At 42.2% G+C, this 143,881-nt stretch overlaps 4 protein-coding genes across 12 annotated transcripts; 2 read left to right on the forward strand and 2 right to left on the reverse strand.

Annotated features, from left to right (window-relative positions):
* The first annotated feature begins 1,180 nt into the window (after positions 1–1,180).
* LOC131184596 (ras-related and estrogen-regulated growth inhibitor-like protein) lies at positions 1,181–14,476 on the forward strand. The gene is made up of 4 exons (XM_058156092.1): positions 1,181–1,998; positions 3,415–3,468; positions 6,625–6,701; positions 10,420–14,476. The coding sequence occupies exons 1-4, from the start codon at positions 1,860–1,862 to the stop codon at positions 10,843–10,845; spliced, it is 696 nt and encodes a 231-aa protein (XP_058012075.1). The 5' UTR covers positions 1,181–1,859; the 3' UTR covers positions 10,846–14,476.
* A 6,000-nt stretch (positions 14,477–20,476) lies between these two features.
* On the reverse strand, positions 20,477–45,534 carry PLIN1 (perilipin 1). 7 transcript variants are annotated; one of them, XM_058156383.1, is made up of 8 exons: positions 45,480–45,534; positions 44,627–44,678; positions 41,321–41,379; positions 40,170–40,371; positions 38,174–38,256; positions 36,921–37,155; positions 31,904–32,076; positions 20,477–20,796 (listed from the first exon to the last, which is right to left on the reverse strand). In XM_058156383.1, exons 3-8 carry the CDS (start codon positions 41,366–41,368, stop codon positions 20,590–20,592), a joined length of 948 nt encoding a protein of 315 aa, XP_058012366.1. In that variant the 5' UTR covers positions 41,369–41,379; positions 44,627–44,678; positions 45,480–45,534; the 3' UTR covers positions 20,477–20,589. The 7 variants fall into 7 exon arrangements, with proteins under 7 accessions (XP_058012366.1, XP_058012364.1, XP_058012360.1 ...); XM_058156381.1 differs by lacking the exon at positions 20,477–20,796 and adding an exon at positions 25,050–27,236 and having other exon boundaries at positions 40,170–40,366; XM_058156377.1 differs by lacking the exon at positions 20,477–20,796 and adding an exon at positions 25,050–27,236.
* A 3,491-nt stretch (positions 45,535–49,025) lies between these two features.
* Positions 49,026–62,755, reverse strand: PEX11A (peroxisomal biogenesis factor 11 alpha). The gene is made up of 3 exons (XM_058156385.1): positions 62,595–62,755; positions 56,527–56,642; positions 49,026–51,109 (listed from the first exon to the last, which is right to left on the reverse strand). The coding sequence occupies exons 1-3, from the start codon at positions 62,648–62,650 to the stop codon at positions 50,550–50,552; spliced, it is 732 nt and encodes a 243-aa protein (XP_058012368.1). The 5' UTR covers positions 62,651–62,755; the 3' UTR covers positions 49,026–50,549.
* A 155-nt stretch (positions 62,756–62,910) lies between these two features.
* On the forward strand, positions 62,911–95,201 carry WDR93 (WD repeat domain 93). 3 transcript variants are annotated; one of them, XM_058156373.1, is made up of 18 exons: positions 62,911–63,046; positions 65,323–65,640; positions 66,476–66,671; positions 66,974–67,038; positions 68,929–69,011; positions 70,469–70,625; positions 72,421–72,456; positions 75,261–75,348; positions 76,106–76,289; positions 76,597–76,667; positions 76,910–76,996; positions 79,313–79,444; positions 80,721–80,934; positions 83,863–83,923; positions 85,833–85,989; positions 86,990–87,149; positions 92,762–92,881; positions 94,579–95,201. In XM_058156373.1, exons 2-18 carry the CDS (start codon positions 65,374–65,376, stop codon positions 94,643–94,645), a joined length of 2,145 nt encoding a protein of 714 aa, XP_058012356.1. In that variant the 5' UTR covers positions 62,911–63,046; positions 65,323–65,373; the 3' UTR covers positions 94,646–95,201. The 3 variants fall into 3 exon arrangements, with proteins under 3 accessions (XP_058012356.1, XP_058012358.1, XP_058012357.1); XM_058156375.1 differs by lacking the exon at positions 62,911–63,046 and adding an exon at positions 63,107–63,296; XM_058156374.1 differs by lacking the exon at positions 62,911–63,046 and adding an exon at positions 64,078–64,655.
* The last annotated feature ends 48,680 nt before the right edge of the window (positions 95,202–143,881 follow it).

Here is a 143,881-nt window from a genome sequence, read left to right on the forward strand (position 1 = left end):
CACAGGTTTGTTGTGAGTAAAATAGGAGGAAGTTGTGTTAAATATGTTCATCGCCTTGAGTTGATTTGTCAACATAATAAAGGTGGGATACAAATAAAGAAAGACAGTACTCTACTGGCTCTCCACTCCTTGTTCCAGTAATAGTTGTGCATTTGTTGTGCTTACATGGAGAGCGAGAGGGAACCTTGATCTGTACAGATCCAAGCGTGTAGCATTCATCTACATAAAATGAGGGTGGAGGCATCGATGGGGTGCAGGGCCCCAAGTTTGCACTACTGGAAAAAAAAAGGCTGGGGGGATCTTTTGCCGTTTTCTACACAAGGTGCTAAATCTCTTTTAATGCAATGTGTTTCCTTTAGGAAAAAAAACCAGAAGGAGGGGGGGAAATGATATTTTCCTATCACCACCATTCCCCTGGCCTTTGGCAGGTGAAAAAAAGAAGTGTGGTTTAGATCAGTGGCTCCCCAACCTTTTGAGCACCAGGGACTGGTTCCGTGGAGAGAGATTTTTTTCCGTGGACCGGAGGGGGTGGGTGGTTCCGTGGACTGCCTATATCCGGCGGATGGTTTGCTCTGGCTGGTTCCTGGCATGCTGCGGATCGGTGCTGGTCCCCAGACTGGTGGCTATGGACCCCTGATTTAAATAGCGGAAAGGTTGCTCATCTCAAAAGCCGGGAATAAGAAGGCAGACTTGGTTCAAGATACTGACTGCCTGTAGTAGAATTTTTTATTTATTTATTTGAATTTATATCCCGCCCTTCTCCGAAGACTCAGGGCGGCTTACACTGTGTTAAGCAATAGTCTTCATCCATTTGTATATTATATACAAAGTCAACTTTTATTGCCCCCCAACAATCTGGGTCCTCATTTTACCTACCTTATAAAGGATGGAAGGCTGAGTCAACCTTGGGCTTGGTGGGACTTGAACTTGCAGTAATTGCAAGCAGCTGTGTTAATAACAGACTGCATAGTCTGTTGAGCCACCAGAAGCCCCTGGTGGGAATAACGCAGGGGTGTCCAAACTTGGGAACTTTTAAGACTTGTGGACTTCAGCTCCCAGAATTCCCCAGCCAGCAAAGCTTTGCTAGGGAATTCTGGGAATTGAAGTCCACAAGTCTTAAAGTTGCCAAGTTTGGACACTCCTGGAATAATGGGACTGCTTTACAAGATGGCAAATATGACCAATTAGAACCAGAGGGCACTGAAACGAGGAACTTTCTCCTCCTGAAGCCTGGCAGATAAATATAAAATTTCATTTCATTTAAAAAAAATAATAATACGTTGGCCTGAAATTGCCTCTTGCAAAACCTAGGACCAGCCCAACCTGCTTACGGATTCCTACCGTACATGAATACGTTCTGTGTAGCTCTCATGGTGTGGCTTTTCTGCATAGACGCATTGCTCTGCCTTATGTGCTTGGAACATCGGTAACTGGCTCATCGGAGCCCCACCCTATATGGGACGTGTGTGCAACACGCTGAAAAGACTTGAGTTCCTACAGATACAGAAGACGATGAGTCCCACCCGGATCCTTTAGTTGCTCCAAGGTGGCTCCTCCTGTCCATGGTTAATTTTCATTCTATCCATGGATGTGGGGCGGAGTAGAATTAGCCTGCTAGATTTGTCAACTGAGTGACGAGCACTGACAGTCTGGTTTTAAGCACCTCTTAAGAAGGTGCTGGTTAGTAGCTTCCAGGAAGGAGAACCCCTTCAGTTCCTCCGGCTTGGTATGATCCATGCAAATAACTCCCACTGGTGTCAAGTGAGAAAGACTCATTCTTATTTTGATTGAACAGAGGGGAAACAGCTGAAACAGTTTCCCTCAGCTGATAGTCTGGACGAAACAAGAGATCTTTATCAATGGTCCTCCGAATCCCCCTTCGCAGGAGTGCCAGCTTCACTCCTGACCACCAGCCTGGGGCAGAGGTCTCCACTTCTACCCCTGTGAAAATGGAAGCCAACGTGGTGGTCCTAGGAGCAGACAGCGTGGGAAAATCAGGTAAGTTGGCGACAAAAACTACTCCAGGGCAGTTTGCTATTCTAGGCTGCGAAATAATCTCTCTCCGCTTTTTTAAAAAAAACAAAAAACACCCCACAGAAAGAAACTTGCAAACATGCAATGCAAGCTTCAGGGTGCAGGGTATCAATGAAAAGTGAAAGTTGCCCTGCCCAGAAACGGTAGACGGGTAAAATGCAATGCTGCAACATTTAATGAGCGATACTATTTATATGTGGCTAAAACAGTTCTCTGCTTCATTAACCAGACAAATTACTAACTGGCTTGTCAGATTCCATAAGCGCTGCAGAAGAGCGAGAAGGAATTAAGGTGGTTGTTCACACCACTGGTCGTGCTGGCTCAGTGGCTAAGGCGCTGAGCTTGTCGATCGAAAGGTTGGCAGTTCAGCGGTTCAAATCCCTAGCGCCGCTACGTGTCCCCGCTTCTGCCAACCTAAAAGTTTGAAAGCACGTAAAAAATGCAAGTAGAAAAATAGGGACCAGCTTTGGTGGGAAGGTAACAGCTCCAGTTTCGTGCGCCTTTGGCGTTGAGTCATGCCGGCCACATGACCACGGAGACGTCTTCGGACAGTGTTGGCTCTTCAGTTTAGGAACGGAGATGAGCACTGCCCCCTAGAGTCGGGAACGACTAGCACATATGTGCCAGGGGAACCTTTACCTTTATCTTTACCTCACACCACTGGTCACAATTCTGATCTTCTTCACGCTTCCATTGCAAATATCTGCATGTTTAAGATTGAATGAGCCTTGTTTAATTCAGAGCTCTTATGCCCAGCCACAACCTGGATCTCTTGACCTTCTGAACTGAAATGCTCTGATCGGATTTCCACATTACGTGTTTTTTGTAAGTTGCCAACCTTAAGATGTGTTTGGGACGAAAGTGAATTTTTTGAGCTTCCTTTCTCCGCCCCCCCGCCAAAAAAATTAATACATGGGTTTATCAATGAGTAAGCAAAGTCTAGAATAATGCCTAAATGTGTTTAGGATGCTCAGCAAAAATTTGAGGCATAAATATAGGGTTGCAAACCAGCCGCTCGCTTTTTAGGGGAATTGATTTACAGCTCTGCAAAAATGGATTAACCTAGAGGGTGCTGAAAACATGTATTCTACAAAAGTTTTAGCGTTATTTTCCAATGAAAATAAATTTTCAGGGTCTACATGAAACAGTAAAAATAGGGTAACGTGTTACGGTACAGAGGTAAATTTTTGAGGAGACGGGTTTTCAAATATTCGAATTTGATTCGGAAGCTGGGTTTTATTTTTAATGTAGTGGTGGGGGAGAACAGCTTCCAATTTTTTTTATTATTTTTTTTGCTGGCAAATGATAACATCCTTTTCCATTCCTCCTCCTGCCCCATCTGTGCTATATAACAGTTTCAACTCCCACTCTTTTTCACAGCTTTGACGGTGCGTTTCCTTACTAAAAGGTTTATTGGGGAATATGGAGACATGGGTGAGTGTTCGGACCTTTACACAATTTTGGGGGGCTGGTTAATAATCTCTTTCATCCTGGGAATGGTGGGTGATGGATGGACCATCGCATTGGGCACCCGCGAGAAACCTACCAGAATTATCTTTTGGGTCGGGCAGTGTTTCTAACACCTGGGCTGCTTTAACATATCTGGACTTTAACGCCCAGAATTCCCCAGTCAGACTTGCTGTCCACACAACTTAAAATAGCCAAGGTTGGGTTGGCGGGGAGTGGTAATAGGGAAGAAAGGAAATTTGAGATTCATAGGGACATGAAAGGCAAGCTAAAAATGCTTCTCTAAGTTCTGTTTATCCTTAATTAAATCATTTGTTTCTTTTGATTAGCATCTATGGCGAATAGAATAGAATAGAATAGAATAGAATAGAGTAGGGTAGGGTAGGGTAGGGTAGGGTAGGGTAGGGTAGGGTAGGGTAGAGTAGAGTAGAATAGAAAGACTAGACTAGACTAGACTAGACTAGAACAGAACAGAACTCTTTATTGGCCAAGTGTGACACACAAGGAATTTGGAAGGGACCTTGAACATCTTCTAGTCCAACCCCCTGCTCAAGCAGGAGACCCTATACAATCCAGACAAGTAGCTGTCCAGTCTCTTCTTAAAAGCCTCCAGTGATGGAGCACCCACAACAAGCCGGTCCCCTGGTTAATTGTTCTCACTGTTAGTAAGTTTCTCCCTAATTCCAGATTGCTTCTCTCCTTGATTAGTTTCCATCTCTTTGTTTCTTCCCCTGCCCTCTGGTGCTTTGGAGAATAAGCTAACCCTCTCTTCTTTGTGGCAGCCCCTCAAATACTGAAATTCTGTTTTCATATCACATATGACATATATCATGTCATATATGCTATATGATCACATATGTAAGATGGCTAGCAACTTGAAAAAGAAAACGGATCAAAGTTTTAAAACGCAATTTCAAATCAACAGTTCCATAGGCTTCAAAATCATTTAGCATTTAAAATCTTAGCAAAAGAGATGTTTTTTTCCAAAATGCTAAAAGTGGGGGAACTGAGCAGCACCAAATTAAGCAGCACAGTAATTGACCAAGATCACATGATACTCTGAAGTGATAAATGATTATTTTAAGATCACAGCGGGTATTTTCGGAACACTTGAGGTAGAATCTAAACAAATCCAGGCCAATTTAGCCAGGCTATTAGCAAGCTTTACAGATCTTGTCCAAAAGAAAAATAACTCTTATTTTAAAGCAATACCCCAAAAGAAGAAATTAGTCTGAAAAAAGCCAGGTCTGCTCACCACCATATGTCACCTTCAGACCCTTTCATTTTAAAGGAAAATTATTTATGTAAAACATGTTCAGATAAATACACAATAATAATGATAAGCTATATAAGGCATAGTTTATATTCTCCAGTGGAAAGACTCACCTATCATGCTAAATCCAAAGGTGATTTGTTTCATTTGACTTAGTGGAATGTGTGAATACAGTCACTTGTGGTTTATTTAAAAACCATTATCAAGCAAATCTTGGCTGGTCACCAGCTTGTTTGAGGACAAAATGCTCTTTCTTTCCTTCTGCCATGGAATTAACCAATCTAATATCACACTTAGAGGGTGAAATTTTTTTTAAAAAAAAGACCAATGAAAAGCCAGCACAGGACATGTGTTAGGGTGTTGAACTGGGACTGGAAAAACCCAGGCTCACGTCTCCTTTCAACCATGGGGCTCACTAGTTTGTCTTCAGCTAAATCCTATTTCTCTTTCATAAGGTTGTTTTAAAGGATAAAATGAAACAAAACATCTTGACCCTTCGATAAGATGCTCCAGATCTGCAGGAGATAGATAGATAGATAGATAGATAGATAGATAGATAGATAGATAGATAGATAGATGGATGGATGGATGGATGGATGGATGGATGGATGGATGGATGGATGGATGGATGGATGGATGGATGGATGGATGGATGGATGGATAGGCAAATAGGTAGGTAGGTGGATGGATGATAGATAGATGGATGGATGGATGGATGGATAGATAGATAGATAGATAGATAGATAGATAGATAGATAGATAGATAGATAGATAAATAAATGGATGGATGATGGATGGATGGATGGATGGATGGATGGATGGATGGATGGATGGAAAGATAAATAGATAGATAAATGATAGATAGATAGAGATAGATAGATAGATAGATAGATAGATAGATAGATAGATAGATAGATAGATAGATAGACAGATAGATAGATAGACAGATAGACAGATAGATAGATAGTTAGATAGATAGATAGATAGATAGATAGATAAATAGATGGGTGGATGGGTGGGTGGGAGGATGGATGGATGGATGGATGGATGGATGGATGGATGGATAGATAGATAGGCAAATAGGTAGGTAGGTAGGTAGGTAGGTAGGTAGGTAGGTAGATAGATAGATAGATAGATAGATAGATAGATAGATAGATAGATAGATAGATAGATAGATAGATAGATAGATAAATAGATAGATAGATAGATAGATAGATATCAACAAGAACAAGGAAACAAGTAACAGTATATTCATAGACATGGACACATGGAAAAAAAATGGCACAAAAAAAGGATATAAATAGGCAAAACATAGCCATAAACACACAAATGGTTACCCATAATTGGGAACAGTAGGACAGGGACGGTAGGCACGCTGGTGCGCTTATATGTATGATCCCTTAGGGACCTCTTAAGAAACATGAAAGGTCCACGGTAGACAGTTTAAGGTAAAAGGTATGGGGAGGTATATTGTTGAAGGATCCAATCTGGGTCAGTCACCGGGACCTGAGGTTTTGTCTTCGGACTCATGCTGGAGCCCATCTTGAGGGAACTTTTCCCTGGCCAAGCGTTTGCGGTTCTGCGTGTGGTATTTAGAGTGCCCGCTGTCTCTTTTTTTTTTTCCATCCGAACAACTCAATCGGGGCAAATCGCGCAGGGGTTGGGCAAATCCATGCTGTGTGTAAAACTCTCAGGCTTTGCTCTGTGGAGCTGCCCTATTTCCTTACACCCAAAGCTGCTCAAAGGGAGAGGCCGAGGAAGAAATAGATGGATGGAAGGAAGGAAGGTCAAGGATGGAGTTCTTGAGAATGGCTTGCGGCAACCTGAACTTTCTGCTTTTCCCAACCCAGAGTCTGTCTACACTCACAGTTTGGCAGTAGAAGGCAAAGAGATTCTTTTCCACATCTGGGATTTTCCTTGCTCACAGGTAAGGAAGCAAGGATCACTATAAATATGAATCCATGTCTGTATTTGGGTGCATATATAGTCCAACATAGTTCTGCAGTTATCTTTCTTCCCTGCCACCCTTCTATTTTTTTTATTGTTTTAATGTGATACACAATCTGACAAACACACAACATATAACATATAAATATTTCCTATTTCTAAACAGCGTTTCTTAATGGTCTTCTTTCGCTTTTATACCTTTCCCCCCCATATCCCATTTGTTATTTTATTTTCTTTCTTATCCACTTTTCTTTATTTACATTAAATTATCTAATACTAATAGCTTTACTTTTCTAGATTCTTATATATTTATTATTTACATATTGTACATTTCTAATACATTCTGTACATTCTAATTTCTCCCCTTAATTTTTTCCCTTTATTTCTAGATTTAAGCCATTCATACCATTTATTCCAGATTATATAAAAATCTGTCTCTTCTTTCTCTTTAATTTGTTTTGTTAACTTGTCCATTTCGGCGTACACTAAAACTTTCCCTATCCCTTCTTCATCTGTTGGTATCTTTTCCTGTTTCCAGTTTTGTGCATATGTTATTTGTGCAGCTGTTATAATGTTATAATACAGTTACCTTTCAATCACAAAATACCTGCCTAATAAAATCATTCTTCCCCTCCTCCTGCATTGTTGATTTTGAGCTAATGATCATTCAAAGACTAATAAAGTATATATATATATATATATATATATATATATATAGATATATAGATAGATAGACAGATAGATAGATAGATAGATATAGATATGTATATATATATATATATATATATAGATATATATATAGATATATATATAGATATATATATAGATATATATATAGATATATATATAGATATATATATAGATATATATATATCTCCAGTAGAGTTGTGCATCGCTTTGTTTTAGAAGATTTTTAGACTAAATGGCTGCGCAAACGCAAGACTTTTTTTGTAACTCATTAAAGCATAAGGGACTTGGTGGCTCAGTGGCTAAGATGCTGAGCTTGTCGATCAGAAAGGTCGGCAGTTTGGCGGTTCAAATCCCTAGCACCGCATAATGGAATGAGCTCCCGTTACTTGTCCCATCTTCTGCCAACCTAGCAGTTTGAAAGCATGTAAAAAAATGCAAGTAGAAAAATAGGGACCACCTTTGATGGGAAGCTAACAGCATTCCATGCGCCTTTGGCATTTAGTCATGCCGGCCACATGACCACGGAGACGTCTTCGGACAGCGCTGGCTCTTTGGCTTTGAAACGGAGACTAGCAAGGGGAAAGGCGAGGGGAACCTTTACCTTTACCTAAAGCACCCATGCCTGCATCAGCTTGGGAAAAGACATGGTTTCCTTAATGAGTTCCAGACAAGTAGTGTGTTTGTGTTCCCACACATTCCAAAGCAGCTTATCTTACATCTGAGGCCCTTGAGTTGACATATATACCACTATCGAAGTATAGAAGAATATAGAATGTGATTAAAAACTCCATGCTGGCTGGTTTTGTAAAACTATATCCTTCCCTTTGCATCCTTTGAGGGGTGAATTCATTGTGATCTAAACGCCTCCTGGCTACTTTACTATATTGTACTTTGGTTTAATTTTGAGGTCAGTTTTCTTTTCAGTTCAAGCAACCACATAGTAGTATGTCAAGGCTTAACTCCAAAAAGGCTTTGTGGGAAGAAAAAGTGAGACTAAAAACTGGGTTTGACTTTTAATTTCAATTTAATGAAAATCAAATTACATTAATTAAGTACAATTATGTGAATGTTTCCGATGCAATCAGGACTTTTCACCTTCTGACATGTTATGATTTGGCAGGTCCTTTTGGAAGGACGCTGGGGGCCATATCCAAAGATTTAGAAAACAGCATTCAGCTTGGGAACACCGGCTGAATGAGGTTCTCTGCGTTTTAGCTAACATAGACAGCTCATACACCAGACTTCATTTTGGAAGAAGTTGTGTTTTCACATTGCACCAAGCCAGTGGTGGAATTTAAACCGGTTTACTACCAGTTTGCTGGCTGCAAATGCGAGGTGCACGTTGTCGTGTCCCATTCCCCACTCCGACGAATGAGTCAAGGGAGTCCGTGGCAAACTTGGCAACGAAGCCTCTGCAGCTTGCCAAGTCCCTTCGAGGTTTATCAGGGCAGGCAGGAGTCCAAGTTGTGACTTCAGCGATAGGGTCCGGTATCAGCAAACTCGATAAGACTTTGCTTGACTCAAGGTTGGAATGCCACAAGCAGGTCCTTTATATAGGCTGTGGGGTGTGGCTCCATGACTCAGCATTTATCCAGGCCTGCCCCTCCCTTCCTTCTGCTGGCGTCGCCTCTCAGATCTCCGGAAGCGAGGATCCTCCCACTTTGAATTGTCTTCTGCTGTTTGGGAAAGGGAGGGGTCAGAAGGAGTAGGCCCGAGCAATTCCAATACCGGGCTGGCTTCCTCTGACGGCTGAGCCAAAGGAACACACGCCGTATGAGTGAGGTTTATCGGGCTTGTTTGTTCACTCCTGGAATCCTCTCTGGGCATGGGGCCAGGGCCGGGGGCTGGAGGCATGACAGGCCGTTCATCTTCATTATCAGACTCGGAGTCTGATAACAGGCCCGGTTGGAGATGGGAGGGGCCCAGCTGAGGAGAGGAGGGAGGACGAGTCACTACACACATGTGCACGCGCAGTGCATGCCAAAAGGAGGCATGGGGTAAGTAGAACAGTGCGGGGAGGGGTGATCAGCTATGGTGCACCATCTTCAGAACCTTTTTTTCACTTTAAAAAGAATTTTTTACAACCTATTCAGCCAAATAGGTTGTAAAAAAATGCTTTTAAAAGTAAAAAAAAAGGCTCTGACGATTGCGCGCCACTGCTGTGATTGTCGGAGCCATTTTTTCCCTTTTAAAAGCATTTTTTTACAACTGTTTGGGAAAATAGGTTGTAAAAAATGCTTTTAAAAGGAAAAAAAGGCTCTGACAATCGTGTGGCATAGCTGTGATTGTCGGAGCCTTCCGGAGAACTGGTAGTAAAAAAATGCCTAAAAAGTAAAAAAATCAAAAAATCAGTGATCAGCTGAGTGATGCGTGATCTTCGGAATTTTTTTTTTTTTTTAACATTTTAAAGCATTTAAAAGTGCCTAAAAAGTGGGGGGGAAAAGTTCCAATGATCGCCTGTCACTCAGCTGATCTTCGGACTTTTTTTTTTTCTACATTTTTTTACTGCCGGTTCGGCGAATCAGTAGCCTTTTTTACTACTGGTTCGGGTGAACTGGACCGAACCAGGAGCATTTCACCCCTGTAATAATATGATTTGCTGGTTTATAATTTCACATATCTTGTGAACATTGCGGTTTATAAACCATGTTGTACCAATTTTTATTCTATTGTTGTTGTTGTTGTCAGTATTTTCATGCAGTCTACCAGAAAGTTCTGATTGGATTGGATAGCTTTTAGTATCGTATCCTTCCTAAGAATCTAGGAGAGCCAAAGACATTGTGATAATATTTGTGCTGAACAGCACAAATGGCGCAACATTTGTAATACCTGAGTTGAGGTTCTGTCCATTTTGTCCAAGTGTTTTTCCAGAACTTTTAGTATGACACCAAGCACACCGACCATTACTGGCTTTTGTTTCCCACATTTGCTCAAATAATTATGATTATGATTTTACTATTGACTATCTATTAGCCAAATGTTGCAAATGTACTTGTTTTCTTATTCAGGAGAAGTCAGAGGACAACTCATCCAAAGATAAACGCATCCAGTGGGCTGATGGCTTTGTCTTGGTCTATAGCATCTGTGACCGTGCCAGCTTCAACAGTGTCCAATCCAAAGTCCAGTTCATCAAAGCCACCAAGGAAAGTCTGAGCCAGGAGAAAGTGCCCATTGTTATTGTGGGCAACAAGCGAGATCTACATCATCACCGGGAGGTTTCCAGTGAAGAGGGACGTCTCCTGGCCCTCTCCATGGATTGTGAATTTTATGAGGTATCAGCAGCCGAAACCTATCATGGAGCACTTATGGTCTTCCATGGCTTAGCAGAACGCATCTGTGAGGCCAAATTGGCCCTGAAAAAAGGCACAGGAATCCGCAATATTGTCAAGAGTGTATCTGCTGTCTTTGCTCGGAAAAGAACAGACTCAATGTGAAAAAAATCTAACGTTCTGTAAACACTGAGGGAGAACATCCTGTTTTTCCCCTCTTATTTAGGCAGAGTCGGAGCATGGATTTTGCCGATGTGGAGCGTCAACCTCCTCATTCTGCTAATCCTGAAGGAGAATCAATCCAAGAGTTGGTCTAGATGGCTGTCCTGGGTGCAAATTCAAGAAGAATGGGGCTCTCAAAGGAAGGAAATGGCCATGCCTGTCTCTCCATGCTTGAAACACCAGAAGAGAAGGATTGGCCCAAGAGAAAATTAACATCTTGCCCAAACCCACCTAATAAGTTGGAATTGGAATTTGGGAGTCCCGTATTAATGGGGTGCTAGTACTGTACAAACTCCAGTACTGTAGTCACTTTGATATTTACAAAGAACGATACGGATGGAACATCAGCGCTCTGTCCCCTATGGCAACAGGGCTAAACCAGAGTTTATCTAAACATAGTTTACTAGATTAACAACTTAATCTTTAACACTGATCTGAAGCTATAAGGGGACATCGTATGACACCCTATTATAAAATTCTACCCAGTAGAATTTCGCGCTTTCGCCGCGAGCTTAAGACACATCTATTTATTTGCGCAGGACTGGACTAGATTTTAAATTCAAATTGGTTTTAATGGGGATTTTATTATTTTTATTATCATTTTAATTATTCGGCCAATTATAATAAGTTTTTTAATGGATGTTTTATTTGTATTTATATGTATGTTTTTATCTGGTTGTGAACCGCCCTGAGTCCCTAGGGAGATAGGGCGGTATAAAAATATGATAAAATAAAATAAATAAATAATAATAAATAATACCCCTGGCTTTTCCAGGAGATGTGGTAGAACAGTGCCCCCCGCCCCACACAACCTTTTGGGCACTAGGGACTGGTTCCACGGAGAGAGGTTTTACCACGGACCAGAGGAAGTGTGGTCTTGCTGGCTGCCTGAATCCCACAGATGGGGTTTCGCTTGTTCGTATGTTGCTAGCATGCCACAGTCCAGTGCTTGTCCATGGACCAGGGGCTGGAGACCCCTGTGGTAGAAGGTCCATCTGGGTACTCGGAAGCTGCCAGTGTGGATGAGGATGAACAAAGTGAGACTCAACTCTAGCAAGATGAAGCAGTTGTCCATTCAGACAGTGATTGACTTTGAGACAACATCCTTCTTAGCAGTGGTGAAATGTAAAATTTGTTAGGTCCAGTTCTGTGGGCGTGGCTTGGTGGGGGAGGGGGTAATGTGACTGGGTGGGCGTGGCCAACTTTTTTTTTTTTACTTTTAAAAGCATTTTTTCTACAACCTCTTCGGGCAAAGAGGTTGTAAAAAATGCTTTTAAAAGGCTCTGATGATCCCAGCTGAGTTGCCTGATCATCAGAGGCTTTTGTTTTCTTTTAAAAACATTTTTTTTTGCTTTTAAAAGAAAAAAAAAGCCTCTGACGACCAGGCAACTCAGCTGGGATTGTCAGTGCCTTTTAAAAGCATTTTTTCTACAACCTCTTCGGCTGAAGATGTTGTAGAAAAAATGCTTTTAAAAGCCTCTTATGATCTCAGCTGAGCCGCACAATCATCAGAGGCTTTTTTTTTTGCTTTTAAAAGCATTTTTTTCGGCCAAAGAAAAAATGCTTTTAAAAGTAAAAAAAAAAACCTCTGATGATCGCGCAGCTTAGCTGGGCATGGTGGGGTGCGGGGATTTTTGCTACCAGTTCTCCAAACCATCCCCTGCCATCGCTACCGGATCGAGCAATCCAGTCTGAACCAGGAGCATTTCACCCCTGCTTCTTAGGTCTGGATGAGGGGGATTGCTTCCCCCCAAAAAAAACTTGCTTCCAAATCAGAATGCTTGGGTTCATACTACATACTGTAAGCCAAAACTAATTAAATGTAGCTTAATGCAATGGATGATCCCTACTCATAACAGGTTTGTTTGCTGATTGGGAGTGCAGCTGAGTCCACAGAAGCTAAAGTCTATTGATTTCAGAAGGATAACTTTAATAATCTCCTGCAAACACCACCACCCCCTATCCAAATGGACAACATCAAAACATAAAGAGTTCTACTAGTCCAATAGTAGAACTTCTGCTCTGCAGTCAGAAGGTTCCTGACTTCGTTTGACCGTTTTTGATTGGCAGCTATGAGGCCAGTTGTTGCCCCATTCCCTACCTCTGCATGCCCCATTGGATGGAGACCCCTTGATTAGATATGGCAAACTGCTTTAGCGGGAACCATTCCACGTTCTGGTGGGCTCTGGGAGGCTGACTGGTCTAGTTAATAGTGCTGCTCTACTATCTAGCAAACTAGGGGTTAGCTGCCAATTTAACATCACAGTAACCAGAAGTCTGAACTGTCTATGGTTACTTTGAGCTAATATTGCACCTGCAAGGATTTGATCTGAATAGTCCAATGGAATTTGAACATAGATAATTTGTTTGCTGTCTTAGTAGCCTCTCCATGTAGATCAAAGGCAACCAATCTCTTCTCCAATAAGCAGCTGCGTGAAAGGAGAGAAAAGAGTCCATTAAAGGAAAGGGGAAAGGAGGAAACGGGAGGGAAGGGAAAGAAAGAAAGGAAAGGAAAGGAAAGGAAAGGAAAGGAAAGGAAAGGAAAGGAAAGGAAAGGAAAGGAAAGGAAAGGAAAGGAAAGGAAAGGAAAGGAAAGGAAAGATGGATGTCAGGTCAGAGAGAGAAACTGGGTGGCCTCATCCGTTTTTGGGTTTGTCCAGCTGCCCTCTCTGCTGTCATCGTTGGAAGAACCATATCAGTTGCATCTCTCTGCTGAGATATGAGGACCTCTGCCAAAGTCTCCTTCAACCTCCAGTTCTGTCTTGCTCGCTTTTGTTGACTGTTTTTTTTTCTTCCAACCAGCAGCACAGTAAGTTAGATGCTTAGAACTGGATGTCCTCATGCATCTTTCCCTCCCCCCCTCCACTCCTTCCTGCCTGACGGCATACAAGGGCTCCTGCTAAGTGAGACACAGCACACACGCCTGCACAATTAAAGACGTGGCTTCCTTCCAGGCCCTTGTGTGGGTGTGTCAGGCCTTAAATAAGAATAGATAGGATAAGAGCTACAGTCCTTGTCTCCTGCTAGGAAAACAACCCTCAGGCCTCTGCAACTGATGAAAAGTGGAATCAGAAGAATTGGTTTTCTAAGAGAGAGGAAATTCATTGGCAAATATCTATGGAGATTCTCAGTCATCTAAGTCATGGTTGTCTCAAAGACTTTTTTTTTTCAAGAGGAAACTAACTTGTGCTATGCTTGTGTATATTGTTATGACAAAATTAAATAAATAAAAAATAAACTGGACTTTCTTGCTTTTTCTTTGAAGACGTTTCGCTTCTCATCCAAGAAGCTTCTTCAGCTCTGGTTGGATGATGGGGGAAATGGAAGGATTTATACTCCTTGCAGGCAGCTGGTCATTTATATTCTTTTTACAGAGTCGTTGAGGCTACTTGGAGGTTCATCTGTGTCTTCAAGGTCACCGGAGTAGTGCAAATGGGTGTAGAGCCTTCTTGGAACTGCTGAAAGGACAGTGTTGTATACTGGAGATAGATGATGTCCTATCCCTCCCAGGGGTGAAATTGGTTACTACCGGTTCTGTGGGCGTGGCTTGGTGAGGGGGGCATGGCCAACTTTTTTTTTTCAAGAGGAAACTAACTTGTGCTATGCTTGTGTATATTGTTATGACAAAATTAAATAAATAAAAAATAAACTGGACTTTCTTGCTTTTTCTTTGAAGACGTTTCGCTTCTCATCCAAGAAGCTTCTTCAGCTCTGGTTGGATGATGGGGGAAATGGAAGGATTTATACTCCTTGCAGGCAGCTGGTCATTTATATTCTTTTTACAGAGTCGTTGAGGCTACTTGGAGGTTCATCTGTGTCTTCAAGGTCACCGGAGTAGTGCAAATGGGTGTAGAGCCTTCTTGGAACTGCTGAAAGGACGGTGTTGTATACTGGAGATAGATGATGTCCTATCCCTCCCAAAGGTGAAATTGGTTACTACCGGTTCTGTGGGTGTGGCTTGGTGAGGGGGGCATGGCCAACTTTTTTTTTTTTAACTTTTCAAAGCATTTTTTTCTACAATCTCTTCGGCCGAAGAGGTTGTAGAAAAAATGCTTTGCAAGGGTTCTGACGATCCCCGCTGAGTTGCCTGATCACCAGAACCCTTTAAAAGCACTTTTTACAGCCTCTTCGGCCGAAGAGATTGTAGAAAAAAAATGCTTTGAAAAGGTTCTGACAATCCCAGCTGAGCCACGCGATCGTCAGGGGCTTTTTTTTTTTAACTTTTAAAAGCATTTTTTCAGCCGAAGAAAAAACGCTTTTAAAAGTAAAAAAAAAAAAACCTTTGATGATCATGAGGCTTAGTTGGGCATGCGGGGGGAAGGGGGGCAGGGATTTTTGCTACTGGTTCTCTGAACCACCCGCTGCCATCGCTACTGGATCGGGTGATCCGGTCCAAACCGGGAGCATTTAACCCCTGATCCCTTCCTATTCTTTCATTGAGAAGCTGGAGCTCTACTTTCTGCAGGATGTTTTCTGTCCTGTGTCCCAACGGTGCAAGCTGTTGGGGGTGAGTCTGTGTTGTCTGCATCTCAAACTGAAGCGCAAAGGATTCCTGCAGTCTGCAGTTTTTCTGGAAATCCGTTCATATTCCTGCACCATTCGAAGGGTGTTCAAATGCACTTTGGGACACAGGACAGAAAACATCCTGAAAAAAAGCACAGCTCCACAACACCGTCCTTTCAGCAATTCCAAGAAGGCTCCCTACCTTCTTTGCACTACTCCGGTGACCCTCGGGACATAGACAAGCCTCCAGGTGGCCCAGGGGTGGGTTCTACTTACCTTTACTACCAGTTTACGACGGGGCCACATGCGCAGAAGCTTCCTGATGTTGTCTGGATCAGTGGGCGGAGCCTCTCGCCGGTTTTACTACCGCTTCTTGCGAACTGTTCCGAACCGGGGGCAACCCACCGCTGAAGTGGCCTCAACAACTCTTTAAAAAGAATGCAAATGACCAACTGTTTGCAAGGAGCATAAATCCATCCATTCTCCACCATCCAGTCAGAGCTAAAGAAGCTTCTTGGATGAGAAACGAAACGTCTTTAAAGAAAAAAACAAGAAAGCCCAGTTGCCCCTTTGAGAAAACACCTCTGGCACTATTTCAGCCACTCCTTTGACTCAAGATTATTATGGGTATTTTTATGGAAAGTGGGACTGATGATTGCTGCGCTGAATTTCAAAGAACCAGTGTAATATATATATATATATTTGTATTCTGAGATTTTCGCGGGTGTTTGTATGTAGGTCTTTGGTTATATTTGTTTTCTGAGATTTTCGCGGGTGTTTATATGTAGGTCTTTGGTTATAATTTGCTCCTAGAAGCATGAAGCAGAAAACACCAGCCTGAAGATGACGAATGAGACTTCGTTGAAACGTCGCCAAGACACTTCCAATTTTACGCGGGAGAAAACCCGAATAACCAAAGACCTATCTACATATATATATATATACACATGTATGTATGTATGTATGTATGTATGTATGTATGTATTTATGTGTATGTATGTATGTATGTATGTATATATATGTATATAATGAGATAATGATGTGTCTACTAACAGCAATTAACAAAACAAAACAATTTTCTGGTTCTCCCTACTTACTTTCAACATTTGCAGTTCAGTCCTAAAATTTTAAAAGGAGTCCTGAGCAGGAGTCCTTTAACCACAACTGTTCCTCAAAGCAAAGCCAACTTTCTGATTTTTGCACACAGAATACTTCGCTCAAATCTTTTGAGGTCCAATATTTCTTATTCCACACTTTGCGATGCTTTTACAACCTCCTGATAAATATAACGATCAAGCGTGTAAATAAATGTGTAGGTGATGTATTTTGGTTTTTAAAAAGAAATAAAAACAACACGCACAGATCTCTTAGTCTGTCTGGCATTTTATTTTATTTGTAGCAGGCAGAGGAGGGAACAAATGGAATACTTGTAGAACATATGGAGTACATGGTAAACTAGAAAAACTTCTTGATTTGACGATGGTGTTAAAAGCTTGTCGTTGAATGTGACAAGTACAGTATGTGTTTGAACAATGTCAGTGGATAACTATTTAGCAAATGATACAACCCTAAACAAATGTAAAAACAAGGGTGTGTGATGTCCCTTGATTGGTAATGCTTTTTTTTTATGAACAAATGCATAAAGAACATTTGTGTTGTTACAAGTGTGTTACTTGAGGATATGAATGTATGCCTATTGCATGAAGATGCTGCCATATGGATGACTGAAACGTGTACAGTCAATGACAGATAGAATCAGGGGTGGGATTCACATAATTTACCTACCGGTTTGCCCAGCACCAAAAATGTGAGCACGCTTGCACACTCGCGCACACTCGTGCTTGCATCGTTCGCACACACCATCTCCATGCATGTACTTTGCTTGGGCGTGCGCCTTTTGCGCATTTCCCGGGGCTCAAAAACATGCCTAAAGGGGGCAGAATAGAGCCAGAGTGGGTGTGCCTGCGATTTCCGCTACCGGTTCGCCTGAACCGGGTAAATACCACCTCTGGATAGAATGGATGATGCAATCAGGATGATAGGTCCAAGAATTACTCCATGTAATTCCAAGGTATTTGTGTCTGACAGGGAATAACCGATTGCAAGTTACTCATAAGAGAAGAACTACAGCAAGCCCATGAATATGTATATTTGGCTAGAACGTTTTTTACAGCTAAAAAAAAATGGTTGGAGAAATTTTTAAGTTGTGCAAATACTGGTAGATCTGGAAGAAGATCTTCTTTTGACAAAATGTTGCTCGTGGACCATCATATTTTGTTAAAAGAAGTGAAAATAGCTGTGTGTATGAGCTCACTTTTGGCATATGGGAGTCGGTGTGTATGGCAGGAAAAACAGCAGTGGGGATGGGGTGCTTAAGGAACCCCGTGTGTGGAGTCACGAATGAATTGGGACTGAAGTGAGCAACTAATAGCTAATAACCCCTCACATCCTGGACATAAACTGTTTCAACTACTACCCTCAAAACGACGCTATAGAGCACTGCACACCAGAACAACTAGACACAAAACAGTTTTTTCCCGAAGGCCATCACTCTACTAAACAAATAATTCCCTCAACACTGTCAGACTATTTACTGAATCTGCACTACTATTAATCTTCTCATAGTTCCCATCACCCATCTCTTTCCACTTATGACTGTATGACTATAACTTGTTGCTGGCAATCCTTATGATTTATATTGATATATTGACCATCAATTGTGTTGTAAATGTTGTACCTTGATGAACGTATCTTGTCTTTTATGTACACTGAGAGCATATGCACCAAGACAAATTCCTTGTGTGTCCAATCACACTTGGCCAATAAAAATTCTATTCTATTCTATTCTATTCTATTCTATTCTATTCTATTCTATTCTATTCTATTCTATTCTATTCTATAAGGATGGGGAGGTTCTTTGAACGGTGATTGAATTGCAAATCAAAAATATATGAAGAGTGGATGGATGGAGAGGAAGAAGTCTGGATGGATGAAGTTGATAAGATTCTCAGAAAGAGAAAAGGCTAAAGAGAAAAGGCTAAAAGGCATTGCAGGTGGTCCTTGACTTACGACCACAACTGAGAGTAAAATTTCTGTCGCTAAACAAGACAGTTGTTAAATGAGTGTTGCCCCATTTTACGACCTTCCTTGCCACAGCTGATAAGGGAATCACTGCAGTTGTTAAGGTAGTCACATGGTTGTTAAGCAAGTCTGGCTTGCCACTGGGTCACAAAAAGGGATCACTGTTGTGACCCAGGCCCAAGTAGGTAGTAGGAAACTCAGTCCATGAAAAAAAACAAACCTTTATTCGAACAGCTGAGAATTACTTCATTCCCAGCGTAGTTCAACTCAAATTAACGCAAATTCCTCACTCCTATCGCAAACCTTGGTCCAATTAGGCAAACTGCCAAAGGCCTTTCTTGACAAACGTTTAGAAGTCACAAAAATAAATGCAAGACGTAGACGAAGCAGAAGACGAAGCTACCAACGTTGTTTTCCGGCAAAGAGCCCAAATGCTGTTGCTGGTCTGTTTTAAGCCTTATGGGAGGGGCCAATCATCTCTTGGCCTTACTCCCGAGTTGTCCTTTTTGCTTGAGCTGCTCTTGCCTTCTGGCAGCTCTTCTTAGGTGTGCATTAGGAACAGGCTCCTCCTCTTCCTCTGCTCCACTACTATCAGTCTCTGGAGGCTCTGGTGGTGGCCCAGGCCCCACCTCAGCCTCATCACTGTCCGATTCCGTTACCAGCTCCACAGGCTGCTGGTGGACCACAACAATCACGTAATCTCAGGCCACTGCAACCGTCAAACATCTGGATTTTCATCCTGAGAATGCTGCAATGGCCGTAAGAGTGAAAAATGGCCAAAAGTCACTTTTTTTCCAATGCAGTCATAACTTTGGAAGTCAATAAACAAACTGTTATAAGCGGAGAACTACCTGCATATGGATGTGGCAGAGGCTAGGGTAGCTAGCAAGAAAAGAAAAATTGGGAGAGGGACTGTGGATGAAATGTTTATGACCTGTATTCATTTTAAACATTTCCCATCTTTCATTTCTTTGGCTTAAGGTCTTCCTCTGCATTTTTCATGAAGTCCCATAATCTGACAGGGAAAACCATGAAGGATGTATATGAGCTGCGGTGGCAGAGTGGTTAGAAGAATGCAGTAATGCAGGCTAACTCTGCCCACAGCCTGGAGTTCAATCCTGATGGGGTTCACGTTTGACTCAGCCTTCCATCCTTCCAACTTCAGCAAAATGAGGAGCCAGATTGTTGGGGGGGGGGCAATATGCTGACACTGTATGATTTATGATTTATATTGATATATTGACCATCAATTGTGTTGTAAATGTTGTACCTTGATGAACGTATCTTTTCTTTTATGTACACTGAGAGCATATGCACCAAGACAAGGAAGTGGTATATAAAGCTAAGTGCTAAATGCTATTGCTATTGCAAGCTAACTGTGCCTACTACCAGCAGTTCGATCCTGACTAGCTTAAGGTTGACTCAACCTTTCATCCTTCTAAGGTCAGTAAAATAAGGAGCCAGATTGTTGGGGGGCAATATGCTGACACTGTATGATTTATGATTTTTATTGATATATTGACCATCAATTGTGTTGTAAATGTTGTACCTTGATGAACGTATCTTTTCTTTTACGTACACTGAGAGCATATGCACCAAGACAAATTCCTTGTGTGTCCAATCACACTTGGCTAATAAAAATAATAATAATAATAATAATAATAATAATAATAATAATAATAATAATAATAAAAATAATAATAATAATAATAATAATAATAATAATAATTCTATTCTAAACTGCTCAGGGAGTGCTACAAAACAGTATGGAGCAGAATGTACATCTAAGTGCTATATATATAATTTTGGCCACTACTTTGGCCAAAATTGTGGAGACCTTTCGGGAAAAGTATATTTTCTAAAACTAGCTAATAACACCACTTTTTTTTTTTTGAAGTAGTACCCTAAAATTATATATCAATGGAAAGATAATTTAATCAAGAATATAATGCAATAACTTTTATGAAGGATTTGCTATTAGAATAGCAGTTGCAGTATAAAGAAAAAAAGTGAAACACGTAGAAAAAAATGACATATACAAAAATTATCACCCTAGAAAAAAATGAGATATACAAAAATTGTCACTTTGCATGAAGGACGGCCTTATATCGTCTTCCCATGGACTGAACCGAGTTCTTTAGCTGTTATCACTTGAAACCAAGATTGAATGATTGCTTCTATTAACTGGGTTTTATTGCTGGGTTGCTTCTGACTAATCAGTTTCTTTAGTTGGCTCCATAGATTTTCCATTGGGTGAAGGTCAGAGCTATTCCCAGGCCATTCCAGCAGTGGAATAGGATTATCTTGAAACTCCAAAAAAAAAAAAAAAAAGTCGTGTTATTAGCCATCAAACCTCAAACATACTCTTTTCCCAAAAGGTTTCCACAATTTTGGCCACTACTGTATACGTAAGAATGAGAAAACAATGCATATCCCTTCCTACATAGAATTCCAGCCATCGTTGGTTTCTGGGGCAGGGGGGGAGACATACCTGGAGATAGGTAGCCAAGTATACCTTCTGAGGTAGGAACGTTCCCTATTTCACGTGCTCCTTTTTCTCAGCAGCTACTCTCCTGGCTGTTTTGCTAACTTTCCCATTCTTGCTGGATAAACTGTTCTTTCTAGCTATTGACTACACGGTCCTGGTTTAAATCAAATGGCACATGGTGTATACAACAAATGATTTGCTGCATTACAGTACTGTAAACATGCCTGAAGAGACCTCTGCCCGGAGATGTTAAATCATTTCAAGTACAGCAACATTTAGAAATGGATGGTGATTCAAATCCCCAGAGAGAGAGAGAGAGAGAGAGAGAGAGAGAGAGAGGGAGGGAGCGAGAGAGAGCAGGCAAATGATGTTTTCAGCCAAAAGACAAAGATCATTTCATGCAGTTAACCTTTCAGCCCCCAAGAGCTTAATCTAATTCCCACATTACTTAAGCCCCAGCCTTCTCCTCTTTGTTACTATTCTGGAAAAATTGAGCAAGGAAATTATTTGTCTTCCTAGCTTTTATTCCATCCCTCCCCTCGTATGCTCTTGGTCATCTCTTTGCGAAGCCTCCCAAAAATAAAATAATTTTCTACTGTTTCTTATTCCAGGATTCTCCAGGGTTTACTCCGATTACACATCCATCGTTTATTCAGTCCCTGAGAATTATGGGATGCTTCGGTGGTGGGTTGCCCCCGGTTCGGACCGGTTCTATAGAACCGGTAGTAAAACCGGCGGGAGGCTCCGCTCACTGACTCAAACATCATCAAAATTCTTCTGCCCATGTGCAGAAACATGGAGCGAGCACACGCACGTGGTAGTAGTAGTAGTAAACCAGTAGTAAAGGTAAGTAGAACCCACCCCTGGGATACTTATGTATTTAAGGACTGATTTAGAAATGTCTAGGCAAAGATTGAGACAGCCATGGGACAAGGATTGCAAAATTCATTTAGCTCTACCTCCTCTCTTGTTGCTTGAGCAGAGCCACCAAGGCATGCAAAGAAATTATTAATACAGAGTTAAGGCTTAGATAAGGGACACGGTGACTTAGTGGCTAAGATGCTGAGCTTGTCGATCGAAAGTTCGGCAGTTCAGAGGTTTGAATCCCTAGTGCCGCGTAATGGGGTGAGCTCCCATTGCTTATCTCAGCTTCTGCCAGCCAAACAGTTCAAAAGCACGTAAAAAAGGCAAGTATAAAAAATAAGGACCCCCTATGATGGGAAGGTAACAGCGTTCCGTGCGCCTTTGGCATTGAGTCATGCCAGGCACATGACCACAGAGACGTCTTCGGACAGCGCTGGCTCTTCGGCTTTGAAAGAGAGATGAGCACCGCCCCCTAGAGTCTGGAACGACTAGCACATATGTGCAAGGGTGTCAAGGTATTTAGATTTAATAGCTGTAAGCTGATGGAAGGTTGTAAGCAGAAAATTGTCTTGGAAAATTTTGTCTTGGAAAATAGCACTTAGCACTTAGACTTATATGCCGCTTTACAGTGTTTTACTAAGTGGTTTACAGAGTCAGCAAAATGCTATATTTTATCTCCTTGGAAAGTCTTCCCTCCATTTGATACCTAACCCGTTTGTTCAATCTGTCATTGAATTTTTACTCTTTCATTCTTCCTTTTTGTCTTTCTGCTTATTCATGTTTGTCTGAATTCTGGAGTGGTGCTACAAAAACCACATATTGGAATCAAATCACACACCCAGGAGTCACAGGGAGGGGGTGGGGGGGCGGCGGCGGGGGGGGGGGCAAAGCCCAGTTCGTCTAATTTCTGTCCATCATGCAGCTACGGGGTCACAAATGGACACATCAAAGTCAAATTTGTTGTTTCTTTCATCTCACGTGGTTTAGAGGAAACCAGTAACAAGATTCCTCTTTGTTACCCCTCTTTATTGCAAAATTTTTATTTTTCCATAATAATTCCCACAATTTGACCAGTGTACAATACAATCACTTATCCAACAATCAGTCCTATACTCAAATTATACTCAATCAGGGCTGCTCGACTGCCACTCCCCCCTTTAATCCTTTCTTCCCTTCTCATCCTTCTTAAACTTCCCCCACCACCTTCTCCTCGCTTTCCTACTTCCCCTCCTCTTTCCCACTTCTCACTACCATCCTTTCTAACCCTCTATCTTCTCCTTCTCCTCCTCCTCCTATCCTTTCTTCTCCCTCCCTTATATGGGTAAGGAAAGAGGAGTAAAGAAGGAAGAAAGTAGGTAGGCAGGTGGGTAGGGAGGAAACCAGTAACAAGATTAAGCAGAAATCTGCCGTAACAGTAGACATGGAGAAAAGTAAAACATTCTTTTTCACTGCCGCTGTTAAATGTCACTCCAAAGACTTAGATGTGAATTTCTCCGCCAAGACTATACCACACACAAAGTCCTATTTATAGACACTAACGGCGGAAAAAATAGCAAGTTAAGTATTGGGAAGCTATACGATACGGGTAGTCCTTGATTTATAGCCACAATTGAGCCCAAAACTGATGTTGTTAAGTGAGAAATGCATTAAGGGAGTTTGGTTCCATTTTGCAAAATTTTTTTTTCCTCCAGATTTGTTAAGTGAGTCACTGCAGTTATTAAATTAGTCACACCGTTTTTAAGTGAATCTGGCTTCCCCGTTGACTTTGCTTGTCAGAAGGTCGCAAAAGGGGATCGGATGACGCCGGGACACAGGAAACCTGTCATAAATGTGAGTCAGTGGTCAAGCATTTGAATGTCAATCGCGTGACCAAAATGAAACAAACCAAATGTTAAAAAGTTATGGTATTTATGTCTTTCCTTACCAAGGACTTCTAAATTATATTAAAGTAACCAAAATATCTTTACAATCCTAAGAAGGCGTGTCACAACATTTGAGCGCCCCTTAATGTTTGGAAATTGAAAGCTGAAAAATTTGACACGCCCTACACCGTGGTAGATTTCAAAATGTTTTACTACCGGTTCTGTGGGTGTGGTTTGGTGGGCGTGGCATCACTTGATGGGCGTGGCTTGGTGGGAGTGGCAGGGAAAGTGTCAGGCTACCTCCGACTATAATTAGGAAAGAATTCACCTTGACTTCATTTGGAATAAAGAAAAGTACTTTTACTATTTACAGTCTTGATAGCAGCTAGTAAAGTTGGATCTGAGACAAAATATGGCTAACATATCATATCCCCCCAATTGTCCCTCCTCCTCCAGGAGGTCAGGCTGGTCTGGTCCAATGCCAGCTCCTTCTCGGCCCCTCGTGGTAATCTTCTTCCACAGGTCTCTAGTTGTCAGTCATCTTAGGAATGCAGTGTCTGTTAGAAAAAACCCGCGCTGATAACACTCAGTCGTTAATCCCCCCTCCCACACTGTTATGTCAGCCGACACTCTTAATAGGCTCCTTTCCCTTACCCCGTACGGTGGTATGATACATCTCATTTCCTTAATAGTTTTATAATACAGAAATAAACATTTCACATTCTATCTATTGATATAATCATTCAAAAGTATACGAAGATTGGAGTGGAGGCTGACAGAAAGGTTACTGCAAAATCCCCATTTTCTTCCAATCAGCTGGGACTTGGGAGCCAGAGAATAGATGGGGGCGGGGCCAGTCAGAATTTTTACTACCGGTTCTCCGAACTACTCAAAATTTCTGCTACCAGTTCTCCAGAACTGGTCAGAACCGGCTGAAACCCACCTCTGGCCCTACACCATGGAAGTGCTACTACGGTCATAAGGGTGAAAAATGGTCGCAAGTCACTTTTTTCAGCCACGTCGTAACTTTGATCAGTCACTAAATGAACTGTTGTAAGTCGAGGACTATCTGTACATACATGGATGTGGGATGCAGCTGTTGTAATAGTGAAGAGTTCCAACATTTGGAATTGGAGAAACTGAAGTTCGGGTCCTCACAATGGACTTCACCTGGTGACTTTTAGCCTGTTCGTTTTTTTTGTTTGTTTTATTTATTTATTTTTGCCACCTATTTGCACATGGCGACTCAAGGCAGTTTACAGAATATAAAACCTCATTTAAAACAATACAACTAATAAAAAAAGAATCAAATAAATGAATATAATAAAATCACCCCCTAGCCCCCACCCCCTGCCCCGGCAACACCAGATCACATGAGCCATTTCATGGGCTCCATCCCGCTCTGGGCTCCCCAGGCCCGCTGGCAGAACCAGGTCTTCAACGCCTTCCGGAAGAGTGTTAAAGTGGGGGCTAATTCTAATCTCTGGCGGAATGACATTCCAGAGCGAGGGAGCCACCACGAAGAAGGCCGTTCTTCTGGGTTTTACCAGGCATATCTCCCTCGGGGATGGCATTCCCTGCCTCCCTGCTCTAATGGGTCAGGTAGATGTGACCGGCAAGAGACGGTCCCTCTCTGGTCCCAAGCCATGATGGGCTTTAAAGATGACAACCAGCACCTTGAATTGCACCCTTTTCCACCCAATCTGCCTCAGAGTTTGTTCCATCTCTTCCAGAGGAAGACTTATACTATGGAAATTCTTTTGTCACAATAATGACATGGGGAGGGGGAAGAGAACTTATCACCCTCTCCCTGTCACAGTTGCGACCCTCAACTCTCTCCCTCGAAACCATCCATTTTGAACGAATAAGAGATCAAGCCATCTTCAATGTACTTTGGTACAATTGTCTAAGAAGCATGGAATTGTCCCGCACAAAGCCAGTAAAAGTTGGTTATTTTATTGGAGAATTTTGTAAAGCTATTCTAATAAAGCCGGCATTACAACAGCGGATGTAATTGTTGGGGCAATTACAAGGTTCACAGTGGAGATTTCAACTACGTTAACATAAGCAGTAAATTAAGCAGAAGAATTCAGTTGTCGGTTGCTTCATTCTCACATAGCCCAAAGCCAGAATGTGGTTTTGTGAATTGCGGTGAATCTAGCTCTGGGGTTTTGTCAAGCCATGATTCCTGGATTAGTGTTATCAGTTGTGATTTTGCAATCTTTGCCATAGCTAAGTGAGATATATGATTTCACCCTTTGGGATTGCTGAGCGGTGTGTTTAGGCTGTTGTGTGAAGTCATCTAAGAGTGACATAACGTATTTTTCAGAGTATAAGACGCACCTTAGTTTTTGGGGAGGAAAATAAGAAAAAAGCTGATTGGCAGGTGGATCGGCCTCCCGGAATACCCCCAATCACTTTCCAGAGGTGAATGTTAGGAACAGGTTCCTTGGTTATGAGTTCTGTGCCTTGCTTTTTTTTGCTTTTTTTTCTGCCTCTGAAACTTCTGAAACTCTGTTTCAGAAAAAACTTTTTTTTTCTGCCTCTGAAAGCCTCCAAAACAGAACTTCAGAAAAAAAGCCTCTGAAGCTCTGTTTGGGGGCTTCTTTTCTGAAGCTCTGTTTCTGAGGCTTTTTTTCTGAAGCTGTTTGGGGGCTTTTTTTCTGAAGCTCTGTTTCTGAGGCTTTTTTTCTGAAGCTGTTTGGGGGCTTTTTTTCTGAAGCTCTGTTTCTGAGGCTTTTTTTCTGAAGCTTCATTTCTGAAGCTTCTTTCAGCCTCTGAAACCTCCATCTGAGAAGCTGAGTGGGCTACATTCGGAGTATAAGACGCACCCAGATTTTCACCCTCTTTTTTGGGGAGGGGGAAAAGGTATGTCTTATACTCCAAAAAATATGGTAGATAGCAAATCAAAAAATGTCTAGGGAGATCCTCAATCATCCAGGTCATGGTTGTCCCAAATCTGCTTTTCCAAAAGGCAACTGGACTTCCTTGGATTTTTTTTTTCCTTTGAAAATGTTTCGCTTCTCATCCAGGAAGCGAAGAAGCTTTTTGGATGCAAAGCTAAATGTTTTCAAAGGAAAAAAAAACAAGCCAAGAAAATCCAGTTGCCTATTGGAAAAGCACACTTGGGATAGCAATTCATACTTAACAAATCCCAGTTTAGCGTAATGAGCAAACCCACTCAACTAGCCTTAGTCTTTCTTGACGGCAGAGCTATAGAGTCTCGCGAAGTGAGCCCTCATGTGGGTGGTTTCCAGGCTGGACCGGAATAGTCCTTCGCTCCATCTTCTGTTGCTGGACCCCTCTTTGTAAGGGGAGAAAGCAGATTTCCGGCCCACAGTAGATTCAGCTTCCAAGGGTGGGGGCTCATCGAGATTGAGGAAGGGAAGAGGATAATGTCCCCGACTAGACCGCCTTTCTTGCAGCTTCTTGCTCTCAGGAGTAAGAAGCCGGACTCCATCTTGTTCTTGGTAAGACTCTGGAGGACCCATTGCCATTGTTTCCTCTTCTTTCATCAAAACCCTTGGGAAGGTGAACTAGTGAATGGAAAGTGGAAGAAAGAGAGAGAGAGACAGAGAGACAGAGAGAGAGAGACAGAGAGAGAGAGAGAGAGAGGTCCCTGGTGATTTCAAGAATTATTTTCTCTTCCCCAAATTTATTTATTTATTTTATTTATTTAAACTTTTATACCGCCCTTCTCCTGAAGGACTCAGGGCGGTGTAGAGCCATGAATAAAAACAATAGAATATGCAAAGTTAAAATATCAATTTAAAAATACATATTCAATAATGGCCGAATTAAAACCGTCAATTGACCCAACCTAAAAATACCCCATATAAAATTACAAAATTAAAATTTATAAATTTTAAAAATTTAAAAATCAGGCCAGTCCCGCTTGGATAAATAAGTAAGTTTTTAATTCCCGGCGAAAGGTCCGAAGGTCAGATATTTGGCGCAAACTGGGGAGGAGTTCGTTCCAGAGGGTAGGAGCTCCAACAGAGAAGGCCCTTCCCCTGGGGGCCGCCAGCCGACATTGCTTGGCGGACGGCACCCTGAGAAGACCCTCTCTGTGAGAGCGTACGGGTCGATGGGAGGCATAAGGTAACAGCAGGCGGTCCCGTAAGTACCCGGGCCCTAAGCCATGGAGCGCTTTAAAAGTGGTAACCAAAACCTTGAAGCGCACCCGAAAGACCACAGGTAGCCAGTGCAGACTGCGCAGGAGCGGTGTTACCTGGGAGCACCGTGGAGCTCCCTCAATCACCCGCGCAGCCGCATTCTGGACTAACTGGAGTCTCCGAGTGCACTACGTTTTCCACTCAACTTGAGGTCACACAATCAATAACATTGGCATTTCCGGGACTTTGATACAATTCAAGATCCTTTGCTTTTTTTGCCCTTCGGGACAGTTGTTTTCTATTCTTGGTTGGTAGGGAGTTCAAAGAATGTGTGGCCTATGTACATTTGTTCGTCTGGATTTCCCCCGAGGTTTTCCTTTGGGAAAAGAAAGAAGAAGAACGGCTGATTTTGCTCAATCTGCTGGACTAAAATTGTACACATTTGTGGGAACTTAACTCGTAAGGTGAATCAGACCCTCGTGCGGAGTCAGTCACTTTCTTTAAGCCTCTCGGGCATAACACAGGCATTGTACCTGGTTCCTCTTCAACAAAGACGTAGCACGTGGTGTGAGCTCAGCCACCAACTGCCAAACTCAGTCAAAAATAGCTGCTGTTAAATAGCTGTTGGGGGGTGTCAGCTGCTTAAGCTAACTTGCTTTTCTGCTATAGTCTAGGATCCTGATGGGCAAAGGGTAACAGTTGATTGCATGCATTTTTCATCAGGTGGAATAAATAGCATCACCACCAGATGGATTTGTAACTGGCTGACAAACTGTACTCAATGAGTAGTCCTTAATGGGTCTATATCTACATGGAGGGAAGTAAGCAGTGGGGTACCATGAGGCTCCATCTTAGGCCCAGTACTCTTCAATATCTTCATCAATGACTTAGATGAGGGAATAGAAGGGGAACTTACCAAATTTGCAGATGATGCTAAGATGGCAGGAATAGCTAACACCCTAGAACAGGGGTCTGCAAACGTGGCTCTTTTACGACTTGTGGACCAACTCCCAAATTCTGGGAGTTGAAGTCCACAAGTCTTAAAAAAGCCAGGTTTGCAGACCCCTGCCCTAGAAGATAGGCTCAAGATCCAGCTGGATCTTGACAGACTTGAACACTGGGCCCTATCTAACAAAATGAAATTCAATGTAGAGAACAGTGAAGTCTTACACTTAAGGCAAGGAAAACCAAAAGTACACATATAGATTGGGTGAAACCAGGCTTAATAGCAGTAACTGTGAGAGAGTTCTTAGAGTCTTAGTGGACAATCAGTTAAATATGATCCAACAGTGTGTGGTGGCAGCCAAAAAAGCCAATGCAATCTTAAATTGCATTAACCGAAGGATAGAATCAGGATCAAGTGAGGTACTAATGACACTCTATAAAGGCTTAGTAAGACCACACCTAAAATATTGCGGCCAGTTTTGGGCACCACACTATAAAAAAGATGTTGAGACTCTAGAAATAGTGTAGAGAAGAACAACCAGGATGATTAGGAGACTGGAGATTAAAACATATGAGGAACGGTTGCAGGAACTGGGCCTGGCTAGTCTAGTGAAGAGAAGGACCAGGGGAGACATGGTAGCAGTCTTCCAATATTTGAGGGGCTGCCACAGAGAGGAAGGGGTCAAGATATTTTCCAAAGCTCATGAAGGCAAGACAAGGAACAAGGGAAGGAAACTGAACAAGGAGAGATTGAACCTGGAAATAAAGAGAAATTTTCTAATAGCGAGAGCAATCAACACATGGAACGGATGTTGCCTTCAGAAGTTGTGGGAATTTCATTACTGAAAGCTTTCAAGAAGAGACTGGACTGCCATTTGTCAGAAATGGTGTAGGGTTTCCTGCTGGGGGGGGGGTGTTGTACTAGAGCAGGGGTCTGGAAACTTGGCTCTTTTAAGACTTGTGGACTTCAACTCCCAGAGTTCCTCAGTCAGCAAAGCTGGCTGAGGAACTCTGAGAGTTAAAGTCCATAAGTCTTAAAAGAGCCAAGTTTGGAGACCCCGGGACTAGAGGACTTACAAGGTCCCTTCCAGCTTTGTTAATCTATTTAGTTTAGTTAATGTTAGTTCCTGGATGAAAGTTACTTTGGACTAGATCAGGGGTGTCAAACTCATGTCATCACAGCGGTGTCACGTGACATATCGGGACTTTTTCCCCCTTTGCTAAACCGGGCATGGATGTAGCCAGCCTGGGACGCATCTGGCCTGTGGGCTGGGAGTTTGACAGCCCTGGACTAGATGAACATGAGGGATTAGAAACAGCTCACAGCTGAGATGTAGGCATGTGTTGCTAGATTTAGTTCTCAGCAACCCAAGGTGGGAAATGTTGACAGTTGCGACTTAAGTTCTAGGAGAGATTCCTTCCTTAGCAGCCAGATGGAAAAAAAGGGAAGAAATTGTCACAACGAGAAAGAAAGTAGCAGAATGCATTCTATTCTATTCTATTCTATTCTATTCTATTCTATTCTATTCTATTCTATTCTATTCTATTCTATTCCTATTCTATTCTATTCCTATTCTTATTTCTTTTCTTTTCTTTTCATTATTTCATTTCCTTCCCAAGGTTTCATAAAGAAGATGCTAGAGAACAAAACCGAACAAGTGCTTCCCCATTGAGCTACTGGCCCCTTCTTCATAGCAGATTGGATTAGAATATGAGTCCATCTTGTTCTGAATTCCTTGCCAGAAATGGCTGAGCAGATGCATCCAAGAAGTTCCTAAGCTAGAACTGGACGAGCCCTTCTCTTCCACTCTTCCCTTTTAGACACGGACATTAAGAACACAATGCCTACGATTCAGAAGATGGCATTCAGCCATGCAAGCTGTTCTCCTTGCATCTGTTGAGTCCCTTTTTCAAGTCAGCCCCATCGGTGGCCACATCTTACAATTCATTATGTGTTGATTAAAATCACATCCTTTTAACTGCCTCAAACTCTCTCTGGTTTTGGCTTCAATAGATCAAACTCAAGAAACATACAAAATCCAGTCCTTCCTTCCTTCCTTCCTTCCTTCCTTCCTTCCTTCCTTCCTTCCTTCCTTCCTTCCTTCCTTCCTTCCCTCCCTCTCTCCCTCCCTCCCTCCCTCCCTCCCTCCCTCCTTCTGTTTCTTCCTTCTCTGTTCCTTCCTTCCTTCTCTATTCCTTCCTTCTCTATTTCTTTCTTCTCTCTTCCTTCCTTCTCCCTCCCTCCCTCCCTCCCTTCCTTCCTTCTCTATTCTTTCCTTCTCTCTTCCTTCCTTCTGTTCCTCCCTCCTTCCCTCCCTCCCTCCCTCCCTCCCCCTCTGTGTTTGTGTGTTTACACATTTTATCTTCCCGTTTAAAATCAGTAGTCCCAATGGACTTTGAGAAAGATGTTAATCAAATCCATGAATTACTGTAGAGCCAGTTAAAAATAAAACAGCCTTTTCACCTTCACCTTCAAATTAATGTCCCAGAGATGGAAAAGGGATCTTTGCTAGAGATTAGACTCTCAAAACAGGAGGCAGCTGAGTTAGAACTTGTTCGCCATGATTTTCCTTCAGAAAGGAACCAAGCAAATGCCAAACCTCTTTCTGCAGGGAAAACAAAACCTATAATGGGGACAGAGGTGCATAGGTTGAAAGGAGGACCTATTATTGGTTTTGAAGAGGTAGCTTTTTTAGCCATGACTTGTCCTGATTTCTGAATCAAGAATCCAGACTTATTTTGTCTGTTCAAAATCCAGATAGCGGCTCAGGAAGTGAAATGCAGAGAATCTAGGAAATAGCTGAGCAAGGACTATTATGTTGTTCATCGGCCAAAAGGATCCAAACCTCACTAAAATCCTAGTTTGGCCTTCTTAGATAAATGCAATTTTTTTTAAATTTGTTGAATACTGCCCAGCTTGCTTGCATTAAGTGTAACATGTACAATTAAAGCAAAAAAACATTCTCATCGTTCCCATCACCCATCTCCTCCGAACCGGTAGCATTTCACCCCTGGCTAACATATTAAGGCTAAAATGGTTTCCAAGGTAACTTGTCCCCATGCCATGTAAGACTTTGACTAACACCTTGAATTGAACCTGGAAGCAAAATGTAGCTCCTGCAGCCAAGGTGTTACATGCTCACCAAATATGAGATCCACGTAGCCAGCTTCACTCCTTTGTCCTTGGTAACCTGGATGGCTTGGGATGCCTGTTTGAAAGCAAGCTGAGAAACAGCAGCAGCTAAAGATTTGATGCTTGCAAAGGTGCTGGAAGGAGGCATTTTTTCTGATACACATCCGTCTGCAGGCTTGTGGACTACAAGCAAGAAATAGGGAAATTGTATAATTAATAATAATAATAATAATAATAATAATAATAATAATAATAATAATAATAATAATAATAATAATAATAATAATAATAATAATAATAATAATTTAATTTGTATACCGCCCTTCTTCCAAAGGACTCAGGGCGGTTTACAGCCAAGGTAAAATACAGCAACAACATATAAAATACTAAAAACAGACATTAAAAAACTTATTCAATTTGGCCCCATTTTAAAATACAGTCAAACCCTATAAAATTAATAAAAATTTTAAACCCAGAAAATCAGCTAAAAGATTTGGAAATTCAAGCCAGTCCAGCAAGACGGAATAGATAAGTCTTAAGTTTGCGGCGAAAGGTCCGAAGGTCAGGTAGTCGTCGAAGTCCAGGGGGAAGTTCGTTCCACAGGGTAGGAGCCCCCACAGAGAAGGCCCTTCCCCTGGGAGCCGCCAATCGACATTGCTTGGCTGACGGCACCCTAAGGAGTCCCTCTCTGTGAGAACGCACAGGTCGCTGGGAGGTAGAAGATGGCAGTAGACGGTCCCGTAAATATCCCGGTCCTAAGCCAATGAGTAAAGCAGGCTGTTGTTCTCCTATACAGAGGTGGCCAAAATTGTGGAAACCCTTTGGGAAAAGTGTATTTTTGAGGTTTGATGGCTAATAACACTACTTTTTTTTGGCGGGGGGGAGTTTCAAGATAATCCTATTCCACTGCTGGAATTCCTTCACCCAACTGAAAATCTATGGAGCCGACTAAAGAAACTTGTTAGTCAGAAGCGACCCAGCAATAAAAGTCAGTTAATAGAAGCAGTCCTTCAATCTTGGTTTCACATTAGAACAGCTGCAGAACTAAAAAACTCAATTCACTCCATGGGAAGACGTTGTAAGGCTGTCATTCATATTAAAGGTTACCCAACTAAGTATTAACTGACATGGTGATCATTTTTGTATGTCTCGTTTTTTCTATGTGTTTCACTTTTCTTCTTTATACTCTAACTGCTATTCTAATAGCAAATCCTTCATAAAAGTTATTGCATTAGGTTTTTGATTAAATTATCTTTCCATTGATATATAATTTTATGGTACTACTCAGCGGTGGGTTGCCCCCGGTTCGGACCGGTTATATAGAACCAGTAGTAAAACCATTGGGAGGCTCCGCCCACTGACCCGAACGTCATCACAAGTGATCTGCGCATGCGCAGAAGCTTCTGCACATGTGCAGAAGAGTGTGTGCATGCACGAGCGGAGCAAGCGTGCGCACGCGGGCATGATGTGAAGGTAATGTGTAGTAAAGGTAAGTAGAACCCACCTGTGGTACTACTCCAAAAACAAAAGTGGTGTTATTAGCTAGTTTTAGAAAATGCACTTTTCCCAAAAAGTTTCCACAATTTTGGCCACTCCTGTAGATTAAAAGAAGTTAAATGATTCCATACGTTCTATCTCCATGGTCCTCAAGCTGTGGTCTGTAGATATCTTGGGGGAGGGGCATGATGTCATCACAGGGGGGTCTTGCAAAGGCTTGAAGAAATGTTATGAGTTAAATCTTGTCTTGGTTGTCCATGGCCACAAAAGGTATTTAAGGAGGGTCCATGGTGAAGAAAACATTGAGATCCATTGTTATATGTCACCAGAACATCTCTGCCTATCTGAGCAGACTTGATTATGGATGATTGGGAACAAGCAGATATTTTGGTAGCTCAGGTAACATACATTTAATTTCATCTCTTTAAAAATCCCAGTCTTCTTCCATGCAGCGTACCCCAAACCGACCTCTCAAGCATTTAGAATAGAATAGAATAGCAAGAGTTGGAAGGGACCTTGGAGGTCTTCTAGTCCAACCCCCTGCTCAGGCAGGAAACCCTACACCACTTCAGACATATGGTTATCCCACATTTTCTTAAAAACTTCCAGTGTTAGAACATTCACAACTTCTGGAGGCAAGTTGTCCCCCTGATAAGTTATTCTCACTGTCAGGAAATTTCTCCTTAGTTCTAAGTTGCTTCTGTCCTTGATTAGTTTCCACCCGTTGCTTCTTGTCCTACCCTCAAGTGCTTTGGAGAACAGCCCGACTCCCTCTTCTTTGTGGCAGCCCCTGAGATATTGGAAGACTGCTATCATGTCTCCCCTGGTCCTTCTTTTCATTAAACTAGACATACCCAGTTCCTGCAACCGTTCTTCAGATGTTTTAGCCTCCAGTCCCCTGATCATCTTGGTTGCTCTTCTCTGCACTCTTTCTAGAGTCTCCACATCTTTTTTGGGGGGGGGGGTCAGCGTCAATCCAGAAACAATGCAACTATGGAACATCAGCTTTCTACTTGTGCAAAAGCAAAACAAAGCTCCATCCACAATTCTTATAACTTGGATTTTTGAAAACGTTGCTGTTGCAAATGGTGCGAACTTGTGTGCAGTGTTGAAAAGGAATTGTGACTCACTTTCAGCAAGTTCTTTAACAACCTCAAAGAAACAGAAGTAGGAATGTTTCTAGCACCATCTTGTGGAAATCGGGATAGTGGAGCCTAAGAAACTGCAACCTGACTTTCTTGGCCAACCCCGAAATGTCTTATAAGAAATCAGGACTGCATAGATTAACACTTAATATTAAGGATAAAGAAGAAACTGAATATTTTTTTGATATGGGACATATTCTATCAATGACTAGATAACAGAAACAGAAGTTAGAAAGGAGGAGATATAAAAAGAGGAAATGTTAAAGTGGAGAATTGTTAAAGATGATGTAAAGTGTTAAGTATTAATGTTATTATATTATTATAATGATGGAGAGGAATTATCACAACATAGATGTGTAATATGACTATCTAAATATAACTGTACCCAGAACACACACGGTTTGATGAAAATTGAATGTTATATAAATAAAACAAAAAAAAAGTGGGGAAAAAAAAGAAATCAGGACTACAATATTCAAATTTCGAAACCAGAAAATGCCCAGGTTTCATTTCTGATAAACGAAATGAGTTCATGAAACTAACAAGATGAGCATCTCATAAAAGGGAAAGCTCTGGCTGCCAAACAACATATGTTGTTTCTCTTTTTAAAAAAAGCAAAAATAAAAGATGTTCTCGCTCTTTATTTGGATGCAATATTTTGAGTGGAACCAAAACAACCAAACACAAATAATGACAGATTATATCCTCAATCTGATTTGTGTCACTTTTTAGTTCAGACTCTGGCAGAGACGCAGAACTGCCTAATTTACATTCTATTTTTATATAATGTTATTAAAGGTTTTCTAAAAAAGGAAAATAAATGGTAATACAAGTAACTTTTTCTTATCAAGTAAGAAAAAGAAAGACAATAAAGGGAAAGCTAAGTGCAGAAAAAGTAACAGAAATAAAAGAAAAATAGAAAAAAAAGATACTAAGTAGTTTCCAATCTTTTTTACAGCGATCGTAAGCACAATTACAAATGTACCCCTTAGTCTATGGTTACAACATAACAACACCATTCTTTTCTTTTTATAAGTTGTCCTGTCTAATCATCAAAACCATAAATTCATTTTTCTCTGTTCTATACAAAAAGTCCTTAGTTTCCAGTATGTAATAAACATATTGTCTTTTTAAAAAAAAATCAAAGATGTTTTAAGAAGAGATTGGATAACCATTGGTCTGAAGTGGTGTAGGGTTTCCTGCCTAAGCAGGGGGTTGGACTAGAAGACCTCCAAGGATCCCTTCCAACTCTGTTATTCTATTCTATTCTATTCTATTCTATTCTATTCTATTCTATTCTATTCTATTCTATTCTATTCTATTCTATTCTATTCTATTCTAATTAATTCAGTTTAGTTACCTCAGCAAGTTCCATTAGCTTCACCAACCTTTCCACCCGACTGCAGTTATAATCTAAAGCAGTGTTTCTTTATCTCAGCAGTTTTGGTTTCTGAGGAACTCTGGGAGTTGGTCCACATATCTTAAAATTGCCAGGGCTGAAAAATGCTGCTCTAGAGCTCTGCAAAGGGACAAGGTTAGCAGCATGCTTCCTACACTCAAAGATAGGAAGATAAACATGCTCTGATGACAATACCGTGTTTCCCTGAAAATAAGACCCTGTCTTATATTTTTCTGAACCTGAAATAAACGCTTGGCCTTATTGCCATGCGCTCAAAAGCCCAATTGGGCTTATCAGGGGATGTCTTATTTTGGGGGAAACAGGGTAGACAGACAGATGATAGATAGATAGATAGATAGATAGATAGATAGATAGATAGATAGATAGATAGATAGATAGATAGATGATAGATTAGATGATAGAACAGATAGATAATACCAGGTTTCCCCGAAAATAAGACCCTGTCTTATATTTTTTTGAACCCTGAAATAAGCTCTTGGCCTTATTGCCATGCACTCAAAAGCCCAATTGGGCTTATTATCAGGGGTTGTCTTATTTTGGGGGAAACAGAAACAATATGGACAGTTACCCTCTTATGTCAGGAAGAGCTAAGGACCGACCTACATTTTTGAAAGCATTATTTGTTTGAGGTCTGCCCGGTTTAAAGATGAAGAATAAGAACCTAAGAGAAGATGATCTTGAAATGGTCTATTAGGAGAGCAAATTGGGCATATAATCTGTGCTGACAATCTTTTTAGAACTAGTAGATTGAGCAAGCACTTTGAGATATTTATGGAGGCCCACCTAGGTTCAAATAGGCTCTTTAGAAATCAATAAGAATAACACTGCCAGGAAATCTCCATTGAGGAGCAAATACTACAGTCCTGAAATATCTTGCTAATCAGAAAACCAAGGTGCATATATGAAGTTTTTCAACTCCGAGACGAGATTTTTTTTACAACAGATCAACCGAGCACTATATTAACCTGAATTGGGCTCCATTTTCCAATCCACCACCTTCTCCAGCTTTCCAATTGCAGAGGTTTTAGCCACCTGGTTCACTTGACTGCTCTTTGCATTCTCTGTCTTGATCTTCAGGCTGTTCTTGGACTGCTCGTTATTTTCGGCAGACAGTCCAAAAACTTTGTCCAGGATGTCCACGACAGAGCATATCGCATAGTGAAGGTGAGTTAGAATGGTGTCCTTCAAATCAGATGTAGCCTGAGGAAGAGGAGCAGATTACAGATTGACAGAGTTGGAAGGGACCTTGTAGGTCATCTAGTCCAACCCCCCACTCCACCCAAGCAGGAGACCCTACACCATTTCTGACAGATGGCAGTCCAGTCTCTTCTTGAAAGCCTCCAGTGATGAAGCTCCCACAACTTCTCAAGGCCAGCTATTCCATGGGTTGATTGCTCTCGCTATCAGAAAATGTCTCCTTATTTCTAGGTTGAATCTCTCCTTGATCAGCTTCCATCCATTATTCCTTGTTTGGCCTTCAGGTGCCTTGGAAAATAGCTTATGGAAAATAAGCTTATGGAAAATAGGTAATGGAGAAAGTTCTTTATGACCATTTTACATTTTTAAGCAAGACAATGGATCTGTCTGGTAGATTTAGCAGAAAGGTAAATAGGAAGAAGGAGATGTCTAGAAATTCACTAGGCTAGCCTAGTCCTAATGGAGAGTTCAGCAGCTTCTAGGCAGACCCCAAATTTATGTCATGAAAGCCTACATTTTTGAGATGAGAGCTATATTTGGAACATGGGTCCAGGATGAAATAAGTGCAGCTAGGTTACAGACCTGGAAGCCATCTATTGCATTGGTGCCTTCAGGCCTGCCACATTTACTACTGTGGGAAATTGGGAGTGGGAATTGTGTGCATGGGTGATATATAGTCAAAATAACATTCCTTTCTCAGAGAGTCAAGGACATCTTGCCCTGCACCTGGAGAACTGGAACTGGGAGGTATCTCCAGTAGGGACGGTACTTTGATTGGACCATGTGATGGACATGTGGGTGCAGGGGGAAGGGACTTGGACTTTACTTTGGGTGGGGAAAACCTGGAAGCTTTCAGATTCGGGTTTTCCCAGATCTGCCAACATGACATCTCTAATAAAATGGAACTTTGAGGAACTTCTAGCCTTGGAGTCTTCTTTCATTGGGGGTGTTATTTGGAACCCTGACACCTGGTCTAATTCAGCAAGACAGTTTTCTTATGCTTTTTTAAAAAAAAACTTACTTCCTCCACTGGTTTCTGAAGGATAGGCATCTTCTTCTCCAAATGATCCAAACCTTGACAAGCCAAAACATTGGCTGCTGCAACTAAACAAGAGCGAGGGAGGGAGGGAGGGAGGGAGGGAGGGAGAGAAGAATGTCAAAACAGTGCTGGAATGAAAGGGACGGTGAGCCACTGGACTACTCGATTCCCCTGTATTTTCACAAAAGTTCACCAAAATTCATAGACTATGTTTGGTTGGTTGACTAAAACCACAGTTATGTTGTGACCAAGGCCCAAGTGATTACTAAACACAATTCAGTCCTCAACAAACCTATTTTATTAAAACAGCTGAGAATTAATTCATTCTCAGCTTTGTCCAAAACAAAATTCTTAATAACCAGTCCCTCGGCCTTATCACCAATCTTTGATGTCTTTGACAACCTGCCAAAGGCTTTTCTTGGCAAAAAAACCCACAAAGTTCAAGAGACGCTGACAAGAAGCAATGGAATCAACACTGCTTTTTCACAAAGAACCCAACTGCTCGTTGCTGCTCTTTTAAGCCTTATGGGAGTGGCCAATCATCTTCTGGCCTTACTCCCGAGTTGTCCTTTTTGCTTGAGCTGCTCTTGCCTTCTGGCAGCTCTTCGCATGTGTGCACTAGGAACAGGCTCCCCCTGTTCCTCTGCCTCTCTGCTGTCCGCCTCTGGAGTCTCCAGAGTCCACACATCACTCCCAAATGACCCTGGTCCCATCTCTGCCTCCGATGCAGAGCCCTCGTCCGGGCCTTCCTCAGACTCCAGGACTGGCCCATTGTCCTCCCCAGCCTCCTCACTGTCCAACTCCGCTGCCAGCTTCGCAGGCTGCTGGTGGACCACAAGTTACAAGACATGCTACCATGTTACAAATTGCATTCTTCATCATATAGTGTCATTATGTGCAACCCTCAGTTTGGAGAATGGAGAATTCTAATATGTGCCACCCCTCTGCTGGACTATGTCCTTCCAGAGGTTGTTTGAGGGTTATCCAGAAGTCAATTTTGCAATTGGAAGTCATTGAAAGTATTCTGGATATGGCATTTCTTGGCATGAAACAGCTGGACTGCTGCCAGAACACTTCATGGTGGCTTCTAGAAAAAAATCTCTGAACTATCTTGGGATGGTCCGGTAGAAGCTCAGCGTGAACAAGAGAACTTTATGGTACTGTATGGAATATGGTGCTTTTTTCAGGAGGCAACTGGACTTTCTTTTTTCTCTTTTTCTTTGAAGATATTTTGATTCTTAGCCAAGAAACTTCTTCAGCTCTGACTGGATGGTGGAGAATGGAAAGATTTATATTCCTTGCAGTCAGATGGTCATTTGCATCCTTTTTAGAGGGTCATTGAAGGTTTATCTGTGTCCTCAGGGTCATCTGAGCCGAAGAAGCTTCTTGGATGAAAAGTGAAATGAGTTCAAAGAAAAACTAAGGAAGTCCAGTTGCTCCCTGAAAAAGCACCTTTAGGACAACCATGACCTGGATGACTGAGAATCTCCATAGACTTTTTCCACAATGTGTCTTACACAGCAATACTTCAAGCCATGGTTGGCTGGAATTCAAAGATACAAAAGAATTGTAGTCAAATAAAATGATGCATTCACTTATCAAGTCGCAGAACAATGGACTGTAATTATGTAATTCTCCCCCCAGAAAATCCAGAATACGTGTCAGCAATGCACCCACTGGGGCACTACAGAGAGGACTTAAAGATTAAAGCAGCTGACACAATTAATCAGTGGGACAGCTTACCTCCAGAAGTTGTGAATGCTCTAACACTGGAAGTTTTTAAGAAGATGTTGGATAACCATTTGTCTGAAGTGGTGTAGGGTTTCCTGGCTAAGCAGGGGGTTGGACTAGGAGACCTTCAAGGTCCCTTCCAACTCTGTTATTCTAAATACTTCATTTAGCGACACTGTGAGAAATGAAAATGGGCGGGGTGTGTGTGTTTGGGTTATTTCCAAAATGAAGCTTGTGCGACACTTACGTTGAGGCTCCAGCTTGTGTACTACAGGCTTCACACTCCACAGAGCCAAGGAACTGACATTCTGGAGAGCTCGCTCATAGGTGGCACATACTGATGCCATGACGGGGTGGATCTCTTTGGCACTGGCATAGGTCCTCTGGAGACTGGTGAGGGCTGAATTTACCACGGGAAACTGCAGAACTCTCTGTAACACACTGCTTCGCTGTTCAAGAAAAGAAAAGAGGATGCGGGTATAACCAGAGTTACATTATAGTCATCATCTTCTTTTGATGACCCCATAATCCCTTGTGGGGTGGAGTCTGGGCAACGGAATGGATCTGAGTGTGTTCTGGCCGGATGCCCTTCACTGTTGCCAATGCGGAGTTTTTTTCAGCAGAGATATTCTCATTGTGCCCAGAGAGAGAAATATCTGCCTCTATCTAGGATTGAACTCACAGCCTCCTGATTGTGAGGCGAGAGCGCCACCTCTAGGCAGTGGTGAAATCCAAATTTTTTACTACCGGTTCTGTGGGTGTGGCTTGGTGGACGTGGCTTGTGGGCGTGGCAGGGGAAGGATGCTGCAAAATCCCCATTCCCACCCCACTCGGGGGCCAGCCAGAGGTGGTATTTGCCGGTTTTCCAAACTACTCAAAATTTCTGCTACTGGTACTTCAGAACCTGTCAGAACCTGTTGTATAGCACCCCTGGTATACCCATTCGAACTTTTATTCTTTTTTTTTCTGCACGCTGCTGTTTATAAAAACATGAAAAAGGCAAAAAAATATTCTTAGTGCTTGACATTTAGGCTAGGGAATTTTCTTTTTGTCATTTCAGATTATTTGCAATCCAAACTCTTTTCTGTTAACAGGGGCCTGGGTTGCTCTGTTTCAAATGAAAATAATTATGAAACACATAAATGGCTTTTTAGAATAATAAATAGCAAACATCGCGTCTCATTCATACAACGTTAAAATTTGCTTTAGTCTGCAGAACTAAATCAGGTCTCTGGAACCTGGTGACTAACTTTAAAAAAAGAAGACATTATTCACAAATAGTATAAATGGTGTCTCACCAGACATTTGCTGATGCTAATGAATTCTTTTTTAGCCATTTTGAGAGTGATAATTATAGTTTTATTATAAAAAGAAGGTTCCCATGTTGGGTCAACTTACCTTGGGGTTTCCATTCTGCATTACTGGTTTGTTTTTGGCTGCCATCATTGAGCATTAGCCTGCAACAAAATCATGGAACATGTATAAAATGTTGCATAATCTAGGGGTGATGTCGGTAAAGAAGAACACCCATTATAGAATAGAATAACAGAATTAGAAGGGACCTTGGAGGTCTTCTAGTCCAACCTCCTGCTTAGGCAGGAAATTCTACACCACTTCAGACAAATGGTTATCCAACATCTTCTTAAAAATTTCCAGTGTTGGAGCATTCATAACTTCTGCAGGCAAGTTGTTCCACTTATTGATTGTTCTAACTGTCAGGAAATTTCTCCTTAGTTCTAAGTTGCTTCTCTCCTTGATTAGTTTCCACCCATTGCTTCTTGTCCTGCCCTCAGGTGCTTTGGAGAATAGCTTGACTCCCTCTTCTTCGTGGCAACCCCTGAGATATTGGAATACTGCTATCCTGTCTCCCCTAGTCCTTCTTTTTGTTGAACTAGACATACTCAGTTCCTGCAATCTGTAAAATCTCCATTCCCCCCCACTCCTGGGGGAAGGATACTGCAAAATCCCCATTCCCACCCCACTCTGGGGCCAGTCGGAAGTGGTATTTGCTGGTTCTCCAAAGTACTCAAAATTTCCACTACTGGTTCTCCAGAACCTGTCAGAACCTTCTGGATTTCACTTCTGATTAGATGGCATTCTTGTACTGAAATGAAGTGGAAGGAATTGACCCTATTTGAGCCGATCCAATAGGCAGTTGAATTACAGAAGAGGATTATTTCTCAGATGATCTTTAAAGGTGACAACCAGAACTTCAATCTCATCTAGAAGCCAACTGGCAACCAAAGTAGCTTCCAAAGCAACCAGCTCATCTGAATATACAATACTTACAATAATAAATATTATTGTACAATACTAGACAAAACAGTATCAACAGTACAGACCTTCAGGTTTCTAGGTTCTATCATATCTCAAGACTTAAAATGGACACCTAACATCAAAAACGTCATCAAAAAAGCACAACAAAAAATGTTCTTTCTGCGTCAATTCAGAAAACTCAAACTGCCCAAAGAGCTGCTGATCCAGTTCTACAGAGGAATTATTGAGTCTGTTATCTGCACCTCTATAACTGTCTGGTTCGGTTCTGCAACCCAACAAGATAGACACAGACTTCAGAGGATAATTAGAACTGCAGAATAAACAATTATTACCAACCTGCCTTCCATTGAGGACCTATATACTGCACGAATCAAGAAAAGGGCCGTGAAAATATTTACAGACCCTTCACATCCTGCACATATATTGTTTCAACTTCTATCCTCAAAATGACACTATAGAGCACGGCATACCAGAACAACTAGACACAAGAACAGTTCTTCCTGAACACCATCACTCTGCTAAACAACTAAGCCCCAGAGCACTGACAAATTAACTACTAAGACTGTATTACTATTCTCATCCTTACTAGTACCTATCTCTTCCCACTTATGACTATAACCATGTTGCTTGTATTTTTAGAATTTATATTGTTTTATTTGTTTTCTAGTACGGTTTGATTGCTTATTAGTAACCTATGAATATTACTAAGTGTTGTATCTTATAGAATAGAATAGAATAGAATAGAATAGAATAGAATAGAATAGAATTTTTTATTGGCCAAGTGTGATTGGACACACAAGGAATTTGTCTTGGTGCATATGCTCTCAGTGTACATAAAAGAAAAGATACATTCATCAAGGTACAACATTTACAACACAATTGATGGTCAATATATCAATATAAATTATAAATTATATATAAATTATAAATTCCAATTCTTGATGAATGTATTTTATTTTTCTTTATGTACACTGAGAACATACGCACCAAAGACAAATTCCTTGTGTATCCAATCACACTTGGCCAATAAAGAATTCTCTTCTCTTCTCTTCTCTTCTCGTCTCGTCTCGTCTCGTCTCGTCTCGTCTAGTCTAGTCTAGTCCAATGGTGAAATCTGAACCGGTTTACGCACCAAATGCGAGGTGTGTGCATGTGGCCAAAAAGGTTGCAAAAAAATGCCTTTAGAAGTAAAAAAAAAAAAAAGCTCTGACGATTGTGCAACTCAGCTGCCTGCCGCCATCGCTACTGGATCGGCTGATCTGGTCCGAACCGGAAGCATTTCACCCCTGGCCTATATACTGAGATAGACCCATTATTGCCCGGGCCACTTCATTTTGTAGATTCTAAATTCGTTCTAAGGGTATTCTTATTTACAGCGCATTAGAGTAATCCAAGCGGGAAGTGACTAAGATAGGAATGACTGCAGCCTGGTCATTGGTCATTGGTCATAACTGGCACACCAAATGTCATTGCAATACGCAAAAGCCCTCCTGGCTACGGATGCTACCTGCTGATCAATTGCTAACCATCATTCAGAGTCAGAGATGGTGTTTCCATGGAATCCTCTGGCCCAAAGCTAATCCATCTCAGAGGGATTCAGTCCAAGTCAGTTCCTTCCCATTCAGATGCTTCAGGATTGAACAAGGTTATTTAAAAGAACAAAACCCAGGAATACAGCCTATTAAGGCTGTATTAAGAGAAAGCTGGCTGCAAAAAGTGTTCAGGAAAGCCGCTTCTTTGCATGCATGACTGTATCCTGAGGATTCTAGACAGGCTGGGAGAATTAAGTTCCTATTACAAAACCTGGCTTTTCAGCTTGTCCATGTACAGGAGAGAACTTTTTTTCTTTTTAATCTCTTGGAGGCAATGGCCAGGTTCTCACATTGCACAAAACCCAAACTTGTTTGTTTGGTTTGGCTTGGCCCAACGCACTAACCCAACTACTGTAACTGTAAACCAGTGGTAGGATTCAACTGGTGTAACAACCGGTTCGTTGAGCACGCTTCGCGCGCCAAACATGTGCTCTGTGCGCACACAGTGCAGGCGAAAACAGTGCTAAAACTTACCTTCTGCCGCAGCCCTGGTGAATAAAACAGCTGAGGCATGGCAATCCGCTCTGCCATGCCTATCAGCTGGGCTTCAAACAAAGGAAATATAAGTCAGTTTAGTGCAGGGGCGGGCAGGCGGGTGGAGCGAACCGGTTCGCTCTCAACTGATCGTTGGAGCTACAGGTTCGCCCAAACCGGTCTGAACCAGCAGAATCCCACCCCTGCTGTAAACCATGGTTTACCGATCAACATGTTAAGGAAACCCAATTGCCACTGACTTACGTTTGAGCGGTAGCTTGCTGACAGTGATTCTAGCAGCCAATTTCAAAGACCATCTACAAATGTTACGAGACATCGACTGTGCAGGGAAGGTACTCACAGGTTGTAGAAGCCAAGCAGTCTTCAACAGGGTGCCAGCAGCGCCGTCTCGACTGTGAACGAAGAAACTCATGCCCCAGACTGTAATGCTATGAAGCCCCACCTTCCAGCTCAATAATTCTGCCAAGTTTCTTCGGTGATTAAGCAAGATGGCTCCCTTGGGCCCCTTGAAACTCAAACAGACGTCTGAAATACCAGCCAAGTGCAACTCCAAATTATGGAAAGAATTGTCCAAGCAACATAACAAAATGTGAAAACTCTCGGGATCTTTGGAAAGTACCTAACCCAACTCTTTCTAGGGTGGGGTGGAGAATCCAGGTGCTTTTAGGGAATTCTTTACTAATCTTCCTATTCTATTTAAAAAGGAACCTTCCCTATTTAAGGCGCCAGGGTGTCAAAGTAGGTACCCTAGGTTTAGGTTTAGGTTTAGGTTTATTAGATTTCTATACCGCCCTTCTCCCGAAGGACTCAGGGCGGTTCACAGCCGGCATAAAAACAGAATTCACAATAGTCCTAAATAAATTAAAAACAATATAAAAATCTAATTAAATTTTGGCTAACAATTAAGAATCTTTAAAATCAAATAATAAAACCCTGGTGCACAGGCTTTATTGTCTACATTAGCTTGGCAATTCTTGGCATAACACCTGGAGGTATGCAAGCCTTCGGACTCTAAGAGAGAGAGAAATTCTGGTGAGAGAGAATTTCCCTGAGGATGGGCTCCAGCTTGAGTCCGAAAGCTTAGCACTAACACTTAGACTTATATACCACTTCACGGTGCTTTACAGCCCTCTCTAAGCAGTTTACAGTGTCAGCATATTGTCCACAACAATCTGGGTCCTCATTTTACCTACCTCGGAAGGATGGAAGGCTGAGTCAACCTTGAGCCGGTCAGGATTGAACTGCTGGCTTTGGGCAGAGGAAGGCAGGCAGGGAGGGAGGGAGGGAAGGAGGGAGGGAGGGAGGAAGGAAGGAAGGAAGGAAGGAAGGAAGGAAGGAAGGAAGGAAGGAAGGAAGGAAGGAAGGAAGGAAGAAAGGAAAACAGCTCTTAGACTTATATACCACTTTACAGTGCTTTACAGCCCTCTCTAAGCAGTTTACTGTGTCAGCATATTGCCCTCAACAATCTGGGTCCTCATTTTACCTACCTGGAAGGCTGAGTCAACCTTGAGCCTGATGAGATTCAAACTGCCAAATTGCAGGCGGCCAGCAGTCAGCAAAAATAGCCTGCAGTACTGTATTCTAACCACTGTGCCACCTCAGCTCTTAAGTCTTTAAAAGATTAAACCTTTAGTTCTGGCGACTGATCCAGATTGGATCCTGCAACACTATCTCTGAGTTGTTAAAGACACGTGCAACTTTCCAGTGTAAGAATATAAATGTATTAGGTCAATGCTGTATGTGGAATCATCTGCGGTGTGTCAGGGGAGTGTGCAAAGAGATACTGGGCCTGTCCAGAGTAAGAACCCCATATTGTGCACTAAAAACCAGTGCAAATCAGACATTCCTTCTTATTGTATTCGACACCATTACATTTCATGTTAATTTGTGCAAAACCAGAAAGAGTCTTTGTTCTGACCTAGGCTTCCTGAGTCAGTAAAACACACGGGTAGTCCCAAAAACCTCTTTTATTTCAACAGCTGTGAATTCTGTTCATTTGCAGATGAGTCCCAAATAGTTGTAAAGAGTCCTTCAGGACAAGGCTGATAATCTCCCACCTTTATCACCCTTGACACGCTGCCAAAGACCTCATTGGCAAAGCCACATGGAGTCCAGAATCAAACAGAGCTTCAGACTTTTAAACTGCACAGAATTAACAATGTTGCTTCCTGCAAAGGCCCACGTGCCTTTGTTCCTCCTTTATGTCTTATGGGAGGAGCCAATCATCTCTAAGCCCTACTCCCGAGTCGTCCCTTTTGTTTTAACTGTTCTTGCCTCCTGGCAGCTCTGCGCATGCGCGCACTGGGAACAGGCTCCCCCTGTTCCTCTGCCTCGCTAAGGTCCGACTCTGGAGGCTCCGCAGGCAGCACATATCTCCCAGATGGCCCTTTCTCTGCCTCTGATGCAGAGCCCTCGTCCGAGCCTTCCCCAGACTCCAGGACTGGCCCATGGTCCTTCCAGCCTCCTCACTGTCCGACTTTGCTGTCAGCTCTGCATGCTGCTGGCAGACCCCAACAGTCTTGTTGTTGTCTTCGGGTAGTTTTTGGCAAAGTGGGGTTCTTCGTGCTCTCTGAGCTTAGTTGTTTACTTGTAGAAGTTTCATTACCCAACTTCAGCGCACTCATGACTTTAACCTAGTTTGGGTAATGAAAAATCTGCAAGAAAACAACCAAGCTCAGAAAGCACCAAAGACCATTTCAACCCTGAGCTACAAATATTCTCTTCTTTTGGCTACAGATCAGCGTATGTGATGGGCACCCTCAGAAAACTGCTGCTAAATCAAGGTCTATCCAAAAGCATCCATCCACCATCCATGACAACCTTTCTGGATGTTATAAGGAAGACCATTATGGACCCATAAGCATAAATGCCAGAGCTTGGTGGGGTTTTTTTCCGTGGCATCGAAAACACCTATTTATTTATTTTTAATTAAAAAAATATTTTTTGAGAGTCAGTTGCAAGAAGGAGCCTGACAAGCCCGAAGGGAAACCTCTGGGACATCTATACACGGACACTGCCAGCTACTCCTTTATAACTATGAAAAATCCTTCAGTGAATTCCACAGATGTCAATATGTTTCATTTTCATGCTAAAATAAATTACATTTATTTTTTGTTGCAGATGTAGGGAAAAATGGACCAGCTCATCCTTGCCCCACCATTTAATCTAATACCTGCTTCTTGGGACTCATGAAAACTACCACCTTCCCCTTTGCGTGTTTAATGCTTTTCACCCTAATCCGTTACTCCATGATGTAGGCAAAAAAGCAAAAGCGATTATGTAAACTAGAAATTCTTCCCTTAAGCCTGGCAAAGGGTCACTGAAGCACAAAGGGCAACCGCCATTCCAAAATGAAATATTTGGCAACCGCTTTACAGTTGGCAAAGAGAGGACTGAATGCATTTTCTTTAAAAAATATATATATTCCAGAAGACAAATGTATCCTAGGCTGACATTGGGGACGTTAAAGGAGACAACTGTGCTTCACCAATAAATTTCTGCAGAGAAATTTAACCAGCATCTTAGGACACGAAGGTGTCGGTTGAGAAACTAAAAACTTCATTTAAATTCCACCTCCAGTTCTTCCTGCTTACTCTCTCATGTGCCTCTCATTTGCAAATGTCCTCTTAGTTTCTCACGCACTTCGATAATGCAACTTCAGGGCCCATAAAATCCAGGGGAATGACACAATGCTTCTCCAGAAAGAGCACTGGGAAAAGCCAATGACTCCCATATCAAAATGGTGCCGGAGTTGAGTTCTGTTACCAATCAAACTTTCCTATAAGAAATTATTCTCCTCCCTTCCTTTTCCTTTCCTTCCTTTCCTTCCCCTTTTTTTCTTTCCCTTCCCTTCCCTTCCCAATAGTCTTCCTTTCCTTTCCTTTCCTTCTTCTTTTCCCTTCCCTTCCTTTCCTTCCCCTCCCTCTTTCCTTTCCTTCCCTTCTTCCTTTCCTTCCCTTCCTTTTCTTCCCCTCCCTCTTTTCTTCCCCTCCCTCTTTCCTTTCCTTTCCTTTCCTTTCCTTTCCCTTCCCTTCCCTTCCTTTCCCATCACATCAATTTTCTATTCCATTTTCTTCTTTGTGGATGTGTGAAGTCTTCCATTTATGTTCTTACCTTATTTATTAAATTTACTTGCCACCCATCCCACCGTAGAGCTAATCTAAGTGGATTTTTAGAGTTTGTTTTTTTACCTTTTTTTTTTTGTACTATTTACAATTTGCTTTGTATTCTTTGAAAAAATATTGACAGCTCGCCCGGAAGGTGACTAAAATAACCTTCCCCAACTAGCTGCTTTCAAATAACCAAAGTGGATAAAATACAGCTAACCAGCCCTCCGTCGTTTTGCCAATGGGGAACCTTACCCAACTACAGGCAGTCCTCGACTTACGACCACAACTGCGCCCAACATTTCTGGTGTCAAGTGAGACATTTGTTAAGTGAGCTTTGCCCTCTGTCCTGGCATGGTTGTTAAGTGAATCACTGCAGTTGTTAAAGTCAGTAACCCGGTTGTTAAGTGAATCTGGCTTCCTCGTTGATTTTGCTTGTCAGAAGGTCATAAAAGGGGACCACATGACCCCGGGACACTGCGACCATCATAAATATGAGTCAGTGGCCCATTTTGATCACGTGACCATGGGGGGGGGATGCTGCAAAGGTTGTAAGTGTGAAAAACGGTCACGAGTCCCTCTTTTTAGTGTCGTCGTAACTTTGAACGGTCACTAAGTGAACTGTTGTAAGTGGAGGACTTAGTATACATCTTACTATGCGCTATAAAGCTAACAGCGGACTCGTTTGCAACGTGAAAGGCTTAGATATTCTTTTATTTACAATGGCAATACAATGGCACTTATTCCCGAATCGGAATGCTGAAGAAAAAAGGCACAATACTGTTTCTTAGTCCCATCCGCCAACCACGGTGAACGGTCTCCTTTCTAGCAATGCATAGATTAAGTACAAACACACACAAATACACAAAAACACTTCTCCCTCACCTCCGCTGCACACTGAGCACCTGAAAGCAATGCTCGAAGCGGCACGCGGAGTCACGTCGCCTGGCTCTGCATCCCCTGCAGGTTACTGGCACGCATGCGCGCGCGACAATCAGCTGGCCTTTTTGTATGCGGCAATGCTGGAAACTAGAAGATCTTCTAGCTGGTCTTCCGTTTTCCTAGGTGAGCATGCACGCCAGAAACCCGGAAGAGCAGCTGGCTGAAACCGGAAGTTCAGTAGCTGAAACCGGAAGAGCAGCTGGCTGAAACCGGAAGTTCAGTAGCTGAAACCGGAAGTTCAGTAGCTGAAACCGGAAGTTCAGTAGCTGAAACCGGAAGTTCAGTAGCTGAAACCGGAAGTTCATTTTCGGGCACGCGCATGTGCCCTGGGCAGCTCCTTTTCTGGGTTGCGACCCAGACACGCTCACACGTTCCCTTTTCGGTACTTGGTGCTAAAAAGGTTCGCCATCACTGCTATATACCGTTCTTCTGGGAGATCAAATGTGTTTTTGATGAACACATGCCCATCTTGATTTCACAGGCAAAAGAATGAGCGTGGCATAAAAGCAAAAAATCATAAAAAAAAAACTTCACAGTCTGACCAGAAACAAAAATAGCTAAACGTTAGCTAGAGGCAGCAACTCGGCTGCCTGTGAACATGTAAACTAAATGTTTCTGGTTAAAGAGGGTTTGTTAAGCTCCGGAATTCATCCCAGATAACAGCAAGAAATCCTGATATCAACCAATGCTGAGATGGGGAGGAAAGGAATTACATAAACTTAAAAAAAAAAAGGCAATTCTAATTTAAATTAACTTCGAATCTGCTGTTCTCTCTATCCCAGGATAAAAAGATTGACCGGCTCCTCACCAAGGACTTTTGATACCGTCTCATCTTGAGTAGTGACTGTCTTGCTCCTTCTGTTGCGTAGCTGGAGAAAGATCTTCGGTCAAGGGCAGTGGTGGGATTCAGCCGGTTTGCACCACTTCGGAAGAACCGGCTGTTAACTTTCTGAGCAGTTTGGTGAACTGGTTGTTGAAAGAAATCATTAGGGCAGAGAACCCGGTTGTTAAATTATTTGAATCCCAATACTGGTCAAGGGGGCCCTTTATCCCTCTCTCCAAATTTAACTCAGGTTATTTGGGCTGCCCAATGTGACAGCACAAGGGAAGAAGAAAGAATTCAACAAGGACAAAACTCCCATCATCAAAGAGGGGAAGGCAAAATGCACGAGGTGTGAAACGCCACTGTGCAAAAGGGAAGCCCTTGAGAGAAAATCAATGTTTCAACCGTAAGTGCGGCCTTATCACAGTAAGGATTCCCACCATGGAAGAGATAAGACCACACAGCCCTATAACTCCAGGGTTGGTCTTGTAGATGCCCAGACGGTCCAACGGACTGAAGATATCGCAAAGGTTCTTCACCGTGTCCAGTAAGAGGGGTGGATAGTTCTTTAACGTGAGGAATACAAGCAGGAGAAAAGTCTGTAGCTCACCGTTGGCCAGGAATTGGAATTTCTGCCTGCCAGGAGTCAAGGTCTTTTCGGGCTTCCGGTTACACGCTGTCTGCTTCATGCGCCAGCAGAGCTCATAAAAGTCCTTGACCAGGTTAATCACCAGGGAATAGTAGTAGCATTTGGTCGCCCAGGTGCGCCACTTCTTCTGGTTGACCTCCGAGAGGAGCCCAACGCTCTTCACCCACAAGACGGTGTCACAGGCGAAGTACATAACCCGGTTGACGTTGGAGGCGGTCAGGCAGAAGCGGGGAATGGCCTGGGGCAACTGGGAAGCTTGATGGGCTGCCACCATGGCATGCACGATATTGCCAAGCCGAAACACTGCAAGAGAAACCAGAGATGAAACACGCTGGTGGGAAAGGCCTGGATTCTTACGCCGCCACTCGTTCATTCCTCGCAGCCACGTACTCCATCGGCTTTGGACCATAATTCAAGATCCCTTCTTTGGGCTACCTCACCTAGGCGTGACAGCAGCTCAGCCAATAACGATAGAAACCATTATGGCTCTGTGTGTGTGTGTGTGTGTGTGTGTCTGTCTGTCTGTCTGTCTGTCTCTGTGTATGTCTTTGCATGCGCGCAAAATGATCTTCCCCAGAATGTTCCAACCTGAATGTGGTTTGAGTTTCTGGTGCCACTTCTGGAACACTCAGAATGGCCTATTTCCCAAGTCAAACGTTCCACAATATAACCTTTCAGAACGATATCAAATTACAGGAATGGCAAAAGGGGGTTAATAATTTTGTATGGATGGGCAAAAAAACCAAGAATAAACTTAAAAATAATGTAGGACACAAGGGAAAGTGGGGTGTGTGTGTGTGTGTGTCTTAAAATGCCTAATTTAAAATTGTATTATGAAGCAGTTGTCTTATCATTAATTACTGATTAGATAAATTTAACTGAGGAAAGAGTTTTGAATATAGAAGGTTATGGTTTGTTATACAGGTGGCATGCCTATTTATTATATGATAAGAAAACTGACAAGATATTTAAAAATAATATAATTAGAAATGCATTATTGAGGGTCTGGAGGAAATATCAATATAAATTAGATGGAAAGATACCAATATGGGCAATCCCAAGATATATGATAGAAAATATAAATATATATCAAAAGATGGAGGTAGTTACTTATAAAGAACTTCTTTGTATTGAAAAGAGGGAATTACAATTAAAATCCAGAGAAAAGATGGGGGAAGAAGGAAAAAATTATACATGGTTTCAATATGGACAATTACAAGTAAGATGGAAATTAGATCAAAAAATAGGTATTAGGCAAACTGAGGATAATTTATTAAAACAAATGAGAGATCAAGGTCAAAGGCATATTAAGAGGTTGTATAATGTATTAGTAGAAATAGACTCAGAGATTGAATTGGTTAAGGATTGTATGATTAAGTGGGCACAAAATTTTCAGCAACCAATAATGTTGGAAACTTGGGAAAGAATTTGGGTGAGGAATGTTAAATTTATACAAGCGCAAAATATGAGAGAAAATTTTTATAAGATGTTTTATAGATGGCACTTAGACCCCAAAAAGTTGTCATTTATGTATCCTAATGTACAGGCTAAATGTTGGAGATGCGATTGTGAAGATGCCACTTATTACCATATATGGTGGACTTGTAAAAAAGTTAAAGCATTTTGGATTAAAGTATGGTGGATTATGCAGAACATTCTGAAAAAGAAGATTAAGTTTACTCCGCAGTTCTTTCTACTAGGAATAATTATGGATTGTATAGCTATAGGGACTAAATTGATTTTGAACTTAATAACAGCCGCAAGACTTTTGATTGCTCAATATTGGAAGAAAGAAGAATTATCTACAATTGAAGAATGGACACTTAAAGTATCAAATCTGGCAGAAATGGCAAAAATCTCTGCTTATTTGAAAGACTATGCACAAGAAAAATGTATTTTAGAATGAAAAATGTGGACTGATTATATTCAAAATAAGTATCAGATAAAAAAATATAAAATAGCATATAAGTAAATTTAGGAAATATTTTGTATTACATATATTTTTGAAGGAGAGGGGAATTGAGAGTGTGATTATGTGTGGAATGACTAGAGATTATAATTTAAGATTTATTTTGGATTATGATTGTTAGTTTTGATACCCCGCATTTTGTTCTGAGAAGATGGGGGGGGGGTAAGGGAGAGGGGAATTGGGGGGGGGAGAATGAGGGTAGAGGATGGAGTGATGGTTAATGTACAGGGATTATTGAAGATGTATAAATATAATTAATGTAGGGTCGGGTCTGCCCAGCTACCATTTTAGAATGGTGGGGAGGGAGAAAGGCGGAGAGAGTAGGAGGTAGGAAAGAGGAGAATAGGAAGAAAGAGGGGTAGAAGAGGGAGAAGGAAGGTGTAGGGCGGAGGGAGGAGAGGATAGAATAGAATAGAATAGAATTTTTATTGGCCAAGTGTGATTGGACACACAAGGAATTTGTCTTGGTGCATATGCTCTCAGTGTACATAAAAGAAAAGATACGTTCATCAAGGTACAACATTTACAACACAATTGATATACATCAATATATCAATATAAATCATAAGGATTGCCAGCAACAAGTTATAGTCATACAGTCATAAATGGAAAGAGATAAGGATGTAGATAAGAGAAGGGGAGGAAGGTGTGGAAAGTAGAAGAAGGTAGAAGAGGGAAGAGAGTTAAAAGGAGGGGGTGGTGACTGGGCAAGCCCGACTAATTGTATATGACTGTACATTGGATGAGTTGTTGGATATGAATGTAAAAATAAAACTTTTTTTATTATATATATATATATATATATAAACCTTTCGCACATCTGTCTAGCTCATAAGTAGATCCTTGAGAACATCCTAAAGTTTTAATCGACAGCAACCTTAAGACCACACCAGTGGGCAGAGACTCTGAGATTCCCGGTCCAATATCTGAGGTCGCCAAATTGCCAATCCATAGTTCTGTTAATCGTCTGCTTGATCTTTCAAACTGGAATGCTGCTCTTCAACACGGAGCTTTGCCGACCCACAAAAGACTGCCCACGTGGAGTCTTCCTTTGATAAACCCAGATCATAATTAAATGTGCAATACTTAAAATGCCTTTTAAAACAGAGCTGATAAGGAGGAAAACGCCTCATTGCAGCGTACAAATATTAACCGCACCAATGCACAAAAATGTGGGGGAAATAAATGAGCTGAGTGTCTTAGATTGAGTTCCAGTCCTGGAAAGCTACTACTAAAACACTCCAGTTCATTTATGGCTACTCCTAGATTTCATCAAGAGTGATCTTCTCTAATCCATCCATCCATCCATCCATCCATCCATCCATCCATCCATCCATCCATCCATCCATCCATCCATCCATCCTGCTATCTATCTATCTATCTATCTATCTATCTATCTATCTATCTATCTATCTATCTATCTATCTATCTATCTATCTATCTATCTATCATCTATCTATCTATCTATCTATCTATCTATCTATCTATCTATCTATCTATCTATCTATGTAACATAGATATCTATCTTCTGCAGAACATCTGCCATTAAAAAGAGAAAATATGATGCTTAAAATTAGTATAAAAATCTAAAGAAAGAAAACTTTCAGCAATTATGTAAAGAATATAAAAATTAAAACACAGAAGGAATTTAAAGCAGGTATGTGACATTATATTTGCATTTGAGGCCCAGAAAGTAGGTCTGAATAGCTATATCATTGCCAGGAGCAAATTGTCCATTGTATATGCTCCATCAAGATTCCGGCATATCAGTAAATGTTTGTATCATATAAATTAGGCCTCTAAGGGTAGCTTTAGTGTACGGGAAGGAATTACAGGAAGATTGCTTAATGAGCTGGGGAGTAGAAAGCAGAACTAGCCATAGGGAAAAAAAAAATTATCTAAAGGAAAAAAAAATAGGCTCTTTTCTTTCTTTTGGTAGCTCTTTGAATGTTTTGATCCAAGCTGCAGTGATGGGATCCCTCACCATTCCTGCAATCAAGTCTCACCATTAAAAGAAAGGCTGGGGAGGGAGGGGCGTCAGATACCAAGCCCCCAATAATAGCAAGGACATTTATCATGGCAGAGTCCAATATCCATAGCTCCCTAGCTTCTGGTTAAATGCCATCGAATGTGGATGATTTTAAATGGAAAAGAAAAGACTGCTGTGCTTCAAAATGCAAACACCCCATTGGGAAAGAAGGATCAGGCCAGTCAAACAGGCTGTTCCCTCCCCAGACCAAAAATAAATAAATAGTAATAGCACATTTCCCATGCATGCATGCATTGTGAATGGATGAAACATAGATTAGGACACAAACAACCCAGGTCATGTGAAATGCAATAATTATGAAGTGACATGCTAATGGAGGAGTTTTGATTAATAAGCAAGCCAGATTTTCCCATGCAGGCTCAAGGAATGAAGTTCAGCAAGTAGGAATCAGCAGTATCTATTTAGAGAAAGCCGTAATGTCAATCATTCCACCCACCCCACCCACCCAGCCTCCAAGGCCATCAAGAGAACAACCTAAAGATCTATTGACTCAGGAAGGGCAGGAGAAAAATATAGAATTTAAGCCTCTGAGCATAGATTCTATTTAAAGGGCTTTGCTTGCAATATTCCCGCAGTGGACAAATCTGGATGTATTAGGTAATTTCAACCAAAGGGATCGTAGGAGCTACAATACTTTGGAAGGCACCAAAACTGGACAAGGTTGAAGTAAAGAAGAATCGACCATCTACTGCAACCAATAAGGAACCCTCACCATAAAAATTCCCATCAGGAGCTGTCCATTAAACCAAAATCTTAAGCAACGGACAAAAATTAGAATACAATCCTAGGTATTAGGACTCAAAAATTCAATATTTTCTTTTCTGGGACTTCATCCCAAGGAAGGATAGTTGTGAACTTCAACTTGAGTCGCTGTGCCTCCGCATTAATGAAAGAGTCCACGATGGAAAGAGATCAAAATTGCTTAATAGCTTACACCTTCCCATAGCCTCAACAAAGGTGTGACTATTTTGATCGATAAATCAAGGATAGGTTTGTTTTTTCCTGTCTACTCATATTCAGTTATCACAGACTGTCTGGACAAGTCTTGCCCAGGGTTTTTTAGAAACACTTTGCCATTGCCTCCCTCCAAGGGCTAAGAGAAAGTGACTGCCCCAAGGTCACCCAGCTGGCTTTGTGCTTAAAGCAGGATTGGAACTCACGGCCTCCCGGTTTCTAGCTTGATGCCATTACACCAAACTGGCTCTCAAGGACAGCATTATAATATTCCTACCGTATTTTTCCGAGTATAAGACGCACTCTTTCCACCCTAAAAGAGGGTGAAAATTTGGGTGCGTCTTATACACTGAATGTAGCCCGAGGTTTCAGAGGCTGAAAAACAAGCAAGGCGCAGAGCTCATAACCAACGAACCTGTTGCTAAATTTCACCTCTGGGAACAGCTGACTGGGAGTATTCTGGGAGGCCAATCCACCTGCCAATCAGCTTTTTTCTTATTTTTCTCCCCAAAAACTAAGGTGCATCTTATACTCTGGTGCGTCTTATAGTCCGAAAAATACGGGTAATTTGCAATCCAATTCTGGTACACGGTATTACGATTTCTCTCCCTCCCTCCCTCTCTCTCTCTCTCTCTTTAATTCAACTTTTCTTTCTGTCCTACCCACCTAACCCTTATTTTGGGACAATCAGCAATCCATTTCCCTTTTCTTTCTTCAACAGGAAGTATCTAAAACTAACATACTCACTCTTGCGTCCTGAGCTCATGCTCGATTCCAGAAGTCTGAGCTTCATAACCACTTTCTCCCGGTGAGTCTTACGCTCTAAAATATAGCTAAGCAGCATGCATGAGTACTGAGTGGCTCTGGAAAGGGAAGGAAAGAGAGGCGCATCGCTGGTCACACATCACAGGCAAATCACAGGCTGTGTCTTCCCACAATGAAACTGAGAGATATATATCTAGATATCTATATATGAATGCAGGTTCCCTCCCCATGCAAAAGATGCTACTGGACTGTTTTGCTCTAAGGCAAATGCTCTAATATATAGTTTTGCACATGGTAACATTGCTCAATCAGCAGAGACAGTCCCTAAATCTAAAAAAAATATTCAATTAACACAGGCGCTTGCTGAAACCATCATCTTTGAATAGAATAGATTAGATTTTTTTTTAATTGGCCAAGTGTGATTGGGCAAACAAGGAATTTGTCTTGGGGCATATGTTCTCCACGTATATAAAAAGAAAAGATATGTTCATCAAGAATTCCTTAAATTCCTTAAAGAACTGTCCTTAAATACCACATTTCGCTTCTTACTGTGCTATAGAACCCCCGATTACGACCTTGTACATGCAAACAAGCTAACGTCACTACTAACGTGGGCAGCCTCCTGCCCACACCCTTTTCTCTTTCTTGGTGACCTCAATCTACTTCTTTTTTTTTAATTTTAATTTTCAATTTGCATAACAATAAACATTTTTTAACAGTACTGTGTCATGTGTCTCTTGAAGGTATTTACATTTATTCCTATAGATTTTTGTTTCTCTGTTCTAACCAGTTATACCACTTATCCCACACCTCATAAAATTCTGCTTCTTCCTTGCCTTTCATTTCTAATGTGAGCCTATCCATCTACCTCTAATTAATTGGACCCTTTTTTTTTTGTTTTTTTTGTTTACATTTATACCCCGCCCTTCTCCGAAGACTCAGGGTGGCTTACAGTGTATAAGGCAATAGTCTCATTCTATTTGTATATTTTTACAAAGTCAACTTATTGCCCCACCAACAATCTGGGTCCTCATTTTACCTACCTTATAAAGGATGGAAGGCTGAGTCAACCTTGGGCCGGGCTCGAACCTGCAGTAATTGCAGGCTACTGTGTTCTTAATAACAGGCTTTACCAGCATGAGCTAAACCGGCCCTAAATGAATGTACAACTGAACCCATACATGCAGTGTTGGGTTTCAATTTTTTTTACTACCGGTTCTGTGGGTGTGGCTTGGTGGGCGTGGCATGGCTTGGTGGGCGTGGCAGGGGAAGGATACTGAAAAATCTGAGAAGCAGAGAATAGATGGGGAGGTAGAGAATAGATGGGGACAGGGCCAGTCAGAATTTTTACTACCGGTTTTCCGAACTACTCAAAATTTCCACTACCGGTTCTCCAGAACTGGTCAGAACCTGCTGAAACCCACCTCTGCATACATGCAACCTTGTACAATGCTGTTACTAATCTGAGACCGGATCAACTAGTAACTAAGTGGTGCATAAGAATCTATTATACTCAATTATCCTGGAAAAACATGCTTATTTCCAAAAGCATTTGCTGGCAAAACCAAAAACATTTGTCTCTTTCCAAACATCTTCCCAGTGATGGCTATCAGGAGATTAGTTGTGAAGCAACTGTTACGCACGATGGGAATCCTGCACACAAAAGGTATCATAACGGAATGGGATGAATCAACCAACAGCCAATTCCTTGCATCTATAGAGCAGGTCACAATACTATTTTCCCCTCTTTTTTTCCCTCCTACCGGAACAACCCATGGAACTGAACCTCGGAGCTTCATACCACCTTTTCCTGCGTTACACATCAAGCAGAAGCTTGGGATAACCGGCCAACAGTTGGAATAGGACTTTTGAGATTGGGGTTTCCGTTCCATTTACAGCTGTGGAAAAACTGATCCCGCTGAGCCTAGCGCTAACGTTCTCGTCCAATTTACTGCACAGACGGTTGCGCTGTTGCAAAGGATAAAATTGGAGGAGAGATTGCTACCCACACACACTGCCTTGAGGAGATTAAGGTGAGGTGGGTTGTGAAGCTGCCAAAGAAACGGCAATCCCTTGGATCACCCAGCACGGAGTTCAAGCTGAAACGCAGCATGCGATGCTGAAAGATAAGTTTACATAACACCAGGAAATACTAACACAAAGCAGGTAAGGTAGAGGCAATGGCGATTAAGGCATGCATTGGCAACTCTTTGGCATGGTTATTCCCCCCCCACCCCAACAACTTTGGGAGAAAGAAATGGGGAAAAATTACTATGCAGAAGTATACGCAGGGTGAGAATTATACAGGTGTTCCTAATTCTCACCTCACATAAGGCAGTAAGGTCATCATGCTCACTTTCTTTTACTCAAAAGCCTTCCCCTATGGAATTATCAGACAAGACTGTTTCTCCTACTAGATTTTCTTTTACATTTTCTTACTGATATTTTATTGATGTTTTTTAAGGTGGTGCAGTGGCTAAGACACTGAGCTTGTCAATCGAAAGGTTGGCAATTCAGCAGTTTGAATCCCGAGAGCTGCGTAATGGGGTGAGCTCCTGTTACTTGTCCCAGCTTCTGCCAACCTGGCAGTTCGAAAGCATGTAAAAAATGCAAGTAGAAAAATAGGGACCACCTTTGATGGGAAGGGAACAGCGTTCCGTGCGCCTTTGGTGTTGAGTCATGCCGGCCACATGATCACGGAGACGTCTTCGGACAGCACTGGCTCTTCGGCTTTGAAGCAGAGATGAGCACCGCCTCCTAAAGTCGGGAACGACTAGCACATATGTGCGAGGGGAACCTTTACCTTTACCTATTAATATTTTGTGGAATGATGCAGAGATTGCTTTCTACTTCGTAATCTGATTTCCATCATATTTGTTGGACATCTTCAATCTGCCACCACCCTGTCCTTGGCTGGGAATCCAGGGAATTGTAGTCCCCACACATCTGGAGGACACCAGCTAAATATACCAGGTTTGGAAAATTTGTGTCTGTTCGGGGAAGTAGTTTACGTTTGTGTACACAACAGTGCTCCAGGGCATCATGCTGGCCACATGACCACAGAAATGTCTTTGGAGAGCGCGGGCTCAATGGCCTTGGAGATGAACACCGTCCCCTGTAGCTGCAGCTGAGTTAAAACTTCACCTTTCCAATCCACAAGAGAAGGCAACTTTGACCCCCCCCCCAGCACCTGTTAAATCTCAGTAATTCTTCTCTCTCTTTCATTGCTGAGACTGCATTATTTTTACACTGTAAATTTCCAGAATGAGAGTGGAGCCATGTTTGCAAATCACTCAGAAGAAGGAGTGAAGAGCTGTGAAGAAATATGTCAAATATAAATTAAGGAAATCAGACCTACTGATGCCTCTGTTGGAGCAAGCCCGCAATGCAAGTATTCCTACAATTCCTTCCAGTTATCAGATTTGCGACTGCCATCACACAATGATTCATGTGAGCTGTAACATGTTGCGCAAACTCATTGTGCATGAACTGGGGTCTTGCGCAACACCAGGGAACAGGTTGTTTCGGGAAGCAGATGACCAGGTTGTGCAAAGACACCTGTAAGCCTACATTCATACATCCTGATTCAACCCGGTCTGATGAAGCCCAAGGGGGTGCAGAAATACCCTGCCTTAGGCTTTATTGGTTGGTTGTTCCTGTGACTCTCGACTAAAATCCAGAACCCATGAGTCCTGTGGACTTGAAATTTGCCAAATTTCCTCAAATATTTTATGGTCAAAATGATCACAAAAGCATCTTGTGACGTCATATATAAAACATCCTAAAACATTTCCTGAGATCCACTGCTGAAGTTTGACTGCTATAAAAGCTGCATCCGGGCTGCTCTTTGCTTAATATCTCACCGAACTTCTGAAAACTTTTCCAGTGAAGGCACTGAGGAATCTCATAAGGTCAACCTACTCTCCAAAGCACCTGAGAGCAGGACAAGAAGCACTTGGGGGTGTAAGATCATTAAAGACAGATCGAACCTTAGAACTAAGGAGACATTTCCTGACCGTGAGAACAATTCATCAGTGGAACGGCTTGTCTCTGGAAGTTGTGGATGCTCCCAAAGGTGCTTTTTTATTCCCAAGAGACAACTGGACTTTCTGGCTTTTCTTTGAAGACGTTTCGCTTCTCTTCCAAGAAGCTTCCTCAGCTCTGACTGGCTGGAGGGGAAACGGAATCCAGTCAGAGCTGGAGAAGCCTAGTACACAAAATCATCTGCTGCAACGTCCTCTCTGTCAATGACTATTTCAGCTTCAACTGCCAACAATACACGAGCACACAATAGATACAGACTCAAAGTAAACCGCTCCAAACTCGATTGCAGAAAATACGACTTCAGCAACAGAGTGGTCAAGGCCTGGAATGCACTACCTGACTCTGTGGTTTCTTCCCCAAACCCCCAAAACTTTAACCTTAGACCAGGGGTCTCCAACCTTGGCAACTTTAAGCTTGGCGGACTTCAACTCCCAGAAAGCGCCAGCCAGCAAAGCTGGCTGGGGCATTCTGGGGGTTGAAGTCCTCCAGGCTTAAAGTTACCAAGTTTAGAAACCCCTGCCTTAGACTGTCTACTGTTAACCTCACCCCATTCCTAAGAGGTCTGTAAGAGCACCAACGTACCTACCGTCCCTGTCCTACTGTCCCCCATTTATTCGTATCCATTTCCTGCATTCATAATTATATAGCTTTATTTATACTTATATCTGTTATCTTATACATGTTTGACAAATTAAATAAATAAGTAAGAAAGTAAGAAGCAAAAGGTCTTCAAAAAGAAAAACCAGAAAGTCTTGGGGGGAAAAAAAGAAAAAAGCACCTTTGGGACAACCATGACCTGGATCAGGGGTCTCCAACCTTGGTCCCTTTAAGACTTGTGGACTTCAACTCCCAGAGTCCCTCAGCCAGCAAAGTCCACAAGTCTTAAAGGGACCAAGGTTGGAGACCCCTGACCTGGATGAATGAGAATCTATTTATTTATTTATTTATTTATTTTGTCACAACAATATATGTAGGAATCATACAAAAGATTATATAGTATATAAACATATATGGGTAAATATAAGGAGGTATAAGCATATATATAGAAAGAAGAAAAGAAAAACAATAGGACAGGAACGGTAGGCACGTTTGTGCGCTTATGCACGCCCCTTATGGTCCTCTTAGGAATGGGGTGAGGTCAATAGTAGAAAGGTTTTGGATAAAGCTTTTAGGATTATGGGAAGAGACCACAGAGTCAGGTAAAGTGTTCCAAGCACTGATGATTCTGTTACAGAAGTCATATTTTCTGCAATCTAGATTAAAGTGGTTGACATTAAGTTTAAATCTATTAGTTGCTCTAGTATTATTGCAATTAAAGCTGAAGTAGTCTTTAACCGGAAGGACATTACAATAGATGATTCTATGAGTTAAACTTAGGTCTTGTCGAAGGCGACGGAGTTCCAAGTTTTCTAAGCCTAGGATTTCAAGTCTGGTGGGATAAGGTATTTTGTTGTTTTCAGAGGACTGGAGAACTCTTCTTGTAAAATATTTCTGGACACATTCAATTGTATTGATGTCAGAGATGTGGTGAGGGTTCCAAACAGGCGAGCTGTATTCTAGAATTGGTCTAGCAAATGTTTTATATTTTATATTTATAATCTCTATAGACATCCATCACCGGAAGCTTTCAAAAAGAGACTGGACAGCCGCTTGTCTGGAACGGTGTAGGCCACGATCTCTTCTTGCTCAAGCTCGGAGGGCTGGACTAGAAGACCTCCAAGATCCCTTTCCGACCCAACGATTCTGTGTTCCGTCACAAAACAGGGAGTTCGAATACCCAGCTGCCACACTCTTCACGCATGGTTATGTTTGTAAATAATAATAATAATAATAATAATAAAAACTTGAGAACAATAAATAAGGGGTTGAAGTGGGGAGGGTCGTGGGAACCCAGTACCCTGACCCAAAGGGGGGGTGGGGGAGGGGGGCTCTGCAAACTCCTTGCAAAGGAAGGGGGGGTCCCCCGCCACCCCCTCATTCTCCGCCCTTGCGCTGCTCCCCCTCACCGAAAGAGCCGCTCCCGACCCTGCGTCTGGTTGGTGAAGTGCACAAAAGTCTCCATCGTGCCACCTGCAAGCACCGCCGGACCTCTCCGAACTCTGGCCAGGAATCAGCTGTTTCTCCAAGGGGGGGAGAGAGGGAGGGAGCGAGGGGGCGGGGCTGGAAGCGTGGCCACGCCCCGGCGTTCCATGCCCTGGAGGGCGGGGCTTCTCCCACCTTGGCCGCTTTTTTTTAAGACTCGTGCGGACTTCAACTCCCAGAATTCTCTCAGCCAGCTTTGTGCTCAAGAATTCCTCAGCCCAGCTTTGCCCGGAGGAATTCTGGGAGTTGAAGTCCACAAGTCTGAAAAGTGGCCAAGGTTGGAGAGCCCTGCCCTGGAGGACTCCCTTTCCCTTCCTTCCTTCCTTCCTTCCGCCAGGGGGGTTGCCATAGCAACGCGTCAAACTTCCGGAGACAGGTATGCGCTGGTGGGATGGGAGGGGGGGATGAGGACAGGTGTGCGCGGAGGCCAGGAAGAAGAGTTTTGGGAGCTTTGATTTGGGCTCCTCTGCCTGCCTGTCTGAATCATTTCCCCCCCACCCCCCTTGGCTTGAACTGGGCCTTCTTTCCCAACCGGTGGGGGGGGGGCAGGGAAACAACTACAGCACCCATCATCCCCAGCTTATGGGCTTTGGAGTCTCGACGGCCTCTAAAAAACCCCAGGACAGGTGGTGACCTAAGATGATGGGAGGTGGGGGGGAGTCTTTTTGATTTCTGATTGAGGTTGAGCTTTTGTGATGCCCTGGAATCTGGGTTGTTGTTGTTGTTGTTGTTGTTGTTGTTGTCTGTTTCGGTTGTGTTTTGTTTCCTTTGGTTTTGTCTTTATTTGAGTTACAGGCCAGAAAATGCATTTCTTTCCCCTCCTTAAGGAACCACTGTTCGCAGGAGCCCTGAGAAAATCGTGGGGTTTGCGAGGTGAAATAATGCTTCAAATAACATTATTTCAAAAATTCAAGAAAAAAAAACGTTTTGAAAAGTCAAAACATCCTTAAAGATCCATCTCATTCTGGGCACCCTTTTTTTGAGAACTATTACCATCTGGCCGACGGTACAGGGTAATAAAAAAACAAGGACAAATAGGCTGAAAAACAGCTTCTATCTCAGGGAAATGACTATATTGAATTCTACGGAATAGTGCAATATCGGGTTTTCAATTTCAGTTATATAGAACGTAAAGGATGTACTGTATATTTGTGTTCTTATTTTTATAGTTATAATGTACACTGAAGATGGCATTTAATTTCGTTGAACCATGTGCAATGACAATAAAGCAAACTAAACTAAAATTAAAACTAACACTATGATGATCAGTGTAAGCTATGTAAACTATAAGAAGTTTGAGAAAAAGGGATTTTTTTTGCACGCGCCTACTTTTCTGTCTGCCTGCTGTTTAAGGTGGGAGACTAAAAAGGGTCTCCCAGTTTTGCTTTCTAGCTCGAAATAAAAGCTGATTATCAGTTGCCTCCTGTTCAGAGTTTCATTGGATTTATCAGATTCTGAGCTGCATTAAAAAAAAACCTTACAGTTCTTTTCTGTTTTGGTTGCTTTTGTTTGTGTGTTGTTTGTGTGTTGTTTAGTTTGTTTCTCTTGTTGTTTCTGGGTCTGCCAAGCTCAAACTTAGGGGACTTTGGACAGTGTACAAAAAGTCCCCTAAAAAGAAAAAAAAAGTGGTCAGTTATTGCGAAAACAGTGTTATGCTGCGTGGAGAGCTGGCAAGAGAGTGTTTTCGGATTGCAGCAAAGTAATAAACATGTTCCGTACAGGGTTTGTACGGAATGGTTTGGTGTAATGGTTAAGGCACCTGGCTAGAAACCTGGACATTGTGAGTTCTAGTCCCACCTTAGGTATGAAAGCCATCTAGGTGACTCTGGACTATCATTCTCTCTCAGTCCAATCCATCTCATAGGATTGTTGTGGTGGGGAAAATAGGAGGAGAAAAGAATATTATGTATATAGAATAGAATAGAATTTTTTATTGACCAAGTGTGTTTGAACACACAAGGAATTTGTCTTGGTGCATATCAATGGTGGGTTTCAAATTTTTTTACTACCGGTTCTGTGGGTGTGGCTTGGTGGGCATGGCGTGGCATAGTGGACGTGGCATGGGAAGGATACTGTAAAATTTCCATTCCCTCCCCACTCCAGAGGAAAGATACTGTAAAATCCCCATTTCCTCCTGATCAGCTGGGACTCAGGAGGCAGAGACTAGAAGGGGGCGGGGCCAGTCAGAATTTTTACTACTGGTTCTTTGAACTGATCAGAACTTGCTGAAACCCACCTCAGGTGCATACGCTCTCAGTGTACATAAAAGAAAAGATTCGTTCATCAAGAATCATAAGGTACAACACTTGATGATTGTCATAGAGTACAAATAAGCAATCAGGAAACAATATTTGGTGCTTTTGAGTTATTTACAAAAAATAAAGGTGGGATTTTTTTTTTTTTAAAGAGAGGATCCTTGCTCCTCTCTGTTTCAAAACCAAATTCCATCCTCCTTTGCCTGACTAGGTGCACTCAGTGGCTAAGGCACTGAGCTAGTCGATCAGAAAGATTGGCAGTTCAGTGGTTCGAATCCCTAGTACAGATCTCCTGTGCGAGGAGGTGGTTGGACTAGATGACCTCTATGGTCCCTTCCAACTCTGTTACTGTAACTTTAAGAGCCCTGATTAATAATTGGATTGAACTTTATTGCAGAACTCAGTTGAGCCGAGTGGAGGACAAGAGCGCTGAAGAGGGGAAAAAAAGATGCCTTTCTATCTTCGGAAACAACACTTTGACATCCCTCCACCCACCGAAAAAGACTGGATTAAAAAAGATGAAGAAGAAAATTTCTTCCTCAGTGACCCTGACCAACTCCTAGACGCCTTGCCTCAGCCTTTCTGCATGATCAATAAAATATTGAAAGACTTGTTTGAAAGAGCCTGGGACCGAATTGAAGAAAGGCGCCCGTTACAAGAGACGAAGCAGCAAAGTTTCACACCCTTACTCTGTCACCCTACAAATAAATTCATGGTAATCTAAAACTCTTTCGGATAAGTAATCCAAGGAAACCTTCCTATGTGACATTAGCGCCATATTTTATTTCCTCCACAGTGTCATCCGCTTGGACAATCAAACTGGTTTTATTTTGGCTTAACTATGGTATGCTTTCAAGGTGGCTCAGTGGCTAAGACGCTGAGTTTGTCAATTGAAAGGTTGGCAGTTCAGCGGTTCAAATCCCTAGTGCCGTGTAACGGGGTGAGCTCCCGTTACTTGTCCCAGCTTCTGCCAACCTAGCAGTTTGAAAGCACGTAAAAAATGCAAGTAGAAAAATAGGGACCACCTTTGGTGGGAAGGTAACGGCGTTCTGTGCGCCTTTGGCGTTGAGTCATGCCGGCCACATGACCACGGAGACTTCTTGGGACAGTGCTGGCTCTTTGGCTTTGAAACGAAGATGAGCACCGCCCCCTAGAGTCAGGAACGACTAGCACATATGTGCGAAGGGAACTTTTACCTTTACCTTCAGTGAGATGTGAATTGGACGTTACCACAAAGGGATAAATCTAAATATTTCTAGATCATCCCTTCGCTCCAGAGATCCCTTATTTATAATGCCATCCAAACCATTAAAATTACCAAAGGTTTATTAAACATGTTTTTAATGATGCCAAAGATGGAACCATTTAAAAATCAGATGAAGTAAAAAAAAAAATACCCCCACATACAAAGACACTGTAGTATAGAGGGATTGGAATTACGATGGCATTCATATTGCATGTTCACTTTTCTGAGGTAGATATCATGTTCTCTTCTTTTGAATCTTCACATTTCTGAGGTAGACATAATGTTCTCTTTTGAATCTTCCCAGGTTTCAGGAAGGGTAAACTGCCTCTCAGCTTCCGAAGGGTACATCTTTATAGGACATTCCACTGGGATTTCTGTCTTCAGCTCAACCACCTGTGAGCACTTGTGTTCTTGGGAGGCCACCAAACTTGAAATTTGCACCATTCAGCTGTCAGTCCTCGGTGGGGTCTCCCATCTTCTTGGAACAGTGGATGAGATGGGTAGGTAGCTATGCATTTAAATTCTTTAAGAATAAGTGATTGATTTGCAGGTTGGTTTCAAAATGTGTTATGACTGTCTACAGCAAAGCCTTGCAAGATGAGTTTCAAGTTTTTCCTAGTGAGTAGCCGGAGAGAATAAATTCTTCACACAGAAGAGAATTTACGTGATTTTCATTTATGGTAGCATTCTCAGCCAATTGAAGTATGGTTACTGAATAAATACAGGCACCGTTTGGGGTTTTGCTAATGAACATGATGGAAAAATTGCCCTCCCCTAGAATCATTCTTGTTTTGTTTTCCAGGTTTTGCACGTCTTTTTTGCTTTGTCAGGGAAAACCTCTTGCATATAAGATCCATAAATGAAGTGGTGAGTTTGTCTCATTATTTATTTATTTATTTATTTATTTATTTATTTATTTATTTATTTATTTATTTATTTATTTATTTAACTTTTATACCGCCCTTCTCCCGGAGGACTCAGGGCGGTTTACAGCCAATAAAAAACATATACAAGACAAAAGTTAAAACATAATTAAAAAACTGATTATAAATGGCCTAATAAAGTTAAAACAATACAAAACCACTCTAAAACCCCCACTTAAAATTTCCCATCAAGCTAGTCCCGCACGGTGAAATAAGAAAGTCTTGAGCTCGCGTTTAAAAGACCGGAGGTCGGGAAGTTGGCGCAACCCAGGAGGCAACTCGTTCCAAAGGGCAGGGCCCCCCACAGAGAAGGCCCTTCCCCTGGGGGCCGCCAGTCTACATTGTTTGATTGATGGCATCCTGAGGAGGCCCTCCCTATGGGAGCGCACAGACGGATGGGAGGCTATAGGTAGCAGTAGGCGGTCCCGTATTATTAGCTGCTATTGTGTATATCTACCTTGTCAATTTTCAGTTGTCTAAATTCCAGATTTTTGAACATCCCGGTTATTAATGTCCATTGTGGGATATCCATATTGCAGTAATCTTAAAAATGTTACATTTTTAATTGAATTTCTATTTGTCAGAGTTTAAAATCTAAGAAGAATCGGGTCTGGTTATTTAGTAGTTAAAGGGGAGACTTTCAGAACTATAGACTAGATCAGGGATCTGCCAACTTGGCTCTTTTAAGACTTGTGGACTTCAACTCCCAGAGTTCCTCAGCCAGCATAAAAGTCTTAAAAGAGCCAAGTTTGCAGACCCCTGGACTAGATTTAAAAGGAACAAAAAATCTAGGAGAAAACTGTGTCAAACCACTTGCACACTGCGGCCAAGAATACCGCATGGTCACTTCAACTTGAAGATTTCCCTTTTTTCTTTACTAATTGAGAGGAAGCTTTGCACAAGTGTCTTCTGAGTGCACTTTTATGGTGCATCTGGTTAATGACTATGGGAAAGGAGAACAGGGGGTCCTCGACTTGCAGCAGTTCATTTAGTGACTGTTCAAAGTCACATCATCACCGAAAAAAGTGACTTACGACCGTTTTTTCACACTTTTACGACCGTTGCACCATCCCCATGGTCACGTGATCAGAATTTGGAGGCTCATATTTATGACGGTTGCAGCGTCCCAGGGTCACGTGATCGATCACCTTTTGCAACCTTCTGACGAGCCAAGTCAATGGGGAAGCCAGGTTCGCTTACCAACTGCAGCCATTCACTTAACGACGGTGGCAGGAAAAGTTGTGAAATGGGGACACAATTAACAATTTTCTCAGTTATCAACATAAATTTTGGACTCAATTGTGGCCGTTAAGTCAAGGATTCCCTGTACCGGGCTGAATTTTTTTCCCCTCAGACCTTATTTATTTATTTATTTATTATTTAAATTTCTATACCGCCCTTCTCCCGAAGGACTCAGGGCGGTTCACAGCCAGATAAAAATACACAATAATATTACAATATAAATACAATTAAAATACAATTAAAAAACTTATTCAATTGGCCGAGATTAAAAATTTAGGATAAATAATAAAAAACCCATTAAAAACCCATAAATTTAAAAACTAACCCAGTCCTGCGCAGATGAATAAGTGAGTTTTAAGCTCGCGACGAAAGGTTCGGAGGTCCGGAAGTTGACGGAGTCCTGGGGGGAGTTCGTTCCAGAGGGCGGGAGCCCCCACAGAGGGGCTTCTCCAATAAAGACTTTTGATCTTCTGTCAGACTTCTCAGGGAACTGTGCAGCTCTGCGGCCAAAATAACATACTATTGGACTCCTTGCTATCCTGGTTGAACAGACCTAGACTGATCTCATATTTCATATTCTCCTGTTTGACAGGAAGATATCAGCAAACGGAACATCTGCGTGGCACTGGAGCTTTCGCAGGAGAGTGACTATGCAGGATTCCTGCTACAAGGCAAGTCTTAGCCTCCCTTAAACCATCTGATGGGCTTGAGGTCCAGATCCACAGTTGGGTGGTTTTGATATAAAAATAAGTCTTAAAAACTAGCCCTTCCTACTGACATACTTAATACAGCCCACTGATGATGAAGTTTGTTTGAGTCCAAACCCTGGAGGTTTATCTATCTATCTATCATCTATCTATCTATCTATCGCCGAGGTGGCACAGTGGTTAGAGTGCAGTACTGCAGGCTACTTCAGCTGATTGCTAGCTGCAGTTCAGCAGATCAAATCTTACCGGCTCAAGATTGACTTAGCCTTCCATTTTTCTGAAATGGGTAAAATGAGGACCCAGATTGCTGACTCTGCAAACCACTTAGAGAGGGCTATAAAAGCACTATGAAGCGGTATATAAGTCTAAGTGCTATTGCTATCTATCGTCTGTCTGTCTGTCTGTCTGTCTGTCTGTCTGTCTGTCTGTCTGTCTATCTATCTATCTATCTATCTATCTATCTATCTATCTATCTATCTATCTATCCATAGATTTCATAACCTTGGCATGGTTTTGTTATTTTCCTTTTATATGGAGATGTGGAATACATTTGGATATGTTTATAATTCATATATACAAACAACAGTAATTTGCACTATAAAGAGCCAGCTTGTTGTTTTCTTTCTTTCTCTAAAACCCGATTTGTATCATAACATGCTGTTAATTAAGAACAGTTGTGTTGAAATCCAAGCTGCGTTATTAACATAGGAACTTTCCAAATAGTATTTAATAGTTCAGGTTTGGAGTCATTGGATACTTTTGAATGTATTTGTTTGCCTTTTTGTTTGTTTTGCACTTTGCAGATCAGGCTCGAGCAGTTCTTCTGCCCCTGACTTCCCTTTTATAGATACTCAGAAGTTTAAGGAATTTCCATTAGAAATTTTCTAAAAGTCCTGTGAACTGATTGAACGGTGGCAGACAACTTGAAGCCTCTAAAATCTTCCTTTTTTTTTTCTTTTTTTCCAGTCTGAGCCCCTTCCAACTGCAGAATTAAATTTTGGGTCATTTTAAAGTGGAAAATATAAAATAATGTTTGTATCAGCATATATACACTGCCCAGAATAGCTTTTGGTGAGATGGGCAGCTATATGAATCTGACAAATAAATACATACATATGCTTCACGTAGTTTAAAAAAAAAACCAACCGAAAATCTTAGCTCAACTAGTATACGTTCCTACTTGGTCTCATCCCCTGAATTGATCCTGTCATCCATGTAAACTGGACAATATTTACAGCTCCTATTTGTCCATCTTTTACTTGTCTTAGAATTCACAGTTCATGATCAGGGGCAAAAAATTGCAAATCTGGTTTTCCTGTTATGGGACACAGTTAAGGGCCCTTCTGTATTTTAAAGGACTGTGAGACCTTTCTTCTCCTTCCTGATTGCTTAATGTGCTTTCTTCTGATTTCTCAATAAAGGCAGCTCTGAGTCTTGGCTGGAGATTTATCGATTGCCTAAGGATGCCTGGCAGAAGGAGACCGAACATCTCCATACAATTGCTCTCCCGGGTTCAGGATTTGTCAAGGACACGGGACTCAACCAGCTGCCAATGCAAGAGAAACTACCAGAGAAATCTATGGTAAAAACCACTTGTTTAAGAGGCCCAAGTGGTTAGCAGCTCTAAAAGTTTTCCATCTAACCTCCACTCCTCTGCTCACAACAAAATACCTTATGCCACCAGATTCGAAATTTTGGACTTTGGCAACTTAGAACTTCGCTTTCTTCAGCCTAACCTAAGCGTAGCACATACAATCATCTGCTACAATGTCCTACCAGCCAATGAATACTTCAGCTTCAACCAAAACAATACAAGAGCACACAACAGATACAAACTCATGGTAAACTTATCCAAACTAGATTGCAGAAAATACGACTTCAGTAACAAGAGTTATCAGTGCCTGGAATGCACTACCTGACTCTGTGGTTTCTTCCCCAAATCCCAAAAACTTTAACCTTAGATTGTCTACTATAGACCTCACCCTGTTCCTAAGAGGTGTTTAAGGGGCGTGCATAAGCGCACCTGCGTGCCTACCGTCCCTGTCCTAATGTTTTCTTTTATTCGTATCCTTTACATGTATTTATAATTATGTTTACACTTGTATCTGTCATAAAATACATGTTTGATGAAATAAATAAATGAATGAATGAATGAAAGAAAGAAAGAAAAAGAAAGAAAGAAAGAAAGAAAGAAAGAAAGAAAGATCACTAATGTTCTCAAGGCACCTTACTGCTAAACTACCTCGATTTTTAACCCAACATTTAAAATTAATTAATTAATATTTATTTATTTAATCAAGCATGTATAAGATAACAGATATAAGTATAAACATGATTATGAATACAGGAAATGGATACGAATAAAAGGGGACATTAGGACAAGGACAGTAGGCACGTTGGTGCGCTTATGCACGCCCCTTACAGACCTCTTAGGAATGGGGTGAGGTCAACAGTAGACAGTCTAAGGTTAAAGTTTTGGGGGTTTGGGGAAGAAACCAGAGAGTCAGGTAGTGCATCCCAGGCCTTGACCACTCTGTTGCTGAAGTCGTATTTTCTGCAATCGAGTTTGGAGTGGCTTACCTTAAGTTTGTATCTATTGTGTGCTCGTGTATTATTGTGGTTGAAGCTGAAGTAGTCATTGACAGGTAGGACGTTGTAGCACATAATTTTGTGTACTACGCTTAGGTCAAACCGAAGGCGGTGTAGTTCTAAATTGTCTAAGCCCAAAATTTCAAGCCTGATGGCATAAGGTATTCTGTTGCGAGCAGAGGAGTGGAGGATGCTTCTCGTGAAATACCTCTGGACTCGCTCAATTGTATTAATGTCCAATATGCAATTCGGATTCCAGACAGACGAGCTGTATTCGAGAATTATAAACCATATAATCTGCTAACAACCATGATGTTCCTATGTACTACAACACAGGTATGACTGGAGAATGAACCGATATTTCTCTAATTGTGTTGTTAAAAGTGCCTAAAACAGCTCCGTTGTCTATGGGGCTCTTCCTTAGAATTAACCTTAATTCTGGATTATTTTCTTCTTAAAATTTATATCTGGTGGTGCCCGATAGAAGCATCCTGGCATTTTCTTCTGACATAATACTTCTCCTCTCTAGGTTGTCTCTTCAGATTTAGGAATTAATGAGTGGTTCTTCTTTTATTAAAATGAGCCAAGATGATAGAATCCTTTTCAAATCAGAATCAGAACCTTCTTTGGGTTTCTGGTGTTGCTGTGGTTTGGTTTGGGGGTGCTAAGAGCTAAACGAATTCCATGGGAGTGTAGTTTTACTGTAGGCAGAGTCAGAATATCTATCTAAGTCTTTCTAGTGTTGCTCTATGTATTTCTGAACCATGGGTGTTTTTGTATTTCTGTAGCACAAGAATGTCGATATCCAAGTAACTGAAGACCTGGTAAGGAACCCTGACTTTGAACTCTATGAGTTAAATGGCTGAAACAGCCTTAGTCAAACAACTAGATGTGTTAAGAAGTCTACTTTGAGAAGGACTTTATAAAATGGGGCACCACAAGTACATTTTTAATTCTGTATATGTTACTCCCATGTGACGCACGAGATACCGTGTTTCCCCGAAAATAAGACCCTGTCTTATATGTTTTTGAACCCCGAAATAGGCGCTTGGCCTTATTTTTGGGGAGGTCTTATTATTTTGGGGCACATGGAGCAAGATGGGGCTGATTTCTTACTTGATTTCCAGCTCTGCATTTAAATATTTTCGGGGAGGGCTTATTTTCGGGGGAGGCTTTTTTTAGCGCATGTGCTCAAAAGCCCGATTGGGCTTATTATCAGGGGAAGTCTTATTTTTGGGGAAACAGGGTATCAATGTGTTTACGGTTGTCTCTATTGATCCTTGGAAGGCTTTTGTCCCATTTTGAATACATACATTGGAAAAAGGACATTTTTAACAACAACAACAAAAAAAAATTGGAATGGTGGGGTGCTCCAAAACAGGGGGACAGTCTGTGCCATCCCTTTTATTTCCAAGAGCTATCTACCATTTCTAAAAAAAATGGTAGATAGCTTCAGCTCAGTGAACCTTTGCGCCAGAAGAAGAGATCAAGAGAATCGAGGATTATACGGAAAATCCTGGGTGAAAGAGAATCTAAGTGACAAATTGATAGAGGAAATTGGTTGAGTACACTATTTGTGTGACTGCCCACAATGTAGTTGCAGAAAATCTACAGACTGTTGTGACCCAGGCCCAAGTGGGTAGTAGGAAACTCAGTCAGTTTAAAAACAAACAAACTTTATTCGAACAGCTGAGAATTACTTCTTTCTCAGTGTAATTCAACTAAATTAAAGCAAATTCCTCCCAACACAATTCCTCAGTCCTATCACCAACCTTGGTCCGATTAGGCAAACTGCCAAAGGCCTTTCTTGGCAAAAGTTCAGAAGACACCGATACAAAATAAATGCAACAAGACAAAGCTATCAACGTTGTTTTCCGGCAAAGAGTCCAAATGCCATCGCTGATCTTTTAAGCCTTATGGGAGGGGCCAATCATCTCTTGGCCCTACTCCCAAGTCATCCTCTTTGCTTGAGTTGCTCTTGCCTTCTGGCAGCTCTTCTCATGCGTGCATTAGGAACAGGCTCCTCCTGTTCCTCTGCCTCACTACTGTCAGTCTCTGGAGGCTCTGGAGTCCACACCTCACTCCCCAATGGCCCCACCTCTGCCTCCAATGCAGAGCCCTCATCCGGGCTTCCCCAGCCTCCAGGACTGGCCCACGCTCTTCCTCAGCCTCATTGCTGTCCGACTCCGTTGCTGCTGGCGGATCGCACCAGAGACACTCACCAACCCACCCCCCAAAGGTTGAATAGTTCTGATCTAGTAGATCCCATTTCTTGATACCTTTCATGACTGTCATGTCAATCATGAATGGTAGTGAATGAGAAGCCTTCATGAAGACTTCTAGGGCGTTTTCTCCACAGAACTTCAAAGAAAGCCACTGAGTTTTGACTTTAAAACTGAAACGGCACTCTGGGACTATGAAGTACCCAGAGGTGGGATTCAGCCGGTTCTGTCCGGTTTGGGCAACTGTGGTAGGCTCCGCCCACCATCCCGGATGTAATGCGTGACCACTGCGCATGCGTGCGCTCACATTTGCGAACTGGTAGGGAAGATAAGTGAATCCCACCTCTGGAAGTACCCAGCCACTCTTCAGAATTTAGTTGCTTTAGTACAGCACCAAGCTAAGCGTCTGGTACCAAATGTTGACAAAGTGACGCGACATTGCGACATGACAGCTTAGACCCCGCCTTTCAAACTTACACCCTGATTCTTGACACAAAGACATAAGTCATGGAATTCTCATTGGGATGTTGCAATACATGTTTCATCATTTAACCCTTTCGCCACCCGCCACAAGCTATGAGCTCTGAGGAAAGTCTGCAAAGTCATTTGCCTGATTGGTTAATTATGTCTGAAGAGGAAAGTTTTTAGGACAGGGCAGCAATGTCACCCAGACGTCTGCAGTCTCCTTTAGACTGTGGGGCATATCTGGAATATTTCAAATTCAACATTGGGCGGTTAAATTTCAGCCAATTTCTAAGACTGTGGGCACCTTAGAAGAGGGATCTCCAACCTTGGCCGCTTTAAGCCTGGAGGACTTCAACTCCCAGAATTCCCCAGCCAGCAAAGCAAAGCAAAGCTGGCTGGGGCATTCTGGGAGTTGAAGTCCTCCAGGCTTAAACCAGCCAAGGTTGGAGTCCCCTGCCTTAGAAGATGCTTACTGGTAGGGAAAGGACAGTAGTAAAGTAATTGATACTGTCTGTAGCCAATTACAAAGCACCTATTTACCATTTATGATGTTGCTGTCCTCCTTCTCTTCCTCCTCCTCCTCCTTTTTTTTTTTTATTTACATTTATATCCCGCCCTTCTCCGAAGACTCAGGGCGGCTTACAGTGTGTAAGGCAATAGTCTCATTCTATTTGTATATTTACAAAGTCAACTTATTGCCCCCCCAACAATCTGGGTCCTCATTTTACCTACCTTATAAAGGATGGAAGGCTCCTTCACCTTTAAGAAAGTCACATGAAGCTGGATCTCTGCTAGCCATCACAGAAAATGACATTAGTGCCCACAGAACCATGCTATCTATTTATAGTCTAACCAGAAACCTCTCGACTCCTAAAATCCTGATTTTTATCAAGGAGCAGCAATAACACATTGTTCGGAATGACCATTTTGATTCTTTGTAGGATTTGCAACAGCTGCTAACCAAAATTGAATCTAAGCTGCTTCCCCCAGTTCTACTGTTGAAGGTCAGACCACCCAAACCTCTTTCAGGTTAGAACCTACTCAACTCCTTTCTCCTTTCTCAGTGTTTGTGCTTCATTGTGCTGGGGCAAGCAAGCAAGAAAAATCAAACTATGGAAAGCAATGGGTTCCTGCCAGGGATGCTATTCAGCAGGTTCTGACAGTTCTGGAGAACCGGTAGCAGAAATTTTGAGTAGTTCGGAGAACAGGAAAATACCACCTCTGGCTGGCCCCAGAGTGGGGTGGGAATCGGGATTTTGCAATATCCTTCCCCCAGAAATGTGGAGGGAATGAAGATTTTGCAATATCCTTCTCCTGGAGTGGGGCTTGAGGTGGGAATGGAGATTATGCAGTATCCTTTCCCTGGAGTGGGGAAGGAATGGAGATTTTGCAATATCCATGCAATACCCCAACAGTGTTTGCTTATGTTTCTTAGCAATTTTGCGGTATGAGGACTTCGACTCCCAGAATTCCTCAGTCAGTATGTGTGGACTTCAGCTTTCAGAATTCTGGGAGTTGAAGTTTGCACATCTTAAAGATGCCAAGGTGGAGAAACACTGCCTTAAAAGTAAGCCTCACGGTATTCCTTGAGATTTGCTTCCAGGCTTTCAACCTGAGCCTCTTAACTTAATCAATTCACCTATTTCTTTTTTTTCTAAAAGTCTAAAGATTACAGCTCCCCCAAATTAAAGATTCAGATAAAGAAGCAAAACAAGCAGAAGTGGGTTTCAAGGGAATTGGATTGATGGAAAGGGGGGCTTTCTAACACCGTTTTGTTGAAATTCAGCAAGTGCATTTAGGAGTCCGTTTGAAGCTTTAATGAAGAGCGACGAAGGACATGTGATCGGCATGGGCTACAACACCTTGATACGAGACTGCCAGATGGAGTGGCTGCAAGAGATTTTTAACAGCAAGTTCCAGCAGTATCTGGAGATAGAGGAGGATCTGGAGAGCAAAGAGGAAACGCCGAGGTAAGAGGAGGAAAAGATCTGCTACTACTGTTGATTTCCAGTTGTTGAGAAAATATAACCATGCTATGTAATTCTATTAGGACATGATTTTACAGTATCCTTCCCCTGCCACGCCCACCCAGCCACGCCCACCAAGCCATGCCACACCCACCAAGCCACGCCCACAGAACCGGTAGTAAAAAAGATTGAATCCCACCACCAAAGCAACCCTAATAAATAATGCTCCACCAAACCAGTGTTATTGGCTTCCTTAAATCTCTTGCTAACTCATGTTTTTTCACAAATTGTCCCCTCTTGTCTATTTTAGTTGGGCAAAATTCCATTTTCACTTACCTGGCCGCACCTTTCAAACTGGAACTGAATTAAAAGCTGAGACAGGTAATTTCCCACGCTGGACAGGACCTTCAGCAGAATTAGAGTTTGAATATGAACACTTGTTTAGGCCAGTCTGTGTGTTCTTTGGGTGGGATTTCAACTTGCACGTTTCTTTCCCGATTTTCATTTTCCCATGCTCCATCCAAAGGAAAGAACAAGGGGATGGGAAAATAAAATCTTCTGCCTTTCAAATCTTTCTCAGGGCCTTATCACTGAGTGCCTTTTGTTTTGTTTACATTTTCTAGAAGCGCCTGTCGCGTTCAGTGTTCACTGGAGCAACAGTCACAATCTTTGCTTCTATTCCCTGAGTCGTCCGCCCAAGGAAAAACCTGGTAATGCTACTGCGGAGTTCCCCTACAAGAATTTTCTGAAGTTTTATGTGCATTTTAGAATAGAATAGAATAGAATTTTTTATTGGCCAAGTGTGATTGGACACACAAGGAATTTGTCTTGGTGCATATGCTCTCAGTGTACATAAAAGAAAAGATACGTTCATCAAGGTACAACATTTACAACACAATTGATGGTCAGTATATCAATATAAATCATAAGGATTGCCAGCAACAAGTTACAGTCATACAGTCATAAATGGAAAGAGATTGGTGATGGGAACTATGAGAAGATTAATAGTAGTGCAGATTCAGTAAATAGTTTGACAGTGTTGATGGAATTATTTGTTTAGCAGAGTGATGGCCTTCGGGAAAAAACTGTTCTTGTGTCTAGTTGTTCTGGTGTGCAGTGCTGTATAGCGTCGTTTTGAGGGTAGGAGTTGAAACAGTTTATGTCCAGGATGCGAGGGGTCTGTAAATATTTTCACGGCCCTCTTCTTGATTCGTGCAGTATACAGGTCCTCAATGGAAGGCAGGTTGGTAGCAATTATTTTTTCTGCAGTTCTAATTATTCTCTGAAGTCTGTGTTTTTCTTGTTGGGTTGCAGAACCGAACAAATGACAGACTCAATAATTCCTCTGTTTCTGGTGATATATTTCAGATGCCTCAAGGCATAATCCTCTGTATAGACTGTTTAATGGGGCAGGGGGGGGTTCTTGAAATTCAACAGCCAAATCCTGGGTATCAGATCATATTTCATAAAATAGGAAAAAAAGAATGTAGGACATCTCAGGGGTGGGCTTCAAATGGCAGGGGGCTCTCTGCCCGGTTGTTGGGTGGACGTGGGCATGGTGGGCGTGGCCTAGTCTGTCTCCTGCACTACGACGGAGGAGGGCGTTTTTGCCCTCCCCGGGCTCCGGAGGCTTTCCTTGAGCCTCTGGGAGGGCGAAAACTGCCTCCCCAGGCTCCGGAGGCCCTTTGGAGGCTTTCCCGAACTTCCGGTAGGCCCATTTTTCGCCCTCCCTGAGCCTCTGCACACACCCTGTATTTACCTGCATCCAAAACAGGCTGCGTGGGGATTCCTGGGCTGGGTGGGTGGGGCAGGGCCAGCCAGGAATGGGATTTGGGGGTTCTCCAAACTGCACAGAATTTTAGCTAGAGGTTCTCTCGAACCCCTGCGAACCCCCAGCAGCCTGCCCTTGGGACATCTGACTCACGGGAATTTGGTATTGGGAGTCGCCGTATGATTCTAGCTACATTTATTAGCAGAAAAACAAGAAAAGCAAAGTCTAAACATGTATATAGTTTTCAGTCTTGAAGAGTAGCTTTAGGCAAGCCGCTTTTAAAATTAGCCACCTGAAAAATTCTCTTTTCCAAAATATACTTTGAGATTACGCATTTTGCTAAAGCGTAGTTTGTTTTTACCATAGTTGTGCTGAATATGCTACAATTGATTAATGGATTAACAGAAGGGACCTTATAGGTCATTTAGTCCAACCTGCCCGCTCAAGCAGGAGACCCAACACCATTTCTGACAAATGGCAGTCCAACCTTTTCTTGAAAGTCTCAAGTGATGAAGCTCCCACAACTTCCGAAGGCAACTTCTGTTCCATGGGTTGATTGCTCTCACTGTCAGAAAATTTCTCTTTATTTCCAGGTTGAATCTCTCCTTGTTCAGTTTCCATCCATTATTCCTTGCCCGGCCTTCATGAGCTTTGGAAAATATCTTGACCCCTTCCTCTCTGTGGCAGCCCCTCAAGTATTGGAAGACTGCTACCATATCTCCCCTGGTCCTTCTCTTCACTAGACTAGCCAGGCCCAGTTCCTGCAACCGTTCATCATATGTTTTAACCTCCAGTCCCCTAATCATCCTGGTTGCTGTTCTCTGCACCTTTTCTAGAGCCTAAACATCTTTTTTATAGTGTGGTGACCAAAACTTAAATTAGATTCATGCAACGTTTGTAGGCATAAATTGAAGTGGCTAAGTTTACATGACATGTTAAGATGAAACCAGGACTGAAAGTCACTTCATGAGGGTTTAGCACAATGTGATTATTTAGGTTCTGGGTCAGACAGTTGGCCCATCTCATTCAAAGTTCATAAATGCTAAAACACATAATCCATAAACCCACCATGGGACCCTGGATTGCCAGTGATCTGCAGTAACTTGATAACAAGGTGGATTCTGCTGACTCCTATGCGTAGCCGTGTGAATCAAAAAGAAGAGAGGTGGAGAATCTAGAGTGGTTCTAAGCAGAAGATAATGTTCTTTTCTGTACTATGAGGCCCACCTCTCCTGTGATCTTCTGTTCCTTCCAGATTCTGATCCCAAACCAGATGTTATTTGGCCATGCGCTGCTCCGATTGTGTATTCAACCATTAGCTCTTGCTCGTCTTACTTCGCTTTTGCCTGTGAAGATAGAGTCATTACTTTGTGGGACACATCAGTTGGTGAGCTTGGCAAACAACTTTTTTTTTTTTTAAACCAAGAGATTTCTGAGTGATGGGCCAGGACTCCCTTCCTTAAATAGATGGGTACCGTTTTCCTTCTCCACCTCCCTATAATCAAACATCTTATTTTATCACATGCACACCCCAAATTAAATTTTGTTGGAAATCTTGTGGGGGAGTTTGGACTTCAAATACTTACCGTATTTTTCAGAGTATAAGATGCACGGAGTGTAAGACACACCTTAGTTTTTGGGAAGGAAAAGAAGAAAAAAGCTGATTGGCAGGTGGATCGGCCTCCCAGAATACCCCCAATCAGCTGTTCCCAGAGGTGAATTTTAGCAACAGGTTCCTTGGTTGTGAGCTCTGTGTCTTGATTTCGTTTTGTTTTGAAACTCTGTTTCAGAAAAAAAAAATCTGCCTCTGAAAGCCTCCAAAACAGAACTTCAGAAAAAAAGCTTCTAACGCTCTGTTTGGGAGCTTCTTTTTTGAAGCTTTTATTTGGGGGCTTCTTTTCTGAAGCTCTGTTTGGGGCCTTATTCTCTGAAGCTTCTTTCAGCCTCTGAAACCTCCATTTCAGAAACTGGATGGGGCTACATTCGGAGTATAAGACGCACCCAGATTTTCACTCTGTTTTTTGGGGGAAAAATGCGTCTTATATTCCGAAAAATATGGTAAATGTTTAGGAGATTGTCCAATTCTAGAAGACTTTGGACAGTATGCAACGTAGGCTGGGCTTGTAATTTAGTTTCTAAGAATAAACCTAAGGGATGCAGTGTCTCAGGGGCTAGGACGTTGAGCTTGTCGATCGAAAGGTCAGCAGCTCGGCGGTTCGAATCCCTAGTGCTGCCGTGTAACGGGGTGAGCTCCCGTTACTTGTCCCAGCTTCTGCCAACCTAGCAGTTCCAAAGCATGTAAAAAATGCAAGTAGAAAAACAGGGACCACCTTTGGTGGGAAGGTAACAGCGTTCCGTGCGCCTTTGGCGTTGAGTCATGCCAGCCTCATGACCACGGAGACGTCTTTGGACAGCACTGGCTCTTTGGCTTTGAAACGGAGATGAGCACCGCCCCCTAGAGTCGGGAACGATTAGCACATAAGTGCGAAGGGAACCTTTACCTTTAAGAAGAAACCTAGTGGCATTTTTGGACAGCTTAGGGCTAATATCCACTCTGTACTAATTTCTTCAGAAAGCTGACTCTGGCATAGTGAAATAAACTATTAGCATCACCTTGATGAAGAGGAGCCTGCCACCCTAAGTCTTCATTTGTGCTCTTCTAGGGTTTCCATTCTGCGCCATGGTGCTTCCAGAAAACTACGCTGCGCGAAGCATCCAGTTCATGCCACGTTTGCTACCATCCAGAGAGAAAACCTCTTGCTGTAGTAAGGATCCTGCCCATACCATGGTGCAGCTTTTGGTGCTGTGCACAGATGGATCGCTTCACCTGCTCACATCAGGGACCAAAGAATTTAAGTCCAAATTGTTAGGAATTAGGTGAGGCAACCCAACCTGAAGGTCCAGAACATTTGGACAAGGGATGATTCCCATGAGTGGCCTTCTCTGGCCCTGATTTCTCTTGAAGAAGAAATACATCCCATCTTGCCAACTCCCATGCCAGGGGTGAGATGCTCCCAGTTCGGACCGGATCAGTTGATCTGGTAGCGATTGTGGCGGGTGGTTCAGAGAACCGGTAGCAAAAATCCCTATCCCCTTCCCCCCGCCCATGCCCACCCAATCGCTCGCTTGCCCGCTTGCCACTTCTTTCCGGCTCGTTTGCTTTTCCCGCCCGAAGGGTAGTAATAGGTTGTAAAAAAAATGCTTTTAAAAAGTTTTTAAAAAGGCTCCAACGATCACAGCTGAGCCGCACGATTGTCAGAGCCTTTTTTTTACTTTTAAAAGCATTTTTTTACAACTTATTCCGCCAAATAGGTTGTAAAAAAATGCTTTTAATAGTTAAAAAAAAAGATCGCGCGCTACAGCTGATCACCCCCCCCACACACACACGCTGTTCTACTTACCTTGTGCACAGTCACTCACGCCCTCGTGACGTCTCGCCTAGATTACTGCAATGCTCTCTACATGGGGCTCCCCTTGAGGGGCATCCGGAGGCTACAGTTAGTCCAGAATGCAGCTGCGCGGGTGATAGAGGGAGCCCCTCGTGGCTCCCGAGTGACACCTATCCTGCGCAGGCTGCACTGGCTACCTGTGGCCTTCCGGGTGCGCTTCAAGGTGTTGGTGAACGTCTTTAAAGCGCTCCATGGCATAGGGCCGGGTTACTTACGGGACCGCCTGCTGCTACCGAATACCTCTCACCGACCCGTGCGCTCTCACAGAGAGGGACTCCTCAGGGTGCCATCGGCGCGACAGTGTCGACTGGCGACGCCCAGGAAGGGCCTTCTCTGTGGGGCTCCGCCTCTGGAACGAACTCCCCAGGACTCCGCCAACTTCCGGACCTCCGAACCTTTCGCCGTGAGCTTAAAACTCACTTATTTATCTGCGCTGGACTGGGTTAGTTTTTTAAGTTTATGGGTTTTAATGGGTTTTATTTTTAAAGCATTTTTACACCTTATCCCGCCAAATAGGTTGTAAAAAAATGCTTTTAATAGTTAAAAAAAAAGATCGCGCGCTACAGCTGATCACCCCCCCCCACACACACACACGCTGTTCTACTTACCTTGTGCACAGTCACTCACGCCCTCGTGACGTCTCGCCTAGATTACTGCAATGCTCTCTACATGGGGCTCCCCTTGAGGGGCATCCGGAGGCTACAGTTAGTCCAGAATGCAGCTGCTGGTGATAGAGGGAGCCTCGTGGCTCCCGAGTGACACCTATCCTGCGCAGGCTGCACTGGCTACCTGTGGCCTTCCGGTGCGCTTCAAGGTGTTGGTGAACGCCTTTAAAGCGCTCCATGGCATAGGGCGGGTTACTTACGGGACCGCCTGCTGCTACCGAATACCTCTCACCGACCCGTGCGCTCTCACAGAGAGGGACTCTCAGGGTGCCATCGCGCGACAGTGTCGCCTGGCGACGCCCAGGAAGGGCCTTCTCTGTGGGGGCTCCCGCCCTCTGGAACGAACTCCCCCCAGGACTCCGTCAACTTCCGGACCTCCGAACCTTTCGCCGTGAGCTTAAAACTCACTTATTTATCTGCGCTGGACTGGGTTAGTTTTTTAAGTTTATGGGTTTTTAATGGGTTTTATTTTTAAATTTTAATTTTGGCCAATTTAATAAGTCTTTTAATAGTATTTTAATTGTATTTATAGTTTATTATGTATTTTTACCTGGCTGTGAACCGCCCTGAGTCCTTCGGGAGAAGGGCGGTATACAAATTTAAATAAATAAATAAATAAATAAATAAATAATACCCCATGCCTCCTTTTGGCGTATACTGCATGCGTGCGCACTGCGCATTTGCTGCATGTGGCACACTGCACATCCATGCATGCAGCGTGCATGTGCAGCCAGCAAACTGGTACTAAACCGGTTGAGATTTCACTGCTGTCCCATGCCATGACTGTGTTCAGGACGAAAAGGCATTACGTTTTATTGCTATTGGGGGATGTCCCAACATACGACAAGCCAAGATTAGTAGTGTCCTTATTTGAAAAGAGTGTTGGGAATTGGAATCCACTCTAGTGGCAAAGCGAGGGTATTTCTTAAAACAGTTTTAAGAATGTTGTTCATTCTCAATTCATTCTGTTTGTTCAAGAAAACAAATCAGAATTTAAGAGGACGGATTGGGAAAACAAAGTAATAACTATGACGGGGCAGATGTACGCGAGTCATGAACATGCCAAGAAAAGAATTTCTCCATTGAAGAATGTAAACATGTACAAACCCAGTTCAGAGAACCGGTTTATAATATTTTTTTTTACCCTTCTTCCATCCTTTTCCATGGCCTGTTTCCCCTAATTTCACGATCTATTGACCCATTCTTGGAGGTTCAATGATACTGTAACATTTCATTTTTCTTAATAAAGGCCAAATGGATTTGGGACGGTGTTTTCTCATGGCCAACATGACTGCTATTGTTTCCCCCCCAAGGACAGAAATGTAATCTTTGTAGATTTTTTTTAAAAAAATTAACGTCTGGGAACGTCTGGTGCCATCCTAGAATGTTATCCTGCTGCCATGAGGACTGGTAGCATATTCTGTGTAGAAAAACAGAATTCTGAGAAGCATCTTTCTGACACCTGCACACACTGTCTCTAGACTGATTTACTGAATAAACTGAAATAGGGTTATTGGGCAGTTCACAATAAACCCCACAAGTCTTTACGATCATTTTTAGATCAGAATCAAAGAAGGACTGAAAACATTTCTCTTAAACAACTATATAACTTATACCTCTCTTGGTCGTGAGTATGCATTCCTCAAGATGCCAAGTGAAAAAAGTACATAAAGTCTCTTTTTTTAAAATAGGCCTGAGGTTCCTGATCAGACAATCAGTGCTGTGGCGACCATTCCCACTTTGCCCGATGCTGTGAGTGCCATACTGTTACTTCTTTAAAATGTCTTGTCTCTCCAAATCCAAGGAACTTGAAGGTGGGAGATCAGGGAGAGATGCTTAGCGATGAAATTAGATCTGTGTGTTGAGATGGCAGTGATGGCTAAATGGTAAATGCTGTACCAGACCAAGATCCATGTTAATGGTGGTGGTGGGATTTTTTTTAAAAAAATATTTGTATCTCGCCTTTATTATTATTATTTACACAAAATGACAGTATACACAGCAAACGAGATAATTATGCTGGATTTCGTATCACAGATCACTAGTCGAACACTTCCCAAGCGTTTAGGACTTCGTGATGTATCGGCGAATTATGCGAGCAGATCCCAGTTAGGTGGCCTTCTGCAGCCACCTTATTATTATTTTTTTTGTTTACATTTATATCCCGCCCTTCTCCGAAGACTCAGGGCGGCTTACAGTGTGTAAGGCAATAGTTCTCATTCTATTTGTATATTTACAAAGTCAACTTAGTGCCCCCCCCCAACAATCTGGGTCCTCATTTTACCTACCTTATAAAGGATGGAAGACTGAGTCAACCTTGGACCTGGTGGGACTAGAACCTGCAGTAATTGCAGGCAGCTGTGTTTTAATAACAGGCTTCTTACAGCCTGAGCCACACCGCAGCCCTATTATTATTATTATTATTATTATTATTATTATTATTATTATTATTATTATTATTATTATTATTATTACAAATAATTCAAAGCAGCAAACAATAGAATAGAATAGAATAGAATAGAATAGAATAGGTTTATTGGCCAAATGCTGGGGTGGGCTTCAAAAATTTTAGCAAGGGGTTCTCTGCCCGGTTGCTGGGTGGGCATGGCCATGATGGGTGTGGCCTAGACAGCCTCCTGTACCATGGTGTGTGGGGGTGTTTTTGCCCTCTCCGGGCTCTGGTGTCTTTCCTTGAGCCTCTGGGAGGGCAAAAACGGCCTCCTTAGGCTCTGGAGGCCGTCGGGAGGCCAGAAACGGGCCCGTTTCCGGCCTTCTCGAACTTCTGATAGGCCTGTTTTTCACCCTCCCCGAGCCTCCGCACACGCCCTGCACTTACCTGCATCCAAAACAGGCTGTGTGGGGACTCCTGGGAGGGGCGGGGCACGGTGAGTGGGGCCATCCAGGAGTGGGATTTGGGGGTTCTCCGAACTGCACAGAATCTTAACTAGAGGTTCTCCCGAACCCCTGCGAACCCTCAGCAGCCCACCCCTGGCCAAGTGTGATTGGACACACAAGGAATTTGTCTTTGGTGCATATGCTCTCAGTGTACATAAAAAGACAAGATACATTCATAAAGAATCATAAGGTACAACACTTAATGATAGTCATAGGGTACAAATAAGCAATCAGATCATACTAGGAAATAATCAATATAAATCGTAAGGATACAGTAACAAGTTACGGTCATACAGTCATAAGTGGGAGGAGATGGGTGATGGGAACAATGAGAAGATTAATAGTAAACATATCCAACAAACTTTCCTTTTGTCCCCACAATAGTAATCCTGTGAGGTGGGTTGGGCTGAGAGAGAGGGACTGGCCCAAGGTCACCCAGCTGCCTTTCATGGCTAAGGTATGACTAGAACTCCCTATCTCCCAGTGATCAGCCCAAAGTCATCCAGGTAGCTTTAATGCGTAAGGCGGGACTAGAACTCACAGTCTCCTGGCAATTTGTCCAAAGATACCCAGCTGGTTTTAATGCCTGAGGCAGGACTGGTCTCCCCTTTCTAGTCTGGTACCTTAACCACTAGATGAACTGGCTCTTTGTAAATTGTAGCTGTTGACTTAACAGATAGAAGCCGTTGGGTTGTGGGGAGGCTGCTGTGAAATCGACACCCTCGAGTGTGTGGAAGATCTGCATGTCATTTTTCATTTCTGCCAGGTGCTAATTTTCTTCTGGATTGGCGTCATTAATCTGATGGACACCACGACAGATGAGATCATTTGCCAATTCACGATGCCACCTTCCTACAAAGTGGCATCCCCTTGGCAGCCAGTTTTTTCCATGGATACAAATGGCAGGTGGTTGGCCGCCCAAGGTAAGGCGTTCTGGAAAATGGAGAGGCAGGGTATATTTTCTTTCTTTAAGCATGTCTTGAATTTCTTCAACTGCTTTCTCAGCTCTCAAGCGCTGACTCATCTTCGGCTGTTTTTTTTTTTTTTTCTGTTCCTACTTTAGATGAGGGCTGTTAGATCCTGCTAGTATCCTCCTTGGAGCACTTCCACAGTGCCATTATTTTATAAAGCATTTTAAAGATGATTAACAATAGTTTCCATATCTGTTGGTCTCAGAGCACTGAGGAGGACAGGTAGCTCAGTTTGTCTTGCTTGATTTCTCTGTTACTATAATTCTTGATGAATCAATCCAAAGTGGGCCGTCTAAAATAGCATTTAGCAATAGCAATACCACTTAGACCAGTGATGGCTAACCTTTTCCGGATCAAGTGCCCAAAGCGCGCCCCCGAACCCCCACAATACTATGTGTGCCCGGCCACCCCATATGCCCCGCCCCCTGTGCATGTGTGGCAGAGACCTGACGACCAGCTGGCCAGCGGGAGGTGCACGTGCATGAGCGATGGAGCTGAACTGGGGCGATGGTTTGCATGACAACAGAGAAGGTGCTGCGTGCCAACTGTGGCACATGTTCCATAGGTTCGCCATCATAGACTTAGACTTGTATACTACTTTATAGTACTTTACAGCCCTCTCTAAGTAGTTTACAGAGTCATCCTATGGCCCCCAACAATCTGGCTCCTCATTTTACCCACCTCGGAAGGATGGAAGGCTGAGTCAACCTTGAGCCTGGTGAGATTCAAACTGCCAACCTGTTGGCAGCCGGTGATCAGCAGAAGAAGCCCGCAGTACTGCACTCTAACCACTGCGCCACCCAGCACTCTCCGGATGGACGTGTTGCGGTGCTGCCATATAGTTGGGCCCCGTTTGTCCAACCAGGGCCAAGCCCAGGATCACAGCTTAGCATTAGATTTACATGGAAGGAAGGCGAAATACATCTCTAACTCTAAGCTTGCAACTATACAGGGGAGTCTAAGGCTGGTAAAGCAGAAATGGAGACCATCTGTATTTATGACTTCAACACATATTCTTTCATGGAAACATTTGCTGCAAAAGCTCAGGATCTACCTGCAGCCTTTCCAGAATTAACCTGGGACAAACGTTGTGATCTTTTTTTAAACAACAAGTAAGTTGACAACTAAGCCATATTCCCCTGTAGGGATATTCTTAAGCAATGAGACTAACTTTTTTCATGGATGACTTGCTCTTTAAAAAAAAAAGAAAAAGGCAAAATTGGTACCCTTCTAAAACTGCTGCCAAATTATCATTCTTTTTTTATATATATATAATTTTTTTAAAAAAATATTTTAATACAAACAATACATCTTCCATTAAACAGTGTGTTGTCTAGGTACAAATGTCTTGTATAACAATTAAGATTTACAGCCATATTCATTATTTGTCTACTCTTAACTTAATACTGATATACATAGCATATCTAATATTGTAACAATCCTCTTCTTGACTTATTTCATTCTACTGATATATTTTCTATATTTCACTAATCTACTTTTATTTCTTTCATATTTATTCTCTAGCCATCGATAAGATAGTTCCCATAGAATATAATATTCAAATTATCATTTTGAAAGGCAGAATTAACTATATTGTAAGAAGGCGTTTTAACTGTATTTAATGTCTTTCATTTCATTACCTATGAGGTTTTTTGCTGTTGTTTTGCCCACAGTTTAGCTTGGTCCATCTAGTCTTTCTGGAATGCAGTGGCCCCTGGCCAAAATCAGTCCTCCCCTCCCAAAACCTTCTTTAAATCTTAGAAAAGACCTTAACCCAGTGGTTCTCAGCCTTTATAGTGCTGCGACCCCTTTAATACAATTCCCCATGATGTGGCGACCCCAACCGTAAAATTATTTTCGTTTTGAATTTATCGCGCCTGAAGCCGTATTGGCTAGCGATCTGAACTGCTTGCGATTGCCTTGAGAACGGAGGCATTAAAGCGGAGACTCCTCCCCTATTAAGTTTATCGCGCCTGAAGCCAGATTAGGCTAGCGATTGGGAGTGATTGCAGCTGGCTTGAGAATTCTCCATTCCTCTGAAAACAACAAAATACCTTATCCCACCAGATTTGAAATCCTAGGCTTAGAAAACTTGGAACTCTGTCGCCTTCGACAAGGCCTAAGTTTAACTCACAGAATCATCTATTGTAATGTCTTTCCTGTCAAAGACTACTTCAGCTTTAATTGCAATAATACAAGGGCAACCAATAGATTTAATGTCAACCGCTTTAATCTAGATTGCAGAAAATATGACTTCTGTAACAGAATCATCAGTGCTTGGAATACTTTACCTGACTCTGTGGTCTCTTCTCATAATCCTAAAAGCTTTAACCAAAAACTTTCTACTATTGACCTCACCCCATTCCTAAGAGGACCATAAGGGGCGTGCATAAGCGCACAAACGTGCCTACCGTTCCTGTCCTATTGTTTTTCTTTTCTTCTTCCTATATATGTTATATGTGTATATACTATATAATCTTTTTGTATGATGTTGTGACAAAATAAATAAATAAATAAATAAATTTCTCTCTTTTTTAATTCATCGCACCTGAAGCTGAATTCGGCTAGCAATTTGAAGAGCCTGCAGCTGGTTTGTGGAGTCAACCATTGGAGCGCGATTCTTCGACTCGCAAATATACTTCCCATATTTCCGATGGTCTTAGACGACCCCTGGCAAATCGTCATTCGACCCCCAATGGGGTCAAGACCCACAGGTTGAGAACCGCTGCTTAACCCTTTCTGAACTCTTCTTCCAGTCCTAGTTATTCCAGGGGTGGGGGAAACCCTTACAATTTCCATAGTACTTTCTTGAAATGTGCACTTTATCCATAGATTCACTAGATGGCAATATGATGTGGGTAATGAATTTATGACTGGTTAGCTAAATTATTCTTAGAAGATGAATAAAAGATAGGTGTTGTTTCAAACAAATGAGGATAATGTGCAATAATTATGCAAGTTACAGACAAGGAAAATTCTAGTGGGGCTTATTTGGTTTCATTTTAGCTTGTTATGTGAATCCAGACTATAAGCCTACAGTCATAATTCAGCAAATGATGGCTTAATATAGTGCACAAACTGAGTCACTCTTGGTTTTAACTAGCCCAGTGCTGTCCACGGTGGTGGCTATTCGTTTTTAATTCTTCAAAGCAAAAAAAAAACTTTTAATGGGAATGGCCAGAGGACAGACCTGGGGCCTAGAGCAGCGGTTTTAAACCTGTGGGTCAGGACCCCGTTGGGGGTCGAATGACAATTTGCCAGGGGTCGCCTAAGACCATCGGAAATATGGGAAGTATACTTGCGAGTCGAAGAATCCCGCTCCAATGGTTGACTCCACAAGCCAGCTGCAGGCTCTTCAAATCTCTAGCCGAATTCGGCTTCAGGCGCGATGAATTAAAAAGAGAGAGAAATCTTTGCTGTGATGTCTCCCTCTCAAGCCAGCTGCAATCACTCCCAATCGCTAGCCTAATCTGGCTTCAGGTGCGAAAAACTTAATAGGGGAGGAGTCTCCATTTTAATGCCTCCAAGGCAATCGCAAGCAGTTCAGATCACTAGGCAATACGGCTTCAGGCGCGATAAATTCAAACCGAAAATAATTTTATGGTTGGGGTCGCCACATCGTGGGGAATTGTATTAAAGGGGTCGCAGCACTATAAAGGTTGAGAACCACTGGCCTAGAGGATCAAGACACTTGTTTTTGTTCCAAAGCCATTTCTGCTCCAAACGCCACAATATTTCCTGCTTTGCTCAGCATTAGTTCTTTTACTATCATGGTTTGTGGGAATGGCCTTGACAAGACATGGGAACAGTGACATAAAAGGCAACTGAGACCACAGATTATGGGAAGAGCAAGAGGCTCAGAAGTGACCTTCCCTAGTTTCTTTGCCTGTAAAGGAGATGGTGGAGGGAGAGATGTACTTACAAACTTACACAATTCTCTTCTGGTAGCTTCACAATAACAAATAACAGAGTTGGAAGAAGGGTCCTTGGAGGTCTTCCTGCTTAAGTAGTAGACCTTATACCATTCCAGACAAATAGTTATCCAATCTTCTTGAAAACTTCCAGTGTTGGAGCATTCACAACTTCTGGAAGCAAGTTGTTCCACTGGTTAGTTGATCTATCTGTCAGGAAGTTTCTTCTTAGTTCTAGGTTGCTTCTCTCCTTGATTAGTTTCCACCCATTGCTTCTTGTCCTGCCTTCAGGTGCTTTGGAGAATAGTTTGACTCCCTTTTCTTTGTGGCAACCCCTGAGATATTGGAACACTGCTATTATGTCTCCCCTAGTCCTTCTTTTCATTAAACTAGACATGCCCAGTTCCTGCAACCATTCTCCGTATGTTTTAGACTCCAGTCCCCTAATATATATATATATATATATATATATATGTTTGTTTTCTGAGGTTTTCGCGGGTGTTTGTATGTAGGTCTTTGGTTATTCGGGTTTTCTCCCGCGTAAAATTGGAAGTGTCTTGGCGACGTTTCGACGAAGTCTCATTCGTCATCTTCAGGCTTCAGCTTCGTGCTTCTGGGAGCAATGTGTGATTGCAGCTGTTTCTTCCTTTTTAACTGCTAGTGGGGGTTTGAACTGATTGGGTGGGAGCTTGGCTGTGCTCTGATTGGATGGAGGTTTTGGATGCTCTGATTGGATGGGGGCAGACCCAAACCCACACTGATCAGGAAGCACGACCAAGGACCAGAAGCCAGGCCGCAGCTGCAACATTAGCCATTTCAAACCCCTCCAATCCATACATGCAGCAGACTGACACCCACTACGAAGATGTAGCACGACCACGAACATGAAGCCAAACAGCAGCAGTACAGCTCACCAGCTCAAATCCCCCTGCAACTCAGACTAATCTGAGCACAACCAAGCCCCCACCCAAACAGGACACACCCCCAGCCAATCAGAGCACAAAAAAACCCCCATCCAATCAGAGCACAGCCAAGCTCCCACCCAATCAGTTCAAACCCCCACTAGCAGTTAAAAAGGAAGAAACAGCTGCAATCACACATTGCTCCCAGAAGCACGAAGCTGAAGCCTGAAGATGACGAATGAGACTTCGTCGAAACGTCACCAAGACACTTCCAATTTTACGCGGGAGAAAACCCGAATAACCAAAGACCTATATATATATATACTCTGTGTATGTACACACACACACACACACACACAAATAAATTATCTTTTCTTGTCATATTTCCTGTCTCATCTACCTCATAAAGCTGGCATCAATTTTGTAAATCTGAAAGTACCTGTCAGGGTTCCAAGTAACACCCCCAACAAAATAAAACTCCAAGGCTTGAAGTTCCTCAAAGCTACATTTTATTAGAGATGTCATATTGGCACATCTGGGAAAACCCGAATCTGAAAGTTTCCAGGTTTTCCCCACCCAAATGAAAGTCCAAGTCCCTGCCCAACACCCACAAGTTCATCACATGATCCAATCAAACATCGTCCCAACTAAAGATGCTTCCCGGTTCCGGTCTTCCAGGTGCAGGACAAGATGTTCTTGACTCTCTGAGAAAGGAATGTTATTATGACTGTATATCACCCGTGCTCCATACAATTCTCCCTCCCAGTTTCCCACAGCAGTAAACGTGGCAGGTCTGAAGGCCTAATACAAAAGATGGCTTCCAGGCCTGACATCTCCTTTCCAGCTCAAGAAATCAGGGACTCTTCTTAGCCTCTTATCCTGTCCACGGGTGGGCTGCTGGGGGTTCGCAGGGGTTCGGGAGAACCTCTAGCTAAGATTCTGTACAGTTCGGAGAACCCCCAAATCCCACTCCTGGCTGGCCCTGCCCACCCCACTTCTCCCCTCCCAGGAGTCCTCATGCAGCTTGTTTTGGATGCAGGTAAGTGCAGGGTGTGCAGGGAGGTTCAGGGAGGGCAAAAAACGGACCTATCAAAAGTTTGGGAAGGCCAGAGGGCCTCCGGAGCCTGGGGAGCCGTTTTTGCCTTCCCGGTGGCTCGAGGAAAGACACCGGAGCCCGGGGAGGGCAAAAACACACACACCCCACCGTGGTGCAGGAGGCTGACTAGGCCACACCCACTCAGCAACCAGGCAGAGAACCTCTTGCTAACATTTTTGAAGCCCACCCCTGACCCTGTCCACGTTCCCGTTGAGAGCTCAGGTGCCTTTTATCTGACCCTTTCCTTGCTGAGTCTCGTTGCTCCATCTTCAATGGTCATTCCCACATACCATGACATGGGTTGGGTCTCTCTTTCCAACTCTTCACACTCCAAATGGGGGAAGCTTGCGGGAATTAAACCAGAGAAGTAAGACCTGTTGGGTGGAACACATTCCCAACAGGCGACACTAACGCTCTTTGGCAGAAGTAGCTGTTAAGAGCAACGCCCTATTTATAGAACTATTTGGCCCATCTATTTGCAAAGGCTGCTGAAATCTTTTTCCTGGAAGCGCTGTGAAAACTTTAAAAGACTTAAGTGGCTCGGTGGCTAAGACACCGAGCCTGTCGATCAGAAAGGTCGGCCATTTGGCAGTTCGAACCCCTAGTACAGGTCTCCCGCGTGAGCAGGGGGTTGGACTAGATGACCTCCGAGGCCCCTTCCACGCTCTGTTACTGTTAAAAGTGCCGTACAAGTTCAGGAGCAACCCTTTGCGGTCTGGAGAAAGTGGTCACAAATAACTTAAGCCACCAGGCAACGAAGACCAAATGGGTTCAGCCCAGGGAGCTGGAATCACTGTTTTGTCTCTCCTGGCTAGTTTGCAGAGGCTGTCCACAATTAGCCAACAGATGCCCGAATGCTGGAGCCAATTGCAGGACTTTGCAGCTACCTTGAAAAGGAAGATGTTTGGTGAAGTGAACGTGTATCAGGAGTCCAGGTGGGTTCTCTTCTTTGCTGTCGTCTGCCCCCTTCCCCCCGAGACAGATGCTGAACCATAGTCGCTTTGACCAACCCAGAACAGATGTTGTCCTTTACGTTTTCTATAGCAAAGATATTTTGCATGTCAACTCAGGCTAATATCAGGCAATAGAGAATTGTACTCCGAACTATGGGCACAGTAACGGATTGAGTTCCCTATTTCTATACTCATCTCCTTCATTAGCTGGGTTAAAAAAGTGCCCATGTTTCCTTCGCCCCACCGCTTTTGACAGTGTTTGCTACACGTCACATTTAATGGCACGTAACTGAAGAAGTTTTTTTTCCCCCCAGAAGTGAAATGAAAAAGATTAATTAACCTATCCCCTTGGTGAATTTTAACAGCCAAAATTCTCAGCAATGGCCATGCTGACGTGGGCATTTTGGCAGGTAACGCCCATTCATTTGAAAGGCGCTTCAGGCTGAGCAAAATATTTCGGATATAATTAGATAGGTTTTGAAACAGGAGCAGTTCTTTGGATGATTATTTGCAAAAGTTCTGTTGTGTTCATCTTCTATGTTTGCTGTGATATATTAAGGCATTAAGGGACGCGATGGCTCAGTGGCTAAAAAGCTGAGCTTGTCGATCGAAAGGTTGGGAGTTCAGTGGTTCGAATCCCTAGCGCCATGTAACGGGGTGAGCTCCTGTTATTTGTCCCAGTTTCTGCCAACCTAGCAGTTCGAAAGCACATAAAAAGTGCAAGTAGAAAAATAGGGACCACCTTTGGTGGGAAGGTAACAGCGCTCCGTGCGCCTGTGGCATTGAGTCATGCTGGCCATGTGACCACAGAGACGTCTTTGAACAGCGTTGGCTCTTCAGCTTTGAAACGGAGATGAGCACCGCCCCCTAGAGTCGGGAATGACTAGCACATATGTGCGAGGGGAACCTGTATTTTTATAAAGGAGTTACCATTGATGTGGCAAGAGTGTGTTTCAAAAGTTGACTCTGACATGCTCCTCTCAATCAAACATTGTCCAGTGAGAAGGGAAATCTAAGAGTGTACTTTCTACTCAATCCTGCTACTCTTGTTGTGCAAAGATGGATTCAGAGATTTCAGTCAAAGGCCGCTTCAACAAATTGGATTTTGCTTCTGAATTCATACAGATGAAAAAAAAAATGCCTCTAAATAAGTCCAGCAACTTGACGATTTCTTGGGGCATACATACAAAGCCACTTTCCCCAAGTCAGGCTGCCTTTCTGAATCAGTTACACAAACTGAAGTTTTTAAGGGAAGGGGGAATGGAGGCTTCCCTTCGCTTTTTAGATTGAATGAAGCCCATTTTCAGAAAGTACACTATAATCTTAGGGTTTTTTTCCCAGATCAAGATGAGCCTCCAAATTTCCGTCAATTGTACTGCAGAATTCTGGAGAGGCTTCTGAGTGCCAGAAAAATAAGTTGGGGAGCAGATTCTCTACCCTGGCAATAATCTGTCCATACCTCTTGATTGGCCTTCTGTTGAAGGGCAGGCAATCACTGGACAATAGAAAAGTAAAAATATACTTCAGGGACACTGGATTCACTTAGCCACCAGGAATCCTGACTACTATTGATATCTAGAATCCTGTGCATTTGCCTTTTGGTACAATACTTTCGACTTTTATGTTGTTTCCAACATCATAAAAAGGAGCTCTCTTACATTAGTTCTTTTCTGTTTTAGCTTTTTTCCTGGGCCTAGTGAAGAAATATTAAATGTTGACCCGGTGCCTGAAATACCATCAACCTAAGCAGCAACTTTGCCATCTGATTCCATTTTTGGATGCTTTTGAATAGCATTTGTTTTCATCACTTCATTTAAAAGGAAGGAACAAGGAACAACCAGTTGTGGAAGAATTCAACACGAGAACAGAGTCTCCCGCTGCCTTTAGAGGTTCAATGGGTAATCTCTGTTATACGGTTCAGAATGCAGGGGATTGGGACCAAATGCCTGGGAATTTAAGGTCCATGATGCTGAGGGACAAACAAGAAATCTCTACCAATACACTTGTGTCTCCTCCTTTTTGCATCTGCTCAGACAGATCTTAAACCTTCAGATAAAGCCTTCATTTGGTTATTGTTTTAATTTTTTTTAAAAAAAAGAGAGACCTGAGCAATAGATGTCATTAGTACTCTTTTTACAAATAAACATAGCTGTTACTGTCACAATATTGGAACTTTCAGAAAGTGAAATAATCTGGTGCGATCCGATTCCGATTTCAATTTCCTTGGGTAGACGTCCATCGATGGTTAATGGTATCCCCAAGCCAATAGAGGGCATTCTTCAGCATCCTTAAGAATCATCGTCCATTTAGGAGGATCAGATGTAATGACAGATCATGGTTTAGTAGCATTTATGTGAGTAAATGAAGAGAAACCTGGGGATCTTTTTCTTTTTCTCCCCCCTCCCCCCCATCACAATTCCGTTTCTTTGATTCCATTCAACGTCACCCTGAAATAATTAATCGCTGATTCACAGAACATTTTCTTATCTATGAAAGAGTTTTAAAAAAACAAAAACATTTTCCCCCTTTTTTCCCCCTCCCTCCCAAAAAACAAAACAAAACAAAACCCTCCCCCCCTCCCTCCCCCCCCCGGCTTCCCGGGTTAATCACAAGGTATTGTTATACATAAACCAAACATAGAATAAAATTTTCCCTTCCAATCCAAGTAACCACATCCAAAGCTTTTCATCTCCCAACCCTCTCCCCATTACATAAAATAACTTTCTAATTATTCAAAGGCAATCTGATATTTCTTAATCTGATATCTGTTTTGTAGATAATCAATCCATTTTTTCCATTCAATTAAATATCTTTCCTGCGTATTGTCTTTTAAAAACGCTGAGATTTTAGCCATCTCAGCCAAATTAATAACTTTCAATATCCATTCTTCTATTGTAGGTATCTCTTCTTTCTTCCAGTGTTGTCCAATCAACAGTCTTGCTGCTGTTATTAAATTCAGAATCAATTTAGTCTCAATCCCTGTACAATCCGTTATAATTCCCAAAAGGAAAAATTGTGGCAGGAACTTTATCTTCTTCTTCAGTACATTTTGAATAATCCACCAAATTCTTATCCAAAAGACCTTAATTTTCTTGCAAATCCACCAAATATGAAAATATGTAGCATCATCACAATCACACCTCCAACATTTCGCTTGGATATTAGGATACATACATGATAATTTTTTGGGATCTAAATGCCATCTATAAAACATCTTATAAAAATTTTCCCTTAAATTCTGTGCTTGTGTAAACTTAACATTTCTAACCCAGATTTTCTCCCATTGATTCACAGAACATTTTAAATTCACCATGTTGCTTGTCCGCGGCGTGATGTGTTTTGCGAATCCTGCCATTGTTGCATCTGAGTCACTGGTTAGCTCAGTGAGTTTGGCAAACCCAGCAAATTAAGCAGCTCACGGCTTCACACAAATGGAAAACCCAGATAATAACAGAGTTGGAAGGGACCTTAGAGGTCTTCTAGTGCAACCCCCTGCCCAGATGTTATAATCTGGGCTGATAAATAGCTGGTCTGCTCTTGCCCATTGGAGTTTGATCAAAATAAAATAGCAAATTATAATTTAATTCATACAGACCTGAAATAAGTAACTTCCTTTCTCAAGTTACTTGGTCTGAAGTTTTGTCTGAAATCTTACCTGTTGGGGGGTGGAGTGAGGTGTTAGAGGGAAAATGTTTCAGATAGCTTGTCCCAAAGGTGCTTTTTCAAGAGGCAACTGGACTTTATGGGGTTTTTTAAAAAAAGAAGTTTCACTTCTTATCCAAGAAGTTTCTTGGATGAGAAGTGAGATGTCTTCAGTAAGTCCAGTTGCCTCTTGGAAAAAGCACTTTTGGGACAACCATGACCTGTATGACTGAGAATCTCCATAGACTTTAAGGAAGCTTGTTTTTGTGCATGTTCCTTTATCAGGTTGCAGATTTGCAAAAGCTCTCCATTTGTTTGGTGACTATTAAAGGCTGCTATTCAATAAACAGAATTTTAGCAGCTCAGCAGTCCACAAGAGAGCACTCATGCAACACATCCAATTCTACGGGTTCCTTCAACAGCCTCCCTTCGTTTCAGGCCAAATGGACCTCAGCAACGTCTTTTAGGGAACTGAATGGGAATTCTCAGTATTAAACAGAACTGGCTTCATCCTATAATGCGATGGCAAACCTATGGCATGCGTGGCCAAAGTGGCACGCGAATCCACGCTAAGCCACGTGAAGCCACGCTAAGCACGGCCTTGCCTCTTTGTCTTCTGGGCTCCTGGCGCACATGTGCGCATGCCAGTCAGCTGTCCTTCGGGTGCGTGGCAGTGCTGAAAACCGGTGTGCGCATGCGTACCAGAATCTGGAACTTTGGCTTTTCTGGAGCGCGGCCCCGACGATGTTTCCGCGGAACCTTTTCGGCACCGATTTTGCCATCATTGTTCTATTACATCGGCCTGTCCCAGTGTCTATTGCAGACCCCGTAATGTAAAGAATTCTGATTGGCGAGATCCAGTAAGAGAGCCTTCTCTGTTGTTGCCCCCACTCTGTGGAATATTCTCCCTTCCCCCCCAGAGTTGAACCCAAAGTGGGGACCCCAAAGGAGCATACAGTCATGGGGTTGGTTGGTGCCATGAGAGCCCTCCCTTTGCCTTTGTCAACTAATTTTTAAAAGGACTTAATTTTCTTGAGGACGCAGTGACTCAGTGGCTAAGATGCTGAGCTTGTCGATCAGAAAGGTCGGCAGTTCGGTGATTTGAATCCCTAGTGCCGTGTAATGGGGTGAGCTCCCGTTACTTGTCCCAGCTTCTGCCAACCTAGCAGTTCAAATAGAATAGAATAGAATAGAATAGAATAGAATAGAATAGAATAGAATAGAATAGAATAGAATTTTTTATTGGCCAAGTGTGATTGGACACACAAGGAATTTGTCTTGGTGCATATGCTCTCAGTGTACATAAAAGAAAAAATATGTTCATCAAGAATTCTAAGGTACAACACTTAATAATAGTCATAGGGTACAAATAAGCAATCAGGAAACAATATCAATATAAATCGTAAGGATACCAGCAACAAAGAAAGCACGCAAAAAATGCAAGTAGAAAAACAGGGACCACCTTTGGTAGGAAGTGTTCCGTGCGCGTTTGGTGTTGAGTTATGCCAGCCACGCGGCCACTGAGACATCTTTGGACAGCACTGGCTCTTTGGCTTTGAAACAGAGATGAGCACCACCCCCTAGAGTCAGGAACGACTAGCACGTATGCGCAAGGGAAACCTTTTACCTTTTATCTTTACTAATTTTCTTGAGCCCCATTTTTTTTCTTTTAAAAAAAATGAATTTCTAATACCTAACATTTTAATTCTAACATTTTAATTTTTAGATATTGTTTTTGTATTTTGATGTTTTATCATACGCCGGCCAGAGCCCCTCTTGGAGGCAGATAAATAAAAATAAAGAACAAACCAACCAACCCAATAGATGGTTGTGGGTGCTCCATCGCTAGAGGTTTTTAAGAAGAGGTTGGACAGCCATTTATTTGAAAGACTCCCATGTTTAAGCAGGGGGTTGGACTAGAAGACCTCCAAGGTTCCTTCCAACTCTTATTCTGTTATATCCGTAAATATGGATAGCTCCGGTTTACTGCTCTGCCTGTATATTTCCTTTATCTTTTCTCTCTTTCAGGACTACACAGTTATTTATATAGCTGGCCTGGCATTGCTTATTCATGGTTGTTTTTGCACATGTTTGGAAAAGAAGATAATCCATGCATAATGATGGAGCAAAGGTCCTCCATCTTCTGTCTAAATTTTATCTGAGAGACTGGATCATACTGTCTCTTTTACCAAAACCGCTCATTGCCCCTTTGCTGCATAAATAGATGTAGAAAAGGAGAGCTTTAACCAATTTAAAGGGATGGGGAACCAATTTAAAGTGGGGGGGGGAAGCAGGGGTGAAATCCAGCAGGTTCTGAAAGGTTCTGGAGAACCGATAGCGGAAATTTTTAGTAATTCAGAGAACCTGCAACTACCACCTCTGGCTGGCCCCAGAATGGGGAGAGAATGGAGATTTTGCAATATCCTTCACCCAGGAGTGGGGAGGACATGATGATTTTGCAGTATCCTTCCCCTGGAGTGGGATGGGAATGGAGATTTTGCAGTATCCTTCCCCCCAGGAGTGGGGTGGACTTGAGGACTTTGCAATATCCTTCCCCTGGAGTGGGATGGGAATGGAGATTTTGCGGTATCCTTCCCCTGCCACACCCACCAAGCCACAACACGCTCACAGAACCGGTAGTAAAAAAATTTGGATTTCACCACTGGGGAAAACAACAATATTGCAATATTGTGAGCCACGGTGGCGCAGTGGTGGCAGTGCGGCGGTTAGAGTGCAGTCCTGCAGGCTACTTCTGCTGACTGCCGGCTGCCTGCAGTTTGGCAGTTCAAATCTCATGAGGCTCCAGGTTGACTCAGCCTTCCATCCTTCCAAGGGGGTTAAATGAGGACCCAAATTATTGCGGCCAAGAGGTTGACTCTGTAAGCCGCTTAGAGAGGGCTGTAAAAGCACGGTGAAGCAGTATATAAAGTCTAAGTGCTATTGATATTTGAAAGTTCCAGGCCCCCGCCCATTTACCTGAGACAGAATGCAAATGCCATCTTCACAGCCTTTCTATCCCTTCCCGGGTTTCTCCGTTTAAGCCGCCTTCATTGTTCATCTAATTAGTTTTGCAGTCTTTTGAAAAGCTGGCTCTTGTCAATTCGGATAACTTGAGGCTGGGAACCGTTAGAATTAGAAACTAGAATTAGAAAACAACAGGCCATTACTTATTTATTTCATTGTCAGCAGATGACAGCGCAAGCTAAAAATCATTCTAAGTGACGTTCGGCCTCCCAAGAAGGTCATCTGGCAGTTACAAAGCACCAGCAGAAATGATTGATGAGACATTCACAAAGGGCGCTCCGGCATACTTGCAAGCGACAAGACCAGCGGGACAGAATTTTAGTGTTGGTTCAAAAAAAACACCCATCTTCCCTGCTCTATGGTGAGAATGGCATATATACAGAGGCTGTGTTTTCCTCTTTTTAAAACCCTATAATTTGACTACCAGAGAAGATAGAAATGTTTCAAAAGAAAAACGGAACCAAGAGGGCCTTTTGTCAGCGTTCCAGAAAACCCCCAACTCCAAGTAAAAACTCCGAAGCACGCATCTTTCAAAGTTCTTTTACTAGGATAGGTAAACTGGCACATCTGGGAAAATCCAAATCTGAGAGATCCGGGGTTTCCTTCAGAAAATCAAAAACCCCAAAACCACCCCCTGACTCCTCTGCCGATCACATGCTCCAATCGCCAACCGTCCCATCTCAAGACAGCACTCCGACCACTCCTCCTCCAGATGCAGGATCGGCCTGACCTTGACCGACAGGAAGATTATGCTATTATGTCTAAAGATAACCCCTCTACTAAATCCTCCCTCCTACTTTCCCACACAGGAGAAAGTGGCAGCACGGAAGCTTCCAGCCTAATACGGCTTCCAAAGCTGACACATTTTATGTTTCCTGATGGTCTAGTTTTGAAATAACCACACACACCCTGAGTAAGTAAGGAAAAATGATACTTCAGGAAGAGCAGGGATGGGATTATGGGTGTCAGACCAGCTATTTTACTGCCGTCGTCCCTCTGATTACTTTCATCATCAGTAAATAAATAGGCTATTGAAAACGCTCATGATGAGCAGTGGATTTGTTTTGGTAATTGACAATTCTTTCTGAAGGCTGTCCATATCAACAGTGCTGTCTGAAACTTGCACACTCTTTTCTTAAGATGTGTTGTAGGTGGAGGAGAAGGAACAGCAGAGCCCAGGGGTGGAGTCAAGAGAGGAATCAGCCTAGAATCTCCACATTCCCACAAACAAACTCCAACCCCTCTTGATTTCTGTTAGCCCTTATCCAGCGCCAAAATAGTGCCAACCATTAGTTGACTAGTTTCCCGTGCAGAGGCATGAGCAGGGCTGAAATCCAGCAGGTTCTGACAGGTTCTGGAGAACCGGTAGCGGAAATTTTGAGCAGTTCGGAGAACCAGCAAATACCACCTCTGGCTGGCCCCAGAATGGGGTGGGAATGGAGATTTTGCAGTATCCTTCCCCTGCCACGCTCACCAAGCCATGCCCACAGAACCGGTAGGGGAAAAAATTGGATTTCACCACTGGTCATGAGTAATACATCAGTTTAATTGGAACTTAATGTATGACTCTCGTCTTTCGTGTCTGGCATTAGGCCAGATTTTAAGCTCTTGTGCTGCCTCATTCATGTGATTGACTTAATCCACTTTGCTGTTGCCACAGTTTTGTCCTCTCTGAAGCCCATTTAAATAGACCATGGGCTGTGCATGTCCCACATCACATTTTTTTAAGAGACATCTAGACTAAGCTACTGGAATTGGTGGGTTGCTTGAATATTAACAGTGGTGCTAGGCTCTATCTTTGCAAGTTATGCCACAAAGGGCTTATCCTTCTGTTCCAGTAAGCACTGTTCTACTTCAACACTTTTCTCCAAGCTGACTTGCTCCAAATGTTCTTGGACTCCAAGTCCCAGAATTCTCACCAATCATGAGCATGCCTTCTCTGCCTCAGTGGCCACATATATGGAAGCAAGCTACGTCGTCAAGAGTCCAATCCCTCCATACACATTCCCAAGATTGATTGATTGATTGATTTTGTCGCACAGTATATATAAGCATAAGCATGAAATAACTATACAATATATAAGCATATATATAAACATGAGTATGTAATAACTATATTAATTGGATATAACAAAAGGAAACAATAGGACATGAACGGTAGGCACGCTTGTGCTCTTATGCATGCCCCTTAATCTTAATTAATTAAGATAATTGGATTTATTTCCATCATCTTTAGCTGATCAGTTTATTTGCTGGAGGTAAAAAAATAATAATAATCCTGTGCTTTTCCCACCTTCCCAGCATTTTCTAACAGCAATTTAAATATTACAAGCGGTTTGTAGGTCACTATTTCCCAAGGTGCATTATCTTACATTGTCTCTTGTTCTTTTCTGCACTAGTAAAAATCATTTTGTTCTCCCAGACTTTTTGAAGTCTCGGGTTTTCTAAGAATTTTTTTAATTGAAAAGATTAAAATATTGATCCCCTGTTCTTTCAGTCTGAAAGGTTTTGCGGCGATTCAGATGAGGCGTCTGAGGGTGGTCTTGGTGACATTTGTTGGGATGAGTTTGACCCTGTGGCTCCCGAGGACATGGACAGGTTGTTGGGTAGGCTGAATGCCACCACGTGTTTACTGGACCCGTGCCCCTCCTGGCTGGTGCTGGCCACTCAGGAGGTGACACGAGGCTGGCTCCAGGCGATTATGAGTGCCTCCTTGTTGGAGGGAGTCTTTCCGGCCGCCTTGAAAGAGGCGGTGGTGAGGCCCCTCCTCAAGAAGCCCTCCCTGGACCCGGCTGTCTTAGGTAATTATCGTCCGGTCTCCAACCTTCGCTTCGCGGCGAAGGTTGTAGAGAGTATGGTGGCATATCAGTTTCCTCTGCACCTGGATGAAACTGTCTATCTAGACCCGTTCCAGTCCGGTTTCCGGCCCGGTTACAGCACGGAGACGGCTTTGGTCGCGTTGGTGGATGATCACTGGAGGCCAGGGATAGGGGTTGTTCCTCTGCCCTGGTCCTATTAGACCTCTCAGCGGCTTTCGATACCATCGACTATGGTATCTTGCTGCGCCGGTTGGGGATTGGGAGTGGGAGGCACCGTTTATCGGTGGTTCTCCTCCTATCTCTCCGACCGGTCGCAGACGGTGTTGACAGGGGCAGAGGTCGGCCCCGAGGCGCCTCACTTGTGGGGTGCCGCAGGGTCGATTCTCTCGCCTTCTGTTCAACATCTATATGAAGCCGCTGGGTGAGATCATCAGTGGCTTCGTGTGAGGTACCAGCTGTACGCTGATGACACCCAGCTGTACTTTTCCACACCGGCCACCCCAATGAAGCTATCAAGTGCTGTCCCGGTGTTTGGAGGCCGACGGGTCTGGATGGGGAGAAACAGGCTCAAGCTCAATCCTCCAAGACTGAGTGGCTGTGGATGCGGCATCCCGGTACAGTCAGCTGAGTCCTCGGCTGACTGTTGGGGCGAGTCATTGGCCCGATGGAGAGGGTGCGCAATCTGGGCGTTCTCCTGGATGAACGGCTGTCTTTTGAAGACCATTTGACGGCCGCTCCAGGAGAGCTTTCACCAGGTTCGCCTGGTGCGCCAGTTGCGCCTTTCTAGACCGGGATGCCTTATGCACGGTCACCACGCCTCGTGACGCCTCGCCTGGATTACTGCAATGCTCTCTACATGGGGCTCCCTTGAGGGGCATCCGGAGGCTTCAGTTGGTCCAGAACGCGGCTGCGCTGGTGATAGAGGAGCCCTCGGGGCTCCGTGTTACACCTATCCTGCGCAGACTGCACTGGCTACCTGTGGCCTTCCGGTGCGCTCAAGGTGTTGGTGACAATCTTTAAAGCGCCCATGGCATAGGACCGGGCTATTTACGGACCGCCTGCTGCTTCCAAATACCTCTCACCGACCCGTGCGCTCCCACAGAGAGGACTCCTCAGGTGCCGCCAGCTAGGCAGTGCTGCCTGGCGACACCCAGGGAAGGGCCTTCTGTGGGGCTCCCACCTCTGGAACGAACTCCCCAGGACTTCGTCAACTTCGGACCTCCGAACCTTTCGTCATGAGCTTAAAACGCACTTATTCATCTGCGCGGGACTGGATTAGATTTTAAAGTTATTGGTTTTAAGGGGTTTTTTATTATTTATATTGTTTTTAAATTAGGCAATAGAATAAGTTTTTTAATTGTTGTTTTTTAATTTGTATTTATATGTATTTTAACTGCCTGTGAACCGCCCTGAGTCCTTAGGGAGATAGGGCGGTATATAAATTTGAAAAAATAAATAAATAAATAAATAAATAAAAACACAGAGAAAATAAAGAATCTTCTATGTCATGAAACTTCCTGATTGACGCTTCCAGCTGTGCTACTGAGGTGGAGGAAAAGGCAGAGCTTTCGAACTGCTGAAAATTTAATAACGGCCAATGATGATTTGTCTCACCCATAATAGTGCCTTTGCTGCTGCTTCTTTCATTTTCTGTTCACATTTTTCGTTCAGCTAACCTTCCACTCAACTACATCTGGGTTACAGTAGAAGAGAAGGCAATGGGCACATGAGGATGAATGTCTGATTCAAGCAGCAGGTAGGAGGAGGAACGTAATCATGGCCTAGCTAAGCCAATATCCTTGATTGACAGAAACCACTGGGCTATATCCTAACCTTATGTAAAATGGGTTGGATAGCTTGTGGCCATCTTACGTGAATTAATTAATTAATTTAATTAGATTTTTATACCGCCCTTCTCCCGAAGGACTCAGGGCGGTTTACAGCCAGATAAAACAGAACAAGAATAAATACAAGATAAAATAATATTTAAAAAACTTATTAAATTGGCCCAAATTAAAATATAATTAAAACAGTAAAAACCCAATTAAAAACTAAAATCCTACGCCAGTCCTGCGCGAATAAATAGATATGTCTTCAGCTCGCGGCGAAAGGTTCGAAGGTCAGGAAGTTGGCGGAGTCCTGGGGGAAGTTCATTCCAGAGGGTGGGAGCCCCCACAGAGAAGGCCCTTCCCCTGGGGGTCGCCAGCCGACATTGCTTGGCGGACGGCACCCTAAGGAGTCCCTCTCTGTGAGAACGCACGGGTCGGTGGGAGGCAATCGGTGGCAGTAGGCGGTCCCGTAAATAACCCAGCCCTACGCCATGGAGTGCTTTAAAGGTAGTAACCAACACCTTGAAGTGCAGTCATGAAAACTCAGATGGGAGTTTTACAGTCATGAAAACTCCGATGGGATTTAGTAGTGTGGAAGAGCATGGAGATGATCTTGAATAAAATATACAACAACTCCTAATAAAAGATGAGCTTAGTTCAAGAAACCACGAGAAAGCAACTTGAGATTGCCTGTCTACAAGAAGGGAAAGAAGGAGAAATGCTACCAAGCTTTCAAGTTTCTGTGGAAGTAGGCTATATCAATGAAATGGAATTCTAGTATTTCTCATATCTGATTCCTGTTTTGATCAGGAATCACTGCACCAACTGGGTTGTGCGTTAGAAAAATTACTGGATTGGCAAATGGTATATGGGTAAAGTAGGGTAATTGATTATACATTGGTTATAGAGATACAGTGGCACTCTGGTTAAAATACAGTACTGCAAGCTACTTTTGCTGACTGCCGGCTGCCTGCAATTTGGCAGATTGAATCTCACCAGGCTCAAGGTTGACTCAGTCTTCCATCCTTCCGAGGTCAGTAAAATCCAGATTGTTGGGGGCAAGAGGCTGACTCTGTAAACCGCTTAGAGAGGGCTGCAAAGCACTGTGAAGTGCTATATAAGTACTATTACTATTGCTATACATTAAATAATACCCCCTTCATCTATCTTGATTGTTATAAGGTACATGAAAGTTCACAGAGTGCTTTGAAGTTTAGGAATCATTGAAAAATTCCTACCTATTCATTCTGGCACAGAACAATTAATGTTTTTGTTTTTAATCTTCATTAATGTTCCTAAACTCTTTCCTACCTCCACCCGCCACCTCCTTTTCAAGAAATTTACTGGATTAGACAAATTAAAAAGAAGAAAGCATTTTAAAAAATAGACACAGCAAGAAAAACAACCTATCGAATTTACTAAAAATGAAAAAAAATTCAGACAGGAAGATAAAACAAACTAATTAGCTTAGATGTTTGATAACATCTGATGGTCCAGCCCATTTAAACATTTCAGCTATGGAGTACAAAAAAAAGAGTATTTCTGAAATCAGTACCATGGTCAGCGCAGGTCATTTATCTATTTCTGGTTTCACATTTGCTTGATCATAACCCTATTCCATCTTTCTTATTTTTTTAAAAAAATGGCTATGTCCCATTTTTTCTGAAGTGTCACATTTTTAGAAAATCCAAATTTCCTGTCTGTTTTTCTAGTATATAGGAGCAAGGAGAGAGGTACTTCTTCATCCCTAATCAATAATAAGATGCCAGATAATAAATTCTGAACTTTCAAAATACTCAAGAAATATTTTTTATGCTGGCTGGAGAATTCTGGGAGTTGGATCAAGTTAAGATTTGAAAAACAAGTCTTAAAAGTTGCCAAAGTTGGACACCCCTACTCTATAGAGAGACTCGTGAAAATAAAAGCTCCATGCTTGACTCCCTAACTTTTCATCACAAACAAGGTGTGATGCTGCTGCTTTATCTTCTATCATTGTTATTAAAACTGGAAGGACAAAGTGTTGCTGTGCCTTTTATCATTAGTGACCTAGTTTGCCACTGAAAAAATGCAAGGGCAGCATTTTGTGTATGAAGTCACTGTTGTAGCCGTGGCTGCATTCATGTCCTCTCACCCACCCACAGCGAGCCAAGTCTCAAGGCTTTGTCATATATTTGTATTTCTCACTCCACACACACACCCACTTCTGAAAATGAGAAATTCCCCGATAAACCTGCTAGCCTTTGTCACCTACCCACAATCAGCACCCATCTACAGCAGAGGTCTCCAACCTTGGTCCCTTTAAGACTTGTGGACCAACTCCCAGAGTCCCTCAGCCAGCTTTGCTGACTGAAGGTCTCTGGGAGTTGAAGTCCATAAGTCTTAAAGGGACCAAGGTTGGAGACCCCTGATCTACAAAATACTAACCCACTGTCCCAATCCTTTAAGTCTTTTGCTAATGCCTTTAAAAGTTTTTGGACTATAAGACACACTTTTTTGTCTCCCAAAAGGGGATGAAAATGTTTGTGCGTCTTATAGACTGAATATTGCTGGAGCCCCACCCACCCACCAGCCATTTTTTGGCCCCTGCACCAGTGGTGGGTTTCAAATTTTTTTACTACTGGTTCTGTGGGTGTGGCTTGGTGGGCGTGGCTTGGTAGGCATGGCAGGGCTGGGCATGGCAGGGCAAAATTCCCATTTCCTTCCAATCAGCTGGGATTTGGGAGGCAGAGAATAGATGGGGGTGGGGCCAGTCAGAATTTTTACTACAGGTTTTCCGAACTACTCAAAATTTCCGTTATCAGTTCTCCAGAACTGGTCAGAACCTGCTGAAACCCATCTTTGCCCTGCATGCCTTGTTTTCAGGGCTTTTTTGGCCTTTTTCAGGCCTTTTTTGGCCCATTTTTGAGGCTTTTTTTCGGGCCTGTTTTCAAGGCTTTTTGGGGTCATTTTTGAGACTTTTTTGGCCTATTTTCGGGGCTTTTTTCAGCCATTTTTGAGGCTTTTTTCAATCTGTTGTTTTGGGGTTGTTTTTTGTTTTTTTTAAATTGGCCAGAAAAATCTTCAAAATGGGCCAAAAAAAGCCTCAAAAAAAGCCCAAAAAAAGCCTTGAAAACGGCCCTTAAAAAGCCTCAAAAATGGGCCAAAAAACCCTCAAAAATGGGCCAAAAAAAGGGAGGACAAAAACTTATTTTTGTTGTTTTCTAAATTTAGATACATCTTATAGTCTGAAAAATACGGTGTGTGTGTGTGTGTGTATTTTGAATGAACTACTTTTCAGGGATTGCTGATCACTATAACAAAAAGCAGTTTCTGTAATGCTTCTTGAAGAATTTTGCCTGTAATAGGACTTTGATGGAGCATCCCATATATAAGGAAGCAATAAGGTTATGGGTGGCCAGGGAAAGAATCTCTGCCAATTCTTCTTAGATGCTGGCATAATGAGGAGAAAAGTCCTGGAAATTTGTGGCTTCTAAAAGGTGTGCTTTTACATTAATGTACCAGTTTTATTCTTACCCAGGTTGGTTGCTCTGTGAAATTTTTTTTTTCTGTAGCAAATGGAACTCTCGTTCCAAAAAAAAAATAAAAAAAAATGCAAGGCTAAAGATCATAAGTGTTCTTCAGTTCTTTGCTGAATAATGACCAAATCATCTCCTCAAATTCTTTATATGATTTTGTGGGAGAAAAATGAGAGAGACGAGTCTACCAATCGTTTTCAAAAAGAGGTGAAATTCTACAACTGGATTTTAAGCCTGGAACTCCTTTTTCTTGTGCTGTTTTTTTATCAATCAATTAAACCATCAATTGTGTTGTAAATGTTGTACCTTGATGAACGTATCTTTTCTTTTATGTACATTTGAGAGCATATGCACCAAGACAAATTCCTTGTGTGTCCAATCACACTTGGCCAATAAAATTCTATTATATTCTATTCTGTTTTTTATCCCTCTAACTCTTACACAACAGTAACTATAATTTATTTATTAATCAATTTTTTGTACAGATAGCCCTTGACTTAACGACCATAACTGAGCCTGCATTATGGTCATAAATTGTGAGGGTAGTTATGCAGGTAACCATGTGACTTTGACCAATTTTACAATATTTTTTTTTGCAACAATTACTAAGCAAACCATATCAGCATTTCTGATCCGCTTAATCTTTTTTCATCCCTCTGATACCCGTTTTAGTCCATGGCGGATTTGAGTAACGGAGATCTAGCTGAATATAACCGGGATATTCCAGGTTAAAGTAAGATGTTCACGATCAAAGCTAAAATCTCAAAGACCGGAGGGGAAAAAAGGCTACAGCTCAATTATTTCAAGTACTTGGGCCTTGATATTGCTTTGGAAACTAAACATATTGTTGAAGCCAAATGCCTATTAGGATTCGTTTTTCAGTTAAAGGTCAAAACAACACATTCAAACCAGCTGCAGCCTATAATTTCTATCCACATTGTAATTTGCGCGTGATTGCATTATTACACTTCCACCAAACTGATGTCTCTGGTGGAATTTTGTTCCATATGCCGGAGCAGCTATTAGCAATTCTATTAATTAAGAAGCGTTTCACAATGTTGATTATTAAAATACATAAAAAAAAAGCAATGAATTCTGCATTAAGGTATCAAAATTCATACACTTCTCAGCTGGAATTGAAGGACTTTGGCTTTTGAACTTCTCCTGCTCTCAAATCCCCATAGATCCCACTCTTGTTTGTTAGAATAGAATAGAATAGAATAGAATAGAATAGAATAGAGTAGAGTAGAGTAGAGTAGAGTAGAGTAGAGTAGAGTAGAGTAGAGTAGAATAGAGTAGAGTAGAGTAGAGTAGAGTAGAGTAGAATAGAGTAGAGTTGAATAGAATAGAGTAGAGTAGAGTAGAGTAGAGTAGAATAGAGTAGAGTAGAGTTGAATAGAATAGAATAGAGTAGAGTAGAGTAGAGTAGAGTAGAGTAAATTAGAATAGAGTAGAGTTGAATAGAATAGAATAGAATAGAATAGAATAGAATAGAATAGAATAGAATAGAATAGAATAGAATAGAATAGAATAGAATTTTTATTGTCCGAGTGTGATTGGACACACAAGGAATTTGTCTTTGGTGCAAATGCTCTCAGTGTACATGTGTTTGTTTTTTCATCAGAAATATTAAAATGTTTCCTAGTTTGGTTTTTATTTTTTCCTGTATTTTGGTTTCACAGCATTCAGGAGAATTTTGCTGTACTTAGAAAATAGCAGCCTTTGAATCCAGAGTAAGCACCCTGAGTCATAAAATATCCACAAAGGTGGGCAAAGACAGCACATTGTTCTAACAATTTTAGGGTTTAATGCTAATAGAAGTTTAAATAAATATAGAAATATTCATCCAACAATCTGCTTCCCAAAAATTCCAAGTGCAAACTGAAATTGACTTCTGCATATATACTAAGTTTGGTTGCGTGGTGCCTAGAGGTGGAGCTCTCGCCTCACAATCAGGAGGCTTTGAGTTCGATCTTAGGTAGAGGCAGATATTTCTCTCTCTGGGCACATTGAGAATATATCTGCTGTGCAAAGCTCCGCATTGGCGACAGGAAGGGCATCCGGCCAGTACACACTCACCGCCATTCAGTTGCCCTGACTCCACCCCACAAGGGATTATGTGGTTATTAAAAGCAGAAGATATATACTAAGTTGGTAAAGCAATTTTTACTACTGTCGTTCCTTAGCACAGATATCCAGTAGATGTCTCAGTGATATAACGTACAGGTCCCGTTACTTGTGGACCTCTGGTGGCTCAGACTGCTAAGACAGTCTGTTATTAACAGCAGCTGCTTGCAATTACTGCAGGTTCAAGTCCCACCAGGCCCAAGGTTGACTCAGCCTTCCATCCTTTATAAGGTAGGTAAAATGAGGACCCAGATTGTTGGGGGCAATTAAGTTGACTTTGTATATAATATACAAATGGATGAAGACTATTGCTTGACATAGTGTAAGCCGCCCTGAGTCTTCGGAGAAGGGCGGGATATAAATGCAAATAAAAAAAATAAAAAAAAAACTTGTCCCAGCTTGTGCCAACCTAGCAGTTCGAAAGCAGGTAAAAAATGCAAGTAGAAAAATAGGGACCACCTTTGGTGAGAAGGGAACAGCGTTCCGTGCGCCTTTGGCATTGAGTCATGCCGGCCACATGACCATTGTCGTGTCCCACTCCTCCGCTGACGGCCGGGTCAGGGAAATCCGAATCAGGCGTGCCTCTGCAGCTCTGCCAAAGTCCTAGCAAAGTCCTCAAGGCAGGCAGGAGACCAGAAAGTGACTTCAGCAAGATATGTTCGACTTTGTCTGACTCAGAGACTGCCAGAAAGCAGATCCTTTATATAGGCCATGGGGTGTGGCTCCATGACTCAGCACTTATCCAGGCCTGCCCCTCCCTTCCTTCTGACGCTGCCGCCTATCAATTCTTCTGAAGCGAGGGTCACTCCAGTCGGCAGCTGTTGGTAATAGACCTCCCTCAGGCTCACATGCTCTGGGGGAGGGGGAGGGGTCTAGTTGCTCCGTTTGCCTGGGCATGGAACCAGGGCTGGGGCCGGGAGGTGCTCCCTCCTCCGCAGCCTGTCTGGGCATGGAGCCAGGGCTGGGGCCGGGAGGTGCTCCCTCCTCTGCAGCCTGTCTGGGCATGGAGCCAAGGCTGGGGCCAGGAGGCATACTAGGACATTCCTCAGCGTTCGGAAGCAGATAAGAAGACCCCGGCTGCGGTGAGAGCGGGCAAGACACAACAACCATGGAGACATCTTTGGACAGCGCTGGCTCTTCGGCTTTGAAACGGAGATGAGCACTGCCCCCTAGAGTCGGCAACGACTAGCACGTATGTGCGAGGGGAACCTTTACCTTTAAGTAAGAATAGAAAATGGGAATCATATCATAAAGAAATACAATATCTAATTCTACGTATTACAACCACAGCTAGGATAACCTATGCACAACATTGGAAAAATAATGTCATACCACAAGACGAAAAGGCGATAAGGAAAATTTTGGACTGTGCAGAGATGGACAAATTGACGCAAAAAATAAAAGGAAAAAGGTGAAACGGAATATGACTTAATATGGGAAAATGGTTAGAGGACAGAAATAACAAACAAGAAAATATATAATAGAGCTGATCTAGAAATCAGGAAACATTAATAAAATGATGAAACAATTGCTACCAACCTGCCTTCCATTAAGGATCTGTATACTTCATGAGTCAAAAAGTGGGCTGTGAAAATATTTACAGACCCTTCGCATCTTGGACATAAACTGTTTCAACTCCTACCCTCAAAACGACGCTATAGAGCACTGTACACCAACTAGAACACAAGAACAGTTTCTTCCCGAATGCCATCACTCTGCTAAACAAATAATTCTCTCAACACTGTCAAACTAGTTACTAAGTCTGCTTATTAATCTTCTCATCGTTCCCATCACCCATCTCCTTCGACTTATGACTGTAACTTTGTTGCTTGTATCCTCACAATTCATATTGATATTGATTATTTCCTGATTGCTTGTTTGTACCTATGACTATCATTAAGTGTTGTACCTTAGAATTTCTTTTATGTACTAGGAGAGTGTATGCACCAAGACAAATTCCTTGTGTGTCTAATCACACTTGGCCAATAAAGAATCCTATCCTATCCTATCCTATCCTATCCTATCCTATCCTATCCTTTCCTATCCTATCCTATCCTATCCTATCCTATCCTTTCCTTTCCTTTCCTTTCCTTTCCTATCCTATCCTATCCTATCCTATCCTATCCTATCCTATCCTATCCTTTCCTTTCCTATCCTATCATTGTCCCAAATAAATAAGCTGCCTTCATGCCTGGTTGCTTTCACCCACTTTCCATAGTTAGAATCTGTGCCTTTAACATCTGCACACTGGGCAGAAATGAAGAAGCTATTTCAATCACTGCATCTCCATGATGAGAGAATAATTAGGTAGCTTCTGCCTGTTATTTGCAGATGTGAAAAGCACAAAATTTACTGATTTAAACAAGCACATAATCACAGCACCAACTCTGTCTTGAGAACTACATCTATTACCATCCCCTGCACAGTTCCAAAAGATTTAAAAAAAAAAAAAAAGAATAATCCTCAGTCCTGAAAAGACAACAGTTTGCTAAAACAATCAGGATGAGCATGTCAGGATTCACCCCCCATCCCAACAGAATCAAAACTCTGATCAAAAGTTGTTTAGGTGGTTTTTCTCTTAACGAAGAATGCAAAATAGATTTGTGGTGTCTCGGATTTTAATTCATTCATCCACTTGGAGTCAGGCAGTGTAACAAATTTAATAAATAAAATAATAATATGCAGCCTGTCTTCTTTCTTGAGAAGGAAAAGCACCATACATGGGGGTTACCGTTTAACCAAAGGTGCTTTTTTCAAGAGGCAACTGGATTTTCTTTATTTTTGCTTGAAGACATTTTGCTTCTCATCCAAGCGAAACGTCTTCAAGGAAAAACCAAGAAAGTCCAATTGCCTCTCGAAAAAAGCATCTTTGGGACAACCACAACCTGGATGACTGAGAATCTCCATAGATATCCAGGTTATCATTTATTTTCTCTCCATAACCACAACTCTGTGATATGGGCTGAAGGATGTAATTGAGTGTACCTTTTGCTGTTGAGCTCAAATGTAAACCTAGATCTCTCTTGGCTAAGTCTGGTTTCTTAACCATTACATTTTGCTTTGGAACCTTTGTACTAAATATCTATGTTGTTGTTAGTTGCAAAGTCATGTCCGACCCATCGCGACCCCATGGACAATGTTCCTCCAGGCCTTCCTGTCCTCTACCATCCTCTGGAGTCCATTTAAACTCATGCCTACTGCTTCAGTGACTCCATCCAGCCACCTCATTCTCTGCCGTCCCCTTCTTCTTTTGCCCTCAGACTTTCCCAGCATTAGGCTCTTCTCCAGTGAGTCCTTCTTTCTCATTAGGTGGCCAAAGTATTTGAGTTTCATCTTCAGAATCTGGCCTTCTAAAGAGCATTCAGATCTATATTGCTTGTTAAATCAACAATAATGGTAGTATGGACCTTGACTACAAAAAGGTTGCATATTCTTGAAGCAGATCAATCTAGTCGTGGCTTGTAGTTTTTGGATTCTCCTTCAGAGTTTAGTTGTGAAAGTGATCCTCAATGAACCCCCGAGCTGCAAAAATCACTATTATTCCACAGCTTCTGTAAAAGCATTGCTCCAATCCATCACTTGTCATTTTTGTTGCTTCACTACTGCAATCTTCCAATGTTCCAATTCTAGACATGCTTCACTCAGATCCATCTTTCCCTCTCTTTCCTTACCCTTCGGTAACTCTCCATGGGTGTTTGCTGGTGCCCTATACATTATTAGCTGTGTCTACAGTTAAGTGTGCCATTTTTGGAGTTTGGTCACATTTGCAGCCAGCAGCCTGGAGAGAGGATACTGTGATGCAGATGGATGAGAGAGTGAATTTGATATAGCAAATTTCATTGGCTGTCCTTAGTCATTTCTGCAGTTGGGGGAAAAAAATATGAAAAGGCTGCCAAGCTGAGTATTTAGGAGAGGAGAAAATATAAATTGACTCTCTAGGCAGAAGAGAAGCAATGCATTATCATACCAAATTCCAGTTTTATCCTGCAACTGTTTTTGTCAAGTTGCAGTTTCATCCTGATGTAGGTTTGGCCTAGGCCAGTGATGGCTAACCTTTTTGCTGTGGTATGCCAAAAGCGGGGGGAGCACGAGGGGGTGTCACTTGTGTGCGTGCCACACCCATAATTCAATGCCCCCGCACTCCCACGCATGCGCGTACGACCCCCCCCTGCCCTCCCCACGCTTTTGGTACGCGACGGTAAAAAGGTTACCGGTGGGCCTTGTAGGCCTGTTTTTCACCCTCCCCAGGCTCCAGAGGCTTTCTTGGAGCCTGGGGAGGGCGAAAATGACTCCCCCCCCCACAGAGCCTGGAAACAGCCCATTTCCCGGCTTCTGGTGGGCCCAGAAGGCCTGAAAACCAGCTGGCCAGCATTCATAGGCATGCTGGAGCTGAGCTAGGGCAACGTTCGCATGCCCACAGATATGGCTGTGGCATGCGTGCCATAGGTTCACCATCACGGGCCTAGGCTGATAACAAGCAGTCAAGTGGTATAACACATCTCTTGAACCTAACAGTGTATTGTCAGTTTTGTTAAAGATTTTGTATAATGTCTTCCCCAAGACTCTTTCTAAGAGGGTCTAAATTTTCATCCACTTCTGCTTTGGTTAACTATGAGAGACCTCTGTAGTCCTTGTACAGACAGTTGCTATGAGTGGCTACATCCCAAACGGGGCCAGCTGGACTTGAAGGCCGTATGAAATCGCTGTCCTGGAATTTCCTCCTTCTATTTGTGGTGTGCAGAGCTTCGAATGCAGTTATTGCAGGCAAACTCTGCCCACAGTCAGGAGCTCAAGGTTGACTCAGCCTTCCATCCTTCCGAGGTGGGTAAAATGAGGACCCAGATTGTTGGGGGCAAGACGCTGACTCTGTAAACCGCTTAGAGAGGGCTGTAAAGCACTGTGAAGCAGCATATGTCTAAGTGTTACTGCTACCCTCTCCCAGAAAACTTCCTCTGCCAATCTCAGCCTTAAGAGCCGAGGTGGCGCAGTGATTAGAGTGCAGTACTGCAGGCTACTTCAGCTGACTGCTAGCTGCAGTTCGGCAGTTCAAATCTCACCAGGCTCAAGGTTGACTCAGCCTTCCATCCTTCCGAGGTGGGTAAAATGAGGATCCAGATTGTTGGGGGCAAGAGGCTGACTCTGTAAACCACTTAGAGAGGGCTGTAAAAGCACTATGAAGCGGTATATAACTCTAAGTGCTATTGCTAGTAATATCAATTGACAGCTTCTTTCCCTGATAAATCACTTGTCACAAGGGCTCTTTGAAAGGTCAGATAGTATGCCAGAAGGTTTCTTGGCGGCATCACTGGCTACCCTGCTTAGAGATGCAGCCATTCTTATTAGACCTCACCTGTAGACCACATTTAGCTTCCTAGGCCTGTAGCTGCTGGGCCACCTCCATAAACTCCTAATGTGTCTTTCTGGCCAGGATGCTGTTTGTGTTTTTGTTAGTGTATGTCCGTAAAGTCAGTGAACTAGTACAATTCTAAATGAAAATGCTCATTTCATGTTTTCCTGTGTTTTCATTTTCTAAATCTCATGTACTTTTCCATCCCAATATTGAAAAAGTTGGTCAATTCTGAAAGTTCTTTTTTTCCAATAATAAAGAAAATGACATTCTCGTGTTCCATTCAGCCAAATTCAATTGACACAGGCATTTTCAGCACTTGGAGAGATAGACCTCACCTTATGCCTACGTAACTCTTAATATAAAGGGATTTAAAAAAAAAAATCAGAAAGAAAGTGAAAATCCTCAATTATTATCCAGCTCGGGATCCAATGTAGGTAGTCTTTGACTTACAACCGTTCTTCAAAATTACAATGGCGCTGAAAAAAAAGTGACTTATGACCATTCTTTCCACTTATGACTGTGCGACATGGTCTCAATGTGGTCTTTTGATCAAACTTCAGATCAAATTTGGCAAATGGCATGTATCTATGTGGGTTGCAATGTCCTGGGGTCACGTGATCCCCTTTTGTGACCTTCTGACAGGCAAAGCCAGCTGGGAAGACACATTCACGTAACAACCGTGTTACTCGCTTAACAACCTGCAGCGGTTCTTTCAGCAACTGTAGCAAGAAAGGTCATAAAATGGGGCAAAACTCACTTAACAAATGTCTCACTCAGCATTTGGGGCTCAGTTGTGGTCATAAGACAAGGACTACCTGTACGGTCAAGCTGACGTTCTCCTGTATTTCTATCCTTTAAAAGGCCAAATCCTTTTTATACAATTACTAACTGGATACCCGTGCTTTGCTACTTATGACCATTTTTCACACTTACGACCATCGTAGCATCCCCATGGTCTTGACAGACTCTCATTGCCGTCATCACCAATGGAGTGTATCTGGAGAAATGAAGGCTGCTGCTGAGACCCCCCCTCCATGATACTCCCTATCCTGTGGTAGACCTTCCCCTGCACTTTGAATGTTGGCATAAAATTTCCCTCCTTCACCTCTCTGGCTCCAAAAGACGTCATTTGGAAGCATCCGTTGTACTTCCGGGCGACAGAAAGACTGTCTTTTCCCTTCAACTGGTGTTACCTTAGAAGGAACAGATTCGTCTGAACTGAGGAGATCAGGGTAAGAAGTGAGTTGGGGCTGGGACACTATGCAGGAGAAATTCGGTTCACAATTTGTTGGCTCAGTGGTAGTCGGTGATTGAAACACATAAGGGAATATCTCTCCCGCCGCCTTGAGTCCGGAAGCAGTTCCATAGGTGGAAGGGGTAGACATTTTGGTGAGGTAGGGACGTTTAATATTGTAAGGACCCCCAGACCGCTCCTGAGTGAAGGAGTGGAACGTCTGTCAGTTTGACCTGAGGTAATGGAATGTGAGGCAACTGGCAGTTGGGACAGAGTTCTTTTCAAGTGGGGAGGGAGAGTAGAACATCTAACTCCTTAGCATCAGAGTGTGTTAATATACTGTATATGAATATACTATATATGAAATACTAATGATCTAATGGTCATTTTGAAAAATCCTTTTTTAGTGAACACCTAGAAGCCAAGAGGAACGTACATGCCAAATTTCAAGTTTGTAGTTCTTTACCGTTCTGGAGATTTGGTGATGAGTGAGTGGATTTCGCTTTTATATATATAGATTCCCATGGCCACTGACCTGTTTATTCAATGCTAGTTTTTTTCAGTCCATGTTTTCTAGTTGCGTGGTTGAAGATAGCTTTGCTTGGTGATTATCTTCACCTCTAATTTCTCTTCCTCTTCATTGCTTCTTTGAAGGGATTGTATTTTAATTCAAGGTGACTAATTCTGTCAACCTAATGCATGCAGATTCTCTCCACCGCTACATTATTTTATCTATCCTGACAGTGAAGCGGCTGGCGTCCTGATAAATCAGATGAATTATCTCATTCAACGGTAATGACATTTCTATTTTATAATTACTTAGTGGTGATACCCTTGTAGAGCCTTCCACCTAATTTGGAACCGCAACGGTCAATCAAAACGCCCTTATATCTCAGGATATCACAAACACAATCTTATCCTTTTAAATCTAATATAATCCTGCAAAGGTTTAGGAGATAATTTCTAGCTTAAGGTTTGCAAAGGAGTTGCATTTTACAGTAGCGCTTCTAACTTTTTACCCAGGGAAACTCACCTGGCCTCTAATTGGAAGTCATCTAGATGCCATATAACCTTTGTAAAAAACAAAAAAAAACAAACCAAATATCTAGACTTCTATATCTTATTATTAGTTCAGAATTTTTCTTGTACCTTTAAATGAAACTCTTATCTTGTGCTTCAAGATAATTATTTCAGGTATAGCTAGTCAAAAACTCCCAAAACTTTAAAAACTCCCAAAAGCTTTAACCAAAAACTGTCTACCACTGTCTACCCCATTCCTAAGAGGTCTGTAAGGGGCGTGCATAAGTGCACAAAAGTGCCTACCGTTCCTGTCCTATTGTTTTCTTTCATTATATGTGCTTGTATATAATGTTGTGACAAAAATAAATAAATAAATAAAATAAAAAGGCATTGATAGTTATACTGGTATCAAAAGAAATAGGTAAATTATTCTGGTTCATCAATGTCTTAAGACTATGGCTCTGTTCAAAAAAACCATCCTCAACCCATTTACCTGTATCTCTTTTCTGAATTCCCATTATACAGTGAATTATGAGCCAATTAAATGAATTGAGCTTTTAGAATATATTCAGCTCAGTGGTGAAATCCCAATTATTTTACTTCCGGTTCTGTGGGCGTGGCAGGGGAAGGATTTTGCAAAATCCCCATTCCCTCCCCACTCCTGGGGGAAGGATATTGCAAAATCTCCATTCCCACCCCACTCTGGGGCCAGCCAGAGGTGGTATTTGCCGGTTCTCCAAACTGCTCAAAATTTCCACTACCGGTTCTCCAGAACCTGTCAGAACCTTCTGGATTTCACTCCTGATTCAGCTACCAAATAACCTCCAAGCTTATATCAACCGGTGTTGTCTGTGAATGTAGTCACTTTAACTTTAACTGACCCAGTTAAACATGTGGCGTGAGCTCAATTCATACATTCCTGTATGAATGTGAATGCGAAGGAGAAAAACTTGATCTGAAAAGGAATCTTTTCCTTTTCCAATCTTTTTGCATCTGTTTGCTTCTTCCATCTTTTTGCAGTTTTCAAAGTTGCAGGTTTTATGAGAAGTTACCTAAATGTATAAACATTTAAGCAGTGGTGGCACGGTGGTTAGAGTGGAGTACTGCAGGCTACTTCTGCTGACTGCCAGCTGACTGCAATTTGACAGATCAAATCTAAGCAGGCTTACGGTTGACTCAGCCTTCCATCCTTCCTTCCGAGGTGGGTAAAATGAGGAACCAAAATTGTTGGGGGCAATATGCTGACTTTGTAAACCGCTTAGAGAGGGCTGTAAAAGCACTGTGAAGCGGTATATAAGTCTAAGTGCTTTTGCTATTGCTAAATTCCAGGGCAAGTCAAGGAGTTCCTCAGCAGAGGATCAGGTTAAGGAGTCAAGCTTCGGTACTATCAACGAATGCTCGCTCAGAAGCAGAATCCTGGTTCTGAGGCTATGTTCATCCACTCTGTGCCTAAGGTTTGTATCTCAGTTTTTATAATATTTATCTTTTAATGCAAACTTTATAAATTTTCTATATTTTGTTTTATATGTGGTTTTTACCCATTTGCTTTGCACCAACCAGAGTCACCTTTGGCGAGACGAGCGGCCATCAAAAATTTGATTAATAAATAAATTGTTTTTAATTGCTTGTTGTCAGCTGCCTAGAACTATGGTGGCGCAGTGGTTATGTTCTGTTTCCCTCCCCCAATACTCCCAACAAAGAGTCAGTCAAAGGCCTCCTCTTCTACTTTATTTACATAGATAAATGTCCTGGCCACGTCTACCCACGGGCCTGCCAAGTTTCTGGAGATAACGAGGAAATTATAGATAAGGCCAGAATTACTCACGAATATATTCTTCCCTCCATTGATACAGTTTGCCCACGCAAATTCATTGCTTTGTCCAAGACAAAAAACCAGGAAGTCCCGCCTCCTATTTATAGTCTCTGCAGATGTCACTGCATGACCATCATTCCTTGGCTTTATCCCAACGCGTCTTCTGCTGCGCGCACCGGTCACGTCTGCGCAGTCTTGCATCACTCCAAAACTGTTCTTGGGGCATTGCCAAATCAGAAGAAGGCTCGAGAGAATCAGGCCTTGCTGGCCCCTCCTCCTCCCTTTGAGTGGGTGCCAGGGAGGGAGAGGGCCCAAGAGAAGCAGGGCTTGCCAGGTCTTCTCCCTCACTTTCTGAATCATCCGAGTCCAGGAGTCCGGGTCCAGGAACCTGGGTCACAACAGGTTAGAATGCAGTACTGCAGGTTACTTCTGCTGATTACTGGCAGTTTGGCAGTTCGAATCTTACCAGCTCAAGATTGACTCAGCCTAACTCTGCCCACTGCCAGCAGTTTGATCCCAACCGGCTTCAGGTTGACTTGCATCTTTCCAAGGTCGATAAAATGAGGACCCAGTTTATTGGGGGCACTAGGTTGACTCTGTAAACTGCTTAGAGAGGGCTGTAAAAGCACTGTGAAGTAGTATATATCATATTTTGTGGAGTATGATGCACTTCCCCCCCCAAAAGGGGGTGGAAATGTTGGTGCATCTTATACACCGAATACAGCCATTTTTGGCCTCCTGAAGCCCCACCCCGCTCGTCCCATTTTTGCGAAAAATGGCCCTGTTTTTGTGAAAAACAGGGCGCCCAGAGGGTTTCGGAGGCCTGCAAACTGCTCCTGCAAAAAAACTTTTTTTTCCCTCTTACCTCTTCAAGATCTTGATGCGTCTTAGACACCATATTGACCATCAATTGTGTTGTAAATGTTGTACCTTGATGAACGTATCTTTTCTTTTATGTACACTGAGAGCATATGCACCAAGACAAATTCCTTGTGTGTCCAATCACACTTGGCCAATAAAATTCTATTCTATTCTATTCAGTGTGTCTTATAGTCCAGAAAATATGGTAAGTGCTATTGCCATTAGGTGAGATAGGTGGCCGTATAAGTTATATAAATAAATAAATAAATAAATCCAGTCCACGGGCGTCTCAGTTGCACTAGTGGGTGGGGAGGGAAATATAAATGTCTGGGGTTATCAGAAGATTGATGTTCCGCTAGAATAGCTTAGGTGGGCAGTCTTACCTCAGCACTGAAGATCTCTTTCCTATTTATGTCTCACCAATGATGACTGGGCTTGATTGTTGGTTGGATGTCCCCCTGTGCACCTTAATGCTGGATGTGAACTGCTTGCTGGAACCTTGGATACTGCAACTGGCTGGCTAAAGACAAGGGGCAGATTTATGGCTTATCACTTGGAACAGGAGTAAGTGGGTTGATTTATAGTTATTCTGCTTCACTCTTGGCCAGCATCTCATTAGGCTACAAAGCTGGGTGAAATGAATTCAAGACACTTTCCTTTTCCCATCCCAGAAATCGTGTTAGGGATATATATTTGGCCAGCAGCTCGGGTTACAACTTATAAAAAAGGGCTAATGTCTATTATCCGTCTCTGCCATTTTATCTGTTTGTACAGCAGTGGCTGTCTTTTGGAGTTTTGTTTTGTTTAGCTGCCGCAATCTATTCCTTTAAAGTTTACACACATCCTGGAACAATGCGGGAACAGATGACATGTAATAAATAATAAAATGGATGATCTGAGGAAGTGAAAAGAAAATATTTCGTAAGGCATTTTCCCCACCTTCTTTGCAGCATTAAAGCAGGAACTGGGGGGGGGGGGAAATGTGTCCTTTGATAAATCTTAACAAAACTGCAAGTATCATGTTAGCAGATTATTTTGCAATGAAGCAAAGAACATGCTGGTGTTTAGTACATGCTTGGTAAATTCAGCCACACATGACTAATAGTAATGCTTAGGACAGGAAAAAAAAACACCCTACATTTTCAGGAACATCTTCTCTTTTGCTGCCCTTCTTACGTGAAGCTGCTTTAAAATAAACAATTTGTTGCATGTTGTGCTGAATATATAGAAATCTATTCATTTGTTCTACTTATAGACTCAGGTTGATTCAGCCTTCCATCCTTCTGAGGTGGGTAAAATGAGGACCCAGACTGTTGGGGGCAATAGGCTGACTCTGTAAACTGCTTAGAGAGGGCTGTAAAAGCCCTGTGAAGTGGTATATAAGTTTAAGTGCTATTATATGTCACCAAATCAATTCCAACTTGCAGCAAAAACATCCACGGTTAAACTGTCTAGGGTAAATATAAACAAAGCAATTAATAACTAATCAAAGTTATACATTATACCCATATTACAAAACATGGGTAAATTATCATAGAAAACAAATCAACAAAACCAAGTGAAAGCATATTAAGGATTAAATCGTTAGACATAATTCAAAGTTACTTCAAACTATTCAAGCAAAACACTCTTAGAAAAAGTTCTATCGAACTACAGAAACTAACTGTGCCAGCTGAGTTTGGACAAGATAAATAGGCTAGCCTGTAATTAGTAGTTTAAATTCTGATAGGCTGATTAAAAAATAAAACAACTAATCTTCAAGCATCAGATAGACATAAGAACATGTTAAAGAGTAATATTCTGCTTTGATAGAATCCCTGTAGTTGGGCAGTCTTTAAAATCAAACCATACATATTGCTTTTCTACTTTAAGGCAGAATCATCATCTTCATTTAATGAACCCATAATTCCTTGCAGGGTGGAGTTGGGGCAACTGAGTGGAGATAGCAGAATGTTTTAATAGCCGGATGCCCTTCCTGTCGCCAATGCAGAGTTTTGTTCAGCAGATATATTCTCAAATGTGCCCAGAGAGAGAAATATCTGCCTCTACCTAGGATCAAATTCATAGCCTCCTGATTGTGAGGCGAGAGTTCTACCTCTAGGCCACTGCACCACTCCTACCTTAAGAATAGAATAGAATTTTATTGGCCAAGTGTGATTGGACACACAAGGAATTTGTCTTGGTGCATATGCTCTCAGTGTACATAAAAGAAAAGATACGTTCATCAAGGTACAACATTTACAACACAGTTGATGATCAATATATCAATATAAATCATAAGGATTGCCAGCAACAAGTTATAGTCATACAGTCATAAGTGGAAAGAGATTGGTGATGGGAACTATGAAACAATTAATAGTAGTGCAGATTCAGTAAATAGTCTGACAGTGTTGAGGGAATTATTTGTTTAGCAGAGTGATGGCCTTCGGGAAAAAACTGTTCTTGTGTCTAGTTGTTCTGGTGTGCAGTGCTCTATAGCGTCGTTTTGAGGGTAGGAGTTGAAACAGTTTATGTCCAGGATGCGAGGGATCTGCAAATATTTTCACGGCCCTCTTCTTGATTCGTGCAGTATACAGGTCCTCAATGGAAGGCAAGTTGGTAGCAATTATTTTTTCTGCAGTTCTAATTATCCTCTGAAGTCTGTGTTTTTCTTGTTGGGTTGCAGAACCGAACCAGACAGTTATAGAGGTGCAAATGACAGACTCAATAATTCCTCTGTAGAATTGGATCAGCAGCTCCTTGGGCAGTTTGAGCTTACTGAGTTGGCGCAGAAAGAACATTCTTTGTTGTCCTTTTTTAATGATGTTTTTGATGTTAGCTGTCCATTTGAGATCTTGCGATATGATAGAACCCAGAAATTTGAAGGTTTCTACTGTTGATACTGTGTTGTCAAGTATTGTGAGAGGTGGAAGTATGGAAGGGTTTTTCCTAAAGTCTACCACCATTTCTACGGTTTTGAGTGTGTTCAGTTCCAGATTGTTTTGGTTGCACCACAAGGCTAGTCGTTCGCAGAACGTAAGGCAGAATGGCATGATTAAATGGATATATGTTTCTGTCTGACTGGAAGGATTCTTCAAATATAGCAATCTCATACCATATAGTCTAGGTTTAATTCTTTGCTTTAAACAATAAATGGTCATGCTGATATAAATATATTACTATTTTTGCCTGGACAGGAAAATGTTATAGCACTCTATCATTGGCTACTTTCAAAAAGGGACTGGACAAGCATTTATCTGAAAGGGTGTAGGATCTCCTGCTTGAGCAGTTGGGTTGGAAGACCTCCAAGGTCCCTTCCAACTCTATGGTTCTCCTCTATGTTGCTAGGTTCCTTTTTCTGATTGGTTAATAAGCCCAGTCTTTGAGTTTGTTCATGGTTCAGCATATAGATAGATAGATAACTGGCAGATAGATACATAGAGAGGATGGTTGGCTGGCTGGCTGGCTGGCTGGCTGGATAGATGGACGGACAGATAGATATATGGATATATAGATATAAGCACCAGAGGGCAGGCAAGAAACAATGGATGGAAACTAATCAAAGAGAGAAGCAGCCTAGAATTAAGGACAAACTTCCTAATGTGAGGATAATTAATCAGTGGAACAGCTTGCCACCAGAAGTTGTGGTTGCTCCATTACTAGACGTTTTAAAGAAAAGACAGGACACCCACTCGTCTGAAATTGTAGGGTCTCCTGCTAGAGCAGGGGGTTGGACTAGAAGACCTCCAAGGTCCCTTCCAGCTCTATTCTGATTGATTGATTTGCAGCCAAATTATGTGGGTTACACAAAGCTCACCCCATCATCTGAAATCCCAGTTGTTCTCTCAAGTTTCTGCTTGTATCACCACCTCTGTCACACAATTATAGTTTGCAAATGCCAGTTTGGGCTCTCTAGCGATATTTTTTTTTTCTTCATTGCGTTTTTATTCAAATACCAAGTCCATCAAAGCTTTCATCATCAGATAATAACACTTTCATTTAAAATCTCTCTCTCTCTCTCTCTTTGTCTCCCCATTATAACCGCGTGTAGTGTCAGCTGCAAATCTCCCAGAGAGAACTGTAAATAATTTAACCTGTAATTTTCTCAGGGCTGCACAATGACTTACCATTTGGGGTGCCATATAAAAGATATTGCTCTTCAGACTCTCGTTGGAATTTATCCTTAGCACATAGTCTGTAATTTATACCGATTGAAGTTGACGGTCACAGAGCTCTCGCACTCCCGTGGCCTTTCTCTTTGGTGTAAAGCTCTTCCAAAGTAAATGTTTATTGGCCGTTATCTCAATGAATTACAGAATACATGCCATGCATCACCAACCCCTAATAGATGGCAGACAAAGCCTAGAAGCTGATGGTTGACCACTCGTTTTCATCAGGGGTGAAATGCTCCCGGTTCGGACCGGATCACCTGATCCGGTAGCGATGCCGGCGGGTGGTTCAGAGAATTGGTAGCAAAAATCCCTGTCCCCCACCACCCCAGCTGAGCCGCGCGATCATCAGAGGTTGGTGTTTTTTTTTCACTTTTAAAAACATTTTTTCTTCGGCCGAAAAAAATGCTTTTAAAAGTAAAAAAAAAAAAGCCTCTGATGATCGCTCAGCTCAGCTGGGATCGTCAGAACCCTTTAAAAGCTTTTTTTTAACAACCTCTTCGGCCGAAGCTTTTAAAAGGCTCCTCTGGCGATCCCAGCTGAGTTTCCTGATCATCAGAACCCTTTAAAAGCATGTCTTCTACAAGCTCTTTGGCCGATCTCCACGGTCACGTGAATAAAATTTGGATGCTTGGCTACTGACTCATCTTTATGATGGTTGCAGTGTCTCGAGGACACCTGATCCTCTTTCATGACCTTCTGACAAGCGAAGGCAATGGGGAAGCCAGATTCACTGAACAACCATTCTCCTAATTTTACACTGCAGTGATTTGCTTAACAAATAGCAATAGCACTTAGACTTATATATCCCTTTACAGTATTTTACAGCCCTCTCTAAACAGTTTACAGAGTCGGCCTATTGGCCCCAACAATCTGGGTCCTCATTTTACCCACCTCGGAAGGATGGGAGGCTGAGTCAACCCTGAGCCAGTGAGGTTTGGTCTGCCAAATTTCAGGCAGCCGGCAGTCAGCTGAAGTAGCCTGCAGTACTGCACTCTTACCACTGTGCCACCATGGCAAGAAAGGGCATAAAATGGGGCAAAACTCACTTAACAAATGTCTCACTTAGCAACATACATTTTGGGCTCAATTGTGATTGTTAAGTTGAGTACTACTTGTATTTGTATATACAGTGGTGGTTTGGTACTCAACGGCTTTGAAACTCATTGGATTTGGTACTGAACGCATTTTGATGTGAAAAGTTTGCAGTTGAACTAGACATATCCATCAGTTCCAACTAGTGACATTATTATGATTATGATTATTATTATTTATTCGATTTTTATACCGCCCTTCTCCCGAAGGACTCAGCCAAAATAAAATAAAACAAACAATACAATATACAATTAAAACCCAAATTAAAAAACTTATTACACCATTGGCCTAAGACTTTAAAACATATAAAACTAAAAAACCCATTAAAATTCATAATAAAAATTTAAAAACCCAATAAAAACCCAATAAAATTTAAGCCAGCCCCGCGCGAATAAATAGATGTGTTTTCAATTCGCGGCGAAAGGTCCGAAGGTCAGGTATTTGGTGTAAACCAGGGGGAAGTTCGTTCCAGAGGGTAGGAGCCCCCACAGAGAAGGATCTTCCCCTGGGGGCCGCCAGCCGACATTGTTTGGCGGACGGCACCCTGAGAAGTCCCTCTCTGTGTGAGCGTACGGGTCGGTGGGAGGCATGAGGTAACAGCAGGCGGTCCTGTAAGTACCCAGGCCCTAAGCCATTCTGCACAGCTGATGGCGGTAGCTATGTGGCTAAACCCAAGTTCCAACCTATTTCCACAGGATCCATTCCAGCTAGGTACTATTTTTTTTAAAAAAAAAGAATCAATCAGATATTCAGATTAACAGAGTTAGAAGGACCTTCCAGGTCATCTACTCCAACCCCCCTGCCCAAGCAGGAGACCCTACATCTGCCTCTACCTAGGATCGAACTCACAAGCTCCTGATTGTGAGGCAAGAGCTCCACTCTAGGCCAGATAGATGTTTTTTTTTAATTCCTATCTTTGGAAATATTTAGCACCTCAACAAGATGTGCAACATTTTTCCAGCCACACTGAAGGACTTCCAAAATATGAAAAGAACAGGATAATAAATTAGGTGGGCCTAGGACAAAAAAAAACACCCTGAGGTTGATTTAATGCTATTTAGATATCAATTTCAGTAAAATTATATTCAGCTAATGGGATTATTCTCGAGTGTATTTAATCTTTTTTATTTTCTTGATCACATTAAAAGCTTTTAGGGAAGGTTATTAGGGATCCCATCCATCATGTTTCTTGTGCTAAGCCCAGACATGCTTATATTCCATTGATTAGTTTGGTGACACAAACTTCTGGATCGTACACAAGCTCTCGCGAAAGTCCCCTTCTTCTCCGGACCTTGAGATCTGACGAACAGCCAGCACAGAGTCAAGCTAATTGCTTTGCTGGAGTCTGTTGCCAACTTGTGCCAGCTCTCAGAATGAACCAGGAAGAGAAGCAATTCCATCTGTTTATCCCACAGGATCAAATGACCTGTTGGCTCATGACACCTGCTTAATTTGTTTTGATTGAATAAACTTTGGAGACAAAGATGATTAGGGGACTGGAGGCTAAAACATATGAAGAACGGTTGCAGGAACTGGGTATGTCTAGTTTAACAAAAAGAAGGACTAGGGGAGACATGATAGCTGTGTTCCAATATCTCAGGGGCTGCCACAAAGAAGAGGGAGTCGGGCTGTTCTCCAAAGCACCTGAGGGTAGAACAAGAAGCAATGGGTGGAAACTGATCAAGGAAAGAAGCAACTTAGAACTAAGGAGAAATTTCCTGACAGTTAGAACAATTCATCAGTGGAACGACTTGCCTTCAGAAGTTGTGAATGCTCCAACACTGGAAATTTTTAAGAAAATGTTGGATAACCATCTGACTGAGATGGTGTAGGGTTTCCTGCCTGGGCAGGGGGTTGGACTAGAAGGCCTCCAAGGTCCCTTCCAACTCTGTTGTTATGTTATGTTATGTTATGTTATGTTATGTTATGTTATGTTATGTTATGTTATGTTATGTTATGTTATGTTATGTTATGTTATGTTATGTTATGTTATGTTATGTTATGTTATGTTATGTTATGTTATGTTATGTTATGTTATGTTATGTTATGTTATGTTATGTTAAATGTTCCTTCCAGTAATGAAAAGAATGTTGTTGTCGTTAGCTGTGAAGTTGTGTCCATCTCGACCCCATGGACAATGTTCCTCCAGGTCTTCCTGTCTTCTACCATCCCCCGGAGTCCATTTAAGCTCACGCCAACTGCTTCAGTGACTCCATCCAGCCACCTCATTCCCTGTCGTACCCTTCTTCTTTTGCCCTCCATCTTTCCCAGCATGAGGCTCTTCTCCAGTGAGTCCTTCCTTCTCATTAGGTGGCCAAAGTATTTGAGTTTCATCTTCAGGATCTGGCCTTCTAAAGAGCAGTCAGGGTTGATCTCCTCTAGGACTGACCGGGTTTGATCACCTTGCAATCTAAGGGAGTCTTCTCCAGCACCAGAGTTCAAAGGCCTCAATGCTTTGGCGCTCAGCCTTCCTTATGGTCCAACTTTCACAGCCATAGATTGCAACTGGGAAAACCTTGACTATTTGCACTTTTAGGAAAAGAATACTTGGCCCCATATCATCTGGACCAGGGATCTCCAACCTTGGCAACTTTAAACCCGGAGGACTTCAATTCCCAGAATTCCCTAGCCAGCTTTGCTGGCTGAGGGATTCTGGGAGTTGAAGTCCTCCGGGCTTAAAGTTGCCAAGGTTGGAGACCCCTGATCTGGACCACGGAGGATTTTTTTCTTTTAGCGTACCATAATTTCTTGCCCTTGAATATCAGGAGTTTTTAACTTCACTCTAATTCACATTTCATTTCCATCTGAGAAAAAGATCTCAACCTGTCTTCTGAGAGGTGTTTTTTTTTTTTTTTTTTGATGGTGGCAAAAATCTGAATGCAAATAAAATAAATGCATGTACGTCCCATACTAGTGTCTTCTTGCTGAGGACTAGTGACATCAACTCTTAAAGGGTAGAACCAGACTTGTTCTATCTTCTGTATGAGAAACTATCACGTGTTTGAATCAATTCACTCAAGGTAAACTTTTAAGTAAAACATCCTTCTGGGGGCGGGAAGGTTATTTTTCTCCTATTTTCTGGTTTTAGAACTGGATGATGAAACGAATTGTTAAAAAGGTATTTTATTCTCTTCCAGTAATGTATGATAATCCCCTTTCTGAAGGCAAGTTTCTTGTGGGCAAGCAAAGCACCATCTTCCTCAAGAGATTACCGTACTAATTCAAGATGAACAATTGTATTAAAAAGAGTTGCTCCGTTGAGTTTTTAGAAGACTTAAAATCAGTTTAATGCCAACCGGCCCTTTTAATCTCATTTAGTATCATGTGGTACATAAAAAGGTTAAAAACTGATTCGGTCATTTGGGTATCCCAAGCAGATCCCAGAACATCAGTGGTGATAAGATATCAAGAACATCAGTTTTTTAGGAAGATAAACAAAATAACAGAATAACAAGAGTTGGAAGGGACCTTGGAGGTCTTCTAGTCCAGCCCCCTCCGCAAGCAGGAAACCATTTCAGACAAATGGTTGTCCAAACGCTTCTAAAAAATCTCCAGTGATGGAGCATCCATAACTTCTGGAGGTTTCCTCTGATTAATTGTTCTAACTGTCAGGAAATTTCTTCTTCGTTCTAGCTTGCTTCTCTCCTTGATTAGTTTCCACCCATTGTTTCTTGTCCTACCTTCTGTGCTATGGAAAATAGGTTGACCCCCGTGGTGGGATTCAAATATTTTTTATTACCGGTTCTATGGGCATGGCTTGGTGGGCATGGCAGGGGAAGGATCCTGTAAAATCTCCATTCCCTCCCCACTCCACGGGAAGGTTACTGCAAAATCCCCATTTCCTCCCAATCAGCTGGGACTCGGGAGGCAGAGAATAGATGGGGGTGGGGCCAGTCAGAAGTGATATTTACCGGTTCTCCAAACTACTCAAAATTTCCGCTACCGGTTCTCCAGAACTGGTCAGAACCTGCTGAAACCCACCTCTGGTTGACCCTCTCTTCCTTATGGAAACCCCTCAGATATTGGAAGACTTCTATCATGTCACCCCAGTCCTTCTTTTCATTAAACTAGGCATACCCAATTCCTGCAACCATTTCTTCATATATTTTAGATGTAACATTTTTTTAAAAAAATAAAGCAGAGGCAGGTTTAAAATACAGGAAGAGCTTCAAATGAAGGGAGAATGTTTATCTGTGTTAAGTGAATACATTGATTTTGCTTGTCTGCTGGAAAGGTTGCAGATGGTGATCCCATGACCTGGAACACTGCAAACCTCATAAATACCTGCTGGCTGCCAAACACCTTTTGAATTTGAAAGTGTGACGACCAGTTTATAAGTCCCTTTTTTCAGTGCCCATTGCAACTTTTGAACAGTCGCTACATGAATTATGGTAAATGAAGGAATATTTGTTAATTCTCGTTTAGAAAAAGGAGGGAGATCAGAATTGGAAAAACAATAACATACCGACCGAAGATAATTTGATTAGAAAAGTCGTGGAATGTGCAGAAATGGATAAACTTACAAAGGAGATACAAGAAAAAGAGAAAACAGAATATTATATAGCAGGGGTCTCCAACCTTAGCAACTTTAAGGTTTGTGGCCTTCAACTCCCAGGATCCTTCAAATCCTGCTTGAAGTTCAACAGTGAGGATTTTCAGCTCCTAAATAGAGAGGCAGTTCAACTCTGGGAGTTGAAGTCCACAACCTTAAAGTTACTAAGGTTGGAGACCCCTGTTATATAGTGTGGGAGAAATGGTACGAATGGCTAGAGAAGAGAGATAAAAGGCAAGGAAAGAACAAATAAGGGAGATATAGGAGTAGAAATGTAACATCAAATAAGAGGAAACAGAAAAAAATGTAGTTTGTAGAAATGAAATTGGTACACGTTATTTATACAGTATGTATATATGTAAATAAATTAATATTAGACTTGTATGTATAAAGGATACATTGAAATAAGGGAGAAAAAATGGACAAATAAGAAATGATTAACCATTGCAAAATTGTTGGAAAGAAACTATTGTTTAAAGATTCCTTTTTGTTTTTTGAAAAATGTTTAATAAAAATTATTAAAAAAGAAAAAGGAGGGAGAGACACAGATTTTGAGAAAGGGGTGTCAGGAAAAAAAAAAGGGAATATTATAAAGAATGTTTGCCCCCTTCTGTTTTTAGCCCTGGCCTCATCCATTGTTTGCTCCAACTCCATTAATCATTTGCTACTCTCCAAGAGCTGATTCTGAAAAAAAAAAATTGCAATGGACAAAAAATAAAGGCTGGTAAAACTGTTCTAATCTGAAGTACAGTGGTAGCATTAAAAAATAGAAGAAAAGAATAATCAAATGGCCAATTTTCTTCTCTATTCAGCTCAGTTCCACGTAGCGGTAAGCTTCTAAGGTATGAGAATCTTCCTATTATTTTAAATGACATCTCCATGGTAGCAGGGTGTCATGGCTTCAAGTATGATCCAAAAGCTTCTATTTAACCAAAGAGCATGATCATCAATTATCGGGTTGGAAAGATACAAATGGAAGCAAACCACCATTTGTCACAGTCAGTTCACACATTAATTAAAAATCCAGCCTGCTTACTTGAGTGTTATGACAAACAACTGTTCCTCACTTCCTACTATATCATGGGCAAGACGTTGTATTTGTTGTTGGGTCTTTATCCTTCTGAAAAGAGAAGAACTCCACCCGATGTATCATTTTATTTCGAGTTTGCCTGCCTATGTGCAGGTAATGTGCAAAGGCTTCCTGCTTTGATAAACCCAAAGCAAATACAGCTCTTAATTTTCCAGCTGGCTACACAAATTCTTAATTAAAGTCAAAATTTCTGAAGAAATTGGTTCTTGCACCTTTTGCCCCACAGACTCGTGTCAATCATAGTCTGCAGAATCTGCCAGCAAGAGTCAATACAGAGAAATGAAGAGGGATCCAAGTTTCAGGAATCCACATATTTGCTCTGAGGAAATTTGAGATCTGCAGCTGATGATTCAAAGAGATAATTGTGTAATGTCATAGTGAAGAAATCCCCAGATTTCATTTTTCTCATGATCTTGTATTTTGAAGGGGAAATTTGGAGTTCTTTCCATTGATATTTATAGTGACTATTCAGAGGTGGGTCTCGGCTCACTCTTGGGATCCATTCCCACCCCCCCTCCTGATATACAATATCCTAGATAATCTATCTCCGTAGGATGAAATTTGCACTTAGACCAGTGGTTCTCAACCTGTGGGTCGTGACCCCATTGGAGGTCAAATGACGATTTGCCAGGGGTCACTTAAGACCATTGGAAATATGGCAAGTATACTTGCGAGTCGAGGAATCGCGCTCCAATGGTTGACTCCACAAGCCAGCTGCAGGCTCTTCAAATCACTAGCCGAATTCGGCTTCAGGCGCAATGAATTAAAAAAGAGAGACATCTTTGCTCTGATGTCTCCCTCTCAAGCCAGCTGCAATCTCTCCCAGTCGCTAGCCTAATCTCGCTTCAGGCACGATAAACTTAATAGGGGAGGAGTCTCCGCTTTAATGCCTCTGTCCTCAAGGCAATCGCAAGCAGTTCAGATCGCTAGCCAATACGGCTTCAGGCGCCATAAATTCAAAACGAAAATAATTTTACGGTTGGGGTCGCCACCTCATGGGGAATTGTATTAAAGGGGTCACAGCACTATAAAGGTTGAGAACCACTGACTTAGACAGTTTTATGAATAACTTGGCAGCCAATAATTTTTCTAAGACATGTCGGACTAACCGGGTGTGTTCTTCCATAGTTTTTGTGTATATTAAAATATCAGTCAGGTATAACAAGGCCCCCCCTTTAAAGGGGTTCCTGCAGTACTTCATTTATGATCTGCATAAACACAGTCGGAGCACCCTGTAACCCGAATGGCATTAACTGGAAGTGGTAACTCTGTAGGGGACAATTGAATGTTGGCGGAAGCTCTCAGCGCCGACTTTCTCTCGGCTTCTTCAGCCACGGTTGTGCCAGTCACCGCTGAATAACAAGTCAAACTACCAGTGACTTTGTTTTATTCAAGTTTTATTCAAGTTTTATTCAAGTTTGCTACAAACCGGGTCTCAGGCGTGGTCAAGTGCTATCTGTACCAAGTCGGCACTGAAAGCTTCTGCCTCTTAGCATCTTTTGAACATACCGCGCTGCCTGTGCCCCATCCTCAGCCGCACTGCTCAGCTGATTGGAAGACTGGCCGCAATCTCCTCCCATGACATCATCTGTTGCCACGTCATCCTCCATTCCCCAGAAACACAGCTGCTCATCACTAAGCCCATGTTGTGTTCTGCCGCCACACCGGCTGCATGTTCAGCAACTACATCCCCCCTCTTGCAACCCATAACCCGGTGCCCGCTCCACCGTAGCAAGTCGTGCCCTCGAAGCGCTAGGTAGGTGCTTCCCACACTCCAATCCCCTCCTGGTTCATGTGTCGAGCCAGGGCTGGGCTCGACAGGGGGATTCAGCCGGTTCTGTCCAGTTCGGGCGAACCAGTAGTGGCGACTGCAGGAGACTCTGCCCACCCACCCGGATGTAATGCGGGAGCAAAAAGCATGCACGGACGACTGTGCGCATGCGCAGAGGAGGCACATGCGAGCAAAGCGATAGGGAAGGTTAGCAAATCCCACCTCTGTGACTATTTCATGGTTTACCCTACAGATTGTTTTATATAGCCCCTGCCTCAAATTAGTGCGAAACCATTAATTCTTGCGGTGAGATGGGTGGCCCACAAATTTAATAAACAATTAAAACTAAATAAAACCACGCTATTAGTTTTCAGCCATATACGGTAATCGGAATGGTTTCTGCAGCCCCCTAAGGATGTAGCTTGGAAGCCACATGTAATTTATCCCTTGTGATAAATTGTATCGGGTAATCTGAAGCATGTAGATTAATTTTCGCAATGTTTAAAGGCAGAGAATTCATTTTGGGTTTGCCTCACATTTTGGTGCTCTTGGAAGAAAATTGAATATTTTGTTTTCAGCATCCTTAATCTATAAAGACGCCACAACTGGTTATTCTGAAGAGTAACACGAATGTCACTGAAATGTTAACCACTGTTACTCATAAATCAGCTTTTTCCCTCCCTCCAGGCAGTCTCAATTGCAACAGTTCCTCTGGTAAACACTTTCTCTGAGATAAAATTATAGCCTTCTGAATGAATATAGTTCTCAGTAAACACATTTGAAACAATGATTGGAATCTTCCTTCTCCCTTTTCCTTCTTCCTCCGATTCTAGCAATTTGTCATTTTAAACAAAAGGCCCCAAAGTGTTTACACACAAATGCACCAAGATCCTGCTACGGATTCAGTGAATAAGAATCAAATCTCTTCGGATTCTATTTCCAAATATAACTGAAGCTATCTAATAATTTTTCAGTCCTTGTGCAGCTTAAACCCCCAAGGGAAGACGCCTGTAGATTGGTACTCATGGAATAAGAAAACATCATAAAGAGGCCTGGTTTCTTGTAGAAGAAAACAACATTCAGACTCCTGTGTGGTGCTTCAGGCTTGATCCCACAGGAAACATGAGGAAAATGCATTGTTGTTTTAAGATTTATGCTTATAGTCCAAAGGGATCTATGTGGCAATTCGCCGCAGCCAATTCGCCACAGCCAACTTCTTGTGGCCAACTCATCATGTTGGATTCGATGATGGAAGAGACGGACACAGCTCTTTATGTAACAACAGCTCCTTATTAGTAGACCAGTACAACCCAATGGAGTGCTAGTCTGGCAGTGTCCTCTTTATATAGAGGGCTGCCAGACAGCTTAGCCAATGAGCTTCAAGTACTTTCCCGCCTTTTTGGAGGACCTGAGTGAAAACTATAGCACACTCCTTATATGGTATATAACAAATCACATCTAACTCACCACAGAACAACTCGCCACGGCCAGCTTGCCATAGGACAATTCACTGCGGGACAAGAGTTACACTATTATTGAATAAATACTGGAATATAATCATTAAAGAAAGGGTGCCAAAGGAGTTATAAAATGAAATATGAACGACAAAAGTTAAAATCATTTTTAAAGTTATTTTAAATAATTAAATTGAGTTGCTGAATTGTCCTGCCGTGAGTTGGCCCTTGGTGAGTTGGCCATGCTAACTCGTCCTTGGTGAGTAGACTGTGGCAAATTGGCCTCAGCAAGTCGACTGCTGCCAGTTGTCCCATTGTGAGTCCAAAGCACCTTTTGGCTATCAAGTCAAATTATGGGTGACAGGATAATAGGATTTCAGTATTTGAGAGGCTGCCACAAAGAAGAGGAGGGTCAAATTATTCTCCAAAGCACCAGAGGGCAGAACAAGAAATAATGGTTAGAAACTAAACAAAGAGAGAAGCAACCTGGAATTAAGGAGAAACTTCCTAACAATGAGGACAATTAACCAGTGGAACAGCTTGCATACAGAAATCATTGGCCTCCATCAATGAAAGTTTTTAAGAGACTGAACAGACACTTGTCTGAGATGATATAGGTTCTCCTGCTTGAGGAGCGAGCTGGACTAGAAGACCTTCAAAGTCCCTTCCAGTTCAGTTCTATTCTATTCTATTCTATTCTATTCTATTCTATTCTATTCTATTCTATTTTATTCTATTCTATTCTATTCTATATCCAAAGCACTTGTTAGCTCTATTAGTCAGGACCCTGGAGAGCTCCTTGATGAGGCTAGGTTTTCCATTCAGTTGAGTCTTGGAGATTCTATGGAGCAGGTTTCTCCACATCTTCCAATTTTCTTACAAGAAAGTAACAGGATTCATTCTACAAGAAAAGAACTGTTGCCACAACCTTTATTTTTGGTCATCTGAGGGCTTCAAAACCACAGGTTCTTTCACAATATGGTTTGCCTAGAGGGTGTGTTGACCGAAAAGACATCTTGGTGGCAATGGCAGGAGCAAAAAGAATATCATCTACAAAAAAAAAAGCAAACTTGGGGAGGTTGCTCACTATCTTAACTCTCCCCTCACTCCAACGAACTTCCCATCTCCACCACTCTCCTTTGTTTGTTATTATTGCTATTTTTCTTTCGTGATTGAAGTTCTTTACAACTTTTTAAGTTCCAAGCTTTCTTGGAAATACAGATGGTAATTAAGTTGGACACTGTTCTGCAGCAAGCCAATTTCCCACTTAATGTTCTTTGTTTAATTAAAAGATTCTAAAAAGAAAATTTGGGTTGGGCAGGATTTTTGGTTCATTCTAAATGGAATTTCCATGGATGCTACATTAACCACCCATGCTTCAGACTATACACATAACAGTGCCTCTTTATTAGCTATTGATCCTGCAACTTAACTTTATTTGAGTGGAATTAGTAATCCATAGACAGTCACCCAGCCAAACTTTTCTCCCCTTAAGGTTACAGTATTTTAAATAAAATAACAATCTGTTTCTCTGTTTTATTATTCCTTCGTTTTTTGCTTTCGTCATGCAAACAGATTGAAATCACTAAAAAAAAGCACATGATGTAAGTAAGCAAGCATTATTATTTGCAATCGGTTGGGAGGCTTCATTTTTCTAACATAAGTTTGCCTTTTAAAATAAATTCAATAGCAGAACAACGCATGGTGAAATCTGCTCTCCGCAGGACACAACTGGTAGAGTTTTTAAATTATTACTATTTCTTTCGGGAGTTCTGTTTCAGTACTTTTGTTCACATTTTTACCTAGAAAGGGAATTCTATGAAGTGTGACGCTCTGATATAGAAGTCTTCGTTCTATTAATTTACCCACTGTTCCAACTTGCCAAACTCTCTTTATTTCAAGATTAACACATTGGGGGAATCTCTCTATCTCTCTCTCTCCCCTCCACTCCTCCATGAACTGGCTGAAAATCCACTAACTCTTAACAAGGAGGTTCCTTCTTTCTGGCAATTAAATTGCCTCCCCCCCCTCCCCCGGGAGAAGCCCAGTGGTGGTTTTTCACATTTTTTTAATACTAATTCTATGAAAGATTAAAATTTACTACCATAAAAATTATTGTAAAACTTAACAACCCAAAGGTTCCTAATAGCTGAAAAGCAAGTAACAAATTCCAAAAGTGATTAGAAAAGGAAGAGGATCCTTTTAACCCAGTAGCCTGCCAAAGAGGTTGTAGAAAAAATGCTTTTAAAAGTAAAAAAAGAAAAAAAAAAGTTGGCCACGCCCACCCAGTCACATTACGCCCCCACCAAGCCACGCCCACAGAACTGGTAGTAACAAATTTTACATTTCACCCCTGGTTTTTTTTCCCTTTGTGTAAAGACAGATGCAAAAAATGAGTTAAGTAGTTTTGCTTTCTCCCTGTTGCTTGTCCCCTTCATGCCACTTTCTCCCAGCAATGGACTAATTCTTTCTTTGACTTTTTTCTTGTTTTTCACATGTTGGAAGAAGCTTTATTTGTTATTTTTTACTTTCGGCACTTTTACTTTCGTATTTTTACTTTCCTGGAGAGCTCCTTGATGAGGCTAGGTTTTCCATTCAGTTGAGTCTTGGAGATTCTATGGAGCAGGTTTCTCCACATCTTCCAATTTTCTTACAAGAAAGTAACAGGATTCATTCTACAAGAAAAGAACTGTTGCCACAACCTTTATTTTTGGTCATCTGAGGGCTTCAAAACCACAGGTTCTTTCACAATATGGTTTGCCTAGAGGGTGTGTTGACCGAAAAGACATCTTGGTGGCAATGGCAGGAGCAAAAAGAATATCATCTACAAAAAAAAAAGCAAACTTGGGGAGGTTGCTCACTATCTTAACTCTCCCCTCACTCCAACGAACTTCCCATCTCCACCACTCTCCTTTGTTTGTTATTATTGCTATTTTTCTTTCGTGATTGAAGTTCTTTACAACTTTTTAAGTTCCAAGCTTTCTTGGAAATACAGATGGTAATTAAGTTGGACACTGTTCTGCAGCAAGCCAATTTCCCACTTAATGTTCTTTGTTTAATTAAAAGATTCTAAAAAGAAAATTTGGGTTGGGCAGGATTTTTGGTTCATTCTAAATGGAATTTCCATGGATGCTACATTAACCACCCATGCTTCAGACTATACACATAACAGTGCCTCTTTATTAGCTATTGATCCTGCAACTTAACTTTATTTGAGTGGAATTAGTAATCCATAGACAGTCACCCAGCCAAACTTTTCTCCCCTTAAGGTTACAGTATTTTAAATAAAATAACAATCTGTTTCTCTGTTTTATTATTCCTTCGTTTTTTGCTTTCGTCATGCAAACAGATTGAAATCACTAAAAAAGCACATGATGTAAGTAAGCAAGCATTATTATTTGCAATCGGTTGGGAGGCTTCATTTTTCTAACATAAGTTTGCCTTTTAAAATAAATTCAATAGCAGAACAACGCATGGTGAAATCTGCTCTCCGCAGGACACAACTGGTAGAGTTTTTAAATTATTACTATTTCTTTCGGGAGTTCTGTTTCAGTACTTTTGTTCACATTTTTACCTAGAAAGGGAATTCTATGAAGTGTGACGCTCTGATATAGAAGTCTTCGTTCTATTAATTTACCCACTGTTCCAACTTGCCAAACTCTCTTTATTTCAAGATTAACACATTGGGGGAATCTCTCTATCTCTCTCTCTCCCCTCCACTCCTCCATGAACTGGCTGAAAATCCACTAACTCTTAACAAGGAGGTTCCTTCTTTCTGGCAATTAAATTGCCTCCCCCCCCTCCCCCGGGAGAAGCCCAGTGGTGGTTTTTCACATTTTTTTAATACTAATTCTATGAAAGATTAAAATTTACTACCATAAAAATTATTGTAAAACTTAACAACCCAAAGGTTCCTAATAGCTGAAAAGCAAGTAACAAATTCCAAAAGTGATTAGAAAAGGAAGAGGATCCTTTTAACCCAGTAGCCTGCCAAAGAGGTTGTAGAAAAAATGCTTTTAAAAGTAAAAAAAGAAAAAAAAAAGTTGGCCACGCCCACCCAGTCACATTACGCCCCCACCAAGCCACGCCCACAGAACTGGTAGTAACAAATTTTACATTTCACCCCTGGTTTTTTTTCCCTTTGTGTAAAGACAGATGCAAAAAATGAGTTAAGTAGTTTTGCTTTCTCCCTGTTGCTTGTCCCCTTCATGCCACTTTCTCCCAGCAATGGACTAATTCTTTCTTTGACTTTTTTCTTGTTTTTCACATGTTGGAAGAAGCTTTATTTGTTATTTTTTACTTTCGGCACTTTTACTTTCGTATTTTTTACTTTCTTGTAGTCTTCCTGCAAGAGGGAACAATATGGAGCACTTGTAGCTGATTTCCTTGTCCAGAAAAGAATTATGGATTGCAGGTCTACTCGCTGAAACTTCATTTTCCTGTGATTGTTCCCTCTGCTTTTTTTTTTTTTTTTTGAATTTATATCCCGCCCTTCTCCGAAGACTCAGGCGGCTTACAATGTGTTAAGCAATAGTCTTCATCCATTTGTATATTATATACAAAGTCAACTTTTATTTCCCCCAACAATCTGGGTCCTCATTTTACCTACCTTATAAAGGATGGAAGGCTGAGTCAACCTTGGGCCTGGTGGGACTAGAACCTGCAGTAATTGCAAGCAGCTGTGTTAATAACAGACAGACTTAGTCTGCTGAGCCACCAGAGGCCCTTTTGTGGGGCCATATTCAGTTTTTCTTCCCCAGAAGCCCAGGATTCTTCTTATTTTGTTGGTAGTCTAAGTTCTGAATCCCTAATCCGATTTGTAATGCAATTTATTGCATTTTAAAATCAATAACATATGTCAGCAGGTATTAATAGAACTTGTTGCTTCCTGACCAGTTTGCTTTACACATCACTAGACCAAAGAAATGTCAGTATTGACAATTTTAAGCCGAGGGCTGCAGAGTAAAGAAGCAAGATAAATTACAGACTGAAGATCAAAATCCTGGAAGTTCATGAATTACTTTGGAGGAATTAGTTTGTTGTGACAAAATTGCTTTAAATGTTTTCTCCTTTTAATATTAACCAGAAACTTGAGTGTAGGTGAATAAATGGATCCTAAAATTGCATTAATCAGTGCTATTTGCTTTACTTATCTGCTAATTCTTGTTCTTTATTGCCCTCACTATCCACAATTGTACTTGACCAAACCAATGTGTTTGACTAACAGATAGGAAAAGATACATATTTTAACAGATGTTAGTGATACCCTCATATCAGATATTATATGTTATCAAGTTTTATTTGTTCCTTTCAGTTGTAGCCAATCCTTGGAGACTGGATGGACAAGTCCCTGCAGTTTTCTTGGCAGGGTTCAGGTTCAGGTTTGGGTTTGGGTTGTCTATGACAACTCAACAGAGCCAACTTTCCATGGCCAACTTGACATAGCCAACTTGCCATGGCCAATTTGACACAGCCAACTTGCCATGGCCAACTTGACACAGCCAACTTGCCATGGCCAACTTAATGTGGCCATGGGACCACCATGGGACAATTCAGCATGGCCAACTTGCCATGGGAAAACTCAGTGTGGGACAAGAGTTACACTAATATCAAAGAAATAGTGGGATAGTATCATTAAAAAAGGATGCCAAGAGGATGGACAAAATGAAATATAAATGACAAAAATTAAAATAAACTATTTTCACTTCTGTGATGTCATGACAGCGGGTCTGTGAAGGCTTGAGGAAATGTTACGATTTAAATCTTGACTTAAAACTTGGGGGTCCGTAGCCATGATGTGTGACCACAAAAGGTATTTAAAGGGGATCCATGGTGAAGAAAAGATTGAGAACCACTGGTAAAGAGCAAGAGCAAGGAAAGAAGCAACCTGGAATTATGGAGTAACTTGCAATGGATGGGAACTAATCAAGGAGAAAACCAACCTATTAAGGAGAGATTTCCTAAGAACAATTAAGCAGTGGAACAGCTTGCCATCAGAAATTGTGGGTGCTTCATCACTGGAGGCCTTTCAGAAGAGACTGGACAGCCACTTGTCTGAAATGGTATAGGGTCTCCTGTTTGAGCAGAGGGTTGACTAGAAGACCTCCAAGGTCCCTTTCAACTCTGTTCTGAATTCTACAGTTGGGAGAGTTTGCTATTTGCAAAAGGGCAAGGCTTTCTTTGCAATTACAAAATCTGTCATCTTGCAGATTTTGACACCCATAAGGTAAAGGTTCCCCTCGCACATACGTGCTAGTCGTTCCCGACTCTAGAGGGCGGTGCTCATCTCTGTTTCAAAGCCGAAGAGCCAGCGCTGTCCGAAGACGTCTCCGTGGTCATGTGGCCGGCATGACTCAATGCCCAAAGCTCACGGAACAGTGTTACCTTCCCACCAAAGGTGGTCCCTATTTTTCTACTTGAATTTTTTACCTGCTTTCGAACTGCTAGGTTGACAGAAGCTGGGACAAGGAACGGGAGTTCACCCTGTTACGCGGCACTACGGATTCAAACCGCTGAACCACTGACCTTTCGATTGACAAGCTCAGCATCTTAGCCACTGAGCCACTGCTTCCGCTGAGCCACTCGTCCCATAGTCCTGAAATAAGCTGGCAATGATGTACTGGAGAAAAAGGAGAAGAAATATCCCTGGGCAGAGAAGAAACTGGGAAGCTAACCCACTTATGGCTTATTTCCCATATCTTATATTGGGGTATTCAAACTCTGAGTCAGGAAATCTCCAGAGGGCAAAAAGCAACCTGACAACTGGTTTTTTTTTAAATAGTGTAGGAATTTAGCACCCACCCCCCTTCTAGAAGAATGAAATATTTTAGAAAATATTTTAAAAGGCAGAATATATTTCCCTGGATGAGAAATGGAGAAACATGTTTTAAAGACAAAGCAGCTTCCTGACTCCCCCCCCCACCTTTGTCAATGGGCCATTAAAGCCTCAGCCAAGCTCACTCATTTCCCCCCACCTTTGTCAATGGGTCAGAGGTAGAAACTCATTCTCCCCACCTTTGTCAATGGGCCATCATCATCTGCAACATAATAGGACTCATCTAGCAACAGAAACTTACCACATGGCAAGGCTCAGGCAAGCTTGAGGGACAACCTACAATGTTAGCTAAGACCCCTAGACCACCTGGGAGTTTGACAACCAATCAGGATACTCTTCCTGTGCCCCAGAAAGTTCAAAGCTCAGAAAAAGCATAAAGCTAGGGAGTGCATAGGATCTCATCCCTTTTCTGTTCAGGAACTCAAGCCATGTGATCCAGACCACCATTAAACCATCTTTCCAAGCAGCCTCCATGTTTCCAGTGTCTTTGTCCCCACTTGGAACTGAACCCAGATGGATATTTCTTCCAACAATAGCCTGTTCAGATTTGTTCCAGCTAAATGGCACGCTGTCAAAACTCATTCTGGGCTTAGCTCCTCATTTTGCCTTCCCGAGCTTGCAATAGGCAGTTCGGTCCTGCAGACTTTGAGAAGACCTGTGCTAGATAGCTTACATTTTATTAATTAAAAGTGGCATATTAATTCCCTGCCCAATCCTAATGCCAAGGACAGGAATCAAACCAGAAGATGGATGGATTTTTTTTTTTTAAAAAAGTAGTGAATGTCAAGATCTCTTGGTAAATTGAACTTCGTTTTTTGTTTTTTTAAAAAGAGGCACTGGGATTAGGTGACAGCCCAGATTGGGGTCCAGCATTTCCAAAAAAGCAGAACAGGAAAAACATCGCTCCTTTCAGTTGGCGAGTGGGTGGCTTCATTTATCTCAAGCAACAGGAAGCAGTTGCAAAAGAATAAAAATTGGGCTGGGGATGCTTTGTGGCAATTGATGAACTGACAGCTTCATCCGGAGATGGGTGAGCCCTGCAGCTATTACAATTATGTTGCTGTCCCCTGGTAACCTTTAGATCTATTACAATTTGCATTCCTATTGAAAAAGATAAAGCCCAATCAGAGTTGAAATGCTAAACTGAAACAACCTTGAATTTGGAGAGACGGGGAAGATATAAAACTGCAGAGGGCACAGGGATGGAAAGTGCATCTGGATTCTCACTCCTTCTTTCAGAGAGAAATTCGCAGCTGTGTTCACATCAAGACATTTGAGTTGTCACAGAATGAAATGGTGGCAAGGACCCTCATGGGTCGTCTGTTCTAAACATCCCAGGGATTGTGCCAACTGCACGGATATATAAGTTAATTGTATTGTAGGAAGTTAGCACCCACCCCTCTCCTAGAAAAATGAAATATTCTAGGAAATATTAAAAAGGCAGAATATTGTATTTTCCCTAAAGGAGAAACATGTTTCTAAAGACATAAACTCAGAGCCTCCGCTCCCTGCCCCCCACCCACCCCAACAGATATTTTGGTGCCAACCTATCTACAAGAAAAAGGCTGGGCCAGTTTATCTACAACACAAAAGACCTGGCCCTCAGGACATGATAGGATTAGCCTTCACTCAAGATCCAAACCAGGACAAAGCCATTAAGCCATAATAGGAATTGCCCAAAGCCAAAGCCCTTTCATTACATTATCATCACCCAGCAAGATTCAATCAAGCTTGACTCAGAAAACCTACAAGGTTAATTATGACCCTTACAGCAGCCATTAGCTTGCCACAGGAACAGGAAGCTCCAAGGCGCAGCTCAAGAGAGGGTATAAATCTCTTTCTCACTCTCGCTCTCACCCATGTGCTCATTTCTGCCCAGGACCCAGGTTCTGTCCACCATTAAACCATCTTTCCAAGCAGTCTCCATATTTCCAGTGTCTTTCTTTCCACTTGGGACTGAACCCAGATGGACATTTCTTCCAATAGTATGCTAAAACTCTTTGCAAGAATCTGAACTACTAAAGGTCAAAGCAAATTGATGGTAGATAAGAATCAATGGAATTCAAGGTGAGTTAGACTTAGATCTCTTGTGGGCATGAAGGGACTCGAGACTGATGACATGTTTGACCCCTCCCTCAGGCTCAGTCTGGTCATCTCTTACAGATTGACCACTACATGAGCTGGCTGTTGAACCATCCCATTATTTGTGTTCACATAGTACATTACAATAATGGGATGGCCTTCCACAACATGCTAGCAAACTAAGGATAAAACAAACCAGGATATAACCAGACTGGCAAAATCAGTTCTACAGCAGGGCAGGCAATTCAGCCATCCAATGTTGGCAATTGAAATTCATATTTCAAGAAAGACTATATAGTAGTGGCCAAAATTGTGGAAACCCTTTGGGAAAAGTGTATTTTTGAGGTTTGATGGCTAATAACACCACTTTTTTTTTGGGGGGGGGGAGTTTCAGGATAATCATATTCTACTGCTGGCATGGCCTGGGAATAGCCCAGACCTTAACCCAATTTAAAACCTATGGACCCGACTAAAGAAACTTGTTAGTCAGAAGCGACTCAGCAATAAAACCCAGTTAATAGAAGCAACCCTTCAATCTTGGTTTCACATGATAACAGCTGCAGAACTAAAAGACTTGGTTCACTCAATGGGAAGACATTGTAAGGCCCTAATTCATGCTAAAGGTTATCCAGCTAAGTAGTAGCCGACAAGGTGATCATTTTTGTATATCTCGTTTCTTCTATGTGTTTCACTTTTCTTCTTTATATTGTAACAGCTATTC

This window comes from Ahaetulla prasina, chromosome 13 (genome assembly GCF_028640845.1).
Source record: "Ahaetulla prasina isolate Xishuangbanna chromosome 13, ASM2864084v1, whole genome shotgun sequence".
NCBI lineage: Eukaryota > Metazoa > Chordata > Lepidosauria > Squamata > Colubridae > Ahaetulla > Ahaetulla prasina.

Bases quoted from the DNA above. Each gene is read 5' to 3' on its own strand.
- LOC131184596 (XM_058156092.1), top strand. From the start codon at position 1,860: ATGGTCCTCCGAATCCCCCTTCGCAGGAGTGCCAGCTTCACTCCTGAC. The intron at 1,999-3,414 runs GTAAGTTGGCGA...TCTTTTTCACAG, and splicing joins AGACAGCGTGGGAAAATCAG to CTTTGACGGTGCGTTTCCTT. The intron at 3,469-6,624 runs GTGAGTGTTCGG...TTCCCAACCCAG, and splicing joins TGGGGAATATGGAGACATGG to AGTCTGTCTACACTCACAGT.
- PLIN1 (XM_058156377.1), bottom strand. From the start codon at position 41,368: ATGATGGCAGCCAAAAACAAACCAGTAATGCAGAATGGAAACCCCAAG. The intron at 38,257-40,169 runs GTAAGTGTCGCA...GCTCTTGTTTAG, and splicing joins ACACAAGCTGGAGCCTCAAC to TTGCAGCAGCCAATGTTTTG. The intron at 32,077-36,920 runs GTTAATATAGTG...TCTTGCTTGTAG, and splicing joins GAAAATGGAGCCCAATTCAG to TCCACAAGCCTGCAGACGGA.
- PEX11A (XM_058156385.1), bottom strand. From the start codon at position 62,650: ATGGAGACTTTTGTGCACTTCACCAACCAGACGCAGGGTCGGGAGCGG. The intron at 56,643-62,594 runs GTGAGGGGGAGC...TTCCCTTTCCAG, and splicing joins GGTCGGGAGCGGCTCTTTCG to AGCCACTCAGTACTCATGCA. The intron at 51,110-56,526 runs GTGAGTATGTTA...TTTCTCTTGCAG, and splicing joins CATGAGCTCAGGACGCAAGA to TGTTTCGGCTTGGCAATATC.
- WDR93 (XM_058156373.1), top strand. From the start codon at position 65,374: ATGCCTTTCTATCTTCGGAAACAACACTTTGACATCCCTCCACCCACC. The intron at 70,626-72,420 runs GTAAAAACCACT...GTATTTCTGTAG, and splicing joins AACTACCAGAGAAATCTATG to CACAAGAATGTCGATATCCA. The intron at 76,668-76,909 runs GTAATTTCCCAC...TACATTTTCTAG, and splicing joins TGAATTAAAAGCTGAGACAG to AAGCGCCTGTCGCGTTCAGT.